The 144,179-nt window shown below is 26.3% G+C and overlaps 26 protein-coding genes across 26 annotated transcripts; 14 read left to right on the forward strand and 12 right to left on the reverse strand.

The window, feature by feature from the left end:
* Positions 1 to 1,373: 1,373 nt before the first annotated feature.
* Positions 1,374 to 2,755, reverse strand: LOC128959233 (3-oxoacyl-[acyl-carrier-protein] reductase FabG-like; the record flags this gene model as incomplete). Its single annotated transcript, XM_054305170.1, has 3 exons — positions 1,374 to 1,593; positions 2,035 to 2,144; positions 2,276 to 2,755. Coding segments are annotated over 3 exons (810 nt in total), but the record flags the coding sequence as incomplete, so codon positions are not given.
* Positions 2,756 to 3,543: 788 nt separating this feature from the next.
* Positions 3,544 to 13,262, reverse strand: LOC128959234 (steroid 17-alpha-hydroxylase/17,20 lyase-like). Its single transcript, XM_054305171.1, has 4 exons — positions 13,220 to 13,262; positions 7,130 to 7,274; positions 4,323 to 4,912; positions 3,544 to 3,905 (listed from the first exon to the last, which is right to left on the reverse strand). The coding sequence occupies exons 1-4, from the start codon at positions 13,260 to 13,262 to the stop codon at positions 3,544 to 3,546; spliced, it is 1,140 nt and encodes a 379-aa protein (XP_054161146.1).
* Positions 13,263 to 16,083: 2,821 nt separating this feature from the next.
* Positions 16,084 to 17,123, reverse strand: LOC128959235 (A-factor type gamma-butyrolactone 1'-reductase (1S-forming)-like). Its single transcript, XM_054305172.1, has 2 exons — positions 16,534 to 17,123; positions 16,084 to 16,285 (listed from the first exon to the last, which is right to left on the reverse strand). The coding sequence occupies exons 1-2, from the start codon at positions 17,121 to 17,123 to the stop codon at positions 16,084 to 16,086; spliced, it is 792 nt and encodes a 263-aa protein (XP_054161147.1).
* A 431-nt stretch (positions 17,124 to 17,554) lies between these two features.
* Positions 17,555 to 19,543, forward strand: LOC128959236 (carbonic anhydrase 1-like). The gene is made up of 5 exons (XM_054305174.1): positions 17,555 to 17,690; positions 17,977 to 18,320; positions 18,715 to 19,047; positions 19,188 to 19,359; positions 19,419 to 19,543. Exons 1-5 carry the CDS (start codon positions 17,555 to 17,557, stop codon positions 19,541 to 19,543), a joined length of 1,110 nt encoding a protein of 369 aa, XP_054161149.1.
* Positions 19,544 to 22,477: 2,934 nt separating this feature from the next.
* On the reverse strand, positions 22,478 to 28,577 carry LOC128959237 (cytochrome P450 3A29-like). The gene is made up of 5 exons (XM_054305175.1): positions 28,359 to 28,577; positions 27,334 to 28,220; positions 25,794 to 25,943; positions 24,995 to 25,689; positions 22,478 to 23,127 (listed from the first exon to the last, which is right to left on the reverse strand). Exons 1-5 carry the CDS (start codon positions 28,575 to 28,577, stop codon positions 22,478 to 22,480), a joined length of 2,601 nt encoding a protein of 866 aa, XP_054161150.1.
* A 1,982-nt stretch (positions 28,578 to 30,559) lies between these two features.
* On the reverse strand, positions 30,560 to 32,064 carry LOC128959238 (uncharacterized). Its single transcript, XM_054305176.1, has 6 exons — positions 31,961 to 32,064; positions 31,714 to 31,858; positions 31,511 to 31,633; positions 31,253 to 31,409; positions 30,919 to 31,056; positions 30,560 to 30,735 (listed from the first exon to the last, which is right to left on the reverse strand). The coding sequence occupies exons 1-6, from the start codon at positions 32,062 to 32,064 to the stop codon at positions 30,560 to 30,562; spliced, it is 843 nt and encodes a 280-aa protein (XP_054161151.1).
* A 1,342-nt stretch (positions 32,065 to 33,406) lies between these two features.
* On the reverse strand, positions 33,407 to 34,783 carry LOC128959280 (antizyme inhibitor 2-like). The gene is made up of 2 exons (XM_054305220.1): positions 34,580 to 34,783; positions 33,407 to 34,455 (listed from the first exon to the last, which is right to left on the reverse strand). The coding sequence occupies exons 1-2, from the start codon at positions 34,679 to 34,681 to the stop codon at positions 33,436 to 33,438; spliced, it is 1,122 nt and encodes a 373-aa protein (XP_054161195.1). The 5' UTR covers positions 34,682 to 34,783; the 3' UTR covers positions 33,407 to 33,435.
* Positions 34,784 to 39,127: 4,344 nt separating this feature from the next.
* LOC128959239 (solute carrier family 28 member 3-like) lies at positions 39,128 to 44,885 on the reverse strand. The gene is made up of 10 exons (XM_054305177.1): positions 44,882 to 44,885; positions 42,645 to 42,775; positions 42,190 to 42,516; positions 41,425 to 41,703; positions 41,165 to 41,326; positions 40,528 to 40,781; positions 40,399 to 40,452; positions 40,028 to 40,142; positions 39,778 to 39,936; positions 39,128 to 39,328 (listed from the first exon to the last, which is right to left on the reverse strand). The coding sequence occupies exons 1-10, from the start codon at positions 44,883 to 44,885 to the stop codon at positions 39,128 to 39,130; spliced, it is 1,686 nt and encodes a 561-aa protein (XP_054161152.1).
* A 1,527-nt stretch (positions 44,886 to 46,412) lies between these two features.
* LOC128959240 (uncharacterized oxidoreductase SSP0419-like) lies at positions 46,413 to 47,453 on the forward strand. The gene is made up of 3 exons (XM_054305178.1): positions 46,413 to 46,877; positions 46,984 to 47,096; positions 47,210 to 47,453. Exons 1-3 carry the CDS (start codon positions 46,413 to 46,415, stop codon positions 47,451 to 47,453), a joined length of 822 nt encoding a protein of 273 aa, XP_054161153.1.
* A 1,127-nt stretch (positions 47,454 to 48,580) lies between these two features.
* LOC128959241 (uncharacterized oxidoreductase SSP0419-like) lies at positions 48,581 to 49,054 on the forward strand. The gene has a single exon (XM_054305179.1). It carries the CDS (start codon positions 48,581 to 48,583, stop codon positions 49,052 to 49,054), a length of 474 nt encoding a protein of 157 aa, XP_054161154.1.
* A 980-nt stretch (positions 49,055 to 50,034) lies between these two features.
* On the forward strand, positions 50,035 to 50,626 carry LOC128959242 (uncharacterized oxidoreductase SAUSA300_2422-like). The gene is made up of 2 exons (XM_054305180.1): positions 50,035 to 50,356; positions 50,619 to 50,626. Exons 1-2 carry the CDS (start codon positions 50,035 to 50,037, stop codon positions 50,624 to 50,626), a joined length of 330 nt encoding a protein of 109 aa, XP_054161155.1.
* Positions 50,627 to 55,179: 4,553 nt separating this feature from the next.
* Positions 55,180 to 55,695, forward strand: LOC128959283 (neuropeptide-like protein 29). Its single transcript, XM_054305223.1, has 2 exons — positions 55,180 to 55,320; positions 55,440 to 55,695. Exons 1-2 carry the CDS (start codon positions 55,239 to 55,241, stop codon positions 55,586 to 55,588), a joined length of 231 nt encoding a protein of 76 aa, XP_054161198.1. The 5' UTR covers positions 55,180 to 55,238; the 3' UTR covers positions 55,589 to 55,695.
* A 1,369-nt stretch (positions 55,696 to 57,064) lies between these two features.
* On the forward strand, positions 57,065 to 59,015 carry LOC128959244 (RCC1 and BTB domain-containing protein 1-like). The gene is made up of 2 exons (XM_054305181.1): positions 57,065 to 58,547; positions 58,634 to 59,015. Exons 1-2 carry the CDS (start codon positions 57,184 to 57,186, stop codon positions 59,013 to 59,015), a joined length of 1,746 nt encoding a protein of 581 aa, XP_054161156.1. The 5' UTR covers positions 57,065 to 57,183.
* Positions 59,016 to 60,075: 1,060 nt separating this feature from the next.
* LOC128959245 (lysosomal alpha-mannosidase-like) lies at positions 60,076 to 68,997 on the forward strand. The gene is made up of 9 exons (XM_054305182.1): positions 60,076 to 61,206; positions 63,461 to 63,488; positions 63,779 to 64,135; positions 64,652 to 65,289; positions 65,392 to 65,974; positions 66,294 to 66,887; positions 67,001 to 67,714; positions 67,809 to 68,192; positions 68,927 to 68,997. The coding sequence occupies exons 1-9, from the start codon at positions 60,076 to 60,078 to the stop codon at positions 68,995 to 68,997; spliced, it is 4,500 nt and encodes a 1,499-aa protein (XP_054161157.1).
* Positions 68,998 to 70,368, forward strand: LOC128959246 (uncharacterized; the record flags this gene model as incomplete). Its single annotated transcript, XM_054305183.1, has 1 exon — positions 68,998 to 70,368. A coding segment is annotated over one exon (1,293 nt), but the record flags the coding sequence as incomplete, so codon positions are not given.
* Positions 70,369 to 70,492: 124 nt separating this feature from the next.
* Positions 70,493 to 75,413, reverse strand: LOC128959247 (mucin-2-like). Its single transcript, XM_054305185.1, has 3 exons — positions 75,090 to 75,413; positions 73,287 to 74,985; positions 70,493 to 70,530 (listed from the first exon to the last, which is right to left on the reverse strand). Exons 1-3 carry the CDS (start codon positions 75,333 to 75,335, stop codon positions 70,493 to 70,495), a joined length of 1,983 nt encoding a protein of 660 aa, XP_054161160.1. The 5' UTR covers positions 75,336 to 75,413.
* Positions 75,414 to 80,132: 4,719 nt separating this feature from the next.
* LOC128959276 (mucin-2-like) lies at positions 80,133 to 81,203 on the reverse strand. The gene has a single exon (XM_054305214.1). The coding sequence runs from the start codon at positions 81,124 to 81,126 to the stop codon at positions 80,194 to 80,196; it is 933 nt and encodes a 310-aa protein (XP_054161189.1). The 5' UTR covers positions 81,127 to 81,203; the 3' UTR covers positions 80,133 to 80,193.
* Positions 81,204 to 86,351: 5,148 nt separating this feature from the next.
* Positions 86,352 to 88,353, forward strand: LOC128959248 (cytochrome P450 3A30-like). The gene is made up of 5 exons (XM_054305186.1): positions 86,352 to 86,419; positions 86,554 to 86,703; positions 86,789 to 87,465; positions 87,561 to 87,917; positions 88,001 to 88,353. The coding sequence occupies exons 1-5, from the start codon at positions 86,367 to 86,369 to the stop codon at positions 88,351 to 88,353; spliced, it is 1,590 nt and encodes a 529-aa protein (XP_054161161.1). The 5' UTR covers positions 86,352 to 86,366.
* Positions 88,354 to 89,089: 736 nt separating this feature from the next.
* On the reverse strand, positions 89,090 to 90,392 carry LOC128959249 (ornithine decarboxylase-like). Its single transcript, XM_054305187.1, has 2 exons — positions 90,174 to 90,392; positions 89,090 to 90,055 (listed from the first exon to the last, which is right to left on the reverse strand). Exons 1-2 carry the CDS (start codon positions 90,390 to 90,392, stop codon positions 89,090 to 89,092), a joined length of 1,185 nt encoding a protein of 394 aa, XP_054161162.1.
* A 7,422-nt stretch (positions 90,393 to 97,814) lies between these two features.
* On the forward strand, positions 97,815 to 100,686 carry LOC128959250 (cytochrome P450 3A8-like). Its single transcript, XM_054305188.1, has 5 exons — positions 97,815 to 97,919; positions 97,984 to 98,133; positions 98,239 to 98,957; positions 99,017 to 99,671; positions 100,638 to 100,686. The coding sequence occupies exons 1-5, from the start codon at positions 97,864 to 97,866 to the stop codon at positions 100,684 to 100,686; spliced, it is 1,629 nt and encodes a 542-aa protein (XP_054161163.1). The 5' UTR covers positions 97,815 to 97,863.
* A 1,951-nt stretch (positions 100,687 to 102,637) lies between these two features.
* LOC128959251 (3-oxoacyl-[acyl-carrier-protein] reductase FabG-like) lies at positions 102,638 to 104,875 on the forward strand. Its single transcript, XM_054305189.1, has 5 exons — positions 102,638 to 102,691; positions 102,756 to 103,001; positions 104,038 to 104,313; positions 104,427 to 104,533; positions 104,638 to 104,875. The coding sequence occupies exons 2-5, from the start codon at positions 102,786 to 102,788 to the stop codon at positions 104,873 to 104,875; spliced, it is 837 nt and encodes a 278-aa protein (XP_054161164.1). The 5' UTR covers positions 102,638 to 102,691; positions 102,756 to 102,785.
* Positions 104,876 to 104,979: 104 nt separating this feature from the next.
* Positions 104,980 to 105,470, reverse strand: LOC128959252 (cytochrome P450 3A19-like). The gene is made up of 2 exons (XM_054305190.1): positions 105,396 to 105,470; positions 104,980 to 105,315 (listed from the first exon to the last, which is right to left on the reverse strand). Exons 1-2 carry the CDS (start codon positions 105,468 to 105,470, stop codon positions 104,980 to 104,982), a joined length of 411 nt encoding a protein of 136 aa, XP_054161165.1.
* Positions 105,471 to 108,614: 3,144 nt separating this feature from the next.
* Positions 108,615 to 109,815, reverse strand: LOC128959253 (uncharacterized). The gene is made up of 3 exons (XM_054305191.1): positions 109,721 to 109,815; positions 108,960 to 109,489; positions 108,615 to 108,868 (listed from the first exon to the last, which is right to left on the reverse strand). Exons 1-3 carry the CDS (start codon positions 109,813 to 109,815, stop codon positions 108,615 to 108,617), a joined length of 879 nt encoding a protein of 292 aa, XP_054161166.1.
* Positions 109,816 to 119,589: 9,774 nt separating this feature from the next.
* LOC128959255 (ATP-binding cassette sub-family C member 2-like) lies at positions 119,590 to 120,147 on the forward strand. Its single transcript, XM_054305192.1, has one exon. The coding sequence runs from the start codon at positions 119,590 to 119,592 to the stop codon at positions 120,145 to 120,147; it is 558 nt and encodes a 185-aa protein (XP_054161167.1).
* Positions 120,148 to 129,158: 9,011 nt separating this feature from the next.
* On the forward strand, positions 129,159 to 130,635 carry LOC128959256 (translation initiation factor IF-2-like). The gene is made up of 2 exons (XM_054305193.1): positions 129,159 to 129,263; positions 130,192 to 130,635. Exons 1-2 carry the CDS (start codon positions 129,159 to 129,161, stop codon positions 130,633 to 130,635), a joined length of 549 nt encoding a protein of 182 aa, XP_054161168.1.
* A 4,641-nt stretch (positions 130,636 to 135,276) lies between these two features.
* Positions 135,277 to 142,180, forward strand: LOC128959257 (uncharacterized). Its single transcript, XM_054305195.1, has 9 exons — positions 135,277 to 135,428; positions 135,508 to 135,534; positions 135,606 to 135,848; positions 135,924 to 136,140; positions 137,435 to 137,601; positions 137,709 to 139,143; positions 140,508 to 140,657; positions 140,747 to 141,456; positions 141,519 to 142,180. Exons 1-9 carry the CDS (start codon positions 135,344 to 135,346, stop codon positions 142,178 to 142,180), a joined length of 3,696 nt encoding a protein of 1,231 aa, XP_054161170.1. The 5' UTR covers positions 135,277 to 135,343.
* The last annotated feature ends 1,999 nt before the right edge of the window (positions 142,181 to 144,179 follow it).

The following is a 144,179-nucleotide window of genomic DNA, read 5'->3' on the forward strand; positions in this document are numbered from 1 at the left end:
AAATGCTTATAAATTAAACATTATATTTTTGACACTCCCTCACTCACTATAATATTTAGTTTTTTCTTCCAACTATTACTATATTATACTATACTATATTAAAAATAATAAAAATAATTGACATAAATATAAAACTTACAAATTAGTTACGAAAAAAAATCATATTTGATTATAAATTTTAATTTCATATTACTTTATATTATATGAAAATATTATTAAATTGCAATTGCAATTACATACATTTACACTTTTAATATGTAGTTTATAATCTATTTCTAATTAAAAAAAATCAAATAAATATATCAATATTATTGAAATAATAATAAAAATACTCTCTCTCTCTCTCTCTCTCTCTCTCTCTCTCTGTCTCGTCCGTGGCTCAATGGCGTAATGAGCTAAGACGTCGGCTGTTTGCACGTGTTGCCTGAGAAACAACACAGACGTACGACGTCCGGGGATCGATTCCCTGGTGAGTCACTGTTGTTTATTGCCATTTCAAATATTAAGTAACAGCTAGTTTGGGTACAAAGAATCGTCCCCTTACCAAGCTGACTTACTGCTTGTAGGTACTCCTCTAACTATGCTTATGAGTGCTATACGCATGCTATGGGTAATAATACAAAAAAGGGACAGATCTCCAAAAAGTGTACCATACATAGTATGTGACGTGCACTATAAATCATCTCTCTCTCTCTCTCTCTCTCTCTCTCTCTCTCTATGGGGCCTCGGTGGCCGAAAGGCTAAGTTGTCGGCTTTCGAGTACGACAACCCGAGATCGATACCCGGACGGGCCACCTAAGTTTGTTGGGATTTTTAACGCGAGGAAACAGATAATATGTGTACGAAGAACTGTCCGCATATATAATGCTGTCCTATCGTTAATAGGGGTACTCCTCTAACTATTGAACTATCGGTGGCGGTTATGAGTGCTATACACAGTATAACCAACAATACTAGAGAGAAACATAGTTTAAGGGTTCTCAAAACCCCGTGCATGCAATCATTGTAAAAACGGGGGATATAAATCCTGGATATTCTCTCTCTCTCTCTCTCTCTCTTTCTCTCTCTCTTTCAATTAGCACTAATTTTGTTGTAAAATAAATAATTTAGCTTTATAAATGCTTGAACACACAAATAATGTATATATATAATGTATTATATGAATTTATAATAAACAGTATAAATATATATATATATATATATGTTGTTGTAATTATTGTAAAATGATTAAAATATTTGTATTACAATAACATAAATTAATTTAAAAATTTTTTTTATTTATCTCGTTATTTAATATATTCAATAACAACAACAACAAAAAATAATAATAAAATACTAATCATATTTCAATTGTAATTTTTTATATTTTAGTTTTATCTGGACACAAGTTTTCCGCCATCGACCACAAAACTACTGCCCGTAATATACTCGGCCTCATTACTGGCCAAAAATGCCACAACCGATGCCATATCCGACGCTTGACCCACCCGTCCGACGGGTAATTGGGTTCCCATAGCCGTCAGCTGTCTATCACTTTCTTGACGACTGATACCCATTGACTGGCATTCAAAGTTAGTCAATGTTAAACCCGGACTAATAAAATAAAAAAAAATTATTTATAAACTAAATTTTAAAATTAAATTACTTATATATATATATATATATCAGGGGGTAGGGGGGTCAAGCCGTTTTAAAAATGTAATAAAAGTCTACACACCACCTTAGACCCCACCCCAAAAATTTTTCGAGAATTTTGTAAGTTGACGCCACCTTAGATCCCCCTCCCCCTAAAATCCAAAACCTTGCTTAACCCTGATATATATATATAATAAAACTATATATTACTTAACAACATATAAAAAAATATATAAAAATAAAATTTTATGGTTTTTTTTAATACAAATTTTATACTATACCGTATAATTCAATTATTTTTTTTAAATAAACTAAGTATTAAAAAAATAATAATAAAATTATTATATATTATTTTTTAAATAATATAATTAAATACATTAGATATTATACTGTAATTACTTAATAGCATTGACTCTGATATGATGTTTGGGTCCCAACTCTGCGGCCATACATTTGGTAAACATAATTAACGCCGTCTTTGATGTATTGTATGGCGAAGAGTCTGAACTCTTTATAATTAATTAAATAAAAAAAAATATTAAAACTTATTTTAGAAATTAATAAATGATTTATTTTTTTTTTATTATGATTAATATTAGATTTTTGTTTTTTGTTAAATATTAGATTATTAAAAATTTACCGCACGTTTAGCTCCAATAGTAGAAATATTGATAATATTACCACCAGTTTTGGCCAAATATGGGACACATTTGTGTGTCATATATACAGCAATATTAAGATTAGTATTAATTGTTGTCAAAAACTTTTCATAATAACATTCATCAGTTATTTCTACAATACAATCAATGCCCGCATTGTTGACCAATACATCAATTTTGCCAAACGTTTGGACAGTTGTCTGAATCAGTCGATTGCAGTCCTCTTTATTAGTCAGATCGCCGACAACTTCCAGTGCAGTCAACTGTTTCGGTGATACATCTGTGCATTGTTTGGCCACTTTGGCTACACGTTCAGCATTACGTCCGGTGATCACAACATTGGCACCCGATTTGGCAAATAATAGTGCAATACTTTCGCCAATACCAGAGCTCGAACCGGTTATCAAAACTACTTTTCCGGTAAAATCATAGACAACAGACATTTTTCTATAAGATTTATATTTAAAAATAATTTTTCTTTAAATAAAATCTAATTAATAAAATATTTTAATAATTTATTACAACTACTACTTTTTTTGCAAAAAAAAATATTTTAATTTTTTTTAAAAAAAAAGTTTAAACACACTAACAACATATACTTTAAATAATAATCACAGTATATGTCTTTCAATAAGTTATTGTAAAATCATTAAAATATTTGTGTCGCAATAATATAATTATTGGCACTAAAAAAATGCCAATAATTTTACATATTTTTACAAATTAATTTTTTTAAATAAATAATATTAGGTAATTAAATGAATATACAATTATCTTGACATATATATATACAATATTCTGTATATAAATATTCATATTAATTGTAAATACAATTAATAAAATATTTATAAATTAAACAATATTTTTTTGGCACTCACTCACTCACTCACTCACTCACTCACTCACTCACTCACTCACTATAATATTTAGTTTTTTCTTCTAACTATTACTATATTACACTATGTATACTATACTATATTAAAAATAATAAAAATAATTGACATAAATATAAAACTTACAAATTAGTTGTTAAGATTCTAAAATTTTAATTCTTAAATAATATAGATTTTTAAAAATCTATAAATTTAATTTAGTTAATTGAAAATATATTTATATTATTTTTTTTTTAAAAATTAGTAACTTAAAATAAAACAAAAAAAAACTTGTTAATTGCATTTATTGATAAAAAAACAAATTAAGTTAATATATCTATTATTGTGATTAGTGTTGTAAAAAAAATTAGAAAATATTATTCTCTTAGTTTCAATTGGATAGTATAATCATAGGGCAGACAAAAGTCATTGATGGCCGCATTAATACCGATACCGTTATGTGTGGCCAATACTATATCGTAACGGTGTGTCCGCTGTATTAGTCGGACTAAAATCAAAAACATTTCCGAATAGACAAACTTATCGCCCAAACATTTGCGAATACCTGAGCCAAACGGTATATAAGCCGCCGATGGTTTCCTATAGTGTCCATCCGATTCGTCCAGAAAGCGTTCGGGCATAAAGTCTAGACCGCGGGACCAGTAGTTTGGATCGTCGTTTCGCATAACTATTCCCTGATATACATTCACTGTGGTATCCTTGGGTATTGTATAGTTGCCTATTATTATTATTTTTTAAACAAATAATAAAATTATTAAATTAAATTAAAGAAAAATTAGTTAAAATATTTTTTCAATTTGATAATTATATATTTTTTCTAAAAAATATAATAAATAAATAAATAAAATATAATTGAAACTGTAGTAAAATATCTAATACTATATTTTTTTACTTTAAATAATTAATAAGAAATAGTAATAAGAATAAGTAAATAAAATATGTGCAATAAAATGATGAAAATATGTATTAAAATAATATATATATATATATATAACTATTTTTAATAGTATATTATATAAAACATTAATTTTGTGACATTTGATTTTATACTTTAAATAACAATAACATAATTTATAGTATCATATAATTTTTTTAAAAAATATTATTGTTTTATTTGTTAATTAAAAATCCATACCTAGTTTGCTATCGATCAGTACTTTATGGGGATTACCGTCCGGTGAAATAGTCCTGAAGCGCATAATCTCCGATATGAATGCCATAGTATAGTGACAACTGTCTCTGTCCTCATGTCTGGGCAATCGGTCGCCGCCGCCGACGCCAATAACTGTGGCCACTTCGTGGCGCAATTTTTGCTGTACTTCGGGATAGTAGGCCATAAACAGTAGTAGCCATCGGAAAGTGGATTCCGCACCTTCGGCACCGCCGACCAACATTTCGTATATACAAATGGCTAGATTCTGGTCGGTTAGATATTGGGCCGATTGTTTACCGGCGGAGATGGCCTGGTTTTTGGCCGTAATCAGCGAATCGCAAATATCGCGTTCAATAGCTTCGGGATTATAATCCCTGTAGTGTTCGGTAAACTTTTCAATAATCATTGACTTGAATTTACCGATAGATTCAGTTTGTCTGGCAATCAGTTTTCTATCCAAGAATCTCATGACTGCCGACGCCTCCCATATATGTATTTTGTCGTCGGTTTCTTTGGGAAAGTCGTGTAAAAAATATTTAATCAGTTTGAGCTCCGGGTCATCAAAATCGTACCTACAGTACACAAACATAAAAAAATATATAAATAAATACAGTATATACAATATATGTTTATATACCAAGATTAAGCAAGGATTTTGATTTTTTTTTTGGGTGGGGGGTGGGAGGTGTAGTGATTAGGGTGTTATTTGGCATTATATGCCTCCATAATCATATTTGCTACACCCTGATATACTGTATATATATATATATATAAGGAGTCAGTCAATTAATCTTGCGTTGCGTAAAACTTTGATAACTTTTTAACGGTTAGAGATAATTTAAATCTGTAAATTACACTTAAGAATATCATATCGACCACACTTAATAGACACGCAATCACAAAACTAGGATGACCAGATATACAAAATATCGGGACCAATGCAGGACACTATGCTACAGGCAAAACTACAACTGACAAATTTATTTTGACTATGAAATTTTGTAGTCAAGAAATAATAGTTTAATATAAAAAAAAAGAATCATTAAAATCGAATTGGTATTTTTACTTTTATGGTTTATTAAGTTTGTCATAAATCATATTATATAAAATAGTCTAAAATAAAAATGACGTTATTTATGACTTGTATATATTTATTAGATGGATTTTTTTAATTATATTACTAATTCTAAAAGCAAAATTTCAATATGTCGATTAGTTTTTAAAATTACAATATAAATCACACTATTGTAATTTGATATTATTTCGAAAACTAATTGACATAGTAAAATTTTGTTTTTAGAATTAGTAATATAATTGAAATGTTTATCTAATAATCATATACAAGTCATAAATAACGTCATTTTTATTTTAGATTATTTTATATATTGATTTATGACAAACTTATTAAACTATAAAAGTAAAACTACCAATTCGATTTTGATGATTCTTTTTTATATTAAACTATTATTTCTTCACTGCAAAATTTTATTGTCAAAATAAATTTGTCAGTTGTAGTTTTGCCTGTAGCATAGTGTCCTGCATTGGTCCGGATATTTTGTATATCTTGTCATCCTAGTTTTGTGATTGCGTGTATATTAAGTGTGGTCGATATGATATTCTTAAGTGTAATTTACAGAATTAAATTATCTCTAACCGTTCAAAAGTTATTCAAGTTTTACGCGACGCAAGATTAATTGACTGTCTATTTATATATATAAATATATATAAATATATATATAAAAAAACACAAACGTTTGTCCCAAAGCACATGAGGCAAGTATGTTAACAAATAGCATAGCTATGTAATCATTTGGCATAATTGGCCCATTTATGCCACCCTCCCTGTCAACTATTGATTTGATTGTATTGTCTACACAATTGACACATACATCGACCAGTCGATCATTACGAGCATATTTGCTTTAAAAAAATTATATTTATTTTGTTGTTGTTGTTTATAATAATAGTATTATAATTATTAATAATTTAGTAGTAATTTAAAGTAAAAGATGATTCACAAAGTACGTTCGAACTTTTTTTTGAAATCTATGTCCCCTCCCCAAGTTTGCAATTGTTTGCATGTAGTCACTATTTCTTTACCCCCACAATGAGAAATAAAATAGCACAAAATTTATAAATAATTTAATTAAAATTAAACCAATCTTTAAATAATATTTCCTAAATAAAAGACCTTATATATGTTGGCTTTTGAGTTTCACATATATTTAAACAATAAATAATGATTTAAATAAATATTTTATATAAAAAAATTTACTTTTAAAATATTTTGTAAACTGTAACTAAAATTTATTAATAAAAACTATTTCTATTAATAAAAGTTATATATTTAACTTGATAAACTTTGATGAAAAAATTAATCCTTTAAAATTTTTTTAAAATATTTAACTTACAATATTCTTAAAATCTATACCCTTCCCTCCCTCCATGTGCAAACGTAATATATGAATCATCCCTAATATATATATATATATATATAAATTTATTTAATAATTTACACTTACTATACAGCGGTAAGTACGACACTTTTTAATGTTTTGAATGCCTGTCCATAATCGGTAAAAACAATGCCAATTATGCCGTTAGTTTGCCGCGAAAAGTCTAGTAGTTTAAAAAAAATTGTTTATTAATATAATTATTAACATTATATATATATTGATAATTTATTCAAGAATTTAGCTTGAACATATATTTTTCTGTAAACAATATTAAAAGTTTTTATTTTTATAATTTTTCAAAAACCTATATGAGTTTTAGGACGTCCGGCAAACTCTGTACTATTAAACACTTGATTAGCCAATTGTTGATTACAGACATAGACTATCGGTTTATTTCCCGTATATTTAGTGAATACGGGTCCGTATTTTTCAACCAATTGTCGGGCAATATCTTCGTGAAATAGTTTTGAACGCAAATCTAATATATAATAATTAAAAAAAATTATTACAATTTATTTATTAAATATAAACAATATATATAAAAAAATTTAAATAATAATAATAATGTATAAAACTATATTTATATATATATACATTGTACATTGCCAAAAAATGGTACTGGAAATGGACCGGGAGGCAAACGGTAGTAATAATAGTAAAATTTAGCTAGATAATAAACTAGGTATAATCCTAATAATTTTAATAATATTAGAAAGTAATCTAATATTATCGTCATTTTTACTTTTAAAAAAAAATATTCAATAATATTTTTGATACTAATTAAAAAATTTACTGTTTTTTTTAATTTTTTTATTACAAAAATATTTTTTCTAAAATATTTAACTTTAAGTTAAATATCATTTTATATACTTAATTGTATTTTTTCAAGTTTATCATATATTTGTTGCACAACTATATGTTTTTTAGAAAAAAAAATTCATGACAATATATTTTTTTTATTTATTACTATTACAACTATTTGACAATAAACTATTGTTAGGGCAAACTATTTATATACTTTCAACGTTTTATTTAATAAATATTTATGTTATATTTTTTGAGCTATATAAATAATATCGATAAATAAAAATATTGTCATTTTATTTGTATTTAAATATATATAATTAATATATACATATATATATATATTTGTTGCCTAGAAATAAATCATTAAATATATATTTTTTAAAACTAATTTTCTGGCAAAATTAAAATCAAAATTTATTTTTTATAAAATTCCCTCTATTGGAAATTTCCACAAAAAATTGCTATGTATGCACACTGTATGTACAACTATAAATCAGTGTTTTATTATTTTAAATATGTTAAATCTTTATGATAATGCAATTATTTTCTATAATATATTAATTAAATAATTAATTAACTAATTATTAATTAATTAATTAATTATTAATTAATTAATTAATTATTAATTAATTAATTAACTAATTATTAATTAATTAATTAATTAATTATTATTATACAGTATATACAGAATATATAGTACTAAAGGTTTATACAATTCAGTTAAATATTAAGGTCATCTTTAAACAAGAATTTTCTTATTTTATTTATATTCAAAAATATTTTTAAAAAATAAATAAATAATTATTATTTTGTAATTTATTTCAATATATAATGTAAATTGTATTTTAAGTTTAATTATTTTAAAAAATTAGCCGTATATTTAAAATTTTATATTTTACAATATTAAATAAATGCAATTTATTTATTTTTTTATATTGTAGAATAAATATTTGCAAATTCATTCCAACAATAATATAAATATTTTGTTTGTTTTGTATATATGTTTATTGTAAACATATTCTAAACCTGTAATGCTCTCAAAGCTTTATTATTAATTGGTCCCTGAAACGTTAATTATACAAAATATATAAAAACTAAACAAATAAAACAAATATAACATAACAAAATTTATTAGAGTAGAAAATTTTTTAATAAAACACATTTTAAACATGTTTTGAATATTAATAAAAACTGTCTCAGTACAAATAAAACCAAAACAATAGCAAACGCACCACAAACACATAGATTACACTTAATATATACATACAAAAATACATAATTTTATTATTGCTTTTGGTTTTTCTTGTATTGAGACAGTTTTAAATATAATGTGACAAAAAATAATTTAAAATTAAAAAATAAGATATATAATTATCATTAGCATAAAATACGTAATAAAGTAAAATTCAAAAATCTATCATGATAGCAAAATTGATCATTACAGTTTTAAACTATAATGTATTTATTAGTGTTCTTGTAGAAGACCAAGACGTGACGTGACAAGTCGGAAAAATTGAAAATTAAAAAATGGCCATGACCAGTGTACAAATTTTAGATTTATGGTATTATTTTTATAGATAATAAATATATTAATAATTAATAATATAAAATATTTTTAATTATTATTATCTGTAAAAATAATTTTATAATTATAAATTTTAATTAAATAATAAAATAAATATACAAATTAATTAAAAAAAATTAATAAATATAAAAATATTTTATTATAGAAGTAATTAGGTTATTTAAAATTAAATTAAAAATATATAAAAAATATGTAAATTGATTATATATACAAGATTAGCAAGTTCTTGCAAGACGTGACATGACAAGAAGGGATTTGGGACAAAAACGGCAACACTAGTATTTATTGTATTAATATATTAAATAAATAAAATTTTCTGTTTTTAAAAAAATATAAAATAATAAACACAAACAGTGACACATAAATATATATATAAATATATATCATAAATAAAACATTATTGATAAAAAAATACTTTTATTATGTGTTATAGTAATAAATATATTATTTTAAAAATATACATATATCAGGGTTAAGCAAGGTTTTGGATTTTAGGGGGGGGGGGTAGACCAGGGTAAAATTTACAAAATTCTTGAAAAATCTTGGGGGGATATTGGGTGTGGTAAGATTTTTATTGCATTTTTAAACGGAAATTTTTTCAATAATCCAAAATCAAGGGGGGGTTAAGAGAAAATTCCCTAAAAATTCCTTAAGTTCCCGAATATTCCCATGTAAATTTAATAAAATTCCCATAAATTCCCGTATAAAGTCCCAGGAAAATAGGTAAAATTTCCAAAAATATAAAAAAAAATTAAAAATTAATAAAAACTTAAATTTTATCAAAAAAATAAAATAATGTATTTAAGATTTAAAAATAGTTGATAAAAGCATTAATGATATACTTTGAGTTATTTTTAGTATTTTAATAATCTTAACTTTTAACATAATTAATTTTTTCAAATTATACGTAATGTTTAGTTTGTTATATATTTCTATTTTTTAAATGTTATTTTTATACAAATACTAAATGAATACTACTTATTTAACTCAATTTTCGTTAAAGTTTTAGTTATATTAAGTAAAACATTGAAAATATTTTTTAAATTTTAATTTAAAAATTATAATTAAAAAACTTATATTATAAGTATTTATTGTTTTATTAACTTCTTAAAGTATCTTAAACTTATATTTAAATTGTAATATGATTACTTTTTTTTAAACAAATAGGAAATTTTTAATTTTTTAGTTTATTTTAATTAAAATAATGTTATTTTTGATGTGTTTTAACGTTATTTTAACTAATTTTAATCAATAATTAGATTTTTATAAACATTAAAAACATAAAAACACTTACTAAAATAGTATCAACTAAAATTAAAATTTTAGGGGGGGGTCATTTCTCGTCGTTTTTAAGCGACAATTTTTCCAATTTGGTCAAAAAGTCTGGTGGGGGTAAAATCCCAATTTCTCGAATTTAGGTGGGGTATTTTGGTTTTACCCCCCTATCCCCCTTACTTAACCCTGACATATACAGTATATATTTCTATTTTTTAAATTTTTTTGTATAAACTTTATTTAATTGAATACATATTTAATTTAGTTAATTAAAATATTATTTTATGTTTTAATTGGATAAAATTTTCTCAATTTTACTAACAGGCGCTTCAAACATAACATAAAATACATAACTGACCAAAATTGACACCACTGACCATTGTATAAATGACATAATCTATAGGTTATTTTTTTAAAAAAAATCAATAAATAAATAAATAAATAATTAATTACTAAATTTTTGTTGTTGTTGTTACAAACCATTATTGTTATATTTGAATAAACTGATTGTTCAACACTATAGACAAACATATAGATAATAATCAAATGATAGAGATATGTCTGATAGGACAGTCTACTCAAAGGCACAAATACTGGCAACGATAGAAACCGATTGACCAGACCTCCCTGGCCAGTAGCACACGAATACAGCATATAGGACCACGACAGGGCCAGTAGTGTACGCTGTAGTGTACCGTATATAATGCTAGCAGGATTGTCATAACTGTAACCAATAGTCCACAGATAGGGTATAAAATATATGGTAATTGTTATACAAATAGATAGCGTCCATAGAATTTTGTTTAATAACTATTTTGTTTTGTTTTTTTTTAATTTTGTTATTGAAACCCCATTTATATATATAAAAATAATTATAAAATATAATTATATAAAATTAATAAATTTATAATTCATGTTTATATGAACAGTGGTTTTAAAAAAATATATGTAATAAAATAAATTAAATATAACAAACCGATTTAATTACTATTTTATGTTTAGTGTAAATATATGCCATTATAATACCCATATTGTATGAACCAAACCTAGTATAGGCTTGTCTATAGATTTTCATAACATATATATTGTCTCTAAAATAAAAAAAAATTATTATAAAGTAAAAAATAAATAAATAATTAGTATATAATAATAATAATATTAATATTATATATCATATAATTTTAATAAAAAAAACTAACTCATGTCCATAAATATCAATTGGTATTGAGTGATATTTGATTAAATAATAAGCGATAACAACCCAACTAATAATTATTGCCAACACATTCATTGCTAGACCTATATATTGTTTTCTGATTAATAAATTAATTATAAAAATTGTTATATAATTTATTAAAACATTAAGAATATATATATATATATTCGTGTGTATGTATGTGTGTGTATTTGTGTGTATGTGTGTATGTGTGTGTGTGTGTGTGTATGTGTGTGTGTGTGTGTGTGTGTGTGTGTGTGTGTGTGTGTGTATGAGAATTAAAACACAATTTTTAAATGTTTTTACCTAATTTGTTTGCAAGATAATAAAATTGTAAAAATTGGTGAAACTAAAAACAATTGCATATCAGCTGCCAAATACCAGGTATGAGTTACACACTAATATTTATCAATTAAATAAAATAAAATGTATTAAATATTTTTTAAATATATTGTAGAATATATAAGTTATTTATATATAAGTTTATACTGTATTTATATATTAATATTAATATAAATTAATTATTATTATCATACACCATCCATATAGAAATTATTAATATATAATAAATTTCTCCAAAAATATCGACGACAACTGATCACTTTATTAGTAACATATCGGTGCCATAGAGGAGCTCCGGTAGTCAGAAATAGTTCAGACAAAATTGAAACGCCAATCAATGCCAATACGGATGGCGTTAATCTTAAATAGCGATGAATTAGTTTTTTAAAAATATTATATTTTCTAATCGATTGACATTTTTGGATATTATTGATAGTACTATAGGCGCACAAAAATCCCGAAATCAGTAGAAACCCGTCCACACAAATCGATGTATTTATTATTAGTTGCATAAAAAATTTATGATTCAATGAATCGACATCATACATATTAACTTAAATAAAAAAAATTAACAAAAATTAACAAACAAGTTATAAACAAACAAAATAGTAAAAAAAAATTTATTAAAATCTATTCTATATATTACTATATAAAACTAGATATTATTATATATCATTTTTAAATCAAAAATCTAAAAATATTTTGAGATATCTTTGGGAACATATAGATAATGGCTAAAGTTGAATTTATTTTTATTATACTGAATCATTTGATATCCCACATAACTATAGTTAAGTTTATAGTGTAATATTTATTCATTTGATTTTATAAAAAAAAAATAATTTATATTAATACGAGATCATATAATTTTTATGCCATCAAAATTTGTTTCTTTCAATACTTTTTTTTAGTATTCTCACTGGTATTTATTACTTACCGTAAAATCATGTTTTATTTCCCATATGGAATTCAAAAAAAAAAAGAAAAATAGCATTTTCATATATTAATAAACTTGCATTTTTTACCAGCCCTGGTAATAATTAAGCACTAAATTATTATACAAAGTAAACGAAAACTATATTTTTTATTTTGGAGAAAACTCGCATTATTTGTCATGACTTTGACATTTCCATATGGGAAATAAAACACAATTTAGCGGTAGTTTTATTTTCAACTTAATTTTATGTTTGTTTTATACCTATTGGTAGAGTTGATGTAAAACTATCATAAGTATGAGCCATTATAACCATAAAGAGAGATATAACGCGAAAACCGTGAAAACAGTTTATACTGTTTTGTTGTTGTTGTTGACTACCAGTGCTTAATAATTGCCGGGTGTTTCTATAAACTGAACAGGCTAACAAACATTTAAACCATTTTGAATTATTACCTATAGATAGAAAAAAAACAATATATATAAAGATATACTGGGAATATATATATATATATATTATAAATTGTAGTAACAAAGTAAAAAAAATTTGTTAAAAAATATTATTAAAATTAATTAGTAGACTAAAAATGATGTTGATTTTAAATGTTTTGTTTTAAAAAAAATACTTATAATCAAATTAATTTAATTATATTTTTAATTTTAAAAAAATTATTAGTCGATATTTATTTTTAAAAATTTTTTTAAAAAAAAATTAGTATTAAATACTTACTTGTGAAACGTTTTTTGAGAACATCAACAATAGTTGCTATTATTATTATTAAACCAATTATTGAAAATACACATCTTTAAATTATATTTAAAAAAAAATAAATAATTAATTAAATTAATTTTAAAGCAAAATATTTTTAATAAAAATTTTATCATAAAAATATTTCTAACATAATAAATATGTGAAACCATTGAATTGAATAATTATCATCATTACTACAATATTCAATTGATAATGGTATACCAAATGTTATTGAAACTTGAAAATTATAAATAAATAATAATATATTAATTATTGATTGAAAAAAAATTAAATAAATATACTTAAAAAATAATTACATGATTTTAATATGTTGTCTAAATCTTGTTGATTGCAAACATTAGGTATACAAATACCAAGTGATGGTGTATTTGAGTCCTTTTTTTTAAAAAAATAGATATAATATATATATTTAATTTTTTTAATTTATAAAAAATATAGCAAAAATTAAAGTTATTTATAATTATTTTTAATTAATTAATTAATTTTTTCTTTAACTAACCGTCATATTGTCTACATTTATAAAATAGTTTTTCGGCATATTTAGTGTACAATATTGACCATTAAATTTTGATAATTGATTATCTAATATAATTTCGGCCTTTAAATCCAAACATTCACTGTATTGACCCATAAATTGATAGTTACCTCTCATAATACCGGTGCCGATGACTGCACTCGAATCGATTACTTAAATTAAAATTAAATTTTTATATAATTAAATGTTAAGTTAATAATAATAATAATTTTTTAATCAAAAATATTGATAACAACAACACCAATCAATAAAACCAAATAGTTTTTTGAAACTAATTTTCATTAATAAATCATAATAAATAATAATAATAATAATGAAAAAAAATTCATACATTTTATTAGTTCAATAGAGTTATGATTATTATTATCCAAATAGTTGGCCACTTGTTTGCATTGTTGACTTAAACTATTAGTTTTATTAAACTGTAAAAATAATTGTCGTATAATATCGTGATTTTTCCAAATTAATAAATTAATTTTATCGTTGCATTGAATTAATTGAAGATTAAATAAATTTAATATAAATACTATTAATACTATAAAATTAATAATTTTAATAAACATTTTTGAAAAAATAGTATATATAAAAAATTATAATTTCAAAATTTAAATAAATTATTATTAACAATAGTACTATTGTATATACAAGTAACAATATATTGTTTTATCTAATATTGTTAAAATAGCAAAAACTTAACTAGAAAAAATTAATAATTTTTTATAATTCAATTTTACTTATATACAGTATTTTATATTTAATAAACATTTGTATTTAATACTATAATAATACAATGTATTAATGACAAATAATTTTTTTTAAAATTACGTTTTCTGAAATCTGTTTGTGTGTGTATGTGTGTGTATGTGTGTGTGTATGTGTGTGTGTATGTGTGTGTATGTGTGTGTATGTGTGTGTATGTGTGTGTATGTGTGTATGTGTGTGTGTATGTGTGTATGTGTGTGTGTATGTGTGTGTATGTGTGTGTTTATGTATGTGAATGTGTGTGTATGTCCCATATAGATATAAAAATAATATTAATGAGATATAGATATTTATTAAAGACTAATAAATAAACGGATTATAGCTATTAAAGTTTCATTTTCTGAGCAATGCTTTCTAGCATTCTCAACTGGTTATATTTATATTCAAGGATCATTGAAGAAAATTCAATGTATTGTTTGAATTCAATGATATGACATATTATTAGAGGTGATTCACATATTACTTATGCACTTTTATAAACCCCTTACCTTATGTATGCTTGTATATAGTTTGCAATATAATAATATTTAAAATATTGTAATATAAGGACGGATACCCCTCCCATCCACCAGACATACAAACGTAATGTCTGAATCACCTCTTATTTTTTGAAAAATATTAAACATTTGATTAAATAGATTATTTTTATTAACTATTTTATAATACTGTATCTATATGATATGATATGATAGACTATATCTACCTTTATTTATTATTTATATTCATATCTACTATCATTATATTATCATATATACTGTACTATCATAATGTTATATTATTAACGATATTTTATTATTATTGGTACAGTATATATATATATATATATATATATATATGATATGATATATGAAACTACAGTAAATATATAATGTATATTACTTAATAATATAAATAAGTAAATAAGTATTTTATTTCAACAACAACAACAAATTAAAAAATATAAGGAATGGTAGGCAACTTAACAAAGATTTTTGTTTTTATTTAAAAATATTATTATTATTATTTAAACAACAACTCCTAGATTTTATTGATACGATTAGTTGACTTTTTTTTATGTTGTTATGATAGTCCACATAGAGTGGCGCCGCCATCGAGTGGTAGTATATAGCCGTTAACAACTGATCCGCTGTCCGAACACATAAAGGCTACGGTGTCGGCAATTTCGTGCGGTTCGCCGATACGTCTCATCGGATACAATTGACTGCACTCGTCAACGATAGTCGGATGTCCATCGACTCGCGGTGTCCGTACAGTTGACAAACTAATACAGATATCATATATATATATATCAGGGTTGCGAAAGGATTTCAGTGGGGGGGGGGGTTTAGGGTGTAATATGGCAAAAATCTCGAAAAGCTTGGGGATAGGGGGTAGGGAGATGATTGAAGGCTAGTATTATAGTAACTTATCTTATCAAAAAAAAAATTGTTAAATTGTGATTATTTTACAAACCAAATGAGTTACATATATACCGATACAATCTATTATCTATAGTTTATTGTCACTTACTTAACACTATTAACCCGAATGCCGTAGGGTTTCAGTTCAAGTGCCAGACATTTATTAAACATATCCATTGAATGTTTGACTAAACAATAGGCAACGGATGTCGGATCGGGTATCAGTGATAGACAACTGGATATGTTGACTACAGTTCCGCCGCCGCCGCCGCCACTGCCGCCGCTTTTTGCCAAATAAGGAACCGCCAAACGGGTCAACAATTGAACCGATCGTATATTTAGGGCCTCAAGTTTGTCGTAGACTTGCATATAATCTGAATCATCGAAACGAACGTACTGTTCAAAGCCGGCACAGTTGACCAATATATCTAAACGGCCATAGTTTTGGACAGTTGTCTCTACTAGTCTCAAACTGTCCGCTTCCACCGTCAAGTCGGCGACCACTTCTATCGGACGCAAACGATTGGGCGATACATCCGTACATTGTTTGGCCACTTTGGCCAATCGATCGGCTCGACGACCAGTGATCACAACAGTAGTACCCAATTGGGACAATCGGTGGGCAATTGCCGCACCAAATGCGTGAGTCGAACCAGTTATCAGAGCTACCCGTCCAGTAAAATCATAGACAGACAACATATTATCTAAAAAAATTATTTAAAAAAAATAATAATCAAAAAATAAAAATATTTTGCAATTATTTAAAAAAAAAATTATTTAACAGTTAAATACTATATAGTCTATTCAATATTCAATATTATTAAATATATTTTTTGTTATAACTACAGTATAATAATAATACATAGTATACATTAAATAATTTATGCAAAAAAATATTTAGAAAAATTATTGGTATGCCAAACAAGCATTATCATTGACATAAATATTTTTAAAAAAAACAAAATAGTCATTATAAAACACAAAAACAAAATTATTATTCAAAAAAATTAATAAGCAAAAAATTTTAACACAAATATTTCAATAACAACAAAAAAAACTATAGAAAAAATATATGACGAAAAAATAGGATAATTTAATTTTTTAAAGTAACATAAATTGAAAAAGAAACTATGAATTTTTCAAGTAAATTTCAATTAAATATTCTAAATATATTAATTATCTGCTTGATACTTTTTGGTTATCAAACAAATTTCAAACAAACTTATGGTGAAATTATATGCAAAGGGCCAACATTTACCTATAAAGGTATTAATAATAACAATAATTAAAATACTTAATAATATTATAATATTAATAATAATAATTAAAATACTTAATAATATTATAATATTAATAATAATAATTAAAATACTTAATAATATTATAATATTAATAATAATAATTAAAATACTTAATAATATTATAATATTAATAATAAATTTTTTTTTATTACAATTAATTTCAATAAAATATTACACAATAATAATAATAGTATTACTATATTTTTTTTAAAAACTAACTAATTATTTAAAAAAATAAATAAAATAAATAGATAGATATGAGTGGCCAATACTATTTCCCGGCTGTTCCGGTGATCGTCAATCGCCAATCAATATAGACAGCCGACTGGCCAACTGTGCGCCATTTAGTCTGGTACTGACCAACTATTTGCTGGCCTACAATCTGATTGCCAGAAACAATGGCGATCTGGCACAGTTGACTATCAATGATGATGATGATGATACTATAGGTTCTGCTGCTAACAATTTACCGTACATACAGACAAGCTATACGGGCGATACCCGATACCAGTTAAACAATATACAGTTTCATTGGGGCCAAAACGATGACCAAGGTAGCGAACATTGTATTGATGATAAGTTTGCAGCAGCTGAGGTATGTGTGTAATGTCCGCGTACTCGATAAGGGGCTGTTCACATATTACGTTTGTACTTTTTAAGAAATCTAGACCCCTCCCTCTCCTATGTTCGCAATTGTTCGCATGTAGTCATTTAAAAAAAATAAATTAAGTTAGCATGTCACTAACCGCTACTTCCCCCCTCCCCCACAACCACAAGAACTAAAATATTATCTAAATGCGAGCGTTCTTAAAGTCTCTACCCCTCCCCTCGTTCTAAAAAGTTTGCTTTGCCACCCCCACCCCTCAAGTGCAAACGTAATATGTGAACCACCCCTAATGGTATATATATATATATAATATATGTTAAATATTAGTATAATATTAGATTTTATTTTTATAAATAATTTATTTTCATGTTTAATATAATAGATAATATTTGTTCACAACAATCAAAACTATGATAATTTTGACGATGCACTAACCCATCGGGATGGCCTACTGGTCGTATCCACTATGCTTGACCTACAGGACAATGATAATTTGGATTTGCAACCGTTTATCGATGTATTGCCCTATATTGTCGAATTTAATACAACAGCACCCATTGATTCCGCGCATACCGTTCCCTTTTATTTGGGTAGACTGATGCCCCAGGACAAACAATCCATGTACCTGTACGAGGGTTGTATTAGTCATCCGCCCTGTCATCAAGCTGCTACTTGGTTTATATTTAGCAAACGCATCGGTATCAGTAGGGAACAGGTAGATTTTTTTTAATATACATATATATATATATACAGTATATGTTATGTTATACAATGATAACAAATAATATAGTAGTTATTTATCTGATTTTTTTAATACTATATATATTTATACTGTTTGTATATATGTGTGGATAGTTAAGCAAATTTCGTCAATTAAAATGGGAACCAATTGGCGACCAACAGAGCACCCGTATACTGGATAATCGGCGACCATTGCAGCCGATCAATGGACGTACGGTCTATAGATCCGATGCTTATGGATGCAAAAATTTTGTTGATAGCAATACAATACCTTTGAAAAAACATTGTAAATACTAATAAAATTAATTTATTATTATTATTATTTTATTGTTTTTTTTTTGATAGATACCTATCATCAGAGCCAACCGTGCAATAATTGGTATAAATGTGGACAACTATGTTGCCAACCGGGCTATTATTGTCAAAGCGATCTCAATGGCAGCCAATTTGATTGTATAAGTAGTTGTTAACTACTAGTTAACAGTATATATATATATAGATATATATGTTTTTTAATTATTGTTAATAATTTTACAACAACAAAAAAATAAAATAAATTTTATTGTATTTTTAATTTATTTATAATTATAAATGTAACAATAATTCAAATTAATCAACTTAATATATTATCTGAATAAATCAACATGCTTTTAAAAAATATATTGTATTAATTAATTATACAAGATAGTTTATTATTATTAGTAGTATTTAATAATAATAATAATATTAACTAATATTAATTAATGTTATGTTTTTTTGGTGTACAAAAACAAAAAGTTTGATAAAACTAGTATTACTGTAATTGTTGTCAAAAAAACTTTTCAGAACACACACACACACACACACACACACACAGACACACACACACACACACACACACACACAAACACACACAAACACACACACAAACACACACACATACACATGTTTTTTACAACTATTAAATCAAAGCCCGCTATATTTTATACTATATTTAAGGTTAAAATCTATATAATAATAATAATAATAATAATAATAACAAACATATTTCTAATTTGATTTATATTTCGAAAAAATAATAAATTTATTATTATTATTATTTTTGAAATAATTAATAAATAAATATTTTTAAATATAATTTTTTTACTATTAAAAAAAATAATAAAAATATATAAACATTTACCATTTTATTTATTCATTATAAAAAATATTTTTTTTTATTTAAATAATTTACTATAAAATCATTAAGATATTTGTGTGTCACAATATCATATAACTTATGTTAAAATTAAAAAATTTTTGATTTTTATGTATTTTATCATTTAAGCTGTTTACAATGAATTTGCAATTATATTGACATATATTTATTTTACATTAGAATAAATTAATAAAATCTCATTCATTAATATATTTTTTTATAAGTAATACTTATAATATATATATTAATATTTCTATGTTTTATAAAAAGTTTAAAAATTATATTAACATTATTACTGCATAACACTTGTTTGAAAAAAATTTATTATAACTGATTATAAAAATTTATTTTTTTAAATACTGTATTATTATATTATACTTTATAATAATAAACACAAATATACAGTATACTATAGTTGTTAATAAGTTATAACTTTAATTGTGTATTATAAAAAAAATTGATTAAGTTAAAAACAAAAAAAATGCTAATATTTTATATCAAAACTTTACTTTTTAATATATTATTATTATTATTATCATCATCATATTCATCATCATGTAATTTATATTAACTAATTTTTAATATTTTATTTATTTAAAAAAAATAAATAATTGTTAAATAAATAATATTTTTTTCTCCCCCGATATAGACTATCTCAATGCAATTGGACTGTCTCATCAAATTTTTAACATTCAACCTAATCTAAACATTTTCAATCAAGGTAAACTATAATAATAATAATTATTATTTTTAATTAATGATTTTTTTATATTTATTTTTAAATTTATATTTTATATATATCATATATAAATACTATAGAAACAAAATTGAGCATGCTAGATTGCGATAAATGGTATCAATGCGGACACATTTGTTGCGGTCAAAAATACTATTGTATGGCCGATAGAGACGGTAGTAATCAGCGTTGTATTGATCCCTGTCTATGATGTATACCAATCGGGTGATGACAGTAGTAGGTAGTAGTAGTAGTAGTAGTAGTAGTAGTAGTAGTAGTAGTAGTAGTAGTAGTAGTAGTAGTAGTAGTAGTAGTAGTAGTAGTAGTAGTAGTAGTAGTAGTAGTAGTAGTAGTAGTAGTAGTAGTAGTGCTGTTAGCAATTTGTTGAGCTAGTAGTCCGTACCGGTTGTCGGCATTGAAATAATAGATACTATTGTCTATAGATTTTTTTAAAAAAAATTATATAACCTATATTTTTGTTTTGTTTATTTTTTTCAATTTTGTATTATTAAATTAAATTATTATTATAATAATTAATAATAGTTTTTTCAACAACAACAAAAAAATTACGATAATATATTTTAAATCTTATAATCGTAACAATCTTATATATATATTTTAATATAATTTAATATAATAAAATAGTTAATAGTTTTATTTATTTTATGCATGATATACATTAATATCTAGGTTTGGAAAATTTCTAATTCAATGTTTATTTAATATTAAATTATAAATTTTTATTGAAATAGTTTATTACTTAGTGTTATTATTCTGACATTTATTAATTCTAATAATTTTAGTTATTTTTTACTTTAATAAATAATTTTTAATTAAATAATTAGTTTAAATAAAATATTCTCATTTATTTTAATTAGTTAGCAAATTATATTTTAGTAGTATAAATAATATTAGCAAAAAAAAGTTATTACAGAATTTTAAGGATTAACTAAATTTTAAATGAAATTTGTTTTTTTTAAATATAAAAGTTTATTTTTTAAAATAATAATACTTATAGTGTATAAACTGCTATCTATTAAATATTGATTATATTTATTAATTAACTTATTAAATAAATTTAAACAATTTTTTTAAAAATAAATAATATATTCTAAATTTATTTTAATTACTTAACAAATTTTATTTAAAATGTATAAATAATATTAATAAATATTTTTTACAGTTTCATATATAGAAATTTAATTTTTAATACAATATGATAATTTAAAATAAAATTTTCATAAAATTATATTTCAATTAAATTTATGTTGTGACATTTATTAATTATTAATTATATTAATAATTATTTATAATTAAAAAACTTTTGAATCAGTTTAGACTATCTACTTAATTCAATAAAATAGACTTATATTAGTTAAGATATTATTCATTAGTATAATATAGAAATTTTTAATAATTTTTTTTATATAAAAAAATCTATAATTAAAATAACATGAAAAATTATATAAACTAATTGCTACTAATTTTTTTTCATTGACGTCTATCGACATTAAGATACATGCGTTGCGGTGAATACGTAAAGTTACGTAACACTACTTTTGGCGGTACATCCGTACGATCTGACCGACTGAATCGGTACTGCCGGACAATCCGAGCCAATGTTACCTTCAGTATCATTAGGACAAACTGGTTGGCTATGCAATGACGGGGACCCATACCAAAGGGCAGGTATGTATTGGCCACCAGTTTGTGTCGGTTTTCCGGTAAAAACCTGTCGGCAACAAAACGTTCGGCATTTGAATAGTAGTCCTCACACTTGTGTATCGCGTGGAAAGTTATCTCAACTATTTCGCCCTTAAGGACAGTTATGCCGGTATCGCCTAACTGGTAGTCCTCTTTGGCCACACGACTCTCGCGTATGGCAGTCGTATGCAGTCTCAGTGTTTCAGATATGACGGCTGACATGAGCTCAAGATTGACAACTAAATCATAGTCCAGTTGGCCAGTAGTCTCGTTGACTGCAGTCATGACTTCCCTGTAGAGCCGTTCCTGTAATTCCTGATTCATTGCCAACTCATAGGTAGCCAGTGTTAGTATTGTCATATTGGGATCAATACCCGATACGGTCAGTACCCATGCGTTGGCCAATATTTCCTCCAGAGTCAAGTGATTGGACATTCCTATTGCGAAAAATAATAAAATTTATTATTACTTAAATACTCTCTCTTTCTCTCTCTCTCTCTCTCTCTCTCTCTCTCTCTCTCTCTCTCTCTCTCTCTCTCTCTCTCTCTCTCTCTCTCTCTCTCATACACACACACACAAACATATTAGCACACATATTAACACAAATATACACACACATACACACACATACACACACATACACACACATACACACACATACACACACATACACACACATACACACACATACACACACATACACACACATACACACACATACACACACATACACACACATACACACACATACACACACATACACACACATACACACACATACACACACATACACACACATACACACACATACACACACATACACACACATACACACACATACACACACATACGCACACATACGCACACATACACACACATACACACACATACACACACATACACACACATACACACACACGCACACATACACACACATACACACACATACACACACATACACACACATACACACACATACACACACATACATACACACACATACACACACATACACACACATACGCACACATACACACACATACACACACATACACACACATACACACACATACACACACATACACACACATACACACACATACGCACACATACACACACATACATACACACACATACACACACATACACACACATACACACACATACACACACATACACACACATACACACACATACACACACATACACACACATACACACACATACACACACATACACACACATACACACACATACACACACATACACACACATACACACACATACACACACATACACACACATACACACACATACACACACATACACACACATACACACACATACACACACATACACACACATACACACACATACACACACACATACACACACATACACACACATACACACACATACACACACATACACACACATACACACACATACACACACATACACACACATACACACACATACACACACATACACACACATACACACACATACACACACATACACACACATACACACACATACACACACATACACACACATACACACACATACACACACATACACACACATACACACACATACACACACATACACACACATACACACACATACACACACATACACACACATACACACACATACACACACACACACACACACACACATACACACACATACACACACATACACACACATACACACACATACACACACATACACACACATACACACACATACACACACATACACACACATACACACACATACACACACATACGCACACATACACACACATACACACACATACACACACATACACACACATACACACACATACACACACATACACACACATACACACACATACACACACATACACACACATACACACACATACACACACATACACACACATACACACACATACACTCACATACACACACATACACACACATACACACACATACACACACATACACACACATACACACACATACACACACATACACACACATACACACACATACACACACATACATACACACACATACACACACATACACACACATACGCACACATACACACACATACACACACATACACACACATACACACACATACACACACATACACACACATACACACACATACACACACATACACACACATACACACACATACACACACATACACACACATACACACACATACACACACATACACACACATACACACACATACACACACATACATACACAATATTGTAATATTTCAAAAATACTAAACCCTGTTCAAAAAGTTCAAACTCCGACATCTCTTTTAGCTCCCTTTCCATTGACTTATCCATCTTTGCTTTGACCAGTAAATCGACAAAATCATTGTCACTATTGTTGTCGGTATCTGTCGTGCGCTTCTCTCGTTCATTCAGTACATGTCTGGTCAGTGCAAACAAGTACTCGTTAGCCGAATCGGTCATAAAGTGTGTAATCGATAGAAGTTTTAGTGCCCAATCGGGTAGCATAACAAGTGCCAGATTACGCCACCAGTTCGGGTGCAACAGTGAACTAGTAGTTACAACAAACGGATGTTCAGGCTGTAGATGTGAGTTCAGGTTCATTGAGAAAACACTGGCCGCTATCGAGTCCATTACAAAATTGGCGTAAATAACTTTCATGTTGACCTCTTGGCCTCGGCCGGCATAACCGTCCAGTGCGGTCAACATATTGCCAATGCAGTGATCAATCTTAGGTAACAGTGCCTTCATTTTGCTGGCCGTAAACGCCGTACTCATTATAGATCGGATACGTTTCCATTGCTGATCCTGGGCTTCGTCAACATTTTTGCCGAGTATTGGATGACTTTTGGCCGAAACCAGCGGCGGATTCGATCGATTGGTAAATATATGCCAATCTTTGATACAGATTTGTTTGACCAGTTCCGGGTCGGCAATGGATAGTATAGGTTCGTTGCCATCAAAATAACTGTGTATTTTCAGTATATTATCATTTGAATTAATTTATTAGCATTTTTTTTTGTTTGTTAGCTATAACAACAACCCCCCCCCCATACCCAACCCATACCATACCCGTAAACTTTGCCAAACTGTCGCATCCAATCGACATCCATCTGCGATCGCGGACGCCATAGTAGTTGCAAATTATTACCGAAACCGATGACAGGTTTGGGACCTTTTATGCCTCGTTTGGTCCAAAAGTCAAACTCTTTTGTTAGATATCTATATATATATATATAAAATAAAAAAATAAATAATTATAATTTTTATTAACAAATTTACAAAAAATATAAATAAATAATGATTTACTTATAAATAATAGTCAAAAATATGCTAATTATTATAATACATATAGAATAAGCTAAAATAATATTCATTTTTATATAATTATATTAGTAGTTAACTTATAATAATAATTATTAAATAAAAAAAATAATAAAAAAATAGCTATTTGTCTGTAATTTTTAGTAAATCTAAAATATTTCTAATTGTAAAATATTATAAAACATTTCATTTTTATTAAAAAGGTTTTTATAAAAAAAAGATATATGTTTAATATTTTTTTATATAAAATATATTGTATATTTAAAAAAATGATACTACAGTATAATATAATGTACTAATTATATGAATAATTAAAAAAATAAAATTTGTTTGTCATTACTATTAACTAATACTAACACAAATATTTATTAGATATGTTTCTTAATATCTTAAAATTAATGAATTTTTTGAAAAAAATAATACAAAATACAAATTTATAATACATTTAGTATAACTTATAATAATTAGTTTAATAAGTATTTATTTATTAATTTAATGTATCAAAAAATATCAAATTGTATAGTTAAAGCTTTGTAAGGTATAGAAATTTATTTTATTTTTTAAAAATTAATGATTAATTTTTAAAAATTTTTTTTAGTTGTTTATACAATATTATTTACAATATTTAATATAAAAATATTTAAAACAATTATTACAGATTGAAAAATATTGTTTTGAAGGCTAGAGAGAGAGAGAGAGAGAGAGAGAGAGAGAGAGATTATTCATTGTAATAAAGGTCTAAGTTTTAGAAAAATAAAATATTTTCATATTTATATTATACTAAATTGAATTACTAAAATTTAATAAAAAAACAAATATATACAGATATGTAGATAATTATTCAATTATTCAAAAATACTATTTTATTATTTTATTTTTTATTTTTTATTGATAATTTAAAATCATATATTATATTATTATTGACAAAATAAATTAGATATTTATATATGTTTTTTATGAATAGATAGTTAATAGTTTTAATTAACAATAATAATATAAAAAATATTTTTAATAGGTTGTAATTATTAAATGTTAATAAAAATTTTATTTAATATATATTTATTAAGATTTAAGTATTTATATTAATATAATTAAAAGTACAGCTAATTTACATTATTGTTGATTATAACCAAATTGATAAAAATAACATCTAATTGATTTCCAAACGTTGCGTTTAAATAAAGATTGTTTAGCCTTATCGGACACATATATTCTACATACAGGTGCCGGCATACCATTGAAGCCAATGTTATCAAAGTTAGTACTATAAGCGCCCATATTTGCAAACATAAGCCATTCGCCGACAAACATCTCAACCAGAGGACAGTTATCTCGAATACAGTCTTGACTACAACATGTCGGTCCCCATAGTATACTGTTATAGGACTCCCTTTCTGTTATGATATCCGATGATAACAGTGGTATCGGTTCATAAACTTTACGAATATATATTGAATCTTTAAACGATCCGTAAGCGCCGTCATTCAGTGTATACATAATATGTGGCCAATTATTTTGGTCATCACTAGCCTCGCGTCGGGACAACACACGGGTCAGTACAGTGAAAGCAGTTTCACAAAAGTATGTGCCCGGTTCAGCCATAACAGTCAGATTGTCATACCAGTGCCCATTATCATTATTATCAGCAAAATGTTTATCAATAGCTATATTGATAACATTAGCCATCTGTTCAAAAGTTATCTCATTGTTGTCCAAACTATGACTCCATAGACCAGGAAATCCACCGCCAATGTCCAGCACTGACATCTTATAGCCCAGAGCTTCGGCCATATCAAACACTTGCCGGGCTCTGGCTATTGCCAGGTCATAGGCGTCAGCACTTTGTGCACCACTGCCCACATGAAAGGCCACACCGATAACAAACAAACCCATTTGTTTTGCAGCCGACAACAGATTAAGCGCATCAGTCATAGAGCAACCAAACTTGCGATTCAATCGGACCTTTGAGTCGGTGTCGTCCACTTTGATGCGCACCAGTAGTCTGGCTTCCGGATGTCTGGTCTGTATTTTCTTAAGCTCTTCCAAACAATCAAATGTCATGAAATCAATGTCTTCATTGCGTGAATAATCAAGCGATGCATTAGTTTTGCAAGTGTTTGCAAATATGATTGACTCGGGTTTGGCACCCAATTCAAGTACTGTTTCAATTTCGTGCTATTAGTTTAAGTAATATACATATTAATAGTTAAATTGACTTATTTTTTAATTAAACATATCAATTAAACAATAAAAAGTAAAAATTCAATAATATTAAGTTTATATTAATTTTAGTATTAAAATAATGATCTATACCTGACTGGCACAATCAAACCCGACTCCCAGTTTATTGAGTACTTTAAGCAGCGGTAGACTGGGATTAGCTTTGACGGCATAATAGGGACTAATTCTGGGCATTAGTCGACACCATTGACTATACTTTTCGATGACATCCTCGACATTGAATATACTGTACGGCAGTTCACTATTGTTTAAATCGATATAATTTTTAATAAACTCAATGATCTGATTCATAATTATATGATAATAATTATTGTTTTTAATATTTTCAAATCTAATATTATTTTGTTTAAGTTGACTTATATAAACTTATTAAAGTTATAATCTTATTAAAACTTAATACAAGCATTTATATATATTACATAAATATTATGTTAATCAAGATATTAAACCATTAAAAAAATGGTACATTATACATTTATAAAATATTAAATAAATTATCATAGATTAAATTTTCATAATCTACATCATCATCAATTACTAATTAATCATTTATTTTATTACAATTTTGTTGTTGTTGTTGTTGTTTTATATTTAATAGATGTTTGTTAAAACATGTGATAATCCAGTGTCAAGATAGTTGTGTATTGATTGGGGGGTGGGGTGGGGTGGAGGGAGGAGAGCGATAGAGGGTAAAGTTATCTTACTCAAAACTAAAAGATACTATTTATATTAAGATTTTACTTTTTAGATTTTATTTTAAAAAAATCTAAAATTAAGTAATGTAAGTTTACTTATTTTTTAAAAAAAATAATAATAATATAATTTTGCCCGTCTACAAAATATAGAAATTTTAAAATATTGAAAATATGACTATTATTTTCTATACCTATACTTCACACTCAGTACCCTTTTCCTACCCTCCCATCCCCTCCCAGCAACGCATCCCTTAGACACATACTCACACATACGCGCGCACACACACACACACACACAGACAGTAAAAAAATTGCTTAATATGAATATATTAGTTAAAAAATATTTAATAATTAAGTAATTTGTTAGAAAATGATATTGTATAATTTTTGTTTTTTTCCATTAATTAATTTTTTTATTGTTTAAACTAGTTTTTAACAGTATTTCATAAAATACTTTTTAAAAGTTTAATAACAAAATTAATTAATTAATTAATTATCATTGTCTCCATAATAATTTATACAATAACAGTTGGCAAATAATTTAGCAAATAAAATATTATATGAAAAAAATGCTAATTGTTTTTTGTTGTTGTTGTTGTTGTTGTTATTGCAATTGGAAAAAAATTTAGAAATTATTTTCAGTATAATAATGTTAATTAAATTTATAATTAATTCATTGCATATATAATTACTAACCAATACAGCAATTAGTCAGTTAAGATACAAACTATATATTATTCAACAAATAATTTTTTTTTTTTAAATAAAATATTAATTTTTTAATGAAATAATAATTTATCCCAATAGTTAATTTTGATAAAATATTAATTTTTTATTAGTATTTGACAATCACAGTAATTTTTATGTAATTTTATAATTTAGTAATACATATATATTTTTTAAATACCAGAAATTATATTATTTAACCCAAACTAAAAATTTTTCATATTATTATTATTATCTAGGTGCATTTATTTAGAGGTTAAATTTGCTTTAAATTGATAGTCGATATATGACAACACAATATTTTAGTTTTATTTATTAATTTTTATCAATTTTTCTTGTTGCTATACTATCAATTAAAATATTATCAATAATTTTTTTTTAATTTTATTTTTCCTCTCAATCGTCGGCTAACAAAATATATACTTAATATTTAATTTATATAATAATAATTATACTGTATATATAAAGTTATATACTGTCTTTATGGTTAATAATAGTTAAACAGTAACAGTAAAGGTTTTTGTAAGTTATAATCAAACAAACACTTAAAAATAATTAAAACAAAACAAAAATTAATAAACATTTTATAATATAATTACTTTATTTGATTTTTAAATATTAGTTAGCAATCTTATTGTTATTATTATTACTACAACAACAACAACAACAACTACTACTACTACTACTACTACTACTACTACTACTACTACTACTACTACTACTACTACTACTACTACTACTACTACTACTACTACTACTACTACTACTACTACTACTACATCATATATATTATATATATATAAAAGTATATACTAAACAATTATCACCAAAAAAAAATACTACTAATTTAAACTATTCATTATTATTGCTATTTTCAAATTGTATGGCTCTATCAATAAACAGCTGAAATAGACACAAATAATTGGCAAACATTACACTTAGGTTAACATCATTATTGCTATCATCAAAGTCCTTGACAATGGTTTTCTCAATTTCATCGAAAACCTGGTCCTTGTATTTCAATAATTCTGTTTTCAAATTCAAATCTCTATACAATTGTTTAATTTGTTGGACAGAGTCATCCATATTATCATTACTACTACTACTACTAGTAATTGTTGTATTTTTTTGTCCATAATTTTCTAATAGTACTCTACGTTGTTGTGTATTAGCCAATTGCATTGCCCTAACAAATAACCATGTACATTTACCATCAATTATAGTTGATTCGGGTTTAAAATAATGTTCGTAATCATTGAAAAAGCCATCCAAAATGGCCAGTTTGGTCAGGGATTGTTCAATTTGATCATGGTCATTATCTAGATTAGTTTTGCCACTTGCATATATTGCTAAAATTAATAATAATAATAATAATATAAAAACTCATTAGCTTATTAATTTTTTAAATCAAAAAAATATTTTTTTATAAAATACTATTTATTAATACAAACTTAAATAATTTGTGATTTTTTTATTATTACACTATTACAGTAATTGTAATACAAAAAACTACAATACTAATAAATAAACACAAACAAAACTTACCAAGCTGAAACTGTCCTAATACAACAAAATAAGCATGCTTATATTTTGTATTAATAGTTAACTGTTCAATAGTATAACTATTTAAATCAATATCAGATTTATATGATTTAGTAAACTGTAAATCTAGTAATTGTCCATAGGCAACATTTCCTATAATCTAAGTAAATATATTATAAATAAATAAATTTTTAATTAATTTATTATTATTTTTTTAAAAAACTTATTAAATAATAAATAATTATATGCATCATTAAAAACCTTTTGAATGTATTCAATAATATCAACATAATTGGGTTGATTACGGAAATACAGTTTAATTATAGTATTGATAGCAGTCATCAATATTGTACTGTCATTTAGGGCAGTCATACCAACACCGGGCTAATAATAATAATAATAAAAATAAGTATAAACTATAATAAAATTATATAAAGTAGCTATTGATAAAAAAAATGTTATACCAATGTATGCCAACATTGTTTATCACCAGCCAATTGATTGTCATCCATAATATCATCGAGTAGTACAATATAGTAGGCCATGAATACATGTGCCCATCCAAGTGCATAGATTCTGGTATCACTGTCCTCCTCCTCATCATTATTACTATCATTGTTTGTTTTATAGACATTATTTATTAAACGATAGTTTAATATAGTAATTATCGAGAATATATAGGCATCAGATTTATTATTCAAATGTTCAAACATTTTCCTAATCAATGGTTTCAATTGATCTCTGATATCATCGTTTAGTGAATTGTCTAACACTTGTTGAACAATAGTGTCAAACATGGCCTCAAATTTAGGCATATCTTTAAGTAATACTGATTGCAATATATCTGGTTTATAGCTAATATTTTATAGATATAAAACAATAAAAAATACATAGTTTTTAGTAATAGTAGTTTTTAATATTAAATAAATACTATAAGTAAATCAATAAAAAATATACATAAGATAAATAACAATATAAATTGTTAATTTTTATTTAATTTTTTATTTATTATGTATATATATGTGTGTGTTTGAGTAACTTACCCACAAAAATTTCTTGTAATTTTGTTAAAATTTTCAATAGTTAAGTACGACATTTTAAGTTTGATAAAAATTTAAGTTTTTTTCTAAAAAAAATTATTAATATGTATTATAAATTTTTATAACATAAAATAATATACTGTAGTTATAATAATGTGTTTATTGTTATAAAAAAAAGAGCTAAACTTTTAACAAAATAAAACTAAATTCTTATATAAAATCTTAATATAATGTTAAATAAAAAAATGTTTAAAACTAAATGACTATAATTTATTTTATTTTCTATGATTTAGCAAATTTTTTTTCAATAACAACAAAAAAAATATACGGATACTTTTTTATTTGTTTCAATACAGTATTATGTATTTTACAGTTAATAAATAATTTAAATAAATAAATTTTTATTATATATTTCTAAATCAAAAAAATTCAATAAAAATAAGTATACATTTATAAACTCTAAAATTTTTTTTAGAAAATATATTAAAAAAATAACTGTATGATTGTTATTGATATTTAAAAATAAATAAATAATAATTTACAAAAACAAATTTGTAGTTTTTAATAAATAGATATTTTATTTTTATGAATTTATATACAACAGTAATTAATATACATATGAGTTATTTTGCCACAATTTTTAGGCTTTTATATAATGTATATATATTACAAATAAATTATTTAAAAAATACAAAAAATTAAGTTTTAATTTATTTTTTAAAAAATTTACAGAAATTATTTTTTTAAAAATATTTCCATTCATTGTAATCAAAGACTAATTTATAATAAATAAATAAAATATTTTCATAATTGAATTACTAAACAAAAAAATATTAACAAATATATAGATAATTATTTAATAACATTATTATTTTATAGTATTTTTTAAAATTGTTTTATTTATTTATTTTTTGTTAATTAAAAATTATGATTAATAAAATAAATCAATAAATTTAATTAATTTGCTTTTATAATATTATTTATTTATGAATAGATAAATAGATGTACAATTAACATTGATACAAAAAATTTATGTTGTAGTTTTATATAATATTAAATGTTTAAATAATTTTCATTTAGATTTAATGATGTTTATATTTAATATAATAAAATAAAATAGTTAACTAATATTATTGTCCATAAGATCTAATTAATAGCCAAACATTTAGTTAAAAATTGTTTGGCCTTATAGGACACATAGATGATACATACAGGTGCCGGCATACCATTAAAACCAATGTTATCAAAGTTAGTACTATAAGCGCCCATATTTGCAAACATAAGCCATTCGCCGACAAACATCTCAACCAGAGGACAGTTATCTCGAATACAGTCCTGACTACAACATGTCGGTCCCCATAGTATACTGTTATAGGACTGTCGTTTGGCTATGATATCCGATGTTAACAGTGGTATCGGTTCATAAACTTTATGTATATATATTGAATCTCTGAACGATCCGTAGGCGCCGTCATTGAGTGTATACATAATATGTGACCAATTATTTTGGTCATCACTAACCTCACGTCGGGACAACACACGGGTCAGTACAGTGAAAGCAGTTTCGCAAAAGTATGTGCCCGGTTCAGCCATAACAGTCAGATTGTCATACCAGTGCCCATTATCATCTATAGTAGCAAAATGTTTATCAATAGCTGTATTGACAACCTTAGCCATCTGTTCAAATGTTATCTCATTGTTGTCCAAACAATGACTCCATAAACCAGAAAATCCACCGCCAATGTCCAGTACTGACATCTTATAGCCCAGAGCTTCGGCCATATCAAACACTTGCCGAGCTCTGGCAATTGCGTCGTCATATGCGCAGGGATTTTGTGCACCACTGCCCACATGAAAGGCCACACCAATAATAGTCAAACCCATTTGTTTTGCCGCCGACAACAGTTTAAACGCGTCAATGATTGAAACACCAAATTTACGATTCAATCGGACCTTTGAGTCGGTGTCGTCCACTTTGATGCGCACCAGTAGTCTGGCTTCCGGGTGTCTGATCTGTATTTTCTTAAGCTCTTCCAGACAGTCAAATGTCATGAGATCAATGTCTTCATCGCGTGAATAATCAAGCGATGCATTTGTTTTGCAAGTGTTTGCAAATATGATTGACTCGGATTTGGCACCCAATTCCAGCACTGTTTCAATTTCATGCTATTAGTTTCAATAATATACAAATTAATAGTTTAATTAACTTATTTTTAAATAAATATTACAATTAGTTCTAGTAATCATTCAATATAAAGTGTATTTTTAGTATTAAGATAATGATCTATACCTGACTGGCACAATCAAACCCGACTCCCAGTTTATTGAGCACTTTGAGTAACGGTAGGTATGGGTTAGCTTTGACGGCATAATAGGGACTAATTCTGGGCATTAGTCGACACCATTGACTATACTTTTCGATGACATCCTCGACATTGAATATACTGTACGGCAGTTCACTATTGTTTAAATCGATATTATTTTCAATAAATTTAATGATTTCATTCATAATTATATAATAATAATTATTATTTATTTATTCTATATCTATAGTTAATAAATATAATGATATTATAAAAATGTACTGGATTACAATTATTACAATTATTTTTATAGATAAAAATATTAAAATTATATTCATCATCATCATTTACGTAGATCATAATTTTTTTAAAAAATATTTTTTTATTATACTTATGTACTCTGATTGTTAAGATTTGTAGGTTCAGTCGGGTTAGGGGTGTTAGGGGGGTTAAAGGGGTAGAGATAAAGTTATCTTACTAAATCTAGAAACCAAGATACTTTTTAGAATTTTTTCTAAAATTAAATAAAGTGGACTAATTTTTTTAGTTAAATGTCGCCTTTTTATGAAAAATTAAAAAACTAAAAAAAATATACGCAAATTGATTTTATTTAACAAAAAAAATAATTTAACTTATTTCTCTGAAATTATTAAGAGAAAAAATAAGTAAATATTATTTTAATAGTATTTTTATTTTTAAAAATTATATGTAACTTAATAAATAAAAAATAAAAATAACTATTTGTTGAATTAAATAAGTTTTTTTTGACAAAAAAAATTTCTAATAATACTAATAATTATTATTTTAAAATTAATTCTATGTTTTTAAGATTCTATAAGATTAAAAAAAAATATTATATTATTATATATATATTTTTATTATATATTTTTTTATTTAAATTTTTTTAAACACTTTAACCCCCCTCCCCTGCCTACCCCCAGCCTACACCACAAATCCCTTAGTCTCAATAAACATTAAACTTACTTAACCCCCCATTGAATTGAATATATAGTTAAAAATAATAAACAATAAGTGCGTAGAGTAATTGCGTGTTTAATTTTTTTTACTAACTTATCATTGTGATTTATAATAATTTATTAAATTTAAAATTATTTTATTTTCTTAAAATTTGAAAATATTGCTAATTTAATGTACATGTTTATTAAAGTAAATTGAAGCAATTAACTAGTTAGGTTTGATAAAAAAATTATCATACAAAGGTTAAGAAAAAAATATGTTTACAATAATAATAGGATTATTATTATTATTATTATTATCTAGCACATTTTTTAAATAAAAATAAAAATAATTAAATAATCATTTTTTACTTTTAAGTGAAACTTGCTTTTATATTGATGTCATAGTTTTTTTTATATCAGTTTCAATCAAAAGTATTATATCTAATTTTTCAGTTAATATTAGTAATATTATAAACAATTTTTTTGTTATATAACAAAATAAAAAATACAGTATATATTCATATATGATATACACTATATATATTAATTAATAATATATGTACAGTATTACAATTATTGCGACCTCTATTATAATTAATTTATTTATCAATATAAAATAATAAATATTTAATAGTTAGTGATATTAAATGTTTTTTTTTAGATTTGATTTTAGTTTTGCAAATTATTATTATAAATAAAATAATATTTTCAATTCAAAACTTTAATATTAATATTTCTATCTTTAATAATATTAGTTTCAAATTAACAATTAACAACAAACATAAACATAATATTTTTTTATAAATTTTAATTTATTTTAATTACTTAACAATTTTAATTTTAGTAGCATAAATTATATTAACCAACTTTATAATGCAATATTTATTTAATATATTTTATTGAAAAAATATTACTTATAATCGTATAAAACTGACATCAAGTAAATAATAATTATTAATATTTATTAGTTAACTATTTAATAAATTTAAACTATTTAATTAGTTTAAATAACTTATTATTTTCATTTATTTTAATGTTTATATTATAAAAAATAACTGTTTTTGCTTGTTATTGATATAACTTTTTATAAGTTATATTTTAGATTGATTTTTAATTTTAATATAAAAAAATAGTTTTTAGTTTTATAAAAAAAACTGTACTATTAAAATATAAAAATTTGTCATTGATACAATTAATTAGTTATTAATTAAAAACTTAATAATCATAAAAAATAATAGGCAATACTGAAATATTATAGTTTATTAATTAAAAAAAAATAATAATAAACAAACAAACAATTTCAATGATATTTCAACAAAAATATAAATAAAAATTTTTGTTACAAAACAAAAACTATAACAACAACAAAAAAGTTAGAAAATATTTGATAATAAAATTTGTTGTTTTTAATTAAAACTAAACAATTAAATACTCAATTAAATTAAACATACAAAACCCTGGTTAAATAACTTTGGAAAATATATATATACAGTATAGTAAATAAATTATAAAATAGTACCCGGACTATATTTATAATACGACTGTCCAGTACCGTAACATTTGGCGTTACACTGGCCACCGGTTAGTCGCCACGATTCAAACAGCGGTATCATTTCGGTCATACTTGTCGACAGGCAATCGGTTGGCTCCCGTGGCCTATAAATTGCCCAACCATGGACCAATGTACCAGCACATGGACCACCACTGGGTATATAAGCAACTTCATGGTGATATCTATCACCTTATTATTGATTTTTTTGTGTATATAAGTATAAAAAATAGTAAAATTATTATTATTATTATTTTATTTATATAAAGTTATATAATTTATGTAATTATTATTTTGTGAAACTATTTATTTTCTTTATTTTTTTATATATAAATATAGTATTATACCATCAATGCTGACCATAACATCAATATAGTTGGCAAGTGTTAAATTATAGGCTAATGATTGATTACTAGTGTAGGCCAGTAGTTTGAACTCCTGTTCCCTTAAGACATAGATGCCATTACAGGTAACATTTTCAACTGCCTGTCCTCTAAGTTCAATACGTGTAATGTCCAGTCCATTGATATTATTATTATTATTACTATCGCTATGACATTGAAATATATTAGCAAATGACATGTTTGCTAAACGAAATGGTGTTATCTCTATATATATATATAATATAATATATATTATACAATATATTAATATAGTTATTTATAAACAACATTTAAATATACCTATATATATATATAATATAAACTTTAATTACCTAAATCGTAGAAATTGTATGAATTACCTAGATGTAATTTTTTTATATATATATAAAAATTAAATATATACATATTATAATACCAAAAAATAAATAAATAAACAGTTATTATTATTTTTTGAAAATTAAAATATTATAAATATTTACCTAGATTATAATCTGATGATACAGTATCACAATTAATATAGAAATTTGTAATGTAGATTAGATTAATTAATAGATTAACTAGATGAATTATTAATGTTAACTTGATTATAGACGCCATATTAGCTAAAGTATATTATTATTATTATTATTATTATTATTATTATTATTATTATTATTATACTAATGTATACTTAAAATAAAATTATATGTATTTTAAATAATATTTATAAGTATACTAATGTAATAATGAATATATATATATTTTTAAATAAAATAAAAATATTTTTTAATGCAACGTAATATTAAAATATTTCATTGATATAAAGCTATTATTATTTATTTATTTATTTTTTGAAAAACAATTGTAAATATGAGCTAAATTTTAATTTATATTTGTGTCACAATTTTATCTTATTGTAATTTTTTGCTTATTAAATAAAATACTAAAAAATTTAATATTTATTTTTTAGTCATACTTTATTTTCCATATATTATAAGTAAATATTTTATTATATTTTAGACATAAATACAATCGAATAAATTATTTTTTTTAAACATAGATTTTAATAATAATTACTTAAACTTAAAATAAACTTAAAATCATAATTATATTTAATATATATATTTATTTACAAAATAATTTTTATAACAATTAATTAAAATGATTCAATAAATATCTGTTACAAATTATTGATTATTGATAAATAAATTTTTGCTTAAATAATTATACTGTATTATAAATATTAAATTTTAAAAAATATTTATGATAATAATATTATAAAATAATTTTACATTATTATTATAATAATAAAATTTATTGCTATTATAATATTAACTAAATAAAATTTATTTTATCAATTACTATATGGATATATTAAAAATTATACAAACAAATATATAATATATATATATAATAGTATTACTAATTATTTAAAAAAAATACAAACTATTTTTAAAATTTTTTTTTAAATATATATACAGTCGATGACAAAATTGGTGATCAAGTTTTTTTTAAAAAAAAAAGTATAACTCAATAAATAAAACAAATTAAAAAATAATAGAAAATTTATATATATAATTTGTAATTATTTTTTTTTGTTTGTTAATTTCTATAGAAATATTATTTACTAATTTTTGTTGTTGTTGTTCAACTGATTCATATTATTCAACTTGATATCAATAGGCCGGCTATACAGGCGGTCATAAAACACGATATAGAGCCGGCAATCATAGCCCTGAGCGCCAGATCGGCCAAATCGGGTTTACGGTCGGGTGCCATTGAACCCAATGCACCCAACATTATACCGATTGAACCGAAATTTGAAAAACCGCACAACGCATAGGTGGCCACTATTTGGGCTCTTTTCTAGGGTTTTTTTTTAAAAAATTATTATTAAAAAAAATATATTATAATAAGACAATAAATAAAAAAAAAAGTAATACATTATTAGTATTAATTCAAAAATATTTTCATTATATATATATACTATTATATATATGTGAATATACTGTATTATTAATTATATTACTGTTATTATTAAATATTTATAAGTAAAAATTAGTATCATAGATATATATATAAAGTTATATATTGATATATTACAATAGCACATATTAGTAATATTAACTAAATAAATATAATATAATATAATGTGATTAAATAAAATAATTATGATATTATAAATAGATGTAATTATCAATTATAACTAATATTATTTATAAAAATTATTCATAAAATTTTTTTTAAGAATTTAATTATTATGTAATTAATTTTAATGTTAAAAACAAATTAAATTGTTACGAAAAAAAACTAACTGATAATTCATTGGCTTTAATCATGACTGACAGCTCCTGATAGGCAACAAACTCGTTGATTACGGTTTTCAAACCGATTAGTTTGGCCACTCTATCGCATTCGTGCCATTCAATGCCCATCAATAGGGCAAACGGTATAAATATTTTTGATAATATTAACTATATTTAAAAAATATATATTTAAAAATTATTAAAAATAATAATTAATATTAAAAATATTTTGTTAGTAATTATTATAATTATTACAAACTTTAAAATTTAGTTCCGGATAGTCGACTAATGAGCCGAACCATGAAATTAATACATCAAGAAATTGTATGAATGCTAGAAATGCAATCAAATTGGCCACTATATTGGCTATTAATCTATTGAAAAATAAAAAAAAAATTAAAAAATTAATTTAAACTGAAATTTAATTTATAGATTTTTAAAAAAAAATAATGTATAGATAAATATAAAAAATTATTAATAGAATAATTAATTTTTTTTTGAATATAATAATATTTTAATAACATTACTACATATTTTTAAATAGATATATTGTATTTAAATATATATTGATTATTAAATATTTTCAAATTATGATATATATATATATATATTTATTTTTTAAAAACTTACTTAATAGCAGCACCGGCACCGTTAGATCCAGCTTCCAGTGCATTGCGCTCAGTGCTAAAAAACAAACAAATTATATATACCATAAAAATTTGTTTTTTTTAAATAATTATTTTTTTCTGTTATCCAAACCTCTGTCCGACCGAAATAGTTTTGTTGGTAGTCTTGCTTTTCTCGGTCTCCGGATAGATAAGCTTCGAATAGGCCAGAGCTGCCGGTGCCGACATAACACTGGCGGATAGCAGATGACTGGCCGATACGCCAAAGTTTATGTAGGCAGCCATTACTGAACCGGCTATTGTGGCAAAACCGCCGGTCATTACGGCATGCAATTCCGATTTGGTCATTACCGGTAGGTATGGTTTAATCATTAGCGGTGCCTCTGTCTATGTGTATGTGTGTGTGTGTGTGTGTGTGTGTKTGTGTGTGTATGTGTGTGTATGTGTGTGTATGTGTGTGTATGTGTGTGTATGTGTGTGTATGTGTGTGTATGTGTGTGTATGTGTGTGTATGTGTGTGTGTGTGTGTGTGTGTGTGTGTGTGTGTGTGTGTATGTGTGTGTGTGTGTGTGTGTGTGTGTGTATGTATGTGTATGTATGTATGTATGTGTGTGTATGTATGTATGTGTGTGTGTGTGTGTGTGTGTGTGTGTATGTGTAAAAAAGGAAATGTATTTTATTTTTAATGGGCACCAGTACTTATTCATATACATGTATATATATAGTTAAAAAATGTAGAGTAGATTATGTACAAAAAAAAACTTGCATACCATTCCCAGAAATATATTTCCCGATGCGTTCAACGACTCGCAAGCAGTGGTACCTATGGTTGACTCCAATAGCCAACCAATTTTAACGACAAGTATTTGCATTATACCGTAGTAGAAGAGTATGGATACGAAAAAACTGAAAAATATGACCACTGGCATCACCTAAATATATACCGGTATATATAATTAGTTCAACAAAAAAACAAACTACCAGTGCATATACCGGTTACGTACTGTACATATATATTATAGAAACTTACTTTAAAGGCAAACACGGCTGCCTGTATGGGCAACGAACCGGTAATACTGGTACCACCGGCATCGGCCAGCGTAACATTACCGTCCAGATGGCCAGTGACCAGATAGCCGAATACAAAACTACTGCCCGCATCGGTAAACTCGAGAAATGCCGATACTTTGTCGCCCATACACTGGAATACTTGTTTGCCAAACTCCCACCTGAGTATCATTAGGCCAAACAGGAACTGCATGTATATACCCCATAGTAGTTGACGCCACTGGACGTGCGATCGATGTTTCTATAAGCGCATTGGTTAAGGTAGGGGAGGGGAGATGGAAGGGTAGCCGATTAATAGTGAGTAAGAGAGACAGAGAGACAGAGAGACAGAGAGACAGAGAGACAGAGAGACAGAGAGACAGAGAGACAGAGAGACAGAGAGAGAGAGAGAGACAGAGAGAGAGAGAGACAGAGAGACAGAGAGACAGAGAGACAGAGAGACAGAGAGACAGAGAGACAGAGAGAGACAGAGAGACAGAGAGACAGAGAGACAGAGAGACAGAGAGACAGAGAGACAGAGAGACAGAGAGACAGAGAGACAGAGAGACAGAGAGACAGAGAGACAGAGAGACAGAGAGACAGAGAGACAGAGAGACAGAGAGACAGAGAGACAGAGAGACAGAGAGACAGAGAGACAGAGAGACAGAGAGACAGAGAGACAGAGAGACAGAGAGACAGAGAGACAGAGAGACAGAGAGACAGAGAGACAGAGAGACAGATTCCGTACCGAAAACATGTAACCAATTAATATGTAGGCCAACAGTCCGCCGCCTGAGGCCAGTCTCAATGGTTCGGTACTTAACGAATCCCATACGATAAATACGAGTGCACCTGCAATGGCCACTGACCACACAATTTTCGATGCATGCCTAACCAGTAGGCACGTACCGCGTGTTTTCGCTATGGGACGTATAATGTGCCGATAGACCGGTCTGACTACCAGTCTTTTCAGTACTGTATAGTACAGACCAATCAAATAGGCTATACTAGTCAATACTACCAGTAGTTTAACTCCATAACAATAGGCACCGGCCGTACAGTTGGCACAATCGATCTGGAAATTAAATTCAAAAAAATATAAATTAAAATAAAATATGTAAATCATTGTTATGATAAAAAATATATATATATTATCTAGTACATTTTTAATATATATATATATTTAATTTAAATTATTATTACCTGTTTATTCCATGTTAAATATATGGCAAATATCATATAGACATTGTAGGCCAACAATAGTAACAATAGTAACCATTTTTTATATTTTTTAATTGTTTCGCACAATTGTCGCACAAATTCATTATTAAATACTTTATCAATATTATTAGTATTTGTATTATTACTGCTATTTTCAAGTTTATAGTTATTATTATTATTGTTATTATTGTTATTATTATTATTATTATTATTATTATTATTATTATTATTATTATTATTATTATTATTATTTTTATTATTATTATTATCATAAATTTCACTAGACTTTACATCAATTGTTATGCAATCATTCAATTTGGACAATGATTTTGATGATAAATCAAATTGTGTTTCCTGTTATAGTAATAGTAATAATAATAATATAATAATAATAAATATTTTTATTAGGCATTAAAAAAGTTATTATAATATTTTTTTTAAAAATAGGTATTAAATATTGTTTTTTTATTGTTCAAATTTATTTGATAACTATTTTAATTATTATTATTATTAGTAGTAGTAGTAGCTATCATATGACTTTAAATATCTAAAAAAATAAATTTAAATATTAACATTACTTACTAAATCATCTGATGTAGTTTGAAATGTTGGATTAATAAATGCTCCAGGTACTTCCTTATTATTATTATTATTATTATTATTATTATTATTATGTACTACACTAATATTATTATCACTTATATTAACACTAATTACATTATTATTGTTGTTATTATTATTAATGACATCAGTAATATCATTATTATCATTATTTAAATTAATTATTGTTTTATTATTATTGGTTTCCATAGTTAATATATTGTTTAATTACATTTAATACACATTTTGGTAATTTAATTATAAAACTGGTTTAATTGTGTAGTAAATTTATTTAATACAATTATAATATTTAGTTAGCTATAATGGCATCTATTAATTAATTAATTAATTAAAATTAAAAATCTGTTATAAATAATTGAATCAAAAATAATTAAAATTATATAGAATTAAAAATATAAATAATAATAATAATAACAAATTTAATCTATGAATTAAATTAAAAATAACTTACCTCTAAAAAAATTATTAGATTATTATTCATTTATAAAATATTATTATTATATAAATGTTTTATAAAATTTAGAAAATATGACACAATTAGAAAAATCATACAATAATAATATTAACTTTTTTTGATATATTTTTTTTGTTGAAAAAGCAATATTATTTGTGCAATATAATGAATAAATTAAATAAATACTATATATATATATTGAATAAATATATAGTTTATAAAATTGAATAGAAATTTTCAATGAAAATCAACAAAAAATATTTATATTTTATATATTAAAAAAAACTATTCACAAAAATTTCTCACAATTATTTAGTTTGTTTAGATATACAGTATTTTAATATATATTTCAACACATAATAGAAAACATATAAAATTTTTTATAATATATGATATTTTCTATTAAGTAATAAACTTATTGAATGAATGATTTTTTTTGAACAAAATATTATATTATTTTTTTTTATTTTTTACTTTTAAACTATTATATATTTTGTCACATATTGCTATAACTATTATATAATATATATTACTTATTAAGTTATTATTATTATTATTATTATGTTATTATGAGTTGACAAATAATGTATAATAATAATAATAATTTTGAACTAGTTTTTTACAATTTAATATCTCTCAATATAAATAAAATAAAACAATTTTGATATAAGTTTTACTTTTAGGGCATTAATTAAAAGTTATTATTATTATTTTGTTCATTAATATTGTCGGTAAAATAAGCATATAATAAATGTTTTCAATTATATTGTTTTATATAAAAAAAAATTATATAATTTTTTATTTTATTTTATCATTTATTATTATTCTATGCATTTCAGGTTATAATACTATAAATATTATATATATATATATATATATAAATGAAATTAATTTTAATTGAAATACATAAGAATTTTATTATCTTATATATGATACTAAAATTCTTATGTATTTCAATTAAAATTTAATTTTATTATATATGATAACTAAAAATAAATTACATAACTCTCTATATTTTTTTTAAATGTTATCAATATTATAAATTTTTTTAAAAATACAAATTATATCATTTTAGTAAACAATAAAGTAATTGTTAATTTTGCAAAAATAAATAAATAAAATATATAATTTTTTTTTAAATTACCCATTCAATAAATGTAATTAATCTATAGATGATTTGTTTGAATTAATACAATTTTTTAGTAAAAACACACACAAAACATATTTTTTTAAAAATACATTTATATTTTATACTAATTCTCATACATAGTATATACAGAGATATATATATACTATTTAATTATTATTATATGACTAATAAATAAAACAATTAATAAATATTTATTATTATTATCATTTTATATATTTAATCACAGATCAAATTAATTTTTGTGACATTTAATATATTTTTGTAATATATATATATATATATTGTAATATTATATATAAATTTGAATCTATAAATATAAGGTATTAAGTTAACATTGCAATCTAATTATAACATTAGTTTATTTGCATAAATTTAAGTTTTTGAATAAAAATAATAAATTAAATATTTATTTATAATACTGTAATAATAATAACAACAATTTACATTATATATAATTTTATTATAAATTATTAAGGTCATTTTATCTATTATATATAATTATTAGAGTACAGTATAATGTAATTATAATAATATTATGATTTCTTTTTATTTTATTACAAATTGTATTATTAAAATGTAGTAGTAGTTTATCAACTGGTTTTTAATGATTTTTTTTCATATAAAGTTATAAACATTTACAGTATATACTGTTTGTACAGTATATATATATATATATATTATATATATTATACATACAGTATTATGATACTGTAATAATAATAATATTTATAAAAATAAATAAATTTAAATATTAATACAATGAATGTACCTAAAAAGCAATTAGTAGTAGTAGTAGTTATACATAAACTAATGTCTATTAATATTAAATATATTTATTTTATATGTAAATTAATAATAAAAAATATGTTTTTAATAAAATTTGATTTTTAAATAATTAAAAAATATAATTAAAAAAACATTATTGTAATATTTATTTTTTTGTTGATTTATTTACTACTGTAATGTACAGTTAATTATTTATACAGGGTGAATAATAATTGCTAATGATAAAAATATTTTTTTTAAAAATATTTAACTATAAGATATGTATTAATAGTAAATATTGAATATTTATAGTAACTTTATAGTTATAGTAATTATCAAGATAAATATTTATACACATATATTAAATGATAATACAGTATAATGTAGTTATTGCTACAAATTATAAATTAAACAGTTTTGAAGTGTATGTTCAATGTCATCCATGTATTTAATATATATATAATTTATTATATTTAAAGTTTAATGTCAATAATAAAAAACACATAGTTATTATTATTATTATTAGTAATATTATTAATATTAGTAATATTATTATTATTATTAGTAATATTATTATTATTATTAGTAATATTATTATTATTATTAGTAATATTATTATTATTATTACTAATATTATTATTATTATTATTAGTAATATTATTATTATTATTATTAGAAATATTATTATTATTAATGTGATATTATTTTTTTTTAAAAATTATTGTTTGTTTTTTTGTATAAAAATATATATCCAACAGATATGTCTACAATTACATACAATTTCCTGGGAAAGGTAGCTCTCGTAACCGGTTCGAGTTCGGGTATCGGTGCGGCCACCGCTCAACTGTTTGCCAAATCGGGTGCCAATGTTGTTGTCACCGGACGTAATGCCGACGGTTTGGCCAAAGTTGCCAAACAGTGTACCGATGTGTCACCGAAACAGTTGACTGCACTGGAAGTTGTCGGCGATCTGACTAATAAAGAGGATTGCGATCGACTTATTGAGACAACTGTCCAAAAGTTTGGCAAATTAGATATACTGGTCAACAATGCCGGTCTATCGTCAATGGCCAAAATTACCGACGATGACTATATGGAAAAGTATATGCATGTTATGTCTGCTAATCTGAATTCAGTGGTTTATATGACCCATAAATGTGTCCCGTATTTGGCCAAAACACGGGGCAATGTTATCAATATATCCAGTATTGCCGGTATGATACCAGTAAGTACTGGTATATACTGTATATACTATACATTATGTTATTAGACTACTAATAATAATAACTACAGTTTATTTATTTTTATTTTATTTTTTTTTCAATTAATAGTTTAGACAATCTATGTCTGCCTATTGTATGTCCAAAGCGGCAGTGGATATGTTTACCAAATGTATGGCCGCAGAGTTGGGACCCAAACATCATATCAGAGTTAATTCAGTCAAGTAATGAAACTATAAAAAAAACAAACATTTTTTTAAAAATATATAATAATAATACTTTTATTTACTGATATATTCAATACATATACTTTAACACCACACACACACCCGGATAGTCCCGGTATGACACACACCAGTATTGTCCAGCGTATGGCCGGTCTATCCAAAGAAAAAGATGACGTCTATTGGCAACAATATACTAAACTATATCCGATTGGCCGATGCGGTAGTCCCGAGGATATTGCCAATGCTGTCTGTTATTTGGCCAATGATGCGGCCGCCGGTTTTATTACGGGTACCTGTTTGCTGGCCGATGGTGGCCATATTGCAGCTAATGTTAATCTGGATAGTAAAAAGTAATAATAATAATAATTAATATTATTATTATATATTATTTAAAATATTTTTTGTTGTTTAAATAAATAATTTTTAATACCATAATTATTTTATTTATTTTTTTGTTTTAATTTTTTAATTTATAAAATACATTAATAAATTGCATTTAATTTATAGTTTTTATTAATTTACTTAAAATATATATTGTTTGATATATAATTTATTTAGTATTCAATTCAATACTATTTAAATACAGTATAAGTATTTTTTATTTAATTAATACAAATATTTTTTATTACTAATAATTTACCGGTAAGTACAGTATATAAAATTTATTATTTTAAAATCAAATATCATATATTTATATCATATATGTATTATATAACAATAAAAAATATTACATTATATATTATTAATAATTATAAATAAATATTAATGTTAAAATACACTCAATTTAAATGATAATATACTGTATATTTAAACTTTAATGTCAATAATTACAACAACAAAAAACTTTATGATGATTATTATTATAAGTATTAAATTGTAATTGTTATTAATATTTTTTTAAATAAATATTAATTTATTATAATTAGAAGTTTTATTTAACTTAAAAAAATACTATTATTAATATTGTATTTATTTATTTTTATTAAACTGCCAACAAATATGTCTATTACATACAATACAATTACAATACATATACAATTGCATCATAAAAACATGTTAATAATAATTTGTTTAATACATTAAATTGTATTTAATTAATTTTTTTATATAATTGTTAGAAATTTATAAATTATTAAAAAAAGTAAACAATATTTTTTTTAATATTATAATTTGACGCAAATATTTCAATTTCTAATAAAAATATTCAACATTATAATAGATATACTTAATAGATATAACTTAATATAAATTATTCAGCAATTTATTATTACTTTAATATAGAAATTTATTTTTATTATAATATACAATATAATGTATTCATGAAATTTAAATTCTTTAGATTATTTGTAAAAATAATTTTAAATATACAATAAATATATTGTTTTTCATATTAAATATTTTTTAAATAAATATTTTTTAACCAGAAATAGTAAAATATTTATTTTCAAAATATATTAATTTTTAAATATAACTATTTAAATATGAGTTTTCAATTTGATTTCACCGGAAAGGTAGCCCTGATTACTGGTTCGAGTTCGGGTATCGGTGCCGGCATTGCTCAACTGTTTGCCAAATCGGGTGCCAATGTTGTAGTTACCGGTCGTAATGCCGACGGTGTGGCTAAAGTAGCCAAACAGTGTACAGATGTGTCACCGAAACAGTTGACTGCACTGGAAGTTGTCGGCGATATAACAAAACAAGAGGACTGCGATCGACTTATTGAGACAACTGTCCAAACGTTTGGCAAATTAGATATACTGGTCAACAATGCAGGTCTAGCTATAACGGCCAACATTACCGACGATGACTATATGGAAAAGTATATGCATGTTATAGCTGTTGATCTGAATTCATTGGTTTATATGACACACAAATGTGTCCCATATTTAGCCAAAACTCGGGGCAATATTATCAATATATCCAGTATTGCCGCTAAAATACAAGTAAGTATATAATATGTATAATATATACAGTATATAGAGTACTATATAATATTGTTAATTATTAGACTAATGATAACTACTGTTTATTTTATTTATTTATTTAATTTTTTTTAAATAAATAGTTTATACAATCATTGTCTGCCTATCATATGTCCAAAGCAGCACTGGATATGTTTACCAAATGTATGGCCGCAGAGTTGGGACCCAAACATCATATCAGAGTTAATACAGTCAAGTAATGAAACTAAAAAAATTTTTTTTGTGTATATCTTTTATATTTATCTATTTATACATTTATATTACTGTATATTCAATCCCTGTCCGACTTAACACACCGGCGGATAGTCCCGGTATGACACAGACCAATATTGTCCAGCGTATGGCCGGTATATCCAAACAACAAGATGACGCCTATTGGCAACAATTTCAAAAGCTATATCCGGTTGGCCGATGCGGTACACCCGAGGACATTGCCAATGCTGTTTGTTTTATGGCCAGCGATGAGGCGGCCGGTTTTATTACGGGTACCTGTTTGCTGGCCGATGGTGGCCATCTGGCTTCAAATGTTTATATGGATAATTTCTAAATTATTAAAATATATAAATTAAAAAATATTTTTTTTAAAAATACATTATAATTTTACATAAATATTTTATTTGATAAATTAATGAAAAATATTTAACAATTTAATATATACAGTAACATACAAACAAACAAAAATACTGTATATTACTCAGCAATTTATTATTATAATATACTGTAATAAAACATTAATTATTTTTTTGTAAAAAAATTACAATATATTGTATGTAAAATAAAAATTATTTGTAAAAATAATTTTAAATACAGTAAAAACATTTACTTTTTAATATTATAACTTTATATATATATTTTTTTGTTAATAATTTTAATTTTTAACAGAAATATTAGTCTATTTATTTATTTTTAAATATTTATTTTAAAATATTAATTTTAAATATAACTATTATAATATGAGTTGTCAATTTGATTTTACCGAAAAAGTAGTCTTGATTACCGGTTCGAGTTCGGGTATCGGTGAGGCCATTGCTCAACTGTTTGCCAAATCGGGTGCCAATGTTGTAATCACTGGACGTAATGCCGACGGTGTGGCCAAAGTAGCCAAACAGTGTACAAATGTATCACCGAAACAGTTGACTGCACTGGAAGTGGTCGGCGATCTGACTAACGACGAGGATTGCGATCGACTGATTGATACGACTGTCCAAACGTTTGGCAAATTAGATATATTGGTCAACAATGCCGGCTCTGGTATTCCCATAGCATTTACTGACAGTGATTATTATGAAAAATTTATAGACGTAATGAATATTAATCTAAATTCATTGGTTTATATGACACACAAATGTATCCCATATTTGGCCAAAACTCGGGGCAATGTTATCAATATTTCAAGTGTTTCATCTAAGATAACAGTTAAATCAAAAAAAAAACTTTTTTATATAAATATACCATTTTATAACATATATATTAAATTATAATATTTTATTTGTTTTATTATACTTTTTTATTATTATTTATATATATATATATTTAGGGTTTTAATGAATCGCCTTATAATATATCTAAAGCCGCGGTCAATATGTTTACCAAATGTATGGCCGCAGAGTTGGGACCCAAACATCATATCAGAGTCAATGCAATACTGTATTTAGATATTTATTTTTAATTAACAGATCAAACAAACAATTAATTAATTAATTAATTAATACTTTATCTATGTTTCAATAGTCCCGGTGAGGTTCGCAGTAATTTCAATATCAATTACGGAGCCAGCGATGAACAAAATGACCAGTTTTACGAAGCAGTGGCCGCTAAATACCCGGTCGGCAGATCGGGCGAAGCCGTAGACATTGCCAACGCTTGTGCCTATCTGGCCAACAATGATGCGGCCGGTTTTATAACCGGTACTTGTTTGGTGGCCGACGGCGGACATCTTGCGGCCAACATTGATACCGGCGCTGATATTAATACAGTAATTACACAATAATAATAATAATAATCAAAAAATCAATGATTTTTTTTGTATTTAAATATTGATTTAGTTATAGATTGTTATTATATACAATATACAGTATCTTTATATATGATATATATTATAATTAATATTTAGTTTCGAAATTATTAACGTAATTCAATGTTTATTAATATTTTATTTATTTTTTTAAATAAAAGACATATAATAATTATATTATCAATTGAATTGCAAAATAAAAGTTCAATAATTTTTAGAAAATTTTTGGTAATTTTTTTAAATAACCAGTGAATTGATATAAAAGAAATATTTTATAAATAAATAATTATTTTATTAATTATTTTTATTAATAAATCTCAGATTAATAGTTTTGTTTTTATTATACTGTATAAAAAGTAGTTATTTTTATTAATATATTACATAAAATTATTTTTCTAATTGTTTTAATAAATATTAATAAATTTATAGTAAATATTAATTATTAAAGTATATTAATTTTAATTAAAACACACAAATCAATGAGAGAATTAAATATTTGAATAGTAATTTATTTATTTACATTATTTTATTTTAATATAAACATATAATAAACATTTAATACATTATCAATATTATTAATAAAACTTAATTATTTAAATAAAACGTTGTTTAAGTAATTTTCATTATTTTTTGTAATAATTATTATCAATAGTGTTTAAACCGGTTTTTAACAATTTATATCATCAATACAGTGTGTGTGTGTGTGTGTATGTATGTATGTGTATGTATGTATGTGTGTATGTGTGTGTATGTGTGTGTATGTGTGTGTATGTGTGTGTATGTGTGTGTATGTGTGTGTATGTGTGTGTGTGTGTGTGTGTGTGTGTGTGTGTGTGTGTGTGTGTGTGTGTGTGTGTGTGTGTGTATGTGTGTGTATGTGTGTGTGTGTGTGTGTGTGTGTGTGTGTGTGTGTGAGAGAGAGAGAGAGAGAGAGAGAGAGAGAGAACTAATAATAATGGTCAGCTAATACAGTATATCTATTATTTATAGTTAAGCGCACTTTTATTTGATTAACTGGACTAACAAACCAAACACTTAAAATAAATTATAATAAATATATGATGATTTCAAAGTGCATTTTGATTGACTACCTATTTGTTGTATAAAAATTGGCTATAAATTGCTTAAACTTAGAGAAACAAAAATTATAAAATACATATTTTTAGTTAGCTTATAAACTATAAATTAAATTTTCAAAAAAAATAAATAAAATAAATAAATAATTGTTTATCATAAAATGAATAGTCAATTGAGCTTGATCATTCTACTAACAATTACTACCATAACATGCTATAATATTGTAACAGCTAGACGAGCACCTTATTGGGGTGGCAATGAATTTGGGTTAATTAATTAATTAATTTTTAAAAAAATAATTATTTAATTAATTAATTTTATAATTTAATTTTAGTTCACTTGGCTACTGGAATCCTCCATTGTCACCTGGTCATCGTTACCCTGGTGGTAGGATTAATCGTTTAAGATATTTTAATAGACCATGCAGGTTAGTTAATGAAAAAAAAAATTATTAATTATTTTTTTTTTAGAAAAAATTATAATAATATTATATTTTAAATCTATTTTTTTAAAAACAGGTGTTACTGATATTAATTAGTGATTTTGGTTTACAAGTTAGCAAGTTAAAAAAAATCATAATTTATTTAAACAAGTTTTATTTTTATTATTTTCAATAATTTTTATATGTAAATATTAAATTATATTATTTATATAATTAAATAAGACAATTTCAATTGTATTGAACACTAAATAAAATAAAATATCGTACAATTAAATAAATTATATTAAATTTTTAAAAAATACATTAATTTGTTTAAAAAACATTAATTTGTTTAAAAAAAACATTAATTTGTTTTAAAAATCTATTATTAAAATAATAAAACACAGAAAAATATTATCTAATATTTTTATAAATATTTTTATTTATTCAATAATTTTCTTAAATATGATTTTCAAAATTTTCTATTTTTTATTTAACATATAATGTTTCGCAATAAACAAATTAAGTACTAAACAAGTACTTAATTATAAAATTAATATAAAAACAAACTTATTTTTTATTGTTAAAACTAATTTTTCATATCAATAGGATCAATGCTCTTGTCGTTTATATACATATATATTATTAAAATAAAACTAATAAAAAATTTTGTTATTATTTTTGTCTAATGTAAAGGATATGAGATATATATCAAACAAACAAACAAACAAAAAATTTCAAAACTAAAAAAAGATTTCCCAATAAAATGTCGGGTCCGGGAAGTCATCATTGAGCATAATTGCTATTGAAATATATTTTTTTAATTTATTTGTTGTTGTTGTTGTAAAATATGAAAATTAATGATAAGATTAGTATAAATTTTTTTTTTTGAAAAAATCGTATATTTTAAAAAATTAATGTTCAAAAAATTACGGTTAAATTCTTTGCTAATTAGTAATAACTATTTGAAAAATACGTAATATAAATGTCCAAAAAATAAATTGCAATATATTAAATTAAATTATAATATTATATGCAATCATAAATATTAATTTCTATTGTTTTTTTATAAAAAAAAATTAATTATATACAATTAACAGATAATTATATTAATATATATTTTTTTATTTAACTAACAAATTTTGTTTGTTTGTTATATGTTATAATATTAACAGATTTTATTTTTTTGTCGATATTTTAATTAAACAATAATTGTGTTTTTTCAAACTTCAATGTTATACTGTATTTACTAAATAATGTAAATATATTTATTAAAGCAAAAAACAAGTTATTAGAAACAAATATCTATTATATTAGTAATAATATTAATGTTAATATACAGCAAAAAATTCACAACAAAAAAACACATTTAAAATAAGTGGCCTTCAATTTGCATAAAAAATAGATTTATCAAAAATAAATATCTATATTATTATTATGGCATACAATACAACAACAATAAAAAATCTAGTTTTTTTCTACTAATATATTTATCAATAATAATAATAATAAATGCAAGTGAAATGTGTTGTGAGGGGAGGCAGTAGAGAGAGAGAGAGAGAGAGAGAGAGAGAGAGAGAGAGAGAGAGAGAGAGAGAGAGAGAGAGAGAGAGAGAGAGAGAGAGAGCACCGGTTGACAGAGAAAATCACATACAAAAAAAATCATGAATTTCTGTCAATAACTTTATTAGTTATACATATAATATATACTGTATGTCATAATAATACAAAATAATAAGTTTAGTATTATTTAAATATAATTTTGTTGTTAAATTTGTTTTGTGTGTGTATGTATGTATGTGTGTGTGTGTGTGTGTGTGTGTGTGTGTGTGTGTGTGTGTGTGTGTGTGTGTGTGTGTGTGTGTGTGTGTGTGTGTGTGTGTGTGTGTGTGTGTGTGTGTGTGTGTGTGTGTGTGTGTGTGTGTGTGTGTGTGTGTGTGTGTGTGTGTGTGTGTGTGTGTGTGTGTGTGTGTGTGTGTGTGTGTGTGTGTGTGTGTGTGTGTGTGTGTGTGTGTGTGTGTGTGTGTGTGTGTGTGTGTGTGTGTGTGTGTGTGTGTGTGTGTGTGTGTGTGTGTGTGTGTGTGTGTGTGTGTGTGTGTGTGTGTGTGTGTGTGTGTGTGTGTGTGTGTGTGTGTGTGTGTGTGTGTGTGTGTGTGTGTGTGTGTGTGTGTGTGTGTGTGTGTGTGTGTGTGTGTGTGTGTGTGTGTGTGTGTGTGTGTGTGTGTGTGTGTGTGTGTGTGTGTGTGTGTGTGTGTGTGTGTGTGTGTGTGTGTGTGTGTGTTATGCACTGGTATTATCCTCTATCCCTACAGTGTGTGTGTCAAACTCACACTCCCTCCCCCTCCCTAATAATTTTTATTTATTAAAAAAAATTGATACAATCCATCAAATAGTAGTAGACATAGTCATCCTCATCACGTAGTCTACACAGTACATCCCGTCAATGTCATACACACACACACACACACACACACACACACACACACACACACACACTAGTGAACTACTGTAGCTATGCTCCGGGAGATTTTTTGTTTAACATCAAAAATAGTGGGTATATAAGTCCAGTGAAAATTTTTTAACAGACATTAGATTTTATTTATTTGATTGTTATTAACAAACAAACAAAAATAATACCTCAAAAAATGAATACAAAATTGTTTGCCTTATTTGCCATTTGTTTGGTGATGGCTATGGTTGCCCTACCCATGGCCAGTGCCCAGTTCGGTATGTATAGATTTTTTTAAATGTTGTTTTCGGTTAGAAAATAATAGATAATTATTATTAATTAGCTTTTTCATTAATTAAAAAATATTATTAATTTATTTTTACCCACAAAAAAACAGGTTATGGACGAGGATTTGGCGGCGGTTACGGTAGAGGTTTTGGCGGCGGTTACGGACGCGGGTTTGGTGGCGGTTATGGTCGCGGATTTGGCGGCGGTTATGGTCGCGGTTTTGGCGGCGGCTACGGACGCGGAGGTTTCTACGGTTAGACACAACAAACAAATTTTTTTTTATTTAAAAAAACAGATTTGGATGAAAACACCTGGATCATTTAATTTTATTTTTAAAAAATAAATTAATTTTATGTTATAATAAATATATATTATATATATATATAATTACAGTATTATTATTATTATTATTTTATTATTATTATTATTATTATTAACTTTTGTAATGTTTTCACGCATTTTATATATTTAAAATAAAATTTTTAGTGTTGTTGAAATTTTTAGAAAATTTTGTTGTTTTTATTAATTAATAATAATAATAATTATTATTTATTTATTTTTATTTTTTGTTATAGTTATTACTATTGTAATAATGATTAATCAATAAAGTATTTAATTATCTAAATATAAAACTTAAATTTTGTATTAACGTAAATATGTGACTATTTATTAATATTATAAAATATAACTTTATCTAAATTTTACTGTTTATTTTAAAAAAATATGATTATTATAAAATAATTTTGTTTTCTATTTTTTAAATTATTGTATATTACTATTAATTATATTAATATTTAGTTTTATTATTATTAAACTATTGTTTTACTGATTTTGTTGTAGTATTAAATACTAGTTTATTGTCTTTTAAATTAATACACAAAACTATTAAGCAAACAATTAACAAAAACAAAACAAAACAATTGATCATGGTATATTATACAAAACTATTTTAATTTATAATTTTAGTTTATTTTAGTTTAATAACAGAAACCAAATCGATTTCTTTTAATAAATCCAAACTCACATAAAATAATTATAATAATAATAAAACCCATTTATCCAAACCGTTTGCATACATCTATTATATTATACAGTAGTAGTATATTATAATTTAAACTGTAATATATGTTATGTTTGCAATGACCCCCCCCCCCAAATAAAGTGTTTTAAGTTAATTAAAGTTTAAACAGTAAATGCTAGTTAGTGCTATACACAGACAAGTAAATTAATAGCCTAAAGGGAGTAATAACCAGGGTTTTAAAAATGGCAGGATAAACAATAGATGCCTATTTTGCCAAATGCCTGCCCTGGGCATCTATTTTCAGCTGGTGACACCTATTATTTTAATTTTATATTATTAATTTATTTATAAAACAACATTGATTTATCGATATATATATATTTGTTTGTATTTTTGTTTTGTTTTTTTAATAACTTTAATTAAAAGGTATTAATATTATTGGAAATAAGTATATTAATTGTAAATTTTAATTAACAAGCTAAAAAATTAGTAAATTTATTATTAAATTAAATATTTATTTGGGCATCTATTTTGGGCATTGCCATGGCAGGCATTTATTTACTTAAAAACCCTGGAAACAACTTATGTTAAATGTTTTACAATACATGTGATTGAAGTATTGGATGCATTAAAATGATGTTATATTAACTGTCAATTGAATTATCAAATGTATTACACAATACATAACACAAACACAACAACAATAACAACACGTGTTATGCAATAATTGACTCACAATTTATGTCCAATAGTTTAATAACAATCACAACAACAACAACAACAACAACAACACGTGTTGGCCATCACTTACCAGTTGGTCACCATTGACGCCATGGATCGCTTGCCATCAGCCGATGATATACCGTCCATACGGCCGCTAATGGCCAACGGCTCTAACGATAGTCGCCGCCACCAATCGATACGATTGTTAAGCATTTTCGGCAATCAAGCGTCGGAAGTGATATTCGCTACCGTCGAGGACAAAGTCTACGGTTTTGGTCACAACAGGTACGGACTACTGGGACTGTCGACCGACGAAGCAGATATCCGTAGGCCACGGCTTAACACGACTCTCAGTGGCCAACAAGTGGTCAACATTTACTGGTCGTACGATTCGTGTTTTGCTCGTACACTGACTGACCAATGGTACGGCTGGGGACTCAATATGTACGGCTCGCTGGGCGTACGTACGCCAACACAGTGGTCAACGAAACCGTTACTGATTGAAGAACTATCAACGATAGCCGTAGCGGACATATCGTGCGGCGGCAATCATACGCTGGTATTGGACACCGACGGTCGAGTGTACGGCTGGGGACACAACAAATTCGGCCAATTGGGCGACCAATCATTTAACAATGTTTTTGCACCGAAATTCATTTGCGACAGCGATTTCCAATCGTTGAGTTGCGGTATCAATCATTCGGCTGCACTGACCACTCGGGGCCAGGTCTACGCCTGGGGTATCAACGAAAAAGGACAACTGGGCTGTCATCCCGATGGTGAACGTCAATCGGCCCACAAATACTCGGTACGCAATGAACCGCGACCCGTACGCGGACTGCCCGACAATTGCCGACAGGCCATTTGCGGTCCCGACTATACAATGGCATTGACCAGCGACGGTCTGGTCTATGCATTCGGTTTTAATTCGTGGGGACTAATACGCGGCCAAATGACCGGCATTTACTATACGCCGTGTCTACTGGCCGATAATGTCCGATTTGACACTATAGCCGCTTCACGTTTGGGCCGATTGGCTATCGGTGTATCGGTTGATAATGTCTACTATTTTTGGGGCCGCGAGCCGTCGACACCGGAGTATGAATGCGATCCCAACAGAGTGTTAACCATTGACCAGATGTATGCCCGATATTCGCGCACAAATAAGACACTCAAGACATTCATATTGAAAGAGTTGGTCACAAAAGCAGTGAACAAGACATTCACGATGACGACGACTACGACGACAACGGATGTCTTGAATGATGACGATGTCTACGATTCGGGAGATGAAAGCCAATCGATAACAACAACACTAAGTGATGTCAATTCATTGATAGGAAAGCCTATTATTGACCGACCATTGGTTTGTAGTCGTGAGACGACTGTTGTTAATCAAGTGATCAAAACTAGTGATAATAATAGCAATAATAGCAGTCATAATAAATCTATTAGTGATAATCCATTTGTCAGGTATTTTATTTATATAATAAATATTAAGATATTTTAAACAAATATTAATTATTATATTTTTAATTACCTTTAAATTTTAAAAAAAGCATTTTTATGGACAAAATTTTCTCATCATTTAACTCATCGATCGATTCAGACATTGTGTTCATTATTGATGGCCAACACATTCATTGTCATCAAACTGTTCTCAGATTACGTAACAAAATGTTTTGGCAAAAGTGTCGGTCAGTAGCTGTCGAAGTGGTCAACAATAACAGCAATAACAACAACATGAAGACAGTGGAGACCATCGATGAGATACACATCACTACCTATTCGTACGACACTTTCTATCAGTTTGTCCGCTATTTATACGGCTTTGAACCCGAAATCAATGACTCTAATTGTAAATCACTTATAAAGTTAGGCAAAGTCTACGATGAAGACCTACTAATCGATCGCTGTATTGAATATTTAATTAAAAATTAATAATAATAACAAAAATAATTATATTATAATTTATAAATTTATTAAATTACTATATGTTTGTGTTTATAAAAAATAATTACCGGTAATAATAATAATGATTACAGTATCATAATATGTATTTACGGTAATGATATAATTATTTTACGGTTTATATATTTAATATATTTTTTTCTATTCATATAATTTTATTATTAATAATTGTATTTTTATTAATTAAAATAAATTCTTTATTATTATTATTATTATTATTATTATTATAAATCTAATTAAATAAATATTTATTAAATTGTTGACTAAAATTATTTTAATCAATCCAATCATTAGATCACATGAATAATTTTAAAAAAACATTTTAGTTTATAAATAGATTAATTTTGATGACAATTATTTACAAAATAATAAATATGTTTTTATTATTTAAAAAAAACAAGTTTAATCATTTTATTGATTATATTTACAATAATTATTTTTGTAGCAAAAATTACAGATAATATAATATTATTATAATAAAAATAATTGATTTTTATAAATATAAAAAATACATTATAATCAATATATTAAACTTTATATTTAGTAAACAATATAACATTTTATTATTGTATGATAACTTATGCAACTATTATATATATATATATATATATATAAATATACAATAAAATATTCAATTTTATATTAATTAACTATATTATTATTATTGATAAAATAATTATTATGTTAATAGTATTAAGACTTATCATAATAATAATAATAATAAAAAAAAATTGCTAACACCTATTTATATTATTTTGCAATTTATTATTACCAATTTATTATTTTATTATTATTAATAAATCAATCAATTGTTTTTGAAAACAATAACATAATAAATTTAATTACAGTTATCTATAGTTATTAAAAGTAATATTGTAAATATAAATTTCTATGTAATTATTAATAACAATAATAATAAATAAATTATATTAGTATTATTTAAATTATCAAAATTATGACTATCTGTTCATACAAACAGCTATATAAATATTGTTGTATAGTATTATGTTTGTTGGGCTGTCTGTATCAAATGTATCGTATAACTACATTGTACCTGTCCTATGCTACCAGTACCGATATTAGGTATGAGCGAACCGATAGCCAGGCATTGCCAGCCGTGACCATATGTTTTCATAAGCACCTGTACTGGAAAACTAATAATAATAATAACAATGGTACAATTGATAATAGTGAACAACTTGGCCAGCTAAATACTCTGCCATTGGATAAACAATTTGCCAATTTAAGATACCGGAGCCCGCATACCATGGGTTTCTATTATCCGATAGTGGCGGCTGGTAAAATGATACAATTTAAAAATGTATCCAGCTCATTAAATCTGCTACACTATTGTCGTACAATGTTTCAACAGTGGCACCGGGAGCCAGATGATCTGTATGCTACCAGTATGAATAGTAAATCATCATCATTATCAGCTAATAGTATTGGCCAGGTTTATATCAGCGATTATTTTACAAAAAACATGTCAATGGTTTTCATTGTACATCATCGACAGCGTCGGGTATACGATATATTCAACGAAAATGTCGATACTATTAGTGTTAACAACAACAATGATGGCCAACAACAACAACAACAACACCATTATCTGGTCAAACATCGTAAGGTAGTTATCAAACGGCCACAATTGCGGGACAAACCCGCTAAATGTTTGTCGCCCGTCGGTAAAACTCGGGACCAATGTTTGACCGAATGTATTGTCGAAAAATTCGATACGGATGGCTACAGTTATCCGTATTTATGGTATCTATACTATGAATATTATCCGTACGGGAATATTAATGTCGGGAATATTATCGACAATTTTCCCGATCCTAATAAATTGAAATCAATTCAACAAAAATGCGGCCAATTGTGTAACCAGAAACTAGAGTGTATTGAATGGATTTATTTTACCCAATTGGTTGCCGACAAACAAAATCTGATACCACAAGTGTCGACTGTGGATCTAAAACTGCTGATACCTACCGAACCCGATACCATATATGACATGTCCTATAAGCTATCTATCGAAGAGTTTGTCTGCCTGATGGCCAGTACGGTTAGCCTATGGTTTGGCGGTTCGGTATTGATGTTGACCAATGGGTTGAAGGATGTTTCGATAAATGTGGTCAACATGTTAGGCATACACCAGCACCTGGTGTTTAATAAACATAAAAAATTTGTATTCAATATTAATAATAATAGAAAACAATCTGATTATAATAATAAATCAATAATTAATGATATGATTAGACATAATAATAATAATAATAATAATAATAGATTTAATTTTATTAAACTGTCATCTAATAGATGGTAACAATATTTATTATCTATTATATACTGTATATTAAATTTTTTTTTATTAATTAAGTTAGCTATTGATTATTTATTTATTTATTAAAGCAATTTGTTTATAATAAACTTATTTAGTTACAATATTCAATAAATTGTTAATAATTAAATGAAAATTACACTAACAAAAAAAACAATCACTAAACAACAAGCAATATATAGTCAAGTATTATTAAAAATTTATTTAATAATTTAATTATATTAACACTGTTAATGTAATTTTATAAAATTATAATTATTTATTTATTTTAAATAGTTTATTAGTTAATATTTAAATATTAATTTATATTTGTATATTGTATTCAATGTAGCATTTCTATTATAATTGATGATATAATTTTAGTAATATATTAGTATATATATAATACATTTAATAATAAATTAAATATATATACATATAATCTGTTAACTATATTATTAATTATATGACTAATAAAATTAATATTTAGTAGAACACACACAAAGTTATAAGTAATGTAATCTAATGTTAAAAATATTTTATCATTAATTTTTTTTAATACTATTAAAACTAATTTATTGTGTTAGTTTATAAATGAATATTATCAATGATTATTTTGTTTCATTGGAAAAACAATAAAATACTTAGTATTTTGTAATTAATTAATACAGTACTACTGTATTATTATTATTATTATTATTAGATAACAGTTTTATTATTATTATTATTTTCTAAATTTATATTGCTGTAAAATATTTTTTATAATTTTTTTTATTTAGTAACTGTAACGATGCTAAACGATACTGTATATATATTTATATATATATAAGATATATATAGATAAAAATAATTATATAAATTTTATTATATTTTTTTAATCAGATTAATAATTATTATGAAAACTATATACATGTATTTATTTTGAGTTAAAAATTCAATAAACTAAATAAATTATTAATATTAATATTATTCTGTATGATAAATATCAATATGTATTTTTTGTAATTTTCTAAAAAAATTAAAAAAGTCAATGTAGTATTTATGAGTATTTATAAATGTCAAAAAAAACTACTACAAAAATAAAATTAATTAAAAAAATAGTGTATACAAAATGTATTGTATAAATACAGATACATACAGATAACCTAGTTTGATGGGGAAACACAATATTTATAACAATAATGATTTAATTGATATCAAAAATAAAGGTAATTAATATTTTATGATTCATCACACTTTAATATCAAGGATATACTGTATTGTAATATTGTAAAACATTGTTAATATTAGGTGTAAATAACATTTAGATAAAATTATTGTATATTACAGTAGATAACATTTTTTTTTAATTATAATAAAATATTGTATATAGTATAACAATATATATAATATCATATATATATAAAGTACATGTGTGTACTTACTTATGTGTGCTTAAATTATTTAAACATTATATTATATGATATATATTGTCCTGAAAAAAATAATATACAATTACTGATAGTATGTGCAATAATTTAATAGAGAGAGAGAGAGAGAGAGAGAGAGAGAGATTTTATGATAAAATTTTTATTATTATATATAAATTATTTTAGTAATAAATAAATAATAATAATTTTGGACATACAATATTATTTTTAATTATAATACAAATATAATAATAAATCTGTATATTGTAATATTATTTATAATTATAGTTAAATAAAACAATATGTTATAAAATGTTCATAATTAAATTAAAATTTTTAATTTTATTTTTTTAATAAAATATTTAAACAAGTTTAAAACATATTATAATAATTTTTTTTTTAAAAATTGTAATGGATTTTAATAAAAATAGAAGATTATATAAATATAATCAAAAGGTGATTGATGATTTATTTATTATTTATATTTTTTTTTGGATAAAATTATATATGCATAATTAAATTATTTATTTATTTAACTTTTACAGAAAATATATATAATATTTTTAGCATTTTTGTTGTTAACGGTATCAATTTTTATTTTAAATAATAATGTTAAATATTATTATAATAATATTAATATTAATATTGATAATATTAAAAATAATAAAATTTTTGTACCAATAAATAATAAATTTGTTGCTAAAACACACGATAAAGGTATTTAATTTATAAAAATTATTATTTTATTATTTAAAAAACAAAAATTATAATTATTTTAAGTTTTAAAAATTTATTTATTAATTTGTTTACATATAATATTTAATGTGTGTTTTTTAATGTAAATATATTTGTTTTTATTAAATATTTTTTTAATTGAATATTTATTTTAAGATATTAATTAAATATATATATATAGTTATCATTAATACTTAAATTTAGAGTAAAACAATTAAAAAATAATTAACAATAATTAATTCATATATAAAAAAAATAAATCGTAAGCACAGTTAGCTGCGGCTACGATGCCTGTCCACAGCTAAATGCCAGCAAACTGAACATACATATCATAGCCCATAGTCACGATGATGTTGGCTGGATGTCCACTGTTGATGGCTATTACAATACGGATACCAAATACATCATAACAAATGTAGTCAAAGCACTTGTAGCTAACCGGGAACGTCGGTTCACACAAGTAGAAGTCTATTATTTTAATAGGTGGTGGCGTCAACAGAACCGGGATGTTAGGGAACGGGTGCACGGGTTGGTCAGGGATGGCCAGCTAGTGTTTGCCAATGGTGGCTGGACAGTTAACGATGAGGGTACGGCATACTATCAAAATATTATCGACCAAATGACATTGGGTATATATTTTTTGTTTATTTAATTTTTATATATTATTATTTATTTATTTTTTAAAATTTATTATATTTTACATTTTATATACAGAATATACTGTATTAGATTTATTATAATAGTTTTTACCAATTAATTTATTTTATTTAGCAAAATATAATAAAGTATAGATATAATAATTTATTATTATTATTATATAATTAATTAATTAATTAATTAATTAATTAATTGAAAGTTTATGTTTAATACTGTATAGAATAATAATATTATTATTTTCTCTAAAAAATAACTTATTCTACTAATTATTATTTTAAAAAAATAATAATAATAATTAACTAATATATATATATATATATATATTGTTAGTACAGTAACACAAATATATAAGTTATGAAACTTATTTTTTGTATTATACAAAAATAACAAAATTTATAATTATCCACAACAACAACAAAAAATAGTTTTAAAAAGTTTGTATAATTTATTTTTAATATATTTTTTTTAATTTAATTAAAAACAAATAGGACTTAAATTTTTAAACCAAACATTTGGCCGATGCGGCCATCCGAAAGTGTCCTGGCAAATCGACCCGTTTGGCGCCTCCCTTGAAATGCCCACACTGTACGCCCTGATGGGCTACGACGGACACGTGTTTACACGCGGTCCGACACCGGGCGAGTACGTGTGGCACACGTCCCATGAATTGGCTACACATTTGTTTACAACAATATTGCACGGTGGCGATAATTTCTACTATCCCCCTACTGGTTATAATTTTGAAAATACCGAAAATCTGGTCAACCAGTTGAATGTTGGCAACAAAACCGGTAAACTCATCGAAATTGGTAGGCAATGGGACCGCGATTACGGCAATACTGGTCACGTATTGATGACATTTGGCGGCGATTTTTTGTACAAAAAAGCCGATCAATGGTTCGATAGTATCGATCGGATGGTTGCCTTTGCCCGACAATATCATCCGGATGTCAATATACTATACTCGACACCCGATTGCTATGTAAAAGCAGTTAACGAAGCAATGGTCAGTAATAGCAGGGTATATGAGGAAAGGACAGTTGACTATCTATCCTATTGGGTGGGCTACTACTCGAATAGGCCGGCCCTTAAATATCAGGATAGACTGACCAACAATATATTACAGGTATTTTATAGAAAATAGTTTATATCTATTGTGAGTATTTAAAATTATTTACTACTGTATGTATGGTACGGGTATGTAATGTACTGTATGTATGTCTAATAGGCCAGCAAACAGTTGGCAGCAACGGCTCGATTGGATTACCGGAAAAATCGGCCGCATTTGGATGAAGCCCGCAATCAGTTGGCAGTTATGACACATCACGACGCCATCACTGGCACTGCACCGCAGGCCACTGCCGACGACTATACCAGTCGACTGGCGAGCGCCTATTCGGCAGCAAAAGTTATTATTGGTCAGGCCTACAACTATGTCAAACATACCGGTGCCACAAATACTACAGACATACAATTTTGCGATATGTTAAACATAACCAGGTGTACAGTTACCGAAACTACCGATCTATTGGCTGTTACAGTCTATAATCCAATTGCACGACCACTGGTCACTAGAGTAACGGTACCCGTTGTTGTTGTTGCTGGTGATGGTGACCAGTACTATGATGTGTACGATCCGAACGGTATATTAGTATCCGATATCAATCTGATGCCAATTGCCGAACACATTAGACAACTGGCCGAACGTAACGGTAGTCAAGCAACACATCAATTAATTTTTAGTGCAAACATACCGGCGCTTGGATTCAGTACTTATTTTCTGAAAAAACAACAACAAAAATCAGTTAGAAGTAAGTGTTTTTTTGTTAGTATTGTTAAACTAAATACTAATTATTATTATTATTATTAATTACTAATTATTTTAATAACAAAATATTAATAGTAATTAACTAATTTTAATAGTTTGCTAATAATCATAGCTATAAAATAAATAACTAATTTATTTATAGGATTAATTAATTAATAAATATTTACTTAAATTATATTTTATTGATTATTAAATTTATACATAAATTATTTTATCTATTAATATAAGTAATATTTTTTTGGATAAAAAAAACTTATTATTTATTTTTATTTTATTATTTTATTTATTTATTTTTTTGAAAGAAAAACGATTAACAAAACGACAAACAAAAGGGGAAACACTGTATATGACAGGCAAAGGATTTACATTAGAAATCAACAAAACTAACGGTGCATTGCATACGATAACCTTAGCAAATGGACAGTCCTATCGACTGACACAATCGTTCAAATGGTATAAATCCAGACAATATGGTACCGAAAAACACCTGTCGGGTAGTTATGATTTTTGTCCGGATGGCGAGGCCCGGGATTATCAGGAATCGCAGCAGACATTGATATCGACAACTAAGGGGAACGGTATGGACGAACTGAACCAACAGTTTGGCGACTATATTCACCAAACAGTTCGTACGTATTCGGATAGTCAGTTCATTGAATTTGATTGGACAGTCGGTCCGATACCGGTGGACGGCGGCGACAGTTTAGGCAAAGAGATTGTAACACGTTTTCAGTCGACTGATCTGCAAACGGACGGTATATACTATACGGATGCTAATGGCCGGCAAAGTATACGCCGACAATATGACCCCACGAGGCTGTCGTGTGGCGATAATGTCATATCCGGTAATTGGTTTCCCGTTTACAGTCATATTTCGGTTGTCGACGACATCAATAGTTTAGTAATTCAAATAATTGTTTACATAATTGTAAGCGCATCGGTAGATAAAAATAATGATGTGTTTCCTTCCCTACCCCACCCCACCCACCCCTCCATCGGGAAAAAATAGATATACAGATGTCGGTAGTCAACGACCGAACACAGGGCGGGTCATCGCTGATGAACGGATCAATTGAACTGATGGTTCACCGCCGACTACGACAACAGGGTTACGGCGGTAATTTCGTAATCAACGAACCGGGTGTCGATGGTCGGGGACTAGTGGTCAGAGGTCGACACTATCTTGTATTCAATACACCGTCAATCACCAGGAAATTAGTGAAAAATCTAGCGGAACGTCTATCAGCAGCACCTATACTATCGTTCAATACTATCGATACAACTAATATCGATGACTATCGTAGCAAATATCAGACTACTCAATGGTCGCCAATTGGCCAGCCGTTACCCGAATGGATACGATTGTTAACATTGGAAAATTGGTCACAGACTGAGCTATTAGTACGTTTAGAGCACATGTATGAACAGTCAACTGTCGATAATAATAATAATAATACTATCGATGCTATGATGACTACCGTAAATTTGGCCAAACTATTCAATGTGTTTCAAGTGTTATCGGCTATTGAAATGAATTTGGCAGCCAATGAACGATTGGCCGATAGTAGACGTTTGAATTGGACAGCCAAACATGATTATTATGGCAGTTCCGGTGGACCACCACCTACAGGTGCTATCAGTTCAGACAATCTAACCATACAATTACGGCCACAACAAATACGTACATTTATTTTGAAAATTGATGACAACTATCATAGAGAGGGTATATATATATAGATATAACAATAATCTTAAACTATTGATAGTTAGGCATAAATTAAAAAAATAATAATAAAAATTATTAATTATTTTTTCAGCTAAATGTACGCATAGTTGGCTAACTGTCGACCAGTCATCAACAATACCTACCGAAGCGGTTACCGCTGATATCAATGACACAGTTGTTGGTAATATATGCCGTTTTGAACAAAATCAGAGATTTATTGTGGGAATGGTTGATAAAAATCAGGGATGTGTTGCTACTACTACTACTGATGGAAAAGAGGAACAGTATGTTAATAATAACGATACCGTCAAACCGTTTCAGATACTTATTGCTAGTTATATGCAATGGGTTGGCCGTCACGGTGAAGATCCCATACCTGACGGTGCACTAATTGTTGACGACAGTGTCGATAAAGCTAACAGTGCTTATATTGGCCGGTGTTTAATACATGGATCACATAGATTGCTGGACAATAGTGATCATAGACTTTATTATACTATCGATAATAATAATAATAATATTTATAATAATTGTATTAATCATGAAATATTAGTTTGTAATTAAAATTTATTTTAAAATAAATTACTTAATAAATAATTTTAACAAAAATATAAAACAACATTTTAGTATGCTAAATTAATATGATAAAATAAATAAAATTTTCATGTATTATATATATTTATTGTATATATATTAATATATTGTAAGTATACAATTGAATAATGTAATAGATTATATGTTAATTATTATAAATAATATATAGTGTAAATTTTATAATGTAGCATACTCATTTGGTTTATATAAAATATAAATTAATAACATAATCAATTAGTGATACTAACATTTAAAAATAATATTATAATTATAGAATTTCATGCATTTTTTAAATGATAATACATTAGTTAAATAACATATTATTAAAACTAATTCTTATATTAAAATAGCTAATTAATAATTTAATATAATTCATAAAGTTATAATTATTATAAAATTATTAACTTTATACTCTTAAACAAAACTACTAAAATTTCTGTAAAATATTTTCATACATAGATATTATATTTGTTAATAAAATGAAAGTTTTAAAAATTCAATATAAAATAATTACGTATAAATTATTTTATATGAAATTAATCAAAAATGTAATAATTAATATAATTATATTAATTGTATGATTGATTGAACCGGAATAAGTTGTACTAATAATAGGATCTGAAGTAATTGACGAAAGTTCTGTTGGTTTAGAAGTTGGCGATTCAGTTGGCGGCTTAGTTGGTTGAACTGTAGGATCTTTTGTCGGCTCTTTTGTTGGACCAGCTGTCGAAGGCTTAGTTGTAGTTATAGGGGTTGGTGTTATTGAAGTATTTGTTGAAGTTATAGAGGTTGGTGTTGTTGAAGTATTTGAAGTTATAGGGGTTGGTGTTATTGTAGTATTTGAAGTTATAGGGGTTGGTGTTATTGTAGTATTTGAAGTTATAGGGGTTGGTTTTATTGAAGTTATAGAGGTTGGTGTTGTTGAAGTATTTGAAGTTATAGGGGTTAGTGTTATTGTAGTATTTATTGAAGTTATAGAGGTTGGTGTTGTTGAAGTATTTGAAGTTATAGAGGTTGGTGTTGTTGAAGTATTTGAAGTTATAGAGGTTGGTGTTGTTGAAGTATTTGAAGTTATAGGGGTTGGTGTTATTGTAGTATTTGAAGTTATAGGGGTTGGTGTTATTGTAGTATTTGAAGTTATAGGGGTTGGTGTTATTGTAGTATTTATTGAAGTTATAGAGGTTGGTGTTGTTGAAGTATTTGAAGTTATAGGGGTTAGTGTTATTGTAGTATTTGTTGAACTTATAGAGGTTGGTGTTGTTGAAGTATTTGAAGTTATAGGGGTTAGTGTTATTGTAGTATTTGTTGAACTTATAGAGGTTGGTGTTGTTGAAGTATTTGAAGTTATAGGGGTTAGTGTTATTGTAGTATTTGTTGAACTTATAGAGGTTGGTGTTGTTGAAGTATTTGAAGTTATAGGGGTTAGTGTTATTGTAGTATTTGTTGAACTTATAGAGGTTGGTGTTGTTGAAGTATTTGAAGTTATAGGGGTTAGTGTTATTGTAGTATTTGTTGAACTTATAGAGGTTGGTGTTGTTGAAGTATTTGAAGTTATAGGGGTTAGTGTTATTGTAGTATTTGTTGAACTTATAGAGGTTGGTGTTGTTGAAGTATTTGAAGTTATAGGGGTTAGTGTTATTGTAGTATTTGTTGAACTTATAGAGGTTGGTGTTGTTGAAGTATTTGAAGTTATAGTGGTTGGTGTTGTTGTAATATTTATTGAAGTTATAGGGGTTGGTGTTGAAGTATTTATTGAAGTTATAGTGGTTGGTGTTGTTGAAGTATTTGAAGTTATAGGGGTTGGTGTTGTTGAAGTATTTATTGAAGTTATAGTGTTTGGTGTTGTAGTATTTGAAGTTATAGGGGTTGGTGTTGTTGAAGTATTTATTGAAGTTATAGAGGTTGGTGTTGTAGTATTTGTTTGCAAAATATCTTTGAGTCTAAATAATTTCATATTTATAAACTTATGGCCACAATAGTCATGATAATCTGGGTTGAATTTGCAATAATTTATCTTCAAATAAATTATCTCTTTTTTAACAATCTCAATTACTTTTTCAAGACATTTACTTAACTTTAAAAAATAAAATAAAAATTAGAAGTAAATAATTTAACTATATATGTTTTTTAATGCTTTTATTGCAAAATATATAAATATAATTTTTACCTTGTCAACAATATTCATAATACAATCAAACCATAGAGCAATTGTACAGCATCTAGAATTAACAGATAAATTGTTGTCAAAATTGTCCATGTTGATTTTTTGATTTAATAAGCATCTAGTTGATTCTGTTAGTATAGTTGAACAACATTGATCATTTTTACAGTCATTATAGACTTGAACAAAATTGCTATTGTCAATAATTTGTTTGTCCATCATAATTTCCATAAATTTATCATTGACCATTGATAAATTTTTATTATTAAACTCATTTAATTGATTACCGCAATTTATTGCAGTAATACAAACAGACAATAGTAATAGACAATTATATTTCGTATACATTGTCTTATTTTAAAGCATATTATATTATTATATAATAAATTAGTTAATGAAAATTTTTTTATAAACAATTTCTATAGAAATTAATTATAACTAAATTGTTAAATTATTTTGTTGAGTACTTATATATGAATTTAGTATAATATTAAATGTATCAGTTATATTTATAAATTTTTCTGCACATGTTAACATATTATTAAAAATTTATTGTTATTTACATTTTATTAATATAATTAACGTTGGTAAATATTATTTATTATGACTTTTGTAAATTATTTGCATAAACAAGTTTATAACATTATATTATATATATATAATAATTAAATATAAACTTGTTGATTTAGTTATTAATAAATTTTAATTCCTATTATTAATCGTATTTAATATTTTAAATCTAATTATCTTTTTATTACTATTATTACTATCTAAATAAACTTTTAATCAATTATTAAATTCACGAACTCGTTAAAAGTGCTCTCATATCTGAATTCTATGTGTTGTTGTGTCTGTATTTTATAAACTTTTTCATTGAATAAATAAGAATCGAAAATCAGATTTAGATTCTATATTAGTCTTGTTAGACAAAAATTGTCAATTTTTTGATTAAAATAAAAATTATTTTATGCAATTTATTATTGATTATAATTTTTTTTAATAAAAATATTCTGAAATAATCCATTAATAATTAATTTTTTTGCGTATGTTATCAATGTTTCTATATTTAATAAATTAAATAAATTAAAGTTATATAAAAATTTTTTTTTAAATGTATTAAATATTATTTGTTAGAAAAAACATTTTCAATAATAGATAATAAGTAAATGATATTTTATTAATCTATAATTTTTTGTCTAATATAATGTCTAATTAATACTTTAATATATTTATACGTACAATAACTTTATTAAATTGCCGTAAATAACTTAATTGATAAACTATTCAAATAAAAAATTATTTTCAAATATTTATATAAACATTATTATTTTAATAATTCTAATTATAAATATTTCATTATTATTAATATATTAATATACAGTACATTTCATAGTTAATTTTGATAAAAAAAACTAATACTTTAGTCATAAAAGTTAAGTAATAAATATTTTTGTTATTAGTTATTATTATTATTATTGTTGTTGTTGTTTACTAATTACTTATAATTATTTTTATTAATAACTTTTATGACATAATAATAACAACATAAACAAAAACATTTCACTTATTACATAAAAAATAGTTTGAAAATATAATTAAAGGATTATAGTTGTAATAATTGTTTTATTTTATAATAAAACATTATAAAGTACTGAAATTTAATTTTACTATTGTACTAAATTAATATCATTAATATATTTACAAAAATATATATTATAAATTTAACGAGTTAAATATTTATAAATAAAACAAAAAAAATTATTATATACTAGAATATTTATATAAATCAAAATGATTAATATTTATTTTTTAAAAATATATAATAAATATTTAATGGATTGTAAAAATATTTTATATTATTAGGAATTTAAATAAATAAAACTTTTAAATATTTGCTGTAATTGATAATAACATTAACAACAACAACAAAAATAATGGCTATATTGTATTTTTAAAACTATTTAATATTAAAATTTAATTATTTTTATGTTAATTATATTTTTATTAAATATTATTTATTATTTACCTATAGAATTGAAATAATTTAACTTATATTTTTTGTTGTTGATGTTAGTGTTAAAATTTTTTATAGTAATTTTTATAAAATTTTGTAATAATAATACTGTATTTATATATTAATATTTTTTATATTAATGTCTAAAATAATATTTCTAATAACCAAATTATTATTTTATTTTAAATTTATAAATTAACTAAATAATTTAACGTTTATAAATTAAAAATTAGCTAGCTACAAAGAAAGTGAAAATAATATATAAGATATTATAGAAAAGTAAGGGGGGTTATAAAATACATTACAAATAAATAGGATAACAAATATAAAACAACATTTTATCATTATAATTTTTTTTAAACAAAATGATTTAATATAATAAAATATATTATATCATATTATTGCTTACTCATTTAGTTTAAATAAAATATAAATAAATAGCAATTAGAGTTAATAATAAGTAGTTATAGTTTATTATTGTTATTTAAATTTAAATAATTATTAATTTCGTATATTTTTAAAATGCTAATACTTTTATTAAATTTTTAAAAATCATATATTTAAATAGCTGATTAATAATTAAACAAAATTGATAAAATTAATTTTTTTAAATTATTATTTTTATCTTTTTTAAAAAAAGAAGAAAACACTAAGTATGGACAATTTCTGTTTAAAAAATAGTTTCATGTATACAAACTATATTTGCTATTAAATTGAAAGTTAATATTGTTTAAAATTAATATTAAATCTAAAATAATTATGTATAAATTATTTATATAAGAAATTAATAAAAAATGTAATAATTAATATAATTATATTAATTGTAAGATTGATTGAACCGGAATAAGTTGTACTAATAATAGGATCTAAAGTTATTGTCGACAGTTCTGTTGGTTTAGAAGTTGGCGATTCAGTAGTTATAGGCGATGGTGATGGAGTTGTAGCGTTTGTTGTCGGTATAGGTGGTGGTGGTGTTTGCTTAGTTGTCGGTATAGTTGGTGGCGGTGTTTGCTTAGTTGTCGGTATAGTTGGTGGCGGTGTTTGCTTAGTTGTCGGTATAGTTGGTGGTGGTGTTTGCTTAGTTGTCGGCATAGTTGGTGGCGGTGTTTGCTTAGTTGTCGGTATAGTTGGTGGCGGTGTTTGCTTAGTTGTCGGTATAGTTGGTGGCGGTGTTTGCTTAGTTGTCGGTATAGTTGGTGGTGGTGTTTGCTTAGTTGTCGGCATAGTTGGTGGCGGTGTTTGCTTAGTTGTCGGTATAGTTGGTGGCGGTGTTTGCTTAGTTGTCGGTATAGTTGGTGGCGGTGTTTGCTTAGTTGTCGGTATAGTTGGTGGTGGTGTTTGCTTAGTTGTCGGCATAGTTGGTGGCGGTGTTTGCTTAGTTGTCGGTATAGTTGGTGGCGGTGTTTGCTTAGTTGTCGGTATAGTTGGTGGCGGTGTTTGCTTAGTTGTCGGTATAGTTGGTGGTGGTGTTTGCTTAGTTGTCGGCATAGTTGGTGGCGGTGTTTGCTTAGTTGTCGGTATAGTTGGTGGCGGTGTTTGCTTAGTTGTCGGTATAGTTGGTGGCGGTGTTTGCTTAGTTGTCGGTATAGTTGGTGGTGGTGGTGTTTGCTTAGTTGTCGGCATAGTTGGTGGCGGTGTTTGCTTAGTTGTCGGTATAGTTGGTGGTGGTGTTTGCTTAGTTGTCGGTATAGTTGGTTCTGTTGGCTTAGTTGTCGGTATAGTTGGTTCTGTTGGCTTAGTTGTCGGTATAGTTGGTTCTGTTGGCTTAGTTGTCGGTATAGTTGGTTCTGTTGGCTTAGTTGTCGGTATAGTTGGTTCTGTTGGCTTAGTTGTCGGTATAGTTGGTTCTGTTGGCTTAGTTGTCGGTATAGTTGGTTCTGTTGGCTTAGTTGTCGGTATAGTTGGTTCTGTTGGCTTAGTTGTCGGTATAGTTGGTTCTGTTGGCTTAGTTGTCGGTATAGTTGGTTCTGTTGGCTTAGTTGTCGGTATAGTTGGTTCTGTTGGCTTAGTTGTCGGTATAGTTGGTTCTTTTGGCTTAGTTGTCGGTATAGTTGGTTCTGTTGGCTTAGTTGTCGGTATAGTTGGTTCTGTTGGCTTAGTTGTCGGTATAGTTGGTTCTGTTGGCTTAGTTGTCGGTATAGTTGGTTCTGTTGGCTTAGTTGTCGGTATAGTTGGTTCTGTTGGCTTAGTTGTCGGTATAGTTGGTTCTGTTGGCTTAGTTGTCGGTATAGTTGGTTCTGTTGGCTTAGTTGTCGGTATAGTTGGTTCTGTTGGCTTAGTTGTCGGTATAGTTGGTTCTTTTGGCTTAGTTGTCGGTATAGTTGGTGGTAAAGGTATATCTTTTGTTTTTATTCTAAATTGTTTCATAGCTGTATAAACTTGACCACAATTATCATTATGAGTATTAATTTGATAAATGTAACAATCATTTTTATTCAAATTATCTATCTCGTTTTTAATAATCTCAATTACATTGTCAAAACAGGTACTTGTTGATTGCTTGTTTTTTAATGAAAAAATTAAATTATAATTAAAAATTAAAATTATAAGTAAATAATTTAACTATACAAAGTTTTAATTGAAAAATAAATTATAATTTTTACCTTGTCAACAATATTAATAATACAATCATACCATAATGCAATTGTACAGCATTTTCTATCAACTGTTAAATTGTTGTCAAAATCGTCCATGTTGATTTTTTGATTTAGTAAGCATCTAGTTGATTCTGTTAGCATAGTTGAACAATATTGATCATTTTTACAATTTTGATAGATTTGCATAAAATTGCTATTGATGATATTTTGTTTGTCGACAACCATGGTTTCCATAATTTTATCAGTGACCATGGTCAAATTTTCATAATTAAATTCATCTAATTGCTTACGACAATTGATTACGTTTATAGCAAAAAACAATAATAATAGACAATTATATTTAGTATACATTGTTTGAAGTTTATTACAGTATATTATTTATGGATACTGTATATTATAAATTAATATTTTATAAAAAAATTTATTAAAATAATTTCAATTTAGATTAACTATTACTAAATTAATATAATTTTGTTGTTTTGTTTTGTTACTTATATATGATTTTAGTTTACTAATTAAAAAGCTAAGTGTTAAAAGCTATATCTATAAATATTTAGCGCATGTTAACTAATATTAATATTATTAATAATAATTATTTTTGATTTCATTTACTTAATGAAAAGGACATTGATAAATATTATACATATTGATACCTGTATAAATTATATTAGCATTTACAAGTGTATATACTTATAATACTACATTATATAATATTTAAATATAAACTTGATGATTTATTAATTAATAAATTTTAATTTCTATTATCAATAATATCTAATTTATTTTAATCCAATCATACTTTTTTATCATTTAAATAATATTTTAGTCGTTTATTATTTTTTTCGCTTAATATTATATTAAATAATACTATTTAATACTAGTTATATAACTAAATAAAAGTGATTTTACAGTGTATTGAATTGTCAAAAAAATTGTGTTAAATTATTATATATACCGTATATTTATAATATATCTAAAAATATCTTATTAAATAAAATAAATAATACTTTGTTTTATTAATAATAATAATAATAATAATTTATTATTGTTATAATAAATTTTAAATGTTAAATGCTGAACATACAAAAATAAAATGCTATATATATATAATATAAACTTTATAATTTTGGCAATTTAGTTATGTATTTAATTTATTATGCTATATATATATACAAGTACATTTAGCTAAAAAAGCTAATAGTTAGGTACCATGAAATAGATTATGATTATAAATTAAAAAAAATATCACAAATTATTAGATTAAAAGTAATTTCATTAGATTTTTATTTTGCGTATAAGTTTTATCTAAATAATTACATATGAATCACTAAATTTTATCTAAAAATGTTACAGTATTTAATATTAGACTATTTATCTAATAATTAAAAAAAATAAAATATATTTAATAATTAATAAAACAAATTTGATATATATATTAATTTTTTTTAAATATAGTTTATTAAATTTTTAAAATAAATTTTCAATAATAAAAACTAATTTAAAAATATTTTATTAATTTATAACAAATAATTACTAATTAAATATAATTTGTAAGTAATACTTTAATATATTTATATTTAAAATAAAGTCTATATATAACTCAATAATTTTATCATATTAGTTGTATTATCACATTAGGCGTTGTTCACATATTACGTTCGCACTTGAGGGGGGGGGTTAGCCAAATCGAACTTTTGCGAACAAAGGGGAAGGGAGGGGTAGAGACTTTAATAACGTTCGCATTTAGATATCTTATTTCTTGTGGTGGGGGGGGGGGGTAGGGGTTAGGGATAAGCAAACGTAATTTTTTTAAATGACTACATGCGAACAATTGCGAATATAGGGGAGGGAGGGGGTCTAGATTTCTTAAAAAGTGCGAACGTAATATATGAACCACGCCTTATATATATATTAAATATTTATTGATTAAACTCTTCAAACAAAATTATTTTCAAATCTTTGTGTAAACATAATAATAATAATACTTATAAAAAAATATAAAATATTACTTTATATAATTTATATACTAAATTTTGATAGTTGTGATTATTTATTATTATTATTATATACAGTATTAATATCTAAATTTATAAAAATGCGTTAAATATCACTACTTATACTAATAGATTAGAATAATATATATAAATATATTAATTTCAGTTATATAATATAACTTATATATATATATATAATATATATATATAAGTTATATTATATAACTGAAATTAACTAAATAGTTAAGTAGTTTAACAATATAAATATAATCTACTAATTTTATTTGAAAATTTTCCAACACATATAAACAATAACTATTTTATCATTAATTTTTTATCAATAAAATTTATGAACAAATTGAACAATTATAAGAAAATAAAAAAACATATCAATAATATAGTCAATAGATTAATCAATAATAACTAATAATTTAATCACTATAATAACTAATAGTAATAAATACTGTATTTTTTTAAACATATAAATTTCTAAAATAAACTGAAATATTAATAATTAAGTCATTAATAGAAAATATTATAAATATTTTTGTTATTACTATTATTATTGTTTACTAATTATTTATAATTACTTTTATTAATTAATTTAATGTGCAATAATAACAACATAGACAAAAAATGCATTTCACAGATTACATAAAAATAGTTCAACAAATAATTAAAGATAAAAAAATAATTATAATTTTATTAATAATAGTAAACTTATAATAAATTAATAATAATAGTTATAATAATTATTTTATTTTAATTTAAATAATGAAAGTATTCAAATTAATTAAATAAATAAAAAATTAATGCATAATTTAAATATTTTTAAATAAAAAATAAAATATTTTTCTTTATATATATTTACAGGAATACTCAGTTAAATAATTAAATATATTTATTGTTGGATTTTTTAAAAAAATAAAACTTTTTTATAATATTCCCTGAAAATTCCCACATAAAATATAATATATATTATTATATATATTCATATATTTATATATATAACTATATTAGTTATATATATATATATACTATTTGATACTAACTATTGAACATTAAACCCCAGACAATTTCATTAATAATAATATTATTTTAAATTGATAACAATATTAACAAAAAAAATAATGATTAAATGTATTGTTTAACTATTTAATACTTAAAATAAAACTTAAATATTTTTATATTAATTTTTGTTGTTGTTGGATATTATATAAATTATTATCATTTATTATTTAACTAAAACCTATATAATTGAAATAGTTTAACATATATTATTTCAACTTAAAATTATCTATTTATTAAAGTTATATCTAATAAGTAATACATAAAATAACATTTTAAATAAGAAAAATTATTTAAAAAGAAGAAAAAAAAAATATTTTATTAATGTTTAATATAATAAAAATACTTTTCAAAACACAAAATTTTTATTATTAAATTATAAACTTTAAATAATTATTAAAAAATATTTTTTAATAAACTCATTATAGCTATTATTATCACTATAGCTAATATGTTATATTTATGTTAATTAAAGCTATTTTTATAGTGTATATACAGTATAATATATATATATATATTCATACTATTTGGTACTAACTATTGAACATTAACCCACAGAAAATTTCATTAATAATAATAATATTTTAAATGGATAACAATATTAACAACAAAAAAATAATGATTAAAATGTATTGTTTAACTATTTAATAATATAACTTAAATATTTTTATATTAGATTTTGTTGTTGTTGAATATTATATAAATTATTATCATTTATTATTTAACTATAACTATACCTATATAATTGAAATAGTTTAACATATATTTTTTCAACTTAAAATTATCTATTTGTTAAAGTTATATCTAATAAGTAATACAAAAAAATAACACTTTAAATAACAAAAAGAAATTAAAAAAAAGAAAAAATTTATTTTATTAATGTTAATATAATAAAAATACTTTTCAAAACAAAAAAATAACTTTTAAATAAACTTAATAATAATTATTAAATTTATTATTAAAAAATATTTTTTTCTAAACTCATTATAGCTATTATTATCATTTTTAATAATAATATGTTACACTATATTTAAGTTAATTAAAACTATTTTTATAGTGCATATAATATATATATATATATATATATATTCATACTTTTTGGTACTAACTATTGAACTTTAACCCCCAGACAATTTCATTAATAATAATAATATTTTAAATTGATAACAATATTAACAAACAAAAAATAATGATTAAAATGTATTGTTTAACTATTTAATAATATAACTTAAATATTTTTTTATTAGTTTTTGTTATTGTTGTTGAATATTATATAAATTATTATCATTTATTATTTAACTATCATATAACTAAACCTATATAATTGAAATAATTTAAAATATATTATTTCAACTTAAAATTATCTATATATTAAAGTTATATCTAATAAGTAATACATAAAATAACACTTTAAATAACAAAAATAAATTAAAAAGAAGAAAAAATTATTTTATTAATGTTTAATATAATAAAAATACTTTTCAAAATATAAAAATTTTATTATTAAATTATAAACTTTAAATAATAAATATAAAATTTATTATTAAAAAATATTTTTTTCTAAACTCATTATAGCTATTATTATATATAATAATATGTTTTATTTATGTTAATTAAAGCTATTTTTATAGTGTATATACTGTATATATATATATTAAAAATATATTTCATTTAAAAAATAATACTTATAATAAAGGATATTTTATTAAAACAAATATACTGTAACTTTATTTTGTAGTATTTTAGCATAAATATTTTTTAATAACTACATAATATTAACTAAATAAAGTTAATATAATATATAAAATAATTTATCATTAATTTATATAATTTATAATTATTTTTTTTATTAAGTTTATTATTATAAGCATTACTTTTGTTAATTAATTATTAGTAATTATATAGTTTTTCAGAAATTACAACTTAGTTTATCTAAATAATTAATTTAAGTATTAATTTTATTTGAAATGTTTCAATTGTTAGATAGCATTATTAAAAAAAAAAGTATCTTGATTAAGTAATTTATTTATTTATTTCTTGTATGAAATCTATAGTATCAAAAACGGTAAAACTATAGACATTAACATAACTACTATATTAAAAAATATAACAACAGATCCCGAGTCCGTTGTTGTTGTTGGTGTTGGTTCGGGTGTTGTTTCGGGTGTTGTTTCGGGTGTTGTTGTTGGTGTTGTTGGTGTTGTTGGTGTTGTTGGTGTTGTTGGTGTTGTTGGTGTTGTTGGTGTTGTTGGTGTTGTTGGTGTTGTTGGCGTTGTTGGTGTTGTTGGTGTTGTTGGTGTTGTTGGCGTTGTTGGTGTTGTTGGTGTTGTTGGTGTTGTTGGTGTTGTTGGTGTTGTTGGTGTTGTTGGTGTTGTTGGCGTTGTTGATGTTGGTCCGGGTGTTGTTGTTATTGGTTCGGGTGTTGTTGTTATTGGTTCGGGTGTTGTTGATGGTGTTGGTCCGGGTGTTGTTGTTATTGGTTCGGGTGTTGTTGATGGTGTTGGTCCGGGTGTTGTTGTTATTGGTTCGGGTGTTGTTGATGGTGTTGGTCCGGGTGTTGTTGTTATTGGTTCGGGTGTTGTTGATGGTGTTGGTCCGGGTGTTGTTGTTATTGGTTCGGGTGTTGTTGATGGTGTTGGTCCGGGTGTTGTTGTTATTGGTTCGGGTGTTGTTGATGGTGTTGGTCCGGGTGTTGTTGTTATTGGTTCGGGTGTTGTTGATGGTGTTGGTCCGGGTGTTGTTGTTATTGGTTCGGGTGTTGTTGATGGTGTTGGTTCAGATGTCGGCGGTTCGGTTATCGATTCTTTCAGATAATCGTTTATCACTTCAGCATCTATATCCGGATCTAGTTTACTGACACTTAATCTGTCTGCAACTTCTATAGTCAGATCATAATTGTCTTTGTCTAAATTGACCGGACCGCCTAAAACAACTGTACATAAATATACTAATATAATAAAATTAATTTTCTGAATTAACATAGTTAATTTAAAACTATTAAAACTAAAATAAACTAAAATTTTAGTTTCACAAAATTACAAACAAAAAAATTTATTTTCAAACTAAATGATTATAGAATAGGTTTTTTAAAAATAAAAAAAATTAATATATTAAAAATATTATTTTTGTAATATCTTTAATACTATTTTTTATGTGCAATAATAATAATGTTTAATTAAAATGAAATTAGCTTTTATTAAATCTTAATTTTAACTTATAATTATATAAATCATAATTTTTTTGTTATCAGCAAATTATTTGGTTTGTAATAATAATAAACTAATAAATATTGTTGACTAGTAATAGTCGGTCTAATTTAGTTTAATTTTTTTTTATAATCAATAATATTTTTATAGCCATGTTTGTACTAAATTACAAATATGTATAATTATATATATATATATACTGTATGTATAATGTATATATAATTATATATATATATATATATATATACCAGAATCGTTGTTATCAATTGTTAATTGAAATATTGAAATTTATAATTAAATATAATATAATTATATATTAACCTATAGACATAAACTATTTTTATTATTTAAGAAATTATTTCAGAAATTATTTCAAAAAATATAATAAATGAAATTATTTTTATAATATAGCAATAATTAATACATTATTATAGTTTGATATTTATTTATTTAATCATAAATTATATAAAAAATATATAAAATAAATATATTTTAATAGATACCGGTATAATAAAATACAAATGAATTTCAACGTTATTTCAATGTCTATTATAAATATAAGATATATTAATAGTTATTTTTTAATAAATACTATTTTTAATGTTAATATAAATTTATCTATATCATTTAATACTAAATAATAGATTAAAAAATTATAGAGTATATTAATCTAATATTATTATTTTAGATTTAATTATTATATATATTTATAGAAAATAATATATAAATATTATAATATACCGATATTTGATTTCATATTAATGATTTATGTTTATTATTATATTAATTTAATTAATTAATTAAATTAAATTAAACATGTAATATTATTTTAAAAATTAATCTTAATATAATTTATGGTAAACAATATATACTGTATATATGTTAATTTAAATATAATTTTTAAAAATATAGTAAATATATTTTTCATGTAAATTATACTATAAATTATAGTCTAGACTAAAATATAATCTGTTAAAAAATTATAATATTTCATGATTTTATTATTATTTTTATTATCATAATTATATTATTTCAAATAAGATATCATTTTGTTTTTTATTATTATACATATAATGAAATACATTCATTTATGTATTGTATATAAATTGTAAACATGTTTTTATAATACCTATTATGAATAGTATAATAAAAATAATTATAAAAAAAACAAATTATAAATAAAATTAAATCGTACAAAATATTTATAATATTATAATTGTATTGAAATTAACAAATAAAATATATATATAACCAATGGACGTCACAATATATTTATTAACTATATTATATCAATATTAGTAAAGCCATATACTATATATTAATTAAGTTTTTTAATTGCATGAAACAATAAAATTTTAATTAAAACAAATTATTATAATAAAAACAAACTTTTAAAAAATTTATTTAATAATATTATTTAGTTAAATTATCAACTAATTAATGTATAATACCTATAATATTGAAAAAAATAAGTTATTTATATGATTTTTATTTTAAATATATGGAAATTTTATCTTTATTTTTTTAATGTATTAAATTAATCGCATAATATATAAGTACTATCTATAACCAATCATTGTTGGTGGCCGACGGCGGCGTCTAACTGGCCAAACAAACAAGTAGTTTGTAGACTAAAATGTGTTGACACCACTGGTATTGACAGCCAGCCGGTCGACGGTCAATGTGTTTGTGTGTGAATGTGTGTGTGTATGTGTGTGTGTATATGTGTGTGTATGTGTTTGTGTGTGAATGTGTGTGTGTTTGTATGTATGTAAGATTATGTGTGTGTGTGTGTGTGTGTGTGTGTATGTGTGTGTATGTGTGTGTGTGTATGTGTGTGTGTATGTGTGTGTGTATGTGTGTGTGTATGTGTGTGTATGTGTGTGTGTGTATGTGTGTGTATGTGTGTGTGTGTGTGTGTGTGTGTGTGTGTGTGTGTGTGTGTGTGTGTGTGTGTATGTGTGTGTATGTGTGTGTATGTGTGTGTATGTGTGTGTATGTGTGTGTGTGTGTGTGTGTGTATGTGTGTGTGTATGTGTGTGTATGTGTGTGTATGTGTGTGTRTGTGTGTGTGTGTGTGTGTGTGTGTATGTGTGTATGTGTGTATGTGTGTGTATGTGTGTATGTGTGTGTATGTGTGTATGTGTGTGTGTGTGTGTGTGTGTGTGTGTGTATGTGTGTGAGGAAACGATATATAAAATTTGATATTAATATCTACCGATTTGTTTGGTAGACTACGACAACAACAACAACTGATTTTGTTTTATTAAATTTAGATATTGCTGACACTTTTTTTTTATTAGACCCGACTCGGCATTGGACGTCACTTTAAGGACGGTGTCGATTATTTTTTTCTGGACCCGCAAACCAAATGTTCCCAAATATATATAAATTGTCCACCAATGTAATCATCTAATAATTTATTATTAGTAATAATATTATTAATAATAATAATATATGTATTTAATGTTATAATTATAATTTTTATTTTATTTAATTTTAAAGCTTTTAATTATTAAAATTATTATTTTTTGATTTTATAAAATTTGTATATTTATTTTAAAAACTTATTAATTATATATACCGGTATATGTATACTATGCATTGCATAGTTTTTAAATACTGTATATAAACTTTATATAACAAAATTAAATTGATTTTAATATAATTTTTTATATATAGTATTTTTAGTTGTTAATTTAAACTTAAATGATTTTATTAAATAAAATAAATAATAATTTTTTTAAAAATAATTTTATTGGATAATGAAATTATGAACTAATTATTAGTATGTAGATAATAAGTTTATAGTGATGCCCAATATCAAGTTTTACTATATTTTATTATATATATATAATTTTATTACTATGTAATGTTAGGTATTCTAAAAATTTATTTACTTTTTTTAAACATAATTATATGTATTGTATTTACTTAGCGGTATAATAAAACAAAAGTGTCTATTTTATTTGAAATTATTAAATAATAATCATAATTAAAAAATAATTAAATTTTAATAGATAATATAATTAAAAAAATTGTTAAAATTTACATACAAGCATACTTATTATATTTGATTATTAAATTAATATTTCTGTTTTATAGTTTTTAATTATTTTTTAAATAATTTTATAATAAACTACTAATACAGTACTACTACTACTACTGTTTCTATAATTTCTATATAATATTTTTAGTTTTATTAGCTTAATTTAATTACTAACTTAAAACATATAATTTTTTTAATCATATATAAGATACTCGTATTATTTACAATTTAGAATTATTGTAATTAAAAAAAACCTAAAATTAAGATATTTATTTAAATAAAAAAATAAATAATTTTATTAATATTTAATATTTTACTTATTTATATATATATTTAATTATTTACTTATTTATATATATATTTAATATTTTACTTATTTATATATATATTTAATTATTTACTTATTTATATATATATTTAATTATTTACTTATTTATATATATATTTAATATTTTACTTATTTATATATATATTTAATTATTTACTTATTTATATATATATTTAATTATTTACTTATTTATATATATATTTAATATTTTACTTATTTATATGTATATTTAATTATTTACTTATTTATATATATATTTAATATTTTACTTATTTATATATATATTTAATTATTTACTTATTTATATATATATTTAATTATTTACTTATTTATATATATATTTAATTATTTACTTATTTATATATATATTTAATTATTTACTTATTTATATATATATTTAATATTTTACTTATTTATATATATATTTAATATTTTACTTATTTATATATAAATTCAATATTAGTATTTATTTATTATAAAAAAATCTCATTAATATAAATTTAGTATTCGGGCAAATTCCCGCACTCGTTTTATTTCCTATGTTTCCTACTGGTTATTCCCAGGGAATTTACTATATTTCCTTTTTGCTATCACCTATTGAACCACTAGTATAGACAACTAATTTTGATTATAAAATTCAAAATAACATATGTTTTATTAAACACTTGTATTTTGGTTGATTAAAATTGTTAAATAGTATAAATAAATTCATTAGAATTCAAATTTATTTTTATTAAAACAAAACAAACAAATATTTCAATGAAATTTTATGCAAATAAAATTAGTTTTTATTTTGTAGTATTTATTTTTTTAAAAAATATAAAATACATTTTCTCATATTTTCTGGGAAACTTAGAAGGATTTTTATTAGGAAATATTTTTGGGAAAGTTAACAAAACTTTATAAAAATGTAATATTTTTTCTCAGTAATTTTTTTTGTTTTGTAATTTAACTAAAAATAATAATATATATTTTTTATTAAAAAAATCATGATTCATGATTTTCAATTTATGTCTTAATATATTGTAGTCACTTTAGGATTTAAAAAAATAAATAAATTAATATTATTATTGTCTATTATAATACACGTAAGCATAGTTGTAATTAGGAGTTACAAGCAAACAATAAGTTAGTATATTGTAAAAAAACAGTAATTTGTTTGTTTTTTGGGGGGGTTGGGTGGGAGAGGGGTTACCCAAACTAACTGCAATTTAAAGGGCTAGACTTGAATGGACAATAAAACACTGGTAACCTATCTGGGTATTGAACCCACCCCCACCCCCCGGTCGTATGCTAACAGGCAGTCGATTACTTACTCTCCTTAATAATTGTTTTACGTAAATATGACATTGCATAAAAATCAAAAATTATATTTAATAGCAAATATATATATGTATATGTTGAAATAATATTAGAATAATTATATTTAATATTAATTACTATAAATTAATTTTTATTAATAATTAATAGAAATAATTTAATAAAATTTATTGTTATATTGATGTGAATTGTATATTTAAAAGAAAATTGTTGTTTAAATATTAATATATATTATAAAGCATTATTTATATCTATACTTTAGTCAATAAAATATCATTATTGTTGATTAAAACTATAGACAAACTAATATTTTTAAAAATGTTACTTTTATTCATTATTAGTATTATTATTATATTAATATTGTTTCGCAGGTATGTATATACCATAATACTAAAAAATAAAGATAATGAATGTTTTTTAATTCAATATAAATATATATACATATATTCACAAATTACTAACTATATTAAAATTTTTATGAACTAAAAATAATCAATTTTTTTAGTTATCTTAACCGTAATTATAACTATTGGTCGGACAGAGGCCTAAACGGACCGAAACCCTGGATATGGTTTGGCAATACATTGGAGGAATTGTTTCGTCCGATTTCGGTCATCGATAGAGAGAGACGTCAAAAATATGGACCAACTTATGGGTGAATAAATAAAACAAGATTTTATAAAATTATTTTTAGTATTTATACTTAATTTTTTTTTACATTTACTTAAATATATTAAAAGTATTTTTGAATCAAATGAGCCAATTATGATGACATCGGATCCCCAGTTAATCAAAAATATTTTGATCAAAGATTTCAATATATTTCGCAATACAAGACCAGCATTGCTAACACCCAGCGATCATCCAATCTATCGGTATGTTATCGACAATACGGGCGACGATTGTTGGCTACGAATGCGATCGGTTATTAGGACACTGTTTACCGATCAGAAACTCCGAGCAATGGCCAAAAATATTGACAACAATTTAGTAGATTTAACCAATTCATTGGACAGGCTATTGGTTGATCAGTCGACTACTGGTGTCGACATTAGACAGTTGTTTGTCAATCAGTCGATTGATTTGATGGGTTCGGTAATGTTTTCGTGGAAACCAAATTCATTCAATGAGCCTAACAATAAAATTACCCGGCTAATGAAACGTTTATTTTTTCCATCAAAATGGCGTATATTAGCCAATCTAGTACTACCAAAATTTATGCTACAAGTGCTTAATATGTCTAATATTATATCTACCGAAGCGCTCGACGTATTCGCTAAGCTAACAGTCGATGAGTATAGTAAACGTCAGACGTCTGTGAGCACCGATACCTACGAAGACTTTTTTCAATCGCTGCTCAACCGATGTCCGGAATTTATGGGCGAATCGTCGGACAATAAAACAGTCGGACAGTCGGGTATGATATTAACACTGAACACTGACCGTAAAATTAAAATTAATAACTTATTGTATAAATAAATATATAATTATTTACTAATATTTTTTATATAGAAATGTCAAAAATTGATCAAATGATGAGCAAAGATGAAGTGGTGGCCAATATGTTCTCCTTATTTCAGGGAGGGTTTGACGGCCACTCGCTATCCATGACATTCATTATCTACGAGTTGGCCATCAATCCCGAGTGTCAGCAAAAAGTCTACGAAGAAATTATGACCTGTTATCGGGATCGGGATTCCGATAACAGCAGCAATAATCGTACGACAATTGACGGCCAGTTGTTTGATTGGGAATCACTGGTCAAACTGGACTATTTGGATGCCTGTATATCGGAAGCAATGAGACTGCACGCGGCTGTCAATAGAGACGGACGGGTAGCCAATCAGGACTATACAGATGCGACAACCGGTGAGAACTATCTAAAAATTGTTAATTTTAAAAAAAACTAATAATAATAATAATTATTATAATTTTGATATAAAAATAAATAGGTGTTACCATCGAAAAGGATCAGGTAATCCAGTTTTCACGATCAGCAGTACAGCGCTCTGCAGATTACTACCCGATGCCCGACCAGTTCATACCCGACCGGTTCCTCAAACATAACAGACACCAATTGATTGACTCGGCGTATCTGCCGTTTGGTTTGGGCCGTCGTATGTGTCCCGGCTATAGATTTGGACTGATGGCCATCAAATTGACCATGGCACATTTGTTGATGCGCTACAAGTTTTTAAAGCTAAATAATAACCAAACCGTATTCAAAACCAATCCGATTGTCGAACACTATACCTATTGTCCAGAAATGTTGTTATTGAAAATTGAAAAACGGACAGTTAATTAATTTTAATAGTTATATATTTTTAGTTACTTTAATTTTTAAAATTTTTTTAAATATGTAACGTAAATATTATTTTTTTTAAAAACTATTACTGGTTTATATTTTAGTTTATATCTATAATTTTATTAATCATTTAATATTTATATTTAAGATATTGAATGAGTTTTCAATCAAATATAATATATATTAGTATATATTAAATAAACATACTAATAAATTTTAATTATTTAGCAAATGTTTATCTAAATAAATAAAAAATAAAATAAAACAAAATTTCAAGAAAATAACATATTAATTAAATATTTAATAATATTATTAATAGAAAAAAATTAATAATAATTATTAAATTATATATTTCATATCTAATTTTCTTAATTTATAAATATATATATTTTCAATAATAATAATATCATATTCTAGTATGTTTTAATAAAAATATAAAATTATATATTAACAAAATAATTATTAATTAATTTTTACAGTTTTTATATTAGTATTTATAGTAGTACTATGTATTTAGTTAATACTTTTATTTAGTTTAATAATTTTAAAAAAAATATCAAAATAAGTGTTAAAATATTTATATTTAATTAAAAAATTGTATTTTTATTTATTATTTTTAACATAATTGTAGGGACCAATTAATATTTGATTTCTATTTGACAGAATTTTGCATTTCTAAAAAAATTAGTACATTTGAATTTATGAATTGGTAAAACCCCTACAATTCTTTAATATTTTAATATATTCTACATACAGGTGCCGGCATACCATTGAAGCCAATGTTATCAAAGTTAGTACTATAAGCGCCCATATTTGCAAACATAAGCCATTCGCCTACAAACATCTCAACCAGAGGACAGTTATCTCGAATACAGTCATGACTACAACATGTCGGTCCCCATAGTATACTGTTATAGGTCTGCCTTTTTGCTATGATATCCGATGATAACAGTGGTATCGGTTCATAAACTTTACGAATATATATAGAATCTCTGAACGATCCGTAGGCGCCGTCATTCAGTGTATACATAATATGTGGCCAATTATTTTGGTCATCACTAACCTCGCGTCGGGACAACACACGGGTCAGTACAGTGAAAGCAGTTTCACAAAAGTATGTGCCCGGTTCAGCCATAACAGTCAGATTGTCATACCAGTGCCCATTATCATCATCAGCAAAATGTTTATCAATGGCCCTATTGATGGCTTCAGCCATCTGTTCAAATGATATCTCATTGTCCAAACTATGGCTCCATAGTCCAGGAAATCCACCGCCAATATCCAGTACAGTCATCTCATAGCCCAGTGCTTCGGCCATATCAAACACTTGTCGTGCACTGGCAATTGCCTGTTCATAGGAACTGGCACTTTGGACTTCGCAACCTACATGAAAGGCCACACCAATAACAGTCAAACCCATTTGTTTTGCAGCCGACAACAGATTAAACGTATCAGTCATAGAGACACCAAACTTGCGATTTAGTCGGACCTTTGAGTCGGAGTCGTCCACTTTGATACGCACCAGTAGTCTAGCCTCCGGGTGTCTGATTTGTATTTTCTTAAGCTCTTCCAGACAGTCAAATGTCATACAATCAATGTTTTCATTGCGTGAATAATCAAGCGATGCATTAGTTTTGCAAGTGTTTGCAAATATGATTGACTCGGGTTTGGCACCCAATTCAAGTACTGTTTCAATTTCGTGCTATTAGTTTAAGTGATTTATATATGAATTACAAATTACCTCAATATGTATATAATTTTTAATAAATAGAAACAATTAGGTATTCAATTATATATTTAGATTAAATAATGATCTATACCTGACTGGCACAATCAAACCCGACTCCCAGTTTATTGAGCACTTTGAGCAACGGTAGACTGGGGTTAGCTTTGACGGCATAATAGGGACTAATTCTGGGCATTAGTCGACACCATTGACTATACTTTTCGATGACATCCTCGACATTGAATATACTGTACGGCAGTTCACTATTGTTTAAATCGATATTATTTTCAATAAACTCAATGATCTTATTCATTATTATAAATATTATTATTATTATTTTATATATATACTTTCTTATAAATGTAATTTATATTATATAATTATTATTTTTTAAATATATATATAATATTTCTACAAAAATTAAATGAAATATAATATTTCTACAAAAATTTAATAAATAATTTATTATTCAAGATAGAAGTTTCATTAATTTCTTAGTCATCATAAAGTCTCGTAAATATTTTTTAACTAATGATGAAAAAAGTTGTTTTATAAAAAGGTTAAAACTTATAGTTTATATGATTGTAAAGTTAGGTGGTAGGGTTAAAGCCATTTTAATATAAATAAAGACATAGTTTTTTAATATTTTACCCATTTGTCTGGACTATAATAAAGTGGTCAAAAATTTATTTCAATTTTCTTTAAAAAAATAAAGCTATAAAGTATACTAAATAAATTTTTATTGACTTTAGTACTAATTTACTAAATATGAATAGCTGACTAAAACTAAATTTATATTTATATTATTAATAATATTATTATTAATAATATATTTAATTGATTTATTGATATTGTTTAAAAATTATATATTTTTTTATAAAAATATTACGAAAATTAAGTGAACTAATTTATTTTAAAAAATTATTTTATTAAATATTTTTTTTAAATATCTAGAAAATATTACTATCCCCTTTATTCCAACCCCCTTTTTCTTTAGAATAAAATTTTTTGCATAATCATAATATATTATTAATGTATTATTAACAATTAATTTAATTAAATTGATTTTACGTAGAAAAATGACATTGATTTTTTTGTTTTTTATTTTTTTTATTAATATCATTAACAATAACTATTAGAAGTTAGCTAACTATTCAATGAACGTTAATTATTATTATTATTATTTTCCCACAATAATTTTGTAGTTATAATTATTTTATTACAATAAGATTTTCATAATTATTATTAACTAATGTTTTCATATGTTCCTTGCTTTTCAAGTGAAAATTCCCAGGGAATCTACTAACTTATTCAACCCTAAACAAAATAGTTAATTATAATGTTTAGTAAAAAAACAAATGTTATATTAAGCTGTATATTTTTTTGATAAATAATATAACTATAAAATTATTTATTATTTTTTAAATATTTTAATCGAAAGTTTATTGGTACTAATTTTTTTATACAACTTACAAATTATATTTTCCCTTCTAAAATAATCTAGGAAAGGAGATGAATATGAAGTATTTTCCCTTAAAAAACTGGTGATATTATATTAGGGAACTTTCCTAACTTGAGTATCATTACAAACCATTATTATAATAATAATGATTATTTAGAAAATAAAAATGTATTAACATCTTACTAAGAAATACAATGACTGGTGACGTAAAACATAAAAAATTATAGTTTATTAAAAAAAACATTAGTAATATATATATTTTTTTTAATGCGTAGTTTATATGCAGATAAAAATAATTAATTTTATATATACTATTATACCCAACTATACTAGATATACATTGTATATTTAAAAAACTTTACTAAAATATTTTACTAAAATAAACAATACAAAAATAAACATAAAAAACTAACAATTTAAAATATTTCTTATAAATTAATTAGAATTTTTAATAGTTTTTATTACTTTAATACAATTTAGAAGACAAACAAATAAAAACTAATATTAAGAATATTAATATTATTATTTTTTAAAAGTTGGATCAAGTTAATTAAAAAATTTATCAGGTAAAATTTATTTTGTCTAAAGTGAAAATTAAATGTATTGAAAAAACCAGCTGAGAATTACTAGAAAACATTTCTATACGAACTCTTAATCCGAATTAAAAATTAAATTAAAATCAAATGATTGAGTATAAAAAATAAATTCAACTTTAGTCATATAGGGTATCATATGATTCAGTATAAGAAAATAAATTAAACTAGTCATGTTGTGTCAAATGACAGTATGACTTAAAAACTAAACTTTAGTCACGTGGGGTATCAAATGATTCAGTATGACAAAATAAACTAAATTGAGCATGATTTTTTTGATAACCCTAATTTAATGAAATCAGTAAATACAATAATGATGCTACTACAGCAAAAAATGATTTGCAAAATATTCAGTGTTTAATATATATTTATTAGTCTTTAAGAAACAATAAAAACCAGTGAAAATGCTCATAGAGCATTGCCAGAACAAATTTTATGGCCTTTTTAAGGCCTATAAATTTTTAATTATTACGCATTTTATTATAGAATAATAATTTAAAATTATTAGAGAGGTATCATATGATTCAGAATAAGTAAGTAAATTCAAATATAGTCATGTATGGTATCAAATGATTCAACAATGCAAAATAAACTCAACTATAGCATGTTGGGTATCAAATGATTCTGTATGATTAAATAAACTCAACTATAGTCATGTTGGTTATCAAATGATTCCGTATAAAAAAATAAACAACTATCATTATGTGAGGTATCAAATAATTCAGTATGACAAAATGAACTAAAATATAGTCATGTGTGGTATCAAATGACTCAATATGACAAAATAAACTCAACTATGTCATGAAAGGTATTAAATCTTTCAGCATGACAAATAAACTACATTTTAATTTTTATACATTTGCCGCCATTTTTTCATAAAAATCGTAATCTTTTATACCTTATTTTTTATGCTCTATACAATTCTTAACGTTAAAATTTAAATCTATTTTTTTTATTTGGAAGCCATTTTTCTATGTTCCCGAAGAGATATCAAATTTTTAATGCTTATTCCTTATACTTGTTTTTGATACTATATTCAAATCTATACTTTTACTAAATTTTACCTAATATTTTTTTACTTTGGCCGCCATTTTCTCTATGATTCCTAATTCTACATAAATTGATTAATAAATTGATATGATTCTACATTAAGAGATATTGTAGCGGACAGATATACATGACGTAACTTTTTGCAATTTAATAGTAACAATAATTATGTATTGAATTTTAAGTCATTTATAAGTTAGACGAAAATAATTTGATGATCTATAATAATAATATAGACTTTTAGCAACAACATATAAAAGTTAATCTATAAAGGCTCGCCGAGAATATTATTAAATTTAATTATAAAATTTACTATTTATATACTTCACATATAAAACGTCATTATATAATAACACTTAGTATAGCAATTAAGTTTATGTGACGTATATATTCGCTATACAATAGTAACACAAAATATAAATTTAATTTTAGTTCATTTATAGTTTAGATGAAAATGTTTTGATTATTTATAATGAAATAATCAAAACTATAAATCACAACATATAAAATTTAATTAAAAATCGGCTCGCCGGGAATTTGATTAAATTTAATTATAAAATTTACTGTGTATTTACTTCACATATAAAACCTCATTCAATTACTCTAACTATTAAGTAAATATATGACATAACTATTTGACTTCAATAGTAATACAAAACATAAATTTAATTTTATGTCATTTATAGTTTAGACGAAAATGTTTTGATGATCTATAATTATAATCTAGACTATAAATGACAACATATAAAATTTAATCTAAAATCGGCTTGCAGGGAATATGATAAAAATGAAGTATAAAATTTATAGTATTCATATGTAACGTATGCATTAGTTTTAATTACTATAATGTTTAGTGCGATTTGATTTGATTATTGATAATAATAGTTTTAACTATTATTAACAATATACCAAAATTATATCAAAATCTATATGTAAACCTTAGTTAAATATTGTATACAATCAATACTATAATGTTATTATTTAATAGTCTATTGAATAGTATGTACATTATATAAAGTATAGTAGTAAACGTAATTAGATTATGGATAAGATTAGTTTTTACCACTATAATGTTTAGTGCGGATTGATTTGATAAATGATAATAATAATTTTAACTATTATTAACAATATAGTAAAATTATATTAAAATCCATATGTTGCTTAACAATAAAATATTAATTGAAAATTTAGTATATATTAGATAAACTTTGTGTGTAACGTATACTAGTATTTAATACAATATAATAATGTTATTATGCTATGTTATACAATGTATCCTATGTCTGCTTTAATAGTAAAATAATGTGCTTTATATTCTCATAGAAATAACATTAACGGCATATTTACTATTATAAAATGTGGGTTTAGTATTCCCATATAAATAACATTATACTTACTTTAGTACAAACATATAGGTTCAGTTTACATACACATATAGTGTTAGTTATTTTAGTGACGTACTTGCGTTTCACAAAATACTATTTAATCATTGGATAAAACTTACAGGGGTAGACAAGAGTAATAACTATTTTATTTTCTATACTTTAACATTATGTAATAAATCATTTTGTATGTCTACTTGGGTATTATTAGTAAATACAGAGAGGTATTTGTCTTTAGGTGGTTGTGTGTGGTTGAGCACAAATGGGTTGAGTTTAGTATAACCAATAGTAATATAGTAGTAGTGTTAGAAAAAGTTGTTAACTAATGTGAGTGCAGAGTTGTGCTGTTTGTGCGCGCAGAAGGCAGTGACCTATGCAGCGCTTAAACTGCAAAACTCAGTCGAGTGAAACACTCGACAAGTGATCTGACTTTCAATCTGTGTGTTTGTACATCACTACTACTGTTATACATTGTAATGTATAACACATAATGTATTGTTTTAATTTACAAATGTTTTAATAAGACTTTAGTTTTGTTTTAATAATTGTCTATTGATTGGGCCTTTGGCCCCAACTATCATCTCTGTCTCTTCCTTTCACTACTGGCCTCTCTTGCCTTTCGTACAGTACTGGCGTGTTTGAGACCGCGATTTCCCGTATGGTTGGCAACACCGGCCGATTGGTACCCGCACCGCTTCATTGACTGTCATACCGTTGGTGGCCATACCATTGATTGACAGAACATTTTTGTCATACCACTGACTGACGTACCGCTGGTGGCCATACCGTTGGCTGCTGAATCATTGACTTCCATACGATTGACTGCCATAAGATTGACTGCCATACGATTGACTGCAATACGATTGACTACCATCCATTTACGCCGTATCATTTATGCCATATTATTGACTGACTGCACCACAAAGCTCCACATCCAACTGGCTCATCAAACTAATACATGTCAGTCTAATTTAATTACTGTATTGTGTTGACACCGAGGGACCAGACGTTGTCAACATCCCATCACTACAGCGCTGTTGGCACCGTACTATTGGCACCGTACTGTTGGCACTGCACTCTTCGTTAAGCACAATTGGCCGATACAGCACCGCTCATTTCATTGGCCGTCACAGCATCTATCAATACATTGGCCGTCACAGCACCGCTTATCGTTTGGCTCATCAAAGCTTTCAATACTTAACGTCAGATCCATATCGTGGCCGTAGATGTTTTCAACATAAGTGTTGGTGACGACTCATCACTAGGACCGACAAACACTTTGGTGCCGATAACGTCGAGATCAGCACCTGACACCCTAAGCAACCCATCCAACCATTACAATATTAAAATTTTAATGATGATCGCATACACATTATTTTTGATGCTTAATCCAAATCTGAAGTCAAAATTTGCAGCTGTACGTCAAAAAATAGTAAACAAGTGACCTGAGTAGCAATGACTTTCTTGTTGTTGAAGCGAAACTGTTATCAAAAACAAAAGTTAAGCGTTGTTATTGATGAATGAGGTGAAAATAAATATTAATTAACCGGAATGTTCATTAGGTGCCGTCACAAGAGAATAGAATAACATTGAATTAAAACTGAATTTTATTTAATGTAAAAATCACATTGAAATACATGATATATAGAATCTATGATCTATGATGATATATTAAATCATGAAATATATAATATATAGATTAGGAATATTATATAATGAAAAGCAAGAGATGGGTGCACTCTGATAGGAGTCGAGTAACTGATAAAATAAGCTATTATTCTATAGTGATTCTACTAATCATTAAATGCACTTAAAGCTTATGCATTTAGAAGTTTCTATAGTTACGCAACTGATGATGAAGTGACGTAACCAGAACACAGGGAAACTGATTAACAGCTCTGGGAGTTATAATGTAAAATATATTATTTGGTTAAATTAGTAAAATATAATTAGTTATGTGATATGATTTACATAGTTGTTTTAAGTGTAAAGTCTAGATTACTAAGATAACAAAAAGCCAACAAAAATATAGAAAATAACTAAATTATTGACTAAATTAGACTTGCAACAAATAAGAATTTCAATAAATTGTATATGGTAAGTTTATTATATTTATATAAATGGGGACACTGTATAATTATTTAGAAGTATACACAATAATAATAATAAAGTGAATTGCAACATATAACGTTAAGAACAGTTGACACTCCACTGCTATAGCGTATTGAGTCAAATCCCCTGAAATATCGGCTTCACTGTATGCCTATGTTTGTATGTGTGTGTGTGTGTGTACATGAATTTGAAGAAAGTTATAACTACACACCTTTAGATATTATCAATACTTAATAGAAGTAGAAAATGCAAAATTTAGGATTAATACGTTGACCTCAAGTAAATTCCACTAAAAAACATTGGAAAACAACAAATGTCAAGCTCTACTTGAAATAACAACTGATAAAACTGTGACCACAACAGCCCCAGATATAGTCCTAGTAGACAAACATCAAGATAAGGCGTACATACTATACGTAACGATTCCACTAACACACAAACTATATGACACGCATAGTAAGAAAGGCCGAAAATTGGACAGACTTGGCCTATAAGATAAATGAGAAGTGGCGCATTAAGAAAGTTGAAATCATACCCATAAACTTGTCATCAATGGCTGTCATATCGGGGAAAAAAACTGGCCTTAAGTATGATATTACTGGAAATCAGAAAAACTTAAAATTAATGAAATGCAAAAAAAAAGTTATACTTCTGAATTGTAGAACAATAAGAAAATTACTAGACTTGAGTTGAGTCTAACCAGTCGTGTCTTAGTCACCAAATATGGCCGAGACAACTGTGATCACACCGGAACTATCCTGATATACAAAGATAATAATAATTATACGCCATTTATCTTAACATTTTTTTTCAATAAAATATCCATAATAAAAAGATTTTAATGAAACTTTAATTACAGTAACAATTAATTTTTATGTTTTTATATGAAGTTGTTATAATGAGATGACATAGATATTTTTTTTATAATACCTAGAATTCCTGTTATTATTATTTACAGTATATTAGTTTTTTTTAAATATTAAAACTATAGTTTAAACTACAGTTGTCAGTTGAAAATGCTAGAAAGCATTTCTAGAAAAACTAATAAATATAATGAATTGCAATTCAATGAATTCATTAATTTTATATTACTAGATATTATATATACGGTATATAATAATAATTTTTTATTTAAGTTTTTAAAAATATCAAATCAATAGTAGAAAATTTTTCTAAAACTTTGAAACTATGTTGTCTATAGTATCAATAATTTTTATATCTACAGTACTAACATTTATTTATAAGTAAGTTTTACAAAATAAATTTATTATAAATAATTATTATCATATTATAATTGACTACAAATAGATATTTTAATCGACATTTTGATTATTGGTCAAAACGGGGTATAACTGGTCCGAAACCAGTTATCGGTTTCGGCAATAATCTGCCGCTAATATGGCGCACGCGGGCCGATGTTGATTTCCAACGTATGAAAAAATATGGACACATATATGGGTAACAGTTTATTATATCATATTTATTAGTATTACATGTTTCTAAAACTATTTAAAAAATAAATTACAAATAATATCTATAATCATATTATTATTATACCTATAGTTACTTTTACGGAGATCTACCGATTCTTATAACCACTGATCCAAATCTAATCAAACAGATCTGTTTGAATGATTGGCCAAACTTTGTTAACCGATCCAATCATGTGGTCCAAAGTTCACACAATCATCCAATACTTTGTCACAATATAGATGAAGCACAAGACACGGACTGGAAACGGATCCGATCTATAATGAGTACAGCTTTTACTTCAGCAAAGAGCAGATCAATGATGCCAAAGGTTAGACAATGTTTGAAACAATTGACAACAGTTATGGACAGGTATGCCGCCAGTGGTCATACAATAGATATGCTTCAGATGTACAAAAACACAATGATGGACATCGTAGCCGCTTCTGTATACTCATTGGACTTGAACTCTGCGGTCAATCCAAATCATCCGTTTATTATAAATATAAATCAAATTTTAGATCCCAAATGGTATCGCACTCTTGCATTGATTTTATTGCCACAGTTTGTCCTTAATTTGATTGGTATGAAACAACTGACCGACGATACGTCCAACGAGTACTTCTTTCAGCTGACCCGTCATATTATAAGTCAGCGAAAAGCTAGCACTGGGACGGGTAGTGGTGGTAACGGTAGTAGTGGTAAGCGTTGGGATTTTGTTGAATTACTTATGGATGCGCACGCTATTGAAGACCAGACTATTAATGATAACAATAAAACAACTGAAGATAACTATCGACTCTATGAAAAGGGTAGGCATTATATAAATATACTAATAATGAAATGATTGTATTGTTGTTGTTGATGATAGGTATGACTAAATACTTGACCGAAGACGAAGTCATAGCCAACGCCTGGTTTCTGATTAACGGCGGCTATGATGTAACAGTTGTTACCCTTTCATTTGCCACCTTTGAGTTGGCCTGTAATCAAAGTGTTCAGCAAAAACTTTACGATGAAATTATGACAGTTGTCATCACTAACGATGATAATGACCAACAACTAGATGTCGATCGGTTGCATAATCTGCCGCTACTCGAAGCTGTCGTATGCGAAACACTACGCTTACATTCGCCGACTATAATGGAGGGCCGTATTGCCAAAAATGACTATCCATTGGGCGGTCGTCACACAGGCATCACTCTCCGAGCCGGAGAAACCATAGAGTTTGGTATCTATGCGATGCATATGAACGCCGACTACTATCCAAACCCCGAACAGTTCAATGTCGACCGTTTTCTACCGGAAAACCGTAACCAACTGACACCCTATGCTTTCTTACCGTTTGGTTTGGGTCCGCGACAGTGTATTGCCAAACGGTTTGCGCAAATGCTCGTCAAACTAACACTCGCGACACTTGTATTGAAATACCGATTCAATACATGTGAACAAACAGATATACCAACCAAAGTACATATAAGTAGTTTTTCAAATGCACCCAAATGTATTAATTTGAAAATTGAATCTAGATAATTTTTTTTATATTATTATTTTTAGTTTTTGTATTTCAGAAATCTTTTTTTTTGATAGACTAATATAATTACAATTAATTGTTGTTTTTGTTTTTAGTATAAATATAATAATAAAAAATTATTTTAGTATAGTAAAATACTATATATTTAGATAAATTTTTAAAAGATTTAAAAAATATTATTAGATAAATAATACAACAAAATAAATGTAAAATATTTATAATCTAGTCAAAATCAAATTTACAATAACAATTACAAAACTAAAAATTATAAATAAACAATATTTTATAATTTTATAAAAACTGCTAATTTTGAATAAAATTCATCTATTGTTATAATATATAATATATATATAGATTATATATTTGATATTAATATTAGAGAATCTAAAGATTTTAAAAATTTTAAGAATTTGATAAAAATATTTTTAATAATTAACCATAACTAATTTTTATTATATAATTTTATAATTATTATTTTATAATTATTATTTTATAATTTTTGTAATTTTAATTTACTGACAGTCTTGCAAGAATAACAGTTATTAAACTGAATGCAAGGCTGTATAAATAAAATTTGATTTGATTTGATTTGATATATACAGGTATATAAATAGATTACAGTTGAAAAACATATAAAACCAGATAAGAATGCTAGAAAGCATTTTCAGAAAAAAAAACTTGAATAGCATAAATAGACTGAAAACCATTAGTTTGTATAATTATAGCGGCTATATAGTAACATAAAAATTTAAAAACTGATAGGAGGTGACTGATATGCAGACCTTTATGGCAGACCCCATTTATAACGAGAACCGTCGGTCTGACAAAAAAATGACCAATAGTAAACTTGTAGGGACTAATAAGTTTTAATCGGCAGTGATGGTCGCGGTCAGATCGGTTGACACGTTCATGAGATATACCCGAAAAACCGGGTTTTTATGATAAATTATACCCGCAGACCCCGATTATCTCGAAAACCAATGGTCAGACAAAATAGTGGCCATTAGTTATTTTGTAGGGACTAATTAACTTTAATCGGCAGTGTTGGTCCCGGTCAGATCGGTTGACCCGTTCAGAAGATATACCTGAAAACGGGTATTTTTTAATAAAATTTGACCGCAGACCCCGATTATCTTTAAAACCAATTGTCGGAAAAATTTCTGACCATTAGTTCAAATGTAGGGAATAAAATATTGTAATCGGCAGAGTTAGTCACAGTCGGATCGGTTAACCCGTTCCCGAGATATAACCGATAAAATTAACAAATACTTAAAAATATTCTACTATATAAAAATACCCGCAGACCTTAATTATCTCGGTAACCATTAGACATACAAAAAAATGACAAATAGCTAACATGTAGTTAATAACTAAATTAAATCGGCAAAATTGGTCCCGGTCAGATCGGTTGACCCTTTCCCGAGATATACCCGAAAAACGGATAATTTTAGTTAAAATTTGACCGCAGACCACTATTATCTCGAAAATCAATTGTCAAAATGATTAGTGGCCATATGTAATTTTTACATAATTTTATATTTATTAATTCAATATTTAATATCACTAGATGTCAGAGAATGCGTATTTAATAAATAAAATAATTATAATTATAAATATTTTCGAAAATATTTATTTTATAGAAATTATTATTATTATGCGTTTTCTAAAAGTATAATATATTCTAATATTTATAAGTCATTATGATTATTAGACGGTATAGTCGATATTTACGATGACCCAAAAACCCAAAACGAATGAACCGATAGCTATGAAGGCATACTATGACAGTATGACAAAATAAAAACAACTTTAGTCATTAGAGTATCAATTGACTCGGTTTGACAAAATAAACAACTATAGTCATGTGTAGTATCAAATGATTTAGTATAACAAAATAATCATCAATAATTATAATACTTTTACCGCTTATACTTATTCTTTTTGTTCACGTAGATATCAAAATTTTAATGCATATTTTTTATCCTTGTTTTTGATGCTTTATTAAAATTTATACTTAAAAAAATTTATAAAATTTTTACTACGTTTGACACCATTTTTTTAAATTATACTAATATATCATATCATATTTTTTATGCTTTTTACTATTACAACGTTAAAATTTTTACCTAATTTTTTTACTTTAGGCATCATTTTCTTTGTTTCCGAAAAGTTATCAAAATTTTAATATATATTTTTTATTCTTGTTTTGATGCTTGACATTGTTTTTACCGGAATCGTTATATTATAAATAATTTATTATTATTATTTATTGATTGAGTTCAAAACTAGAGTGATCACCTATATTACTGTTACATATTATAGAGGTTTTTAGGATTTGATACATGGGTTAGGAATAGTGTTAGGAAGTGCTATGGCATACAAAATAATTCTATAACTTCCAGATGTTTATAGATGACAAATAACTATATAAAAAATTAAATATTAAATATATTAAATGTTCTTATAAAATAATTAATTCAATATTTAATATCACTAGATGTTAGAGCATGCAAAACTAGTTATATTTTTTTATAGAATAAAATATAATTATAATTTTTCTTTGAAAATATATTTTTTATATATATTATTATCATGCGTTTTCTAATAAGTATAATATATTCTAATATTTATAAGTCATCATGATTATTAGATTATACCAATTTATTTATGTCATTCAAGTTTTTTATGGAATTTTTTTTTAAATGGTTTAACCAGTAATACAAGTAATTATTTTGACATTTTCAATATTGTAATTAAATAAGCAAGTGTAAATTAGCCAATAGAGAAATTTTTATTTGTTTTAACATACTGGTTTAAACCTGTTGAAAATTTTAGAAAACATTTTTATGAAAAAAACAACTTGAATGACATAAATAAATAGATATAAACTAATAATCATTGTGACTTATTAATATTTTTAAACATACTTAATACAAAACGCATACATGTAATAAGAATAATTACTAAAAAATATATATTTTCAAAAAAATTAGTAATTTTATATTTTATTTGGTAATTTTATTGAACTATTAAACATCTAAACATATTTATTGAATTAATTAATTCTTTTGTTTAGAACTTTAATCAATCAATAAATATCAACAAAATGTCATCAAATGATAAGTTCTACGATGAAGTGCGAAACTCACGAAACTTTACAGGAAAAGTAGTATTGGTTACGGGATCGGGTGCTGGTATTGGTGCTTCAATAGTCAAGTTATATTCAGCACTGGGAGCTAATGTTGTGATCACCAGTAGATCCGAAGATGCTTTACACAAAGTGGCTGTCGATGCACAACAATTGTCTCCTAAAAAACTTAAGGTATTCATTAAATTATTGATTTAAAAAAATTGGGACAGTCTGAAAAAACCAAGTTTTTTTCAAAAAAAAACCAATTTTTGGTTTTTTTTGAAAAAAGTCTGAAAAAACCAAAAATTGGTTTTTTGAGTCTGAAAAAAACCTAAATTGGTTTTTTTCATTTATATATATAATTTTAATCAAATATTTTATATTTAATAATTAAATTAATAATTAAAATATATTTAATAATTATATATTTTTTATCTAAGATAACTTGGGTTTATATAGACCACTTTTGGCCACTTGACCCTTTGTCAGTTATTATAAAAATTATTTAAAAATAATTATAAAGCATTTATATTATATAATTATTGATTTTATCATTAAATTTAATTATATTGACCACTTGACCACTGGTCAAGTTTAGTCAATATTGACAGAAAATAGTTTTTATCAAGATATTATAATTATTAAATAATATAAATAATTTAGACTACTTTTAATAAATATTGACCAGTGGTCAAGTGGTCAATATAATTAAATTTAATGATAAAATCTTATAATTATATAATAAATATGCTTTATAATCATTTTTAAATAATTTTTATCATAACTGACCAGTGGTCAAGTGGTCAATATACACCCAAGTTATCTTAGATAAAAAATATATAATTAATAAATATATTTTAATTATTAATTTAATTATTAAATATAAAATATTTGATTAAAATTATATATATAAATGAAAAAACCAATTTTTGGTTTTTTCAGACTTTTTTCAAAAAAAAAAACAAAACTTGGTTTTTTTCAGACTGTTCCAAAAAAATTATATTCAGTTGATTCACTGTATATATTATAAAGAAATTTTTTTGTCATAACAGTAATAAACTGTTATCAATTATATATTTAAATAAAAAACATTTAAATAATTTATTTATTTCTATTTTATATGAAAAAACATATTTCTTTTAAATAAATGTAATTTACTGTTAATTACATTTTAATTATCATTTATATTCAAAAAAATAATAATAATTATGTTGTTGTTGTCTATTAGCCATTGGAAGTGATCGCAGATCTAACCAAATCGGATGATTTGAATAACTTATTAAACAAAACCATCGAAACATTCGGCAAATTAGATATTTTGGTCAACAATGCCGGCGGTCTACACGCGACTCTTATAACTCACCCGAAGTTTACTGATAGACTCAAATCAACCGAAACACTTGATATTAATGCTACACTAGAGCTAACACAACTGGCCATACCTTATCTGGAGAAAACCAATGGCAATATTATTATGATTACAGCAAATCTTATTGAAAGACCAGTAATTAGTTAATTAATTATTATTATTATTATTATTATTATTATTATTATTATTATTATTATTATTTGATTTAAATTTTAATATTATATTATATTAATATTATTTACATACAGTTAAGAGGTTATCTTAATTATATTATTGGTAAAAGTGCATTGGATCAGGCCACCAAGGTACTATCAATTGAATTGGGCAGTAAAGGCATACGTGTTAACTCAGTCAGGTGGTAGTAGTAGTAGTAGTAGTAGTAGTAGTAGTAAGTCAACTATATTGTTATTTTTTGTAAAAAAATATATTATTTTTTTTATATGTAAATCTACTGTACAGTCCGGGTGGTATTGAATCACATCCCGGAACTTATGATCAAACATTTCTAGACATACTCGAAAAGACAGCAAAACGTACGCCATTGGCCAGAGTAGGCCAACCACAGGATATTGCCTCAGCTGTTGTATTCCTGAGCTCATCGGACGCCCGATTCATAACCGGACACAGTTTGGTAGTCGACGGCGGACTCAAGTATAATATGGATTCAAATTTTTTGGAAGATTATGGATTAGATTAGAGATTAACTTATTTATAAGATTTGTTGATTTGAATTTGAATAATAATAATAAAAAAATAAGATAACAATTTTCTATAGATTCAATTGATAAGTTTGGGTTCGTTTTAAAAACTACTTATATGTACTTTGGTTGGTATATCTGTTTGTTCACATGTATTGAATCGGTATTTCAATACAAGTGTCGCGAGTGTTAGTTTGACGAGCATTTGCGCAAACCGTTTGGCAATACACTGTCGCGGACCCAAACCTAACGGTAAGAGAGCATAGGGTGTCAGTTGGTTACGGTTTTCCGGTAGAAAACGGTCGACATTGAACTGTTCGGGGTTTGGATAGTAGTCGGCGTTCATATGCATCGCATAGATACCAAACTCTATGGTTTCTCCGGCTCGGAGAGTGATGCCTGTGTGACGATTTTTGTTGTTGATATAATGATGACTGTTCTGATTTCATCGTAAAGTTTTTTTTGCTGAACACTTTGATTACAGGCCAACTCATAGGTTGCAAACTATAGGGTAATAACTGTCACTCCATAGCCTCCAACAGTCAGAAACCAGGCATTGCCTATAACTTCATTGTCGGTCAAGTACTTTGTCATACCTATCATCGACAACAACAACAACACAATCATTGAACTGTTAATACATTATATTATAATTATTATTTTATAAATAAATATGATTTATATTTAATCTTTATATTAATATTAATTTTATTGAAACTTATATAATTAAACATTTTTATTATTATTACTGTAATATTATTTTGTATAAATAAATATAAACAAATTTTTTATTAATTAAATAAAAAATAGTAAATGTATTAGAAAATATAATTTACAAACCAGATGAGAATGCTAGAAAGCATTTCCATACGAACTCCTTATCCAAAGTAAATTTTACTCATGTTGGGTATCAAATGATTCAGTATGCCAAAATAAACTCAACTATAGTCATGTGGGGTATCAAAAGATTCAGTATGCTAGAATAAATAACATTTATTTTTTATACATTTGCCGGCATTTTTTGAAAAAATAATCCTAATTTGTTATACTTTATTTTTGATGCTCTATACAATTCTTAACGTTAAAATTTTTACCTGATTTTTTTTACTTTGACCTCCATTTTTTCTATGTTCCCGTAGATTTCAAAATTTTAAAGCATATTTATTATGCTTGTTTTTAATGTTTTATTCAAATCTATATTCAAAAATTTTTACCTAATTTTTTTTTTACTTTGGCCGCCATTTTCTCTATGTTCATGAAGAGATATCAAAATTTTAATGCCGATCCCCTATAACTTATTTTTGATGCTTAATCCAAATCTGAAGTCAAAATTTAAAAATTCAGTAAAAAGCGGACGGAAGGACATATAGAATTCAGATACGGATCCTTTCAGGAGTTCGTGAAAATATAATAAAAATAAATTTTTGTTGTTATTAATATATAATGTCTACGTGGAAATTAATATATCTATTTACTTAGAATTTTTATTTTCAATTTTTTTTGTTAATTATATTATAATAATAAAAGTTAAAAAAAATTTGTAAAATAAAATTGTTTTAATTTTTTTTAAATAAAAAATATGGAAATTGTTACAAAAAACGATGATTTCAATAGAAAAGTAGTATTGATTACCGGTTCGAGCAGTGGTATCGGCGCCGGTATGGCCGTAGAGTTTATTACTTACCAAATTACTTACTTTTTTTCTTGAGTTTTTCTAGAAATGCTTTCTATCATTTTGAACTGGCTTATAATTTTTTTTATTACTACTGTTTTGATATTTTTATAAACTAATATAAGCAGTGCAGTCAATGTTACAGCAGTGCAGTCAATGCAGTCAATGCTACGGCAGTGCAGTCAATGCTACGGCAGTGCAGTCAATGCTACGGCAGTGCAGTCAATGGTACGGCAGTGCAGTCAATGCAACGCCAGCGCAGTCAATGGTACGGCAGTGGAGTCAATGGTACGGCAGTGAAGTCAATGCTACGGCAGCGCAGTCAATGGTACGGCAGTGCAGTCAATGGTACGGCAGTGCAGTCAATGGTACGGTAGCCCAGACAATGGTACGGCAGTGCAGTCAATGCTACGCCAACGCAGTCAATGGTACGCCAGTGCAGTCAAATGGTAGCGCAGACAATAGACGGTCAATCAGCGGTGCGGAAAAATATTTTTATAAACTAATATAAGCAGTGCAGTCAATGCTACGGCAGTGCAGTCAATGATACGGCAGTGCAGTCAATGCTACGTCAGTGCAGTCAATGCTACGCCAGCGCAGTCAATGGTACGGCAGTGCAGTCTATGGTACGGCAGTGCAGTCAATGCTACGCCAGCGCAGTCAATGGTACGGTAGCCAAGTCAATGGTACGGCAGTGCAGTCAATGGTACGGCAGTGCAGTCAATGGTACGGCAGTGCAGTCAATGGTACGGCAGTGCAGTCAATGGTACGGCAGTGCAGTCAATGGTACGGCAGTGCAGTCAATGCTACGCCAGCGCAGTCAATGCTACGCCAGCGCAGTCAATGGTACGGTAGCCCAGTCAATGGTACGACAGTGCAGTCAATGCTACGCCAGCGCAGTCAATGCTACCCCAGCGCAGTCAATGGTACGGCAGTGCAGTCAATGGTACGGCAGTGAAGTCAATGGTACGGCAGTGCAGTCAATGGTACGGTAGCCCAGTCAATGCTACGCCAGCGCAGTCAATGCTACGCCAGCGCAGTCAATGGTACGGTAGCCCAGTCAATGATACGGCAGTGCAGTCAATGCTACGCCAGCGCAGTCAATGCTACGCCAGCGCAGTCAATGGTACGGTAGCCCAGTCAATGGTACGACAGTGCAGTCAATGCTACGCCAGCGCAGTCAATGGTACGGTAGCCCAGTCAATGGTACGGTAGCCCAGTCAATGCTACGGCAGTGCAGTCAATGGTACGGCAGTGCAGTCAATTGTACGGCAGTGCAGTCAATGGTATGGTAGCCCAGTCAATGCTACGCCAGCGCAGTCAATGCTACGCCAGCGCAGTCAATGGTACGGTAGCCTAGTCAATGGTACGGCAGTGCAGTCAATGCTACGCCAGCGCAGTCAATGGTACGCCTGTGCAGTCAAAGGTACGGTAGCGCAGACAATAGACGGTCAATCAGCGGTGCGGAAACTTATTGGTCAATACTGTGGTCCAAGTAAACGTCAATATTGTTGTTTAAGCAAGAGAGTTCAAAGTGAAGTGAAGATACAGTGTAGTTGATAATGTTGGATAAAGGCACAATTGATAGATTTTATTTAAACCAATACTAAAATTTATTGAAACATTTAGAAAATTAAATAATACATTGTGTTATATAATACAATGTATACCAATCTAGACATACAACCACTCTTTTTGAAAGTCAGATCATTTTTGTCGAGTATTTACTCGTTTGTGAGTTTTGCAGTTTAGCAGTGCATAGGCGCAAAACGTTACAATATAAGTAATTATTAAAATTTCACATACTTTATATATAATTAAAAAATCAATTCATATTTTTGTGTATTTTTTAATTTGCAAAAAAATATTTCATAATAATATTAATAATAATATTTAAATTTACTAAACACAAAAAACAGTAAATTTTTTAAAATACAATAAAATTAATAATATTTAGAAAACAAAATAAAAACAAAAATATTTTTTTACTTATTTAAAATGATTGCTAAATCAATTGACTAAATGTAAAAAAATTGTTATTTTTTTTTAAAAACTAAAATACTAATTTATTTATTGTATGCCTTGAATTGTATGAAATGCCAGGAAAATTTCATTTCATTAATACTATTGTCCGCTAAAAATTGTTTCCACGACATCAACACTGGTTGATGGTTGGTCTCAGTTACCGACGCTCCGACTGGTAAACTAAAATACGTGTTAAACACTTTATCTTTAAAGCGGTCACTTTTGACCTCTTTGTCAAAAAGGGTCCGATCTTTATAATAGATAGTAGAGCAGTCTAATATTTCTGGCATATAATCTGAAAAAAATAATTAATTAAAATCCAATTATAACTAAATGAAGTTTAATAAATTATATTTATTAATATATATATATATATATACAAAAACCTATTATCTGTTTTCGAGTCATTATTTCATTTTCATCCAATAGTTTAAATTGTTTTATATGAAACTTATTGTCGATTAATGATTGTTTCCAATCATTAAATTGTTGATCAATTGATTGACAACACAGTTGTTGTTGACTTTCCTCAAACTTATTGTCCAACAGTTGTTTTTCATTCAGATCTTTGTAAATAACAATATTAGCAAAAAACAGTCCACCGTTTGTCAGCAACTTTCCAATGATTTCCATTATTTGCCGTTTATTTGACATATAGTTTAGCGTTACGTTAGTGAACAGTAGATCCACTTTGGACTCCAATTGTCTGATATGTGGACTCAACTCAAGCCACGGGACACTCATATCTTGTAAGACATACTCAATGCTGGTATCGTCTGAACTGTTGGCCACAGCGTGTGCTAACATTTCGGGTACGACATCGATGGCTATCAATTGTTTGTGCGATACGTTTTGGGACAACATTCGGGTTAATCTGCCGTCACCGAAGCCCAGGTCAACAATCAGATCGTATGAACTGTTAGTTTGTAATAAAAATATTAATAATTATTTATAAAAATTATTAATATTAATAATGAATAATAATAGTAATAATAATAGTAATAATAATAGTAATAATAATAGTAATAATAATAGTAATAATAATAGTAATAGTAATAGTAATAGTAATTAGTAATAGTAATAAATTAATAGAAATTAATAGAAATTAATAAAAATTAATTAGTTTTATATATTTAATTTTTAATACCGTTTGTCATTAGTAATCAATTGTATTGACTCTAAATAAATAGCATCAATATTATTAGTAATATCAGCGTAAACTTCAGGGCTTATACAACTCATAATTTTAATTAAATAAATTTTTATGATTTTTTTAGTTTAAAAAAATAACTATATTTATTTGATTTTACTAAAAATTAAAATTATTAAAAGCTACAGTTGAAAATTGAACTTTTTTAACGACACGTGTAGAATTAAGACTAGTTAATATATATATATATATATTTATTTATTAAAATTTTTTATATATTTTTTTAGTGACTTGTAATTTTTGATTTTATTCACTATTGTAGTATGATTAAGTATGTTTATAAATATTTATAAGTCACCATGATTATTGGTTTATATCAATTTATTTATGTCATTGAAGTTTTTTTACATAAAATGAGCCAAACTTGATATAAAATCATTAAGCATTATATATCTGTATTAACAATTTATTGGTTTTTTTATTTTTATTTTTATATTATTTTATTTATATTTTATTTTTTACTTCATTTTATTAAATTAAAAATTATTTATTATACTTCTTATTATACTAATAAAATTTAAAAACTAAATTTATTTAATAAAAATTTATATTTATAAAATCATTTTTATCTATTATAATAAATATACAATTAATTAATAACATATTGTTTGTTATAAATTAATAAAATGTTATAATAAAATAAAATATTAATAAAATTATTATATATAAAAATAATATTATAAATATAAAATTTTTTTAAAATAAAAAGTGTCTTTATACACGGGTCATGCCAAATTTTTTTAAAAAATTTTTTAGAATAATTACAGGAAGTTACAGTAAGGTTACAATATAATCATTAAAACATTAAAAACAAACTGATAAATAAAGTGTAAACTAATAATGAAATACGCTTACATGTCTCTAACTTCTACCCCCCGACCCTCCACGAGAAAGTTTAAAAATTTTATTCCTCCTGTACCCCGTCGTTCGACAAAAGTTTCTTTCGCTAACCCCTCCCTCCCCTCCCCTTAAGTGCGAACGTAGTATGTGAACCATATATTTAACAAAAAATTAATATATACAGTTTTTAAACTAACTAACTACACAGATAAAACGTTTAATATCTTAAAAACTATTTATCGGATTTTAATGCGGTTTATTTTTAAATATAACCCCACTCCCCCGATTGATAAATCATAAAAAATATTTTAAAATATTATTGTAATTTTAATATAAAATTTAATTTTTCTAAAAGTTAGCTATTTTATCATTACATTTCAATTGAATTGTTAATAATAATAAATAAAAACGTAATTTATGTATGTTATGAAACTAAAATTTTTTAATTATTATTAAATATTGAATTGAATTAGTATTGAATTTATTATTAAATAAGAAAAACGAAAAATATCAAAATTCTTGGATTAGTAACGAGTATGTCTTCCAAGAGCATCAATAACGGCATGAAGACGTCTTGGCATTGATTCGACCAAATTTATAAAAAACTGACGATCATTACTCAAATCTTGGTGTGAATTTTGAAGAGCTGTTAACAATTGCTGTTGTGATTCAATAGTTGCAATTTGATTGCGTAATCTATTCTTAATCATTGCGCCGACATTTTCAGTAGGATTTAAATCCGGTGACAAACTATATAAAACAAAAATATATGACAATTTTTTTCTAAATATATGAATATTTTATACCTTGGATGCGGAATAACAAAATCCTGAACATTACCAATATTAGTAGTGACCCAATCCTTCACATAGTGTGAGACATGACTTGGATGATTGTCGTGAAGAAGAAGACAATTTCCATCATCAAAGCGTCTTTCAATAGAAGGCAAAACTTTTTCTTCAAGAAATTGTGCATAAGCTTCACTGTTGAGTCTATCAACAACAGCCAGTTCGCCTAAGCCGTGGAAACCAAAGCTGAAAAAAATATTGTTACAAATATATAATTTTAATAATTATTTCTACTTACAATAGTATAAATGAATCTATGTCCTGGACACATGAGCGATATTTTTCTGTTCGAAACGTGTACCTTTGAGTCCATAAACACGGCCAGATTCGCTTGTGGTAACACTAAATTCATCTATGAATATAACTCTCGACCAATCTTCAAGTGTCCAATTAAGCATATTATTAGCATAAGAGAGCCATCTTTCAATGTGACACTGTCTTAATTTCTCTTTAATAGCTGCCACACGACGCCTTACACCTAAATAAATTTTATTAATAATTTATTATTATTTTTTTTATTATATTACCTGATTGACTCAAATGATTTATTAAAGCCGTATTTGAAAGTGTTGACAATCGGTCGTTGTCACGGATGGATGGGTTTTATCTCAATACATTGATGTCATCCCAATTCTGTCCAAGAGCTAAATCTCTTAAAGTTTGTTCATCTTCTGGAGTCGTAGCCTTTGGTCGACCACCAGGTCTTGCTTTTGTCAAGAAAATCTCTTCGTTGTAATCAATTCGTGACCATTCGATGAATGTTTTGTTTGAAATATCTATTAAAATAAAACAATATTATTTAATTGTAATTTAAATAAAGTTTTGTATTACTTACCCAATTCCCTTATAATCGCTGATGTCTTCACTCCTTTGGCTCTAAGTTTAATGAATCTCCGAAACAATATCTCTCTTTCTTCAATTGTTTTCGGCATTTCGGTCATAATTAATAATCAAAATTGTTTTGTTCAATATTAATATTGTAAAAATATTTATAAATTTTATTATATATATATATATATATATATCAGATTTAAGAATTCAGATACAATTTTTTTTAATATTGTTTTATATTTTTTAATTAATTAATTAATTAATTATCTATGTTTGAAAATATTTGTACAACAAAATTATGGGTAAATACTAATTTAATATTTTATTTTTTTATTCAACAAATTTACTGGTATTTTTCAAATAATCAATTATCATATCATTAAACTACAGGATATACACCAAACATGGTATACACCCGATCCTCATCTAAGTTCATGTATGATCGAGACATGGTTTGCATGGATTCCCTGTATATTCCTATGGCTAAGCCTACCATATATTATCTATAATTGTTATAAATCATCGAACAAACCATCAATTGAATGGAACTCATATAATACATGTCGTCTATGTCTGGCCATTGTCAGCACAGTTGTCCTATTTGTTGAATTGATACTCAGTTTGGTTCGCCAATATCACTGGTCGGACATTCCGAGTACGGCCTACATTGTAAAGACAGCCATACAAACAGCTACCCGACTAGTTCTGTGTATTATCTATTACAGCCATCGTCTCTATGGTGTCCATCGAAGCGGTTGTGTTTGGATATACCTATTGATTGACACATTTTTAAGTATACTATCTAGACTGACCACCCATACAGGTGACGCCTGTATTATACAGGAATCAAGGGTCTAATACAGGTGACAGGAAAGGGCTAACCTGTATAATAAAATATACAGTTTTAAAATATGTTAAACTAATTGATTAATAAAAGTATAAAATAACTATGAATCAAGTTTTGTTAGTAAAAAATTGCTTGTATTTTTAATATACAGTTTAAATATTTGAAATATTTTTTTTAAATATAAAAAATTTATAAATATTTCTAAAATAGTTCATGTTCAATATAAAATAATTTCAACTTTTTATATAATTATAGCATCTAAATTAAATTTATTAATTAAAATTATAAATATATACCAATATATTGTTATTTAAGTACAGGTTAACATACAGGAATATAATATTTAATATACAGGAAAATACAGGTGAAAATAATAATTTTATACTATTATACAGGTTTACTAATAAATTGGGTGGTCAGTCTAATACTATCTATTGTTACATACACTACAGCACCGGATGATAAGCTTAGATACTATGAGTATATATTGAGATGTTAGTCATTTTTATTGACGGCATTGTTGCTAATTATAACAACATTTGCTGATAAACAGCCGACATTAAACATGGATATTGATGACCAGTTAGCTCACAATACAAGTAATTGTCATCAACACCAACGTATAGTGCATCCAAAAGAGAGGGCATCCTATCTATCAAAGATAACCTACCATTGGATTGATATGCTATTTATAAATGGTTGGCGAAAATCATTGCAATTACAAGATCTCTGGCCATTACGTTCAGTGGACAGTAGTCTAAATAATTACAAATTGTTTGCAAAACATTGGTTTATAAATAATAATAATAATTAAAATAGAAATAATAATAATTATAATAATAATAATTATCATACTAATGTGTTCATGGTCATTTTCAAAATGTATGGCCTGAATATTATCGGACCAATTATATTGTTTATAGTAGCCTATATTATACCAACTTTACAACCACTTATTATCAAGTAAGTAAAAGGGTGGGGTGAGAGGTAGGGGGTTAAACAACAATACGACAAACACCTTACCGCCCCTACCTCCCATTTTACAACCATGATATACATGTACATGAGCTGCACATTTCTTAAGTTAAAACAATGAATAAATCAGTAAATTTTTTTCAAAAAATTAATTTATTTATGAAGTTTTATATATTATAAAAATTGAAAACTAAACTTATTTGTTTATTGTTTTTGTTGATAATATAATTGTAGGTAAATATCAGGGTTTCGATAGATGGTCGATCTCAGGGGGGGGTTATAGTGGGGATATAGTGAGTGTAAAATGGCAAAAATCTGGAAAAAAATTGTGGTATAAGGTGGGGTGAACAATTTTACTAAATATTATTTTTAATACTTTAGTTAATTAATTAATTTTTTTTAAATATATGTTTTACTATACGGTATTATAAGAGTTAGTACTATATTTTTACTTAAAATTTTAAAACATTTAACTAATAATTGTTTTTGTTGTTGTATTTTTTATAGATTATTAATTGATTTCGTTGACGATAAATATGAACATCAATGGCACGGATATGTCTATACAGTAATGATAGTTATAATCAATATTATCTATTCGTTACTTAACGCCTATTCAAACGAAATAATTAATACAATGGTATATAATTATGTACTGTATATATATAGAATCACTTTTACAAAATAGGTAGCAATGGTTTTAAAAAAATTAATTATAACCTAATTAGAATAAAAAAATCTTATTAAAAACTATTAATCATAATATTATCATAACTGATATGCTAGGCTCGGGGAGGTATGATATATCAGTGTTAATAGCTGGGGTAGCGGGGGAGGGAGGGAGGGAGGGAGGGAGGGAGGGAGGGTGGAGAAGTTATGATTTTTTTTAGAGATTTTACATCCTAGTTTTGAAGATTTGAAAAATTGTAGCCTAAAAACGATAAAATATTTAACAACATTGACCTACCTTTTTTTTAAAAAAACTTGTTTACATAATTGTTATATTATATAATAACTTATAAATACTTACAATTAGTAAATTTAATAATACATCCTTGAGCTAACGTACAAAGTGTTAATAAATAATTAAACATTAATTATAAAATTATCAAAATAAAGGTATAAGAATTAAATCGTGTCTAACATCAGCCATATATCGCAAAGAACTGGTATTAAGCAATGATAGCAAACGGCTCACACCTAATGGAGAAATTGTCAATTTGATAACAGTTGACTGTCAACGAATTAGCGGTAGGCCTATCTAATATCTAATATCTAATATCTATCTATCTAATCTATCTAATCTATCTAATCTATCTAATCTATCTAATCTATCTAATCTATCTAATCTATCTAATCTATCTAATCTATCTAATCTATCTAATCTATCTAATCTATCTAATCTATCTAATCTATCTAATCTATCTAATCTATCTAATCTATCTAATCTATCTAATCTATCTAATCTATCTAATCTATCTAATCTATCTAATCTATCTAATCTATCTAATCTATCTAATCTATCTAATCTATCTAATCTATCTAATCTATCTAATCTATCTAATCTATCTAATCTATCTAATCTATCTAATCTATCTAATCTATCTAATCTATCTAATCTATCTAATCTATCTAATCTATCTAATCTATCTAATCTATCTAATCTATCTAATCTATCTAATCTATCTAATCTATCTAATCTATCTAACAATTTTAGTGTTAAAATTAGAATAAAATAATTATAATTTATAATAATTATAAAATTTAATCTTTAGTTCAAACATACTCCTCAAGTCTATTGAATGTACTTTTTTAGTTAATATTCGTTTGACAATCCTACTACTGTTCTAATCCAACCAGATATTATGCAACTGTCCGGCGGAGATGAGACTAAAATCAGCGAAAAGGGTATCAATTTAAGTGGCGGTCAAAAACAAAGAGTCAGTTTATGTCGGGCCGTCTATTCTGATGCCGACATCTATTTGTTTGGAGATCCGTTGTCCGCAGGTTTTTATTTTACTAATAATTTATTTTTATTATTATATTAATTATTTATATTTAGTGGACAGTCATGTGGGCAAACATATTATGACCGAAGTATTTAGTTCGCGAACCGGTCTATTGCGTCAAAAAACACGTATTTTGGTCACCAATCAGCTGTTTGTGTTACCCGATGTCGACCTTATTGTCGTATTGAAAGACGGTTCAGTGGCCGCTATCGGTACCTATGAACAGCTGTTGGACAACAATCAAGAGTTTATCGATTTGGTCGCACAATACTCGGTCAACAATAGACAACAACAGATAGACAATCAAGAAGAAGAAGATGAAGATATGTTAACTGATGGTCAACATAGCATTGATACTATCGACAACAACAACAACAATAGCATCTACTGTTGATACTACTGGTGACCAGGGTTTTAAGAAAATAAATTCCTGCCCTGGCAATGCCCAAATAGATGCCATAAATGCCTGGCATTTTGGGCATTTATTTTATTTGCCTGCCAATTTAAATTGCTAAAAAGCAACTGTATTTATAAAAATAATGTAGTTTAGTGTTTTTGAGTGTTAATTAAATTTACAATTAATTTATTTATTTCCAATGATATTACCTTTTAATTAAAGGTATACAAAACAAAAATACAAGCAAATATATTATAAAAACAATGTTTTATAAATAAATTAATAATATAAAATTAAAATAATAGGTGTCACCACCTGAAAATAGATGCCTAGGGCATGGCAGAGGCAGGGCAGGCATTTGGCAAAATTGGCATCTATTGTTTATGCCTGCCATTTTTAAAACCCTGCTGGTGACCAACCATTCAATATGACAACCATTTCTAATACACAGCTTATCGATGAAGAGCACTTGGAGTCTGAAAGAATCAATTTTGGTGTACGTAAACCATATTAATTGATTATTTAGATATTAATAATAATTAAAAATTAGTTAATTAGTTATTTTTTTAATTTATAATTAGGTTTATATTAAATATATACGTTTAATGTCTATTATACTGGCTATCATATATTTAATTAGTCAAATAGGAGCTACTGATTGCCAAATAACTGTAAACAATTGGCTGTCCAAATGGACATCGGATATATCGGGCGCCTACAGCAGCAGTGATGTCGATACCATCCGATCGAAAACACGTTATTATCTATCAGTGTTGGCCGCACTGATTGTTGCATTTATTACTGTCTGTCTGTCTGTCTGTCTGTCTGTCTGTCTGTCTGTCTGTCTGTCTGTCTGTCTGTCTGTCTGTCTGTCTGTCTGTCTGTCTGTCTGTCTGTCTGTCTGTCTGTCTGTCTGTCTGTCTGTCTGTCTGTCTGTCTGTCTGTCTGTCTGTCTGTCTGTCTGTCTGTCTGTCTGTCTGTCTGTCTGTCTGTCTGTCTGTCTGTCTGTCTGTCTGTCTGTCTGTCTGTCTGTCTGTCTGTCTGTCTGTCTGTCTGTCTGTCTGTCTGTCTGTCTGTCTGTCTGTCTGTCTGTCTGTCTGTCTGTCTGTCTGTCTGTCTGTCTGTCTGTCTGTCTGTCTGTCTGTCTGTCTGTCTGTCTGTCTGTCTGTCTGTCTGTCTGTCTGTCTGTCTGTCTGTCTGTCTGTCTGTCTGTCTGTCTGTCTGTCTGTCTGTCTGTCTGTCTGTCTGTCTGTCTGTCTGTCTGTCTGTCTGTCTGTCTGTCTGTCTGTCTGTCTGTCTGTCTGTCTGTCTGTCTGTCTGTCTGTCTGTCTGTCTGTCTGTCTGTCTGTCTGTCTGTCTGTCTGTCTGTCTGTCTGTCTGTCTGTCTGTCTGTCTGTCTGTCTGTCTGTCTGTCTGTCTGTCTGTCTGTCTGTCTGTCTGTCTGTCTGTCTGTCTGTCTGTCTGTCTGTCTGTCTGTCTGTCTGTCTGTCTGTCTGTCTGTCTGTCTGTCTGTCTGTCTGTCTGTCTGTCTGTCTGTCTGTCTGTCTGTCTGTCTGTCTGTCTGTCTGTCTGTCTGTCTGTCTGTCTGTCTGTCTGTCTGTCTGTCTGTCTGTCTGTCTGTCTGTCTGTCTGTCTGTCTGTCTGTCTGTCTGTCTGTCTGTCTGTCTGTCTGTCTGTCTGTCTGTCTGTCTGTCTGTCTGTCTGTCTGTCTGTCTGTCTGTCTGTCTGTCTGTCTGTCTGTCTGTCTGTCTGTCTGTTACTTGTGGTTATTGTTAGTTTATTTGTATTATTTCAGATAATGTTTTCAATTAAAAACAATATACAAACAAACTGAAAAAAATTAAGAATTTTTAAATTTAAAATAGGAATTTTACAAAAAACATCCCGTCAATTAAAAAGGTAAAAAAATAAATAACTAATACAATATTTTTTTGGTTATGTCTACTAATAATTATAATTATATATATATATATATTTATTTATAGATTAGAGTCAATCACTCGATCGCAAATCATATCGCACTTTGAAGAGTCGGTCAACGGTCTGTCCAGTGTTCGGGCCTATCGTTGTTCAGATAGGTTTGTACGGGAAATAGAGTCCCGACTTGATGTGTCTGTATCCAAATGTTTTGGCCATCAGTTGGCTAGAGATACGTTTGGCTGTGCTGAGCAATCTATTGATATTTTTTGCCGCACTATTTGCCGTACTGTCCAAAGATCGACTGACTGGCGGTTCAATAGGTGTTACCCTGTCGTTGGCCATCGGACTGATGCCGACGTTTGAGTATCTGATAAAAGTGTTTATTCTCATTGAAAACAGTATCGTTTCAGTGGAACGGGTAGATGAATATATTCAACTAGAATCTGAGACCGACTGACACTCGACCGCTATTGACCTGCCGGCCAATTGGCCGTCAAACGGTTCGTAAAATTTGAAGGCTATGGTACCCGATATCGTCCCGGATTAGATCTGGTGCTACGCGGTATTGATGTATGCATTAAACCCCAGGAAAAGGTATATCTTAACTAAAAAAAACTAAACTAAAAACTAAAAACTAAAAACTAAAAATTAAAAACTAAAAACTAAAAACTAAAAACTAAAAACTAAAAACTAAAAACTAAAAACTAAAAACTAAAAACTAAAAACTAAAAACTAAAAAAAAACTAAAAACTAAAAACTAAAAACTAAAAACTAAAAACTAAAAACTAAAAACTAAAAACTAAAAACTAAAAACTAAAAACTAAAAACTAAAAACTAAAAACTAAAAACTAAAAACTAAAAACTAAAAACTAAAAACTAAAAACTAAAAACTAAAAACTAAAAACTAAAAACTAAAAACTAAAAACTAAAAACTAAAAACTAAAAACTAAAAACTAAAAACTAAAAACTAAAAACTAAAAACTAAAAACTAAACTAAAAAACTAAACTAAAAAAACTAAACTAAAAAAACTAAACTTAAAAAACTAAACTAAAAAACTAAACTAAAAAAACTAAACTAAAAAAACTAAACTAAAAAAACTAAACTAAAAAAACTAAACTTTCGGATCATTGAGCCGGCAATGGGCAACATTATCATCGACGACATCGACATCAGCCGATTGGGTCTCCAAGAGTTACGGTCGCGGTTGACAATCATACCACAGGAACCGGTACTCTATTCGGGTACTATTCGATCAAATTTGGATCCCTTTGGCAATCATACCGATTCGGATTTGTGGTCAGTATTAGAACAGTCACATCTCAAACAGTTTGTCCAGTCGTTGGACAATCAATTGGATTCACCGGTTGCCGAATCGGGCGATAATCTAAGTGTCGGTCAGCGACAACTTGTTTGTCTGGCCCGAGCACTGCTTCGTCATACATCTGTACTGATCCTCGACGAGGCCACGGCTGCCATCGATATCGAAACCGATGCACTTATTCAGCAAACTATTCGCCAGGAGTTCAGTTCGTGTACTGTACTGACAATTGCCCACCGAATCAATACGATTATGGATTCGGATCGGGTAATAGTGTTCAACAATGGACGGGTAGCCGAGTTTGACGAACCCGATATTTTACTGACAAACAAGTCTAGTATTTTCTATACACTGGCCAGAGATGCCGGAATTATTTGATATTTTTATTATTAATTAATATGTTATAAAATTGATGAAAATTAATTGTTATTATGATAACTTAAAAAACAAATATAACATAATTAATTTAACACAGATTTATTAATAATTTTGAATATTTTTATTCAACAATGAATATAATAAAATCATATTTGATCATTTAATATGTACTAGTTTATTTTTTGTGCAATTGTAGATTATTAAATAAAATAATTGCATTAAAAATTAAATCAATAAAATTATTAAATAACTTTCTATTAAAAAATTATTTATAGTTGTGAAATACTATGAAAATAAGTTAAAATAATTGATTATGTGATCTACATGACAGTCACCAGATGCCGATGCTGTTGTCGCCTACCCGACCCGATCCAACGAGATCTACTACGAACTGACAACCCCGAACTGTCCCAGAAAGCCCGACTCCAGGCTCACGCCGATTTTGGTGAACAATGTCACTGTAAAGGAGCCGTCATTGTTACCGGTGTTTTCGAATCGACCGAAGACCGGGTCATCACTGCCCAAGATCTGGCCGTTCAGGACGGATCGTCGGCTGCCAATGTCCAGAACTGGTACTACAGGCAGTGCCCTATAGATCGTGCCTCAGGTCAACCTCAATCATACGCTTGCAAACGATCTCTGATAGAAGATTCGTATTTCAATCAAATGATTGACGATATTAAGTACAAAAATGTCGGAAAACAGTTTAAAAAAACCGCGACATCGAAAGCAGCGATGGCTTTGAAAGTCGCTCTGTATGAACACCTGGACATCGATTCCACGGCTGATAACCAAAACCAAAATCAGATCCGTCTGGCCGCTCAGTACTCGTCCCGCATACCCGACATTCAGTTGGCCATCCAGTTGAGATCTAATCACCGGAAGGAACCGTTCGATTTGAACAACATTTCAACATCATATGTCCGATCGATTAATTCATTGTTGTCAAGGTTTGGAAGTTTTCGGTAATTTTTATTACCTGTTACGATGCCTGAGACAAATGTCAATTGATGGAAGATTATGTCCGAGCCATCGACAACATGACCCTATAGATGTCCGAAAGTCCGTCAGTACTTGTTAGCCGAGTGATTGTCCTTCGAAATATTATCTGCCCAATCATATAATTAATTAAAAAAAATGACCAATTACAATATTATCCAGTTTAAAATTATCTACAACATTGCCCTTGGTCACTTTTAAGTCTAACGTATTGTTGACCAGATAATTGAAATTAAAAGCACCTTTGTTTAAGATTCTCACGCAAAATTTTAATGTCGACTAGTTTTTGAAATATTTGAATTTCAATATAAATTATAATATCAAATTACAATAGTATTATTTATATTGTAATTTGATTATTTCGAAAACTATTCGACATACTAAATTTTGTTTTTAAAATTAGTAATATAGTTTAAAAGTTCATCTAATAAATATATACAAGTCATAAATAACGTCAATATAATAATATAAATAATTTTTAGCTTTTAAATTTATAATCAAAATCTATTTATTAAATTGTACTTTAAAAAACAATAATAATATGAGAAAGTTTAACACATTTTTGTATAAATAGTATAAAACTCAGATCACAAATCAATTGTTGGAAAAAACAAAATTAATAATCTAAGAATTCATTAACTGATCAACAAATTAAACTAAATTAAAATTATTTATTTTTTTGCGTAATAACAAAAGATTAATCAATTGCTTCAAAAAATAATAGTTATATTTATCATTTTATTTGTTTTAATTTTTTATAATTAAAAAATTTATTTTGATAAGATTTGTTCAATTTTACTAACAGGAGCTTCAAACATAACATACGCCAAATAACTGACCAAAGTTCCCAATGTTAACCATTGAAAAAATAACAAAAACTTGAATTAAAAAATAATAATTATTATACAAACTGTAATATTAATTTTTTTTTATTTACAAACCACTTCCGTTATATTATAATAAATTGGTTGTTCAGATGAATACATGAAAATCTTGATAATCACAAAATGATAGAGATATATCTGATAGGATAGTCTACTTAACGGTACAAATCCTGGCCACGATAGCAACCGATTAATCAGACCTCCCTGGCCAATGGCACAGCTATACAGAATATAGCCCCAGCCTAGACCAAGTAGTGTGTGATGTAGTGTAGCATATATAACACTGCCAACATTGGCATAACTGTAGCCAATTGTCCAAACATATGGTACCAAATATATGGCCAATATGTTACAAATACATAGCAACCATAGAATTTTATTTATTAACTTTTTTTGCATGTTTAGAAAGTTTTGTTGTTTTTAATTATTATTATTTTTTAAAATTATTTTCAGACAAAAAAAATAATTTAATAAAAAAAATGTTAGTTAATTGATATATAGTTTTTATATACACAAATTTACACAAAAAACACTAGTATTACAGGTTAAAATTTTTATAATTTTGTCTAAATAAATATTGTTAGAATAATTATAAAGTTATAATAAAAGTTTCAAAATAATTTTGTCTAATCATTATAACGAAAAATACGCTATCACTAAAAGTGTATAAGGGTTGCTAACCATTTATGATTTCAGGGGGGGGTATAGGGTGAGATAAGTGTAAAAAAATCCCACTAAACTCCTATTAAATTAGTGTAAATAATCTTAAATAGATTTAGTTAAATATTTTTTCTATTTCCTATACATAAACTATTAATTTGAATTAAACTTAAAATTTTTAGCATATGGTCAAATGACCAAAAATTATAATCTTAGGTGAAATAGAAGGTTTTAACCCAACCCTCCTTTAGAAAATCTGGTTCATATATTTATTGTTTAATAGTTTAAAATTTTATATAATTAGGTATATAATACAACTAACCGGTTTAAATATAAATTTATGTTTAATATATACGTATGCCATTAGTATACCCATATTATATGCACCAAATCGACAGTATGATGTCGAATAAATTTTTACTGTATATATAAATTCTCTAAAAATTATAATAATAATAATAATAAATTAATTAATAATTAAGTATTTTTTTAAATATTTAATTACTTGTGTCTATAGATAAAAACTGGTGGATCGTGATATATGCCTAAATAATATGCGATAACAATCCAACTTATAATTATTGCCAACAAATTTATACCAATACCTAAATATTGTTTTCTATAAATTAATAGATAATTTTTATATCTTAATACAATTCAATAATTATATCATCTAACAGACAGTATTATTTTAACATCTAAAATAAGATATAGGAGACCTGCAATAAATTTTTTTGTAAGTTTTCTTGAACATAGATAAAATGGCGGCCAAAGTTACCAAAATTAGGTAAAATTTGTTTGTTATATATTTAAATAAAGCAACAAAATCAGATATAAGAAATCAGCATTAAAATTTTGATATCTTTTCAGGAACATAGATAAAATAGCGGCGAAAGTAAAAAAAATTAAGTAAAAATTTTACATTTAAAAATTACATTTCTAAAAATAAGATATAATAGTGCATTTTTAATTTTTTTAAAATAAAGGCCAAAATATAAAAAAAATATTTAAGTAAACGTTTAGAATTGTATAAAGCATTAAAAATAATATATAATAGAATTTCAAAAAATGGCGGCAAAATATAAATAATTAAATGTATGGTAATGTATGGTATAATATGGTAATGTATGGTATAATATGGTAATGTATGGTAATGTAAGGTAATGTATGGTTATGTATGGTAATGTATGGTAATGTATGGTAATGTATGGTAATGTATGGTAATGTATGGTAATGTATGGTAATGTATGGTAATGTATGGTAATGTATGGTAATGTATGGTAATGTATGGTAATGTATGGTAATATATGGTAATGTATGGTAATGTATAGTAATGTATATTAATGTCAGGGTTAAGCAAGGTTTTGGATTTTAGGGGGGTAGACCGGGGTAAAATTTACTAAATTCTCGAAAAATCTTGCGGGGTATTGGGTGGGGTAAGATTTTTATTGCATTTTTAAACGGCATTTTTTCAAAAATCCAAAATCAAGGGAGGTAATTTTCCCTAACTCCTTACAAATAGGTAATTTTTAATTTTTTAGTTTAATCTTTTAATTAAAATTATGTTATTTTTAGATGAGTTTTAACGTTATTTTAACTTTTTTACTTATTTTTAATCAATAATTAGATTTATATAACTTTTAAAAACGTAAAAACACATACTAAAATAGTTTTAATCTGCGTCTTCGGCGTCGAATTTTTTTTTTGGGGGGGGGGGTCATTTCTCCTCTTTTTTAAGCGACAATTTTTCCAATTTGGTAAAAAAGTCTGGGGGGTAAAATCCCAAATTCTCTATCTTAAGGGGGTATTTTGGCTCTACCCCCTTACTTAACCCTGGTTAATGTATTTTAATGTATGTTAATGTATTCTAATGTATGCTAATGTATGCTAATGTATGCTAATGTTTGTAATTCTGAATCATTTAATATCCAAAATGATTATAGTGTTCTTATTGTGTTATGCTAAATCATTTGATACCTCATATGACTATAGTTGAGTTTATTTTGTTACACTGAATCATGTGATATCCCTATTGACTATAATTGTTTATTTTGTCATGCTATATGATACTCCACATGACTATAGTTGTGTTTATTTTATCACACTAAATCATTTGATACCCTACATGACTATAGTTGCGTTTATTTTGTTCCATCAACGTTTGTTTCTGGCAATGCTCATTACATTTTATCTGGTTTATTTTAAAAATATGGTTTTTTCATTAATTATTTGTAGTTAATTATTCTCTCTGATTCAATTTGAATCAATTATGATTGCAATAAATGACTTTATTAATGTATAATTGTTACTGTATTTTTGTATCTTAACATTAGATGTATGTATGTTTTTGGTTAAATATGCAATTATACTACAAATTTTAGTTGAATACTTTACTTAATTTGTTTGCATCCTAATAATATGGTAAATATTGGTGACACTAAAAATAGTTGCATATCAGCTGATAGATACCATGTATGTTCCAAACACTAATTTTAATTTTAGAATTGATTTTATTATTATTTTTTACAAATATATATATATATATACATTATAAAACTAAACAAAAACTACATAAATAAATTTTCAAGCTTATAACTAGAACAACTAACTGTTTTATTTTTAAATTATATGAAAATCACACATTATTTTTACTATTGATAACTTGTTTGTCCATTTTATAGACGCTCAACTTGATTTTATTGGTTTATTAATTAATTGAATTTAAATCTTATTTTAATTAATTAAAATCATTTAAGAGACAGATTTAGTCCATATTTGTGTCAATTTGTTGGACAAACAAAAGTTATTAAAGATAAAACTAATTTAATAAATCTTATTTAATTTAATATTTAATTATAAAACTATTGATAATTAAATTAATTAATTTGAATGAATTTTTGTTTAAAAAAATTATAAATAAATCTATCAATAAATTAAATATTATTATTACATACCGGTGTATATATAAAATTATTAATATACAATAGTTGTGTCCAGAAATTTTGATGACATGTTAGCACTGATTCTTCTACATACCGGTGCCAAATGGGACCACTAGTTAGCGGTTCGACAACAATTGAAAAACCAATCACTGCCAACACCGATGGCGTTAATCTCAAGTATCGATGAAATATTTTTTAAAAAATATTATATTTTCTAATCGACTCTAATTTATTGACTTCTCTGATAGTATTATAAGCGCACAAAAATCCGGACATAACTAGAAACTCGTCGACACTATTGCTTGAATTAATTATTAGTTGCATCAAAATATTTTCATTTAATAGATTGATATTTAGAAAATTTACTATATTTAAGAAAAAAAACAAAATAATTTTATTTAAAAAAAAACAAAATAATTATATTTAAAAAAAACAAAATAATTATATTTAAAAAAAACAAAATAATTATATTTAAAAAAAACAAAATAATTATTATTTTACAATTAATTTTTTATTTATTATTACCAATTGGTTGAATAGTAGTAAGCAGTAAATTACTATGAAACAATATAATTGTACAGGTTGATAAAAATCGAAAACCATGAAAACAATTAATACTGTTTTGTTGTTGTTGTTGTTGTTGTTGTTGTTGTTGTTGTTGTTGTTTTTGGCTACCAGTGCTCAACAATTGACGGCTATTTGTAGAAATTGAAAAAGCCAACAAACATCGAAACCATTTTGATTTGACTGATATTAGATAATAATAATTGTTAGTTTTATTTTATTTTATTTTTTTAAATCAATATATTATTTAATATATATACATATTAATACTACTATATCCTGTTTATATTACCTAATTTATTGAATTTAAAAAAAATAAAATAAATTAAACTAACAGTTATTTTTATCTAAGACCAGTAATTATAATTAATAAATAAACTCTGAAAAAATACATTAAAATTATTTTTGTTTATAATTAATATATTCTATTATATTATTTAAAAAAAATTATAAATGTATATAATATAGTATTATTAATATAAATCACAAATATATAAAATCATTATATATTCATCTATTAAAAATTTTATTCTAGATTATTATTATTTTATTAATATTATAAAATTAAATTCAAAATACCACTTACTTTCTTGTTTATTGTAAACGTCAATAATAGTTGATATTATTGTTAATAAAGCAATTACAGAAAAGACACATCTTTAATAAATAAATAAATAAAATAAAATAAAATTATATTTTTAATAAATTAATTTAACCCAACATCAAAAAATTAATGCTAACATAATAAATATGTGAAACCATTGAAACGGATAATATTTATTTTCACCACAATTTTCAATAGATAAGTCAATACCAGTTGTTTTTAAAACTATTTTTAACAATAAAATTATAATATAATTATTAAAGTAGAAAATTAAATAAATTTAGAATAAATAATAAAAAAAAATTAAAAATAATTACATGATTTTAATATGTTATCTAAATCTTGTTTATTGCAAACATTAGGTATACAAATACCAAGTGATGGTGACATCAGCACATCCATTGACTTTTTAAAATAATTATAACCAATAATAATAATAAATTCATAACTCGTTTTTCAATCAATTTAATAATAATTAATAATTTATTGTTCTTTATTATAAATAATCTTATTATTATTTGTTTAAAACTAAATTTATAATTATAGCTATTTGTAAAAAATAATTTACCTTAATATCTTGTGGTTTCAAAAAATAGTTTATCGGCATATTTAGTGTACAATATTGACCATTAAATTTTGATAATTGATTATCTAATAAAATCTCGGCCTTTAAATCCAAACATTCACTGTATTGACCCATAAATTGATAGTTTCCACTCATAATACCGGTGCCGATGACTGCACTCGAATCGATCACTAGTTTTTATTAAAAAATAAATAAATAAATTTTTATTAGTGATTTAATAACATTTTTTAAACATACATTTAATTAGTTCAGTAGAGTTGCTATTTTTAACCAAATAGTTGAGTACTTGTTTGCATTTTTGACTTAAACTACTATCAGTTTTATTGGATTGAAAATATAATTGTTGTATAAAATCGTGATTTTTTAAAATCAATAAATCAATATTGATGTTACATTGAATCAATTGATTATTATATAAAATTAATAATAGTAATAATACTAATTTTATAAAATTAATAATTTTAACAATCATTTTATAAAAATAATATATTTCTTAAATTTTAAAGCAAATATTAAATAAAATCTATTTAATATTAATATAAAAAGTTAATATTTTTTTAAATTTATATTTACTAATATATTAATATTATAAATACTCTGTTTGCATCCTTATAAGTAAAAAAAGTTAATAAAATTGTTACTGAAATTAACACTAAATTTCTTATAACGCTGACGCTAAATGATATGTGTTTTATTAGTATATACTGTTATAAACTGGTGGAGGTGCCTATCGTTCCCAACGATTCGGATTTCACTAAAAACAAAAGTCATTGTAATTGTAATCAATAAATAAAGACAACAAAAGAGTAAAATCAGTATTAACTTAGAGATTGAATTGATACACATCTATCGTAAAAAGAGATCAATTAACGTTTAATAATGTCAACCAAATTTAATAACAGCTGACAGACTAAATGGATAAAAAACTTTTAAAAACAGGACTTTAAAAATTGAAAGATAAATTTGACAAGCAAGAGTAGGCAAGTATTGCGTTTGGTGATTTTAGAACTTGAACTTTGGATTTCAAACAGCCGACCGCAACGGTCCAGACAATTGAAACAACAGACAAAGTTCAAAAAGGACCGCCATAATTGGACAAAAAGTCTCGCTTTAACAAAACCAAAGCACATTCTTCTCAGTGTCCGGTATGCAAACTTTTTGGCAGAAAAGAGATGCACTGGAAGCAAGACTGTCCCGACTGGGCTATCGTCTCAAATCTCAAGACCACCCAAGCATCGACTTCAAGCTCTTCCCGTTCCGGCTAAAGAGAGTGCTTTGAAGTGGTTAAGGCCATCGAGCACTTTCATGTATACCTCGACGGCACCAAATTTCAAGTGATCACACACTGTTCCTGTCTGAAATGGTTGTTCACACTCGACTGTTCCGATGGTCGATCCGGTTGAGCACTTTTGATTTCACAGTCAAACCTAGACCGGGATCAACGAATCACGTCGCAGATGTACTCAGTCGCAGCCCAATGAGTTTCTGAACAAACGGTGTGTGCGAATGCGTGAACGGATCCATTGTCACTGCACTCCGCACTAAATTGATCAACAGTCCGAAAACCAGATGGTCATCGCTGTTGATAAACGTTGTCCAAAACTTTAACGACACCATCAGTGACAGCACCGGATTCCTTCCAAGATTGTTTCAGTTCGGCCACTATACAATGATTCAATTTAATATAATTTTTTTAAATCTATAATTTAATGAATACCTTAAGTTTATTAGGTGACAGTTGTGCTTGAACAGAAACTTTGTGTAAAGCATATATGGATCAACTGGTGATCACAACATTAGCTCTCAGTGCTGAATATAACTTGACTATTAAAGCACCGATACCAGCACACGATCCCGTAACCAATACTACTTTTCCGGTAAAATTTCGTGAGTTTCGCACTTCATCGTATAAAATCATTTAATGACATTTTTTTATTTATTAGTGTTTTAAAAATTGATATCACTAGTTGTTAAGGGCAATTTTTTAATAAAATAAAGTTGTAATTGTGACCGTGGATGAGATAATGAATGAGTGGACACAACCAATGATGAGTAACAAAAAATTTATTGTTTATAAAATTATAAAATTAAAATAATTGATTAAATGATTAAAATTGATTGTCGTTTTTGTGTTGAGTTTTGATGGCAGATATCAATCAATAGATTGATTTAATGATTGAAAAGAAGGGAAGTGATTGAAGAAAGTCTAGTCCGGAGACTGAATGTGAGAGCGATGTGGAAGAGAAAGAAAACATGGCTGACCTCCACTTAAATTGTGGAGGACCTAAAGAGTCAGCCAATGAGAGTGACTGAGAGATAGTGTTTCCTTGTGCTGTCAAAGGTGACCATCTCGTGGTTACATAATTATAAATTTTATGAATATATATATATGTATATTAGTAATTATTATTATGCGTTTTCTAACAAGTATGTTTATGAGTATTTATAAGTCACCATGATTATTAAATTAAATTAATTTATTTATGTCATTAGTTTTTTTTATTCTGGAAATATTTCAAACATTTTCAACTGGTTTAAACCAGTATTTTAAAACATATATTCAATAAATAATTTACACTTGTTTATTTAACTACAATATTGAATATGTGTAAATAATAATTTGCAATACAATGAATTGCATTTATATTAACATTAAATTTTTTATTTAACCATATTATATATATAATGTAGGGGAAGTGGGTATATTACGGGTATCTAATCTTGTCTAACCTTACTTATGTAAACCAAACACTCGGCAATACACCACTTACCTTACGGTTTTGACTCTTTTAGTGATAATTTAAGTCACCTAAGGGTCCCAGACCCGTCAAGGGTCACAGACCCGTCAAGGGTCACAGACCCGTCAAGGGTCACAGACCCGTCAAGGGTCACAGACCCGTCAAGGGTCACAGACCCGTCAAGGGTCACAGACCCGTCAAGGGTCACAGACCCGTCAAGGGTCACAGACCCGTCAAGGGTCACAGACCCGTCAAGGGTCACAGACCCGTCAAGGGTCACAGACCCGTCAAGGGTCACAGACCCGTCAAGGGTCACAGACCCGTCAAGGGTCACAGACCCGTCAAGGGTCACAGATCCGTCAAGGGTCACAGACCCGTCAAGGGTCATAGATCCGTCAAGGGTCACAAACCCGTCAAGGGTCACAGACCCGTCAAGGGTCACAGACCCGTCAAGGGTCACAGACCCGGAGTTCTCATAATAAAAATATTTACTTACGTAATAGTTGTTTAACGTCCGCGTGGTTATGGATGTATTCTTAAGGCGTCCCTTTAGATGTCCAACGATTGGTCCGCGTAGATAGAATAAACACACAAAGTAATATGCAAATACTTTTATTAATTTACTTTAAAAGTAATACACGAGGTATGACTCCAAAGAGAGAACTGATTTTGGTGTTTGAGAGACACCTCTATTTATACTAAAGTGTACGTGAGGAGAAAGTGTGTCACATTGAGTCAGGATTTAATCACTATTAAAACTGGGAGTTTACTATTTAATTTTTTCTATAACATTTTAGTGCATTATTTTAACACTGTATTCAACACAAAATATTGAATAAAATTTCGTTAAAAACAAGGTGTTTACCTTTAGGTTTCTGTATAACATTTTAGTGCTGTTATAAATTTTTAACAAATAAAAATAAGAATTTTTGAAATAATTTTTCAGAGTAAAACATATAAAATACCCTTACAATATATTTTAACTATGTATTTTATCCTTGACTTCAATATAAAATTATTTAATGTTGAAATATTAGTGTATATAAGCATTTGTTTAATATAGGGAAAGTTTTCAATAATTTAGCTTATGTAATAATTATGTTTTTAATTATTTAAATAAAAACAAAACTTATTTAATAGTTAAATATTTTGCTGATTTGACCCACTATTGCATTTCCGCCCCTTCAAGTCTTCATCTGTCCTCAGATGTGTAAAATTAGTAACACTAATAACTCATGTACACATTAGTTTACAAATTTTGTATTTATAAAATATTACTATAAAATCCCTTCACCTTAAAAAAATGCATGCATTATATAAACTTAAATCTATAAAATACCAATAAACCATGCATTATAATAAATTTTAATCGTTGTCCGTTTTCTGATCATCATTGTGCTTTGTTTCTTTTTCCGTGTTATCATCTATTTCATCGTCCAGTTGATTTTCATTGTCATTTTGTGTAGTAATATGTTTAGCATTGTTACTATCTACTTCATCAATGCCGTTCAATTCAGGAATTGTTTCATTGTTCCATTTTCTTAATCGTCTTATATGTACATTCTTAAACTTTTTCTTGGATTATGTACACTTTGGACAGTGTATACAAGTGGAATGTGCCGCGTAATTATCTTATAAGGGCCAATATATTGGCTTAGTAATTTCGTACTAAGACCAATCTCTCTGTGAGGAATATGTAGTGACACTAAGTCACCCTCCTCAAATACTACATCGCGATGTTTAGCATCATAACGGAATTTACCATCATTATGAGCCTCTATAATTCTCATTTGAACCAATCTTCTTGTTTCCTCCATATATTTTAAATAATTAGTACCAAATGCAAAGTCACGCGGTAGATCATAAGATACGTCAATTGGTACTTTTTGTTCTCTTCCATATAGTAAAAAAAGGAGAAACTTTGGTAGCTTTATGATTACTAACGTTATACGAGAATGTTACTTTGGGTAATTACTGATCCCAATTGGTAACATTATCTTGAACATAATGTTTAAGCATCATAGCTACAGTCCCACATGCTTTTTCTGCAGTTCCATTCGATTGTGGACTATATGGTGTGGTTTTCACATGTTTGGAGGCTGTCAACTTAAAGACTTCTTCCATAAAGTCTGATATAAAGTATCTGGCATTATCTGTTCACTTTTTTAATGGCGCCGTGTCTTGCCAGAACTTCACCAACAAACCATTTCGCTATAGTAATGGCTTGTACATTTTTCACTGCCTTTGTTTCCATCCATTTTGTAAATAAGTCAATCATTATTATAATGTATTTACTGCCTTTTGACGTCGGAGAGAGAGGCACAAGTATGTCTACTCCGACAATTTCAAATGGTTCATTGGCGTCGATAGGCTGCAGCATTCCTTTCTCGACTATTGTCGACCTTATTCAACTGACATGACTCACAGTTGTTAACGTATTTTCTGATTGACTTTTCACAGTGAGGCCAGAAAAATCTCTCTTTGATTTTTCCATATGTCTTTTCAAATCCTAAGTGAGCTCCGGACAACTCATTGTCATGTAAATCTTGTAGGATTTGTCGTCTTAATTCTTTAGGAAGGCATAACTGTAGCCTCCTATTTCTATTATCATCATAACTTATCCTATATAGAATTTCATTTTCAATAATGAATTTGCTTAAGCTTTTACTTTGTTGATTATTTTTTATTTTCTCTTTTAATTCTTTACACCATTTATCACTATCTTGTTTCTCTATTATGTTTATTGTAGGATTTATTAGTACGGGTATTACTGGTTCCCAATCGTCTGGTTTCTCGTATGGATATCTTGACAATGCATCAGCATTGTTATGTAATTTTCCTTTCTTATATTTCACTTAAAAGTCATATTCTTCGAGTATTGTTCTCCAATGCATTAATCTTCTGTTTGGGTTTTTCAAATTTCTAATATATTGTAGTGGATTATGGTCACTGTATACAACAAAATGCTCGCCATATATGTAATGTCGATACCGTTCGACAGCCCATACTATAGCTAAACATTCTTTTTCTGTGATACCATAGTTTAATTGTGCACTATTAAACATTTTACTGTTGTAACTGATGACTACATGTTTTCCGTTTTGAATCTGTCCTAGTATTGCTGACATGCCATAGCCACAGGCATCAGTAAATATTTCAATGGGAGCCCCTTCTTGATATTGTGCCAGTATTGGGGCAGTAATTAATCTATTTTTAAGTTCATCAAACGCTTTTTGACATTTAATATCCCAGTTAAATTTGACGTCTTTGCGCAACAGGTTTGTTAATGGTTCAGCTATAAAAGCATAGTCTTGTACAAATACTCTATAGTAATTCGCTAGTCCTAGAAAGCTTTGTACGTTGGATTTTACGTGGAATTTATAAGGGAACTTAAAGAAATTTATCGAATTTACATGGGAATATTCGGGAATTTAAGGAAATATTAGGGAATTTTCTCTTGACACCCCCTTGATTTTGGATTTTTGAAAAAATTGCCGTTTAAAAATGTAATAAAAATCTTACCCCACCCAAGAATTTTCGAGAATTTTGTAAATTTTGTCTCTGTCTACCCCCCTAAAATCCAAAACCTTGCTTAACCCTGGTATTCAATGTATTTTTCATTTTAAACATTAACTGTACAAAATCATCGTAGTGTTTAAAAATATTTATATTTTAGTTAAAATTTTCATGTCTTATAAAAATGTTATATTTGTTATAATCATTTATAATTTATTATTTTTATTATAATATAACGTTGTAGGGACCAACTATTAATTTACCTATGAAAGCATTTGATAAATATTGTGATTAATAAATTATTTTGTTTGTAAAACAATTTTATTTATTTAAAATATAATAATAATAATAATTTTTAATGTTACGATCTGATATCTATAAAATATAAATTATATCAATTATTTTTAACTATTAAATCAGTTGAAACTATTAACTTTATATTTTTAAAATTAAAAACTATTTATTAATTAAATTTAATTTCAGTATTATAAATAATTATTTATATATATATATATATATATAAAGTTAATAAATTCTAATTTTTTAATAGAATAGGTTTTATTAAATATAATTTATTATTTTATAAATATTTATTAATTTAATATGTAGTTCTATTAAATAAATTCAAGTAATATATACACAATAAAAAATAATATTTGTTAAATCATTGTTAAGTAGAAAATAATAAGTTTAGACAAAAAACAGACATCGTTAAAACAGTTTTTCAATGAAAATAAAACATTAACTTGTTTTTTAAATTTTAATAACTATAAAAATTAAGTATAAGGCAGTTGAAAATGCTAGTAATAATTTTTTTATATTAGCTTTTAAAAATTAAAAATTATTATTATTTTTTAATTTCTAAAACTTTAAAACTATGTTGTCTATAGTATCTTTATTTAATAGAAATTTTGATATAAATTAAAAAGCTAAATAACATAATTAATTTCTTAAATATAGTTTATTGTTTTTACTTAAATAATAAATTAATTTTTAGTTTAATATGTTTTTAAAAATTCTATATCTTATGTTTTATAGTTTATTAAAATAAAATTAAATATATTTGGTTATTAACATAATATCAACGTATAAATATATTTGCCACTTTAAGCGCCCATAGATTTTAGTAAACACATTTTTTTTTAAAAATTTGTTTAAAAATAAATATGTTAATTTATATTAGGGTTCATAATACTGTATTATATTTCCCTCATCATATCATACAAATTAAATTACCTTTAAATTTTATTTGAAATATTTTAATATAGGCTTAGGGATTTTATTAAGTATTTTATTAGTGAACTTTACACAACTTTACTTATTTTGAAATCATTACAAACACTAGTTTCTAATAAAAAAATTTATTTGAATATTTAATAATTACAATTCAAAATTTATTGATTAGTAATTATTATTGATAAGTAAAATTTAAAGTAATACAATTGAAAATAACAAGGATAAATTATTTATGTCAAACTTTCTATGTCAATGTCAATTACTAAACAATTTTCAATTAAAAAAATAAATATCATCGTAAATTTTATTATAAATTACAATTGCTTTAAAACTACTAATTTTTATTATTACTAAAACTTTTATATATATATAAATATTAGTTTATTAGATTTCTAGGTTTAATTAATACACAACTTAACTAATAAATACTTTTAGATATATTGTATAGAATTTTTATAAAAATTAAAATGTTATCAAAAGTTTTAATATTTATATTATTAATTAATATAGATTTTGTTGTTTTTTCTGAATCAATAGAGAAAACAATTCAAGGTTTGTATATTATTAATAATAAAAAAAATATTTTGATTTAAAAAATTAATTAAACTTTTTTATAATTAACAAATTTTAGGACATTGTACCAAATTTGAAGATTTAGGTAAAATAATTTAACTAAAAGGTGATAATGATTTATAAAAAAATTTTGTTTAATAAAATTTATTTCAATAGCCATAACTCCAATGCAATACTCTGAATGTACTTTTTTGAATTTGTTTGAATGTATCAGTGATGCGGACAGTAGTGTAGACATTGTTGAGATATTGATGCCCGAAGTTATCAACAATACTATGACATGTAATGGTATTATAACCGACAACCATAAGGACAATCCGTTTGATTTGGTGTTAAGTAATGGCGAAATACATAAAGTTGTTTATAGCAAATATAATCTTATTGTAACTATAATTGACGGTAAGTTTTTTTTTTAAAAACTATTTATACTATACTTTATATTAAACTATAACAAACAAACAAACAATATAATAGGTGATACCTACTATCGTGAAGTTGGACTATTCAATGATGGTCCCTGTGCTGGATCTAAACTACAAGGTTGGTCCATATATTTGCCACCCGAAGGCCAATGTATAACCAAACCGATGACCACTTCAAAGCCACTGTTCGAGCACTTGAAGATTACCGGCAACTGTAAGGCCACTTGTAGTGGACGTACGCTTTTTTCATACAAACCTGGAATTGTACCGTAATTATTGTTTTTTTTGTTTGAAAATAAGCTAAAGTTATTTTCAAAAAAAAATTAAAAATCTAAAAAATCTAATTTGTAATGTGAAATTAATTAAATAAAAGTTATTTTATTGTAAAAAATAATTAAATTTGATAAATTAATCTTGTACATTCTTATATGAAAAACAATTTTTTTAACTATTAACATAATTTGATAATTTTTTTGAAATTAAGCTAAAGTAGTAAATAGATTAAGTAACTTTATAAAGTATTATTATTATTATTTTAATATTTAAATTTCAAATATATATTGTTAATGTATATGTTAACTGTACACCTGTATATTTAGCTACAGTAATGTATAAATAAATAGAGAGAGAGAGAGAGAGAGAGAGAGAGAGAGAGAGAGAGAGAGATTTCGTGAAAACACTTAAATAACAATTAATAAATACTATTAACATATTTTAATGGGTAGGATATCATTGTTAATATAGTTTTAATATAAGTATCAATTAGAAATGTAAACTGTAAATGTATTGTACGGTTTCGGTTCGGTATTTTTTATTTTTATATAATACAGTATTTACATGTATAATACAAAAATTATTTTTTAAAATTTCATTTAATTGTTATTTAATGAAATAGAAATAAGATATTATCTAAATGCGAACGTTCTTAAAGTCTCTACCCACCCACTCCCCCTCGTTCGCAAAAGTACGCTTTGGCTAGCCCCCCCTCCCCTCCCCTCCCCTCCCCTCCCCTCCCCTCCCCTCCCCTCCCCTCCCCTCCCCTCCCCTCCCCTCCCCTCCCCTCCCCTCCCCTCCCCTCCCCTCCCCTCAAGTGCGAACGTAATATGTGAACCACGCCTAAAGTGTTTTCTATACACTTGTGTTTCTTTTGAAATACATTACAGTTTAATATATGTTAATAGTATTTATTAATTATTATTTAAATGTTTTCATTAAATATACTGTTTTCTAGACATACATTAACAGTTATAACATTGTTTTATAGATTTTTTTTGAATAATGATTTGCAAAATATTATTATTTTTTTAAATACTAACTAACATTATAAATGTTTTTTTTATTGGTATAATTTTAGTTTACGTATGATACACAAAAAAATAAAGTACAAGAAATACATTAAACACAATCTACTGAAAATTTATTAAATTAAAAAAATAAGTTTTAATTTATAAAAACAAAAATATTTTCATTAATTAAAATTTTTAAAAAAATGTATTCTATGCTAAAATTGTTATATTTATTATTGACAATAGTTAGTAAAAAACAAATAATTGAATCAAACAGTGTTGATAACATCATTGAAGATATTAATAATAAATATTATGATTATATTGTAGTCGGTTCGGGAGCTTCGGGTACAACAGTGGCCGCCCGGTTGGCTGAAAATAGCCAAACAAGTGTATTATTGTTGGAAGCGGGCGGCAAACAAAACTTATACAATGATATTCCGGGTAATAATAATAAAAAATAATTAATTACTAAATAAATAATACTATTAATAAATCAATCTATAAATATAATTAAACATAAATTTTTAATAATAAAATTTTTTAATTAGCATTTGAACCGAAACTAACCGAAACCGACCAAAACTGGAATTATCCTATTGTTAGCCAAAAATATTCATATTTAGGTTATGTAGACAATAGGGTAAACATACCGCAGGGCCGAGTATTGGGCGGATCGACAGCCATTAACTCAATGAACTACTATCGCGAATGTCCCGACTATTACCGATTGTGGTCCGATATAACCGGTCTGAAAGGTTGGACTTTTGACGATGTTTTGCCATTTTTTCTGAAAACCGAAAACAATTTGGACAACAATTTAGTTACCGCTGAGCGCAGTTATCATAGATCTGGTGGACAATTGACAGTAACCACACCTACTATTGATGAAATTTTTAAACATTATATAATTGCATCGGAAAAATTGGGCTACAATTGGACACACATGGATGGTAGGCAACCAATGGGAACAACACTCATCCAAAATACTATCGATGATCAGGGATGTCGTCAATCAATTTCAAAAGTATTTCTCGACGTAAATAAAAATAAAAATTTAAAAGTTTTGGTTAACTCTTTGGTAACAAAAATATTGTTTGACGATAAAAAACGGGCGATCGGTGTTGAAGTACTCGGAAATGATGACCTAAAGCACAATGTTTTTGTCAATAAGGAAGTGATTATAAGTGCCGGTGCTATAGGCAGTCCTCAGCTGTTGATGCTATCGGGTATCGGACCGGCAGATCATTTAAAACAAATGGGTATTCCTCTGGTTTCTAATCTAAAAGTTGGCCATAATATGATTTATTCGCCATTTATTCAAGCGATTCAATTTGATATAATCAATCAATCGCTTGTCGACAAACCATTGGAAACATTTGACAATATTTACAAATTTTTGGTCAACCATTCCGGACCCTTAAGTCAGAATTCATTGGGTGTGACCTGTTTTCCGGAACTGCCATACAATAGCAGTACGTATCCACAACTGAGCAACGGTTGTATATTACTACGAACCGGTTATGTTGGTTCAGATTTTGATACATTAGTTGCCCCATACAAACAACCTGACCGATGGCGCAAATTTTATCGGCCATACCTAAATCGTAGCAGTTTTCCTATTTATGCGACACTGAAACGCGCAAAAAGTACTGGTCGTATACAACTAGCATCGGCTACCGATCCTCGCCAACCACCACTAATTGATCCGTGTCAATTTTGTAATAAAAACGACATTGATGATCTGGTTAAAACATTGAAATTAGCATTGAACATCTACCAAAGCCCGTCAATGCAAAAATATATTCAATTATATAGATATCCGGTTCCCGGTTGTAATCCATGTTCGGACAATTATTTTTGCGACAATTATCTCAAATGTATTATCCAAACAAATACCGATTATGTATCACCGATGGGCGGCTGCCGTATAGGTCTATCACCCGATGATCAAACCGGTGCTGTTGTCGATGAAAATTTCAAAGTGTTTGGTGTTTCAAATTTACGTGTAATTTGTTCGTGTATTATACCGGTACCGACTGAACAGTCGACTGCCATATCGGTAATGATCGGTGAATACGGAGCTTACAAATTGAAAAATACATTATTTTTTACACAATTTAAAAATTGTCATTTTTTTCAATGTGTTTTGTTTGGTAATCATCTAAGCAATAAAAAATTTTAAGTATTTGTATTTTTAAATAATAATATAAATTATTAATTTTTTTAGATTAGCAAAATAATAGTAAAATTATTAAATAAAATTAACAAGATTTCATTAAAATATTACTTAATTGTAAAAATATTTATAATTATTATTAATCGATGTCCATTTAATGAATAGTTAGATTTTTAAAAAAAATATTTTGATAAAAACTTTATCTATAAAGTTAATTAAAAAAAATTTAACTTAATGTTTGCTAGTTTTTATTGCGATAATTTTAAATATTAACTGTACAATAGCATCAATTAAGTGTTCAAAAAATATTTTTATTTTATTTAAAATTTTCATGTCTTAAAAAATGTTATATTTGTTATAATCATTTATATTTTATTATTTTTAATATATTTGTAGGAACCAAATAATAATTTACCTATAAGAGCAATTGATATATAGTGTTTAATAAATTATTTTGTTTTTAAGACAACTTTATTAATTAAAAATATACTTAAAATAAAATAATAATAATAATAATAATAATAATAATAATAATAATAATAATAATAATAATAATAATAATAATAATAATAATAATAATAATGTTATGATCTAATATCTATTAAATATAAATTATATTAATTTTTAAACTATTAAATCAATTGAATTGAACTAACTTTATATATTAAAAATTGTCAATTATTTTAATAACTTTATTTATTAATTAAATCTTATTTTAGTATTATAAATAATTTATATATATATAAAGTTAATTTTTAATAGAATAAGTTTTATTTAATATATTTTATTATTTTATAAATATTTATAAATTTAATATGTATTTCTATTAATTAAATTCAAGTAATATATACACAATAAAAAATAATATTTGTTAAATCATTGTTAAGTACAAAATAATAAGTTTAGACAAAAAACACACTTATATATAAAATATATAAAATAATAATTTTTTATATTAGTTTTTAAAAATATTAAAATAATAATTTTTTAGATTAGTTTTTAAAAATATTAAAATAATATTTTTTTTTAATTTCTAAAAATTTGAAACTATGTTATCTATAGTATTAATAATTTTTATAACTACAGTACTAATATTTATTTATAAGTAAGTTTTACATTATAAATTTTAGTAAATAATATATCAAATAATTTCATACAAATAAATAAATAGATATTTTACTCGACATTTTGATTATTGGTCAAAACGGGGTATAACTGGTCCGAAACCAGTCATCGGTTTCGGCAATAATCTGCCGCTAATATGGCGCACGCGGGCCGATGTCGATGTCCAGCGTATGAATAAATATGGACACATATATGGGTAACAGTTTATTATATCATAATCATTAGTATTTTAAAACTAATAAAAAATAAAAAATAATATCTATTATCACATTATTATACTTAAAGTTACTTTGACGGCAATCTACCGGTGCTTATGATTGTTGAACCAAATCTCGTCAAACAAATCTTTGTGAAAAATTGGCCAAACTTTATAAATCGGGCAAATCGTGCCGTTTTAAGTACACGACAACATCCTATACTCTGTCACAATATAGATGAAGCTGAAGGTCGGGACTGGAAACGGATCCGATCTATAATGAGTACAGCTTTTACATCGGCAAAGATCAGGTCAATGATGCCAAAGGTTAGACAGTGTTTGAAACAATTGACAACAGTTATGGACAGGTATGCCGCCAGTGGACAGACAATCAATATGAAAGAAATGTTTGAAAACTCAGTGTTGGACACCGTAGCCGCCACTGTCTACTCTATTGACTTGAATTGTGCGGTTACTCCGAACCACCCGTTTATCATAAATATAAATCAGATTTTGAATCCCAAATGGTATCGTACGCTAGCATTGCTTATATTACCGCAGTTTGTCCTTAAGTTGATTGGTGTTAATCTACTGACCGACGAAACGTCCAACGAGTACTTCTTTCAACTGACCCGTCATATTATAAGTCAGCGAAAAGCCAACACTGAGACGGGTGGTAGTAGTGGTGGTAAGCGCTGGGACTTTATTGAGTTGCTTATGGAGGCCCACGCTGTTGAAGACCAGACTATTAATGATAACAATAAAACAGCTGAAGATAACTATAAACTCTATGAAAAGGGTAGGCATTATATTGTAGTACTACTAATGAAATGATTGTATTGTTGTTGTTGTCGATGATAGGTATGACTAAATACTTGACCGACGACGAGGTCATAGCCAACGCCTGGTTTCTGACTGTTGGCGGCTATGGAGTGACAGTTATTACCCTATCGTTTGCAACCTATGAGTTGGCCTGTAATCAAAGTCTTCAGCAAAAACTTTACGATGAGATTAAGACAGTCGTCATCAATAATGACAATGACGACCGACAACTAGATGTCAATCGGCTGCAAAATCTACCGCTACTCGAGGCAGTCGTATGCGAAACACAGCGCTTGCATTCGCCGGCTCTCATTGAAGGCCGGATTGCCGAAAACGACTATCCAATGGACGGCCAACAAACAGGTATAACTATCAAAGCCGGAGAAGCCGTAGAATTTGGCATTTATGCGATGCATATGAATGCCGACTACTATCCAAACCCCGAACACTTCAATGTCGACCGTTTTCTACCGGAAAATCGTAATCAACTGAATTCCTATGCATTTCTACCGTTTGGTTTGGGTCCGCGACAGTGTATTGCCAAACGGTTTGCAATGATTAATATGAAACTAACACTCGCGACATTGGTATTGAAATACCGATTCAATACATGTTCACAAACAGATATACCGCCCAAAGTAATGATAAGTAGTTTTTCAAATAAACCAAAACGTATTAATTTGAAAATTCAAGCTAGATAATTTTCTTAAAATTACACTAAAAACATAATCTAATTTCGTATCGTAAAAATATTGATATCATTAACTTTAAACTTTAATAACTTTTTTATTTTTTAACTTAAATAAACAAATTTGATATCAAATAATAGAGTAATAAATCACAATTAAATTGATATACTAGATGGTCAAAACAATGGTTTAAATAACAAAATATATCAAGGTAAAGTTATAGGTGTTAATAATTTAGGTACAAAAATTATTTTCGTGTTTTTAAAACGCGCGTGATTTCAGACACATTGTTGGGACCAATTGATTCCAATGCATTGTTATTAATTTGAATACACGTAAATAAACAGTAAATGCAGTGATTATCATAAAAATGGTTAAAATACAAGAATTTTCAGATGCAATTCGCCAACAAATGTATGATATGAGAGTCAGCACCGGAAAGTCATACGCAAAAATAGCGGAACTGTTTACAACAACTGATAATACTGTCCGATCAATTGTAAAGAAAGTCGAAAAGTATATATGTAAGTTAAAGATATAAATTAGTTATAAATTTATTGATTTTTGAAAATACTACAACAACAACAAAAATAAAATTTAATTCTAAAATATAAGTTTAAAAGTTTTAATGTTTTTTAAAAATTCTATATTTATTTAATATTTCATTACTCTCTATTTTTATTTAAACTAAAAAAATATTTGCTTAATCATAATGCATACTATAATAACAATATTTAATAATAATTAGAAAATTCATATTAATAAAAATTTTTTGATTTCATTGACATCAAAAAAATAAAGAAATAAAAATTAATTGTTAACTAATAGTCTTCAATAAAATGTTTTGTTTTTATGAATATTTTATTAAGAAAAAAAATAAATATTGTAAGGGAAGTGGGGTTATCACGGGTATATTTTTACTGTGAACACTATGAGTGTTCAGCAACCCGTGATGTAAATCCTACTATTGCTTATATACTAAGCCCTTACTTTGCTTTGCACGTACCAGCATTATCATCTTTATCGGTATGTGGCTTAAGGAGCGAGCGGATCTCCTATCACTGGTTGTGTACAAAGCTATATGTGTTGATTTGTGTAGTATTTAGTCGACCGACTGTTTTAATTTATGCTGTTCCTTGCATAAACTATCCGTATAATACTACCGTACGGATATCCAACTGATTGGTACAAAGTCTAGTTTAAGGTCTGTTTGGTAAACATGTTTTCCTTGATATCTCCATAACCACTTGTCCTACTGGTCTCCAACATGTACCATTGGCATCAGTACATAAAACCGGATTTCCAGTTATCGATGACCTTGACCTTGGACGTGTGACCTTGACCTTGGACGTGTGACCTTGACCTTGGACGAGTGACCTTGACTTTGGACAAGTGACCTTGACCTTGGACATGTGACCTTAACCTCTGACCTCTGACCTCTGACCTCTGACCTCTGACCTCTGACCTCTGACCTCTGACCTCTGACCTTGGTCAGTGGACCAGGTGGACAGTGTAACGGTTGACCAATGTGTCTGGTGACTTATTACTATATCTGAGTTAACCTATCATAGCGCTAACTTTTGCATAGCCTATAATAGGTTACTCAATGATAAGGTTTACTCAACGTCGTCACATGTCAACACTAGTCTTTGGTCGGACCGGTCAGATCCTACCGTGTAGCGGACACAGTACCGGAGTTCCCCTCTAAATAGTATTCGCTTACGTAATTAGTGGTCGACTTCCATCGGCGCGGCGTTCGATAGCTGTCCATTATGTTAACTGTAGCCTGTAGAACCGTTGGGCCTGTAGTGAACCCATATGTGATCCATAATGTCATCCGCGACGTAATCCATGGTTTATTTCCATGACTCAATCCATAATTTTATCCATGATGTAATCGTGGTCAGCTTCCATCAGTATAACATCTATAATGTAATTCATGATGCATTCCAAGTCCACCAGCCGCGACGAGTAAGTAATACACACAAAGTAATATGCATACTTTATTTCA

This window comes from Oppia nitens, unplaced genomic scaffold, assembly GCF_028296485.1.
Source record: "Oppia nitens isolate AA-2021 unplaced genomic scaffold, nextdenovo-longstitch-racon4-pilon3 scaffold43_pilon_pilon_pilon, whole genome shotgun sequence".
Classification (NCBI taxonomy): domain Eukaryota; kingdom Metazoa; phylum Arthropoda; class Arachnida; order Sarcoptiformes; family Oppiidae; genus Oppia; species Oppia nitens.

Excerpts from the sequence above, each read along its gene's own strand:
- LOC128959255 (XM_054305192.1), top strand. The coding sequence starts at position 119,590 with ATGGGCAACATTATCATCGACGACATCGACATCAGCCGATTGGGTCTC.
- LOC128959280 (XM_054305220.1), bottom strand. The coding sequence starts at position 34,681 with ATGCCCAGAATTAGTCCCTATTATGCCGTCAAAGCTAACCCATACCTA. Across the intron at positions 34,456-34,579 it reads GGTTTGATTGTGCCAGTCAG|CATGAAATTGAAACAGTGCT; the intron begins GTATAGATCATT and ends TGAAACTAATAG.
- LOC128959239 (XM_054305177.1), bottom strand. Across the intron at positions 42,517-42,644 it reads ATTTAACATGGAATAAACAG|ATCGATTGTGCCAACTGTAC; the intron begins GTAATAATAATT and ends TTTAATTTCCAG. Across the intron at positions 40,782-41,164 it reads GAAATATATTTCTGGGAATG|ACAGAGGCACCGCTAATGAT; the intron begins GTATGCAAGTTT and ends ACATACACATAG.
- LOC128959253 (XM_054305191.1), bottom strand. The coding sequence starts at position 109,815 with ATGAGTTGTATAAGCCCTGAAGTTTACGCTGATATTACTAATAATATT. Across the intron at positions 109,490-109,720 it reads TTGATTACTAATGACAAACG|TTCATACGATCTGATTGTTG; the intron begins GTATTAAAAATT and ends ACAAACTAACAG. Across the intron at positions 108,869-108,959 it reads GACTCGAAAACAGATAATAG|ATTATATGCCAGAAATATTA; the intron begins GTTTTTGTATAT and ends TATTTTTTTCAG.
- LOC128959236 (XM_054305174.1), top strand. The coding sequence starts at position 17,555 with ATGAATTTTTCAAGTAAATTTCAATTAAATATTCTAAATATATTAATT. Across the intron at positions 19,048-19,187 it reads TCGGTATCAGTAGGGAACAG|TTAAGCAAATTTCGTCAATT; the intron begins GTAGATTTTTTT and ends ATGTGTGGATAG. Across the intron at positions 19,360-19,418 it reads AATACCTTTGAAAAAACATT|ATACCTATCATCAGAGCCAA; the intron begins GTAAATACTAAT and ends TTTTTTTGATAG.
- LOC128959244 (XM_054305181.1), top strand. The coding sequence starts at position 57,184 with ATGGATCGCTTGCCATCAGCCGATGATATACCGTCCATACGGCCGCTA. Across the intron at positions 58,548-58,633 it reads AGTGATAATCCATTTGTCAG|CATTTTTATGGACAAAATTT; the intron begins GTATTTTATTTA and ends TTTTAAAAAAAG.
- LOC128959238 (XM_054305176.1), bottom strand. The coding sequence starts at position 32,064 with ATGCCTAAATTTGAGGCCATGTTTGACACTATTGTTCAACAAGTGTTA. Across the intron at positions 31,634-31,713 it reads AACAATGTTGGCATACATTG|CCCGGTGTTGGTATGACTGC; the intron begins GTATAACATTTT and ends TATTATTATTAG. Across the intron at positions 30,736-30,918 it reads CGAATCAACTATAATTGATG|AATTATTGAAATACAAGGAC; the intron begins GTAAATGTACAT and ends ATTTGAAAACAG.
- LOC128959251 (XM_054305189.1), top strand. The coding sequence starts at position 102,786 with ATGTCATCAAATGATAAGTTCTACGATGAAGTGCGAAACTCACGAAAC. Across the intron at positions 103,002-104,037 it reads TGTCTCCTAAAAAACTTAAG|CCATTGGAAGTGATCGCAGA; the intron begins GTATTCATTAAA and ends GTTGTCTATTAG. Across the intron at positions 104,314-104,426 it reads CAAATCTTATTGAAAGACCA|TTAAGAGGTTATCTTAATTA; the intron begins GTAATTAGTTAA and ends ATTTACATACAG.
- LOC128959234 (XM_054305171.1), bottom strand. The coding sequence starts at position 13,262 with ATGGCTCATACTTATGATAGTTTTACATCAACTCTACCAATAG. Across the intron at positions 4,913-7,129 it reads CAAGTGTTTAATAGTACAGA|GTACGATTTTGATGACCCGG; the intron begins GTTTGCCGGACG and ends TGTGTACTGTAG. Across the intron at positions 3,906-4,322 it reads ACTGATCGATAGCAAACTAG|GCAACTATACAATACCCAAG; the intron begins GTATGGATTTTT and ends TAATAATAATAG.
- LOC128959283 (XM_054305223.1), top strand. The coding sequence starts at position 55,239 with ATGAATACAAAATTGTTTGCCTTATTTGCCATTTGTTTGGTGATGGCT. Across the intron at positions 55,321-55,439 it reads CATGGCCAGTGCCCAGTTCG|GTTATGGACGAGGATTTGGC; the intron begins GTATGTATAGAT and ends ACAAAAAAACAG.
- LOC128959247 (XM_054305185.1), bottom strand. The coding sequence starts at position 75,335 with ATGGTCACTGATAAAATTATGGAAACCATGGTTGTCGACAAACAAAAT. Across the intron at positions 74,986-75,089 it reads TTATTAATATTGTTGACAAG|CAATCAACAAGTACCTGTTT; the intron begins GTAAAAATTATA and ends TTAAAAAACAAG. Across the intron at positions 70,531-73,286 it reads TAATATAATTATATTAATTA|ATGCTGTACAATTGCTCTAT; the intron begins TTACATTTTTTA and ends TGTTAATTCTAG.
- LOC128959276 (XM_054305214.1), bottom strand. The coding sequence starts at position 81,126 with ATGTTAATTCAGAAAATTAATTTTATTATATTAGTATATTTATGTACA.
- LOC128959241 (XM_054305179.1), top strand. The coding sequence starts at position 48,581 with ATGAGTTTTCAATTTGATTTCACCGGAAAGGTAGCCCTGATTACTGGT.
- LOC128959252 (XM_054305190.1), bottom strand. The coding sequence starts at position 105,470 with ATGACAAAGTACTTGACCGACAATGAAGTTATAGGCAATGCCTGGTTT. Across the intron at positions 105,316-105,395 it reads TTGGAGGCTATGGAGTGACA|AACAGTCATCATTATATCAA; the intron begins GTTATTACCCTA and ends CGATGAAATCAG.
- LOC128959257 (XM_054305195.1), top strand. The coding sequence starts at position 135,344 with ATGTTATCAAAAGTTTTAATATTTATATTATTAATTAATATAGATTTT. Across the intron at positions 135,849-135,923 it reads TATTGTAACTATAATTGACG|GTGATACCTACTATCGTGAA; the intron begins GTAAGTTTTTTT and ends ACAATATAATAG. Across the intron at positions 140,658-140,746 it reads AAATATGGACACATATATGG|TTACTTTGACGGCAATCTAC; the intron begins GTAACAGTTTAT and ends TTATACTTAAAG.
- LOC128959235 (XM_054305172.1), bottom strand. The coding sequence starts at position 17,123 with ATGTTGTCTGTCTATGATTTTACTGGACGGGTAGCTCTGATAACTGGT. Across the intron at positions 16,286-16,533 it reads ATTCGGGTTAATAGTGTTAA|TTTGTCAACTGTACGGACAC; the intron begins GTAAGTGACAAT and ends TATCTGTATTAG.
- LOC128959250 (XM_054305188.1), top strand. The coding sequence starts at position 97,864 with ATGTTGTCTATAGTATCAATAATTTTTATATCTACAGTACTAACATTT. Across the intron at positions 97,920-97,983 it reads GTACTAACATTTATTTATAA|ATATTTTAATCGACATTTTG; the intron begins GTAAGTTTTACA and ends GACTACAAATAG. Across the intron at positions 98,958-99,016 it reads CTATCGACTCTATGAAAAGG|GTATGACTAAATACTTGACC; the intron begins GTAGGCATTATA and ends TGTTGATGATAG.
- LOC128959249 (XM_054305187.1), bottom strand. The coding sequence starts at position 90,392 with ATGAATAAGATCATTGAGTTTATTGAAAATAATATCGATTTAAACAAT. Across the intron at positions 90,056-90,173 it reads GGTTTGATTGTGCCAGTCAG|CACGAAATTGAAACAGTACT; the intron begins GTATAGATCATT and ends TTAAACTAATAG.
- LOC128959245 (XM_054305182.1), top strand. The coding sequence starts at position 60,076 with ATGTATCGTATAACTACATTGTACCTGTCCTATGCTACCAGTACCGAT. Across the intron at positions 65,290-65,391 it reads TGACCAACAATATATTACAG|GCCAGCAAACAGTTGGCAGC; the intron begins GTATTTTATAGA and ends TATGTCTAATAG. Across the intron at positions 68,193-68,926 it reads ACATAGATTGCTGGACAATA|GATCTGAAGTAATTGACGAA; the intron begins GTGATCATAGAC and ends TACTAATAATAG.
- LOC128959256 (XM_054305193.1), top strand. The coding sequence starts at position 129,159 with ATGGATCAACTGGTGATCACAACATTAGCTCTCAGTGCTGAATATAAC. Across the intron at positions 129,264-130,191 it reads TAACCAATACTACTTTTCCG|TCACCTAAGGGTCCCAGACC; the intron begins GTAAAATTTCGT and ends TGATAATTTAAG.
- LOC128959242 (XM_054305180.1), top strand. The coding sequence starts at position 50,035 with ATGAGTTGTCAATTTGATTTTACCGAAAAAGTAGTCTTGATTACCGGT.
- LOC128959237 (XM_054305175.1), bottom strand. The coding sequence starts at position 28,577 with ATGAATCAGATCATTGAGTTTATTAAAAATTATATCGATTTAAACAAT. Across the intron at positions 28,221-28,358 it reads GGTTTGATTGTGCCAGTCAG|CACGAAATTGAAACAGTACT; the intron begins GTATAGATCATT and ends TTAAACTAATAG. Across the intron at positions 25,944-27,333 it reads TTTGTCGGCGAATGGCTTAT|ATATCTAACAAAAGAGTTTG; the intron begins GTTTGCAAATAT and ends ATATATATATAG.
- LOC128959248 (XM_054305186.1), top strand. The coding sequence starts at position 86,367 with ATGTTACTTTTATTCATTATTAGTATTATTATTATATTAATATTGTTT. Across the intron at positions 86,704-86,788 it reads AAATATGGACCAACTTATGG|TATTTTTGAATCAAATGAGC; the intron begins GTGAATAAATAA and ends ATATATTAAAAG. Across the intron at positions 87,918-88,000 it reads CTATACAGATGCGACAACCG|GTGTTACCATCGAAAAGGAT; the intron begins GTGAGAACTATC and ends AAAAATAAATAG.
- LOC128959240 (XM_054305178.1), top strand. The coding sequence starts at position 46,413 with ATGTCTACAATTACATACAATTTCCTGGGAAAGGTAGCTCTCGTAACC. Across the intron at positions 46,878-46,983 it reads GTATTGCCGGTATGATACCA|TTTAGACAATCTATGTCTGC; the intron begins GTAAGTACTGGT and ends TTCAATTAATAG. Across the intron at positions 47,097-47,209 it reads ATCAGAGTTAATTCAGTCAA|TCCCGGTATGACACACACCA; the intron begins GTAATGAAACTA and ends ACACCCGGATAG.